Here is a 143,741-nt window from a genome sequence, read left to right as displayed (position 1 = left end):
TTCAAAAAAGTTGAAAGTTTTCACGACAGGATTTCAGCTTTAACAAAGTCGAACATTTTCATGAAGTATTTCAGCTTCAAAAAAGTTGAAAATTTTCATGAAAAGACTTCTGCTTCAAAAAAGTTGAACATTTTCATGAAGTATTTGGGCTTCAAAAAAGTTGAAAATTTTCACGACAGGATTTCGGCTTTAAAAAAGTCGAACATTTTCATGAAGTATTTCGGCTTCAAAAAGGTTGAAAATTTTCACGACAGGATTTCGGCTTTAAAAAAGTCGAACATTTTCACGAAGTATTTCAGCTTCAAAAAAGTTGAAAATTTTCATGAAAAGATTTCGGCTTCAAAAAAGTTGAAAATTTTCATGAAAAGATTTTGGCTTCAAAAAAGTTGAAAATTTTCACGACAGGATTTCGGCTTTAAAAAAGTCAAACATTTTCATGAAGTATTTCAGCTTCTAAAAAGTTGAAAATTTTCATGAAAAGATTTCGGCTTCAAAAAAGTTGAAAATTTTCATGAAAAGATTTCGGCTTCAAAAAAGTTGAAAATTTTCATGAAAAGATTTCGGCTTCAAAAAAGTTGAAAATTTTCACGACAGGATTTCGGCTTTAAAAAAGTCGAACATTTTCATGAAGTATTTCAGCTTCTAAAAAGTTGAAAATTTTCATGAAAAGATTTCGGCTTCAAAAAAGTTGAAAATTTTCACGACAGGATTTCGACTTTAAAAAAGTCGAACATTTTCATGAAGTATTTCGGCTTCAAAAAGTTTGAAAATTTTCACGACAGGATTTCGGCTTTAAAAAAGTTGAAAATTTTCATGAAAAGATTTCAGCTTCAAAAAAGTTGAAAATTTTCATGAAAAGACTTCTGCTTCAAAAAAGTTGAACATTTTCATGAAGTATTTGGGCTTCAAAAAAGTTGAAAATTTTCACGACAGGATTTCGGCTTTAAAAAAGTCGAACATTTTCATGAAGTATTTCGGCTTCAAAAAGGTTGAAAATTTTCACGACAGGATTTCGGCTTTAAAAAAGTCGAACATTTTCACGAAGTATTTCGGCTTCAAAAAAGTTGAACATTTTCATGAAGTATTTCGGCTTCAAAAAAGTTGAAAATTTTCACGACAGGATTTCGGCTTTAAAAAAGTCGAACATTTTCATGAAGTATTTCAGCTTCAAAAAAGTTGAAAATTTTCATGAAAAGATTTCGGCTTCAAAAAAGTTGAAAATTTTCATGAAAAGATTTCGGCTTCAAAAAAGTTGAAAATTTTCACGACAGGATTTCGGCTTTAAAAAAGTCAAACATTTTCATGAAGTATTTCAGCTTCTAAAAAGTTGAAAATTTTCATGAAAAGATTTCGGCTTCAAAAAAGTTGAAAATTTTCATGAAAAGATTTCGGCTTCAAAAAAGTTGAAAATTTTCATGAAAAGATTTCGGCTTCAAAAAAGTTGAAAATTTTCACGACAGGATTTCGGCTTTAAAAAAGTCGAACATTTTCATGAAGTATTTCAGCTTCTAAAAAGTTGAAAATTTTCATGAAAAGATTTCGGCTTCAAAAAAGTTGAAAATTTTCACGACAGGATTTCGACTTTAAAAAAGTCGAACATTTTCTAGAAGTATTTCGGCTTCAAAAAGTTTGAAAATTTTCACGACAGGATTTCGGCTTTAAAAAAGTCGAACATTTTCATGAAGTATTTCGGCTTCAAAAAAGTTGAACATTTTCATGAAGTATTTGGGCTTCAAAAAACTTGAAAATTTTCACGACAGGATTTCGGCTTTAAAAAAGTCGAACATTTTCATGAAGTATTTCGGCTTCAAAAAGGTTGAAAATTTTCACGACAGGATTTCGGCTTTAAAAAAGTCGAACATTTTCATGAAGTATTTCGGCTTCAAAAAAGTTGAACATTTTCATGAAGTATTTGGGCTTCAAAAAAGTTGAAAATTTTCACGACAGGATTTCGGCTTTAAAAAAGTCGAACATTTTCATGAAGTATTTCAGCTTCTAAAAAGTTGAAAATTTTCATGAAAAGATTTCGGCTTCAAAAAAGTTGAAAATTTTCACGACAGGATTTCGGCTTTAAAAAAGTCGAACATTTTCATGAAGTATTTCAGCTTCTAAAAAGTTGAAAATTTTCATGAAAAGATTTCGGCTTCAAAAAAGTTGAAAATTTTCATGAAAAGATTTCGGCTTCAAAAAAGTTGAAAATTTTCATGAAAAGATTTCGGCTTCAAAAAAGTTGAAAATTTTCACGACAGGATTTCGGCTTTAAAAAAGTCGAACATTTTCATGAAGTATTTCAGCTTCTAAAAAGTTGAAAATTTTCATGAAAAGATTTCGGCTTCAAAAAAGTTGAAAATTTTCATGAAAAGATTTCGGCTTCAAAAAAGTTGAAAATTTTCATGAAAAGATTTCGGCTTCAAAAAAGTTGAAAATTTTCATGAAAAGATTTCGGCTTCAAAAAAGTTGAAAATTTTCACGACAGGATTTCGGCTTTAAAAAAGTCGAACATTTTCATGAAGTATTTCGGCTTCAAAAAAGTTGAACATTTTCATGAAGTATTTGGGCTTCAAAAAAGTTGAAAATTTTCACGACAGGATTTCGGCTTTAAAAAAGTCGAACATTTTCATGAAGTATTTCAGCTTCTAAAAAGTTGAAAATTTTCATGAAAAGATTTCGGCTTCAAAAAAGTTGAAAATTTTCACGACAGGATTTCGGCTTTAAAAAAGTCGAACATTTTCATGAAGTATTTCAGCTTCTAAAAAGTTGAAAATTTTCATGAAAAGATTTCGGCTTCAAAAAAGTTGAAAATTTTCATGAAAAGATTTCGGCTTCAAAAAAGTTGAAAATTTTCATGAAAAGATTTCGGCTTCAAAAAAGTTGAAAATTTTCACGACAGGATTTCGGCTTTAAAAAAGTCGAACATTTTCATGAAGTATTTCAGCTTCTAAAAAGTTGAAAATTTTCATGAAAAGATTTCGGCTTCAAAAAAGATGAAAATTTTCATGAAAAGATTTCGGCTTCAAAAAAGTTGAAAATTTTCATGAAAAGATTTCGGCTTCAAAAAAGTTGAAAATTTTCATGAAAAGATTTCGGCTTCAAAAAAGTTGAAAATTTTCACGACAGGATTTCGGCTTTAAAAAAGTCGAACATTTTCATGAAGTATTTCAGCTTCTAAAAAGTTGAAAATTTTCATGAAAAGATTTCGGCTTCAAAAAAGTTGAAAATTTTCACGACAGGATTTCGACTTTAAAAAAGTTGAAAATTTTCATGAAGTATTTGGGCTTCAAAAAAGTTGAAAATTTTCACGACAGGATTTCAGCTTTAACAAAGTCGAACATTTTCATGAAGTATTTCAGCTTCAAAAAAGTTGAAAATTTTCATGAAAAGACTTCTGCTTCAAAAAAGTTGAACATTTTCATGAAGTATTTGGGCTTCAAAAAAGTTGAAAATTTTCACGACAGGATTTCGGCTTTAAAAAAGTCGAACATTTTCATGAAGTATTTCGGCTTCAAAAAGGTTGAAAATTTTCACGACAGGATTTCGGCTTTAAAAAAGTCGAACATTTTCATGAAGTATTTCGGCTTCAAAAAAGTTGAACATTTTCATGAAGTATTTGGGCTTCAAAAAAGTTGAAAATTTTCACGACAGGATTTCGGCTTTAAAAAAGTTGAACATTTTCATGAAGTATTTCAGCTTCAAAAAAGTTGAAAATTTTCATGAAAAGATTTCGGCTTCAAAAAAGTTGAAAATTTTCATGAAAAGATTTCGGCTTCAAAAAAGTTGAAAATTTTCACGACAGGATTTCGGCTTTAAAAAAGTCGAACATTTTCTAGAAGTATTTCGGCTTCAAAAAGTTTGAAAATTTTCACGACAGGATTTCGGCTTTAAAAAAGTCGAACATTTTCATGAAGTATTTCGGCTTCAAAAAAGTTGAACATTTTCATGAAGTATTTGGGCTTCAAAAAAGTTGAAAATTTTCACGACAGGATTTCGGCTTTAAAAAAGTCGAACATTTTCATGAAGTATTTCAGCTTCAAAAAAGTTGAAAATTTTCATGAAAAGATTTCGGCTTCAAAAAAGTTGAAAATTTTCATGAAAAGATTTCGGCTTCAAAAAAGTTGAAAATTTTCACGACAGGATTTCGGCTTTAAAAAAGTCAAACATTTTCATGAAGTATTTCAGCTTCTAAAAAGTTGAAAATTTTCATGAAAAGATTTCGGCTTCAAAAAAGTTGAAAATTTTCATGAAAAGATTTCGGCTTCAAAAAAGTTGAAAATTTTCATGAAAAGATTTCGGCTTCAAAAAAGTTGAAAATTTTCACGACAGGATTTCGGCTTTAAAAAAGTCGAACATTTTCATGAAGTATTTCAGCTTCTAAAAAGTTGAAAATTTTCATGAAAAGATTTCGGCTTCAAAAAAGTTGAAAATTTTCACGACAGGATTTCGACTTTAAAAAAGTCGAACATTTTCTAGAAGTATTTCGGCTTCAAAAAAGTTGAGCATTTTCATGAAGTATTTGGGCTTCAAAAAAGTTGAAAGTTTTCACGACAGGATTTCAGCTTTAACAAAGTCGAACATTTTCATGAAGTATTTCAGCTTCAAAAAAGTTGAAAATTTTCATGAAAAGACTTCTGCTTCAAAAAAGTTGAACATTTTCATGAAGTATTTCAGCTTCTAAAAAGTTGAAAATTTTCATGAAAAGATTTCGGCTTCAAAAAGTTTGAAAATTTTCACGACAGGATTTCGGCTTTAAAAAAGTCGAACATTTTCATGAAGTATTTCGGCTTCAAAAAAGTTGAGCATTTTCATGAAGTATTTGGGCTTCAAAAAAGTTGAAAGTTTTCACGACAGGATTTCAGCTTTAACAAAGTCGAACATTTTCATGAAGTATTTCAGCTTCAAAAAAGTTGAAAATTTTCATGAAAAGACTTCTGCTTCAAAAAAGTTGAACATTTTCATGAAGTATTTGGGCTTCAAAAAAGTTGAAAATTTTCACGACAGGATTTCGGCTTTAAAAAAGTCGAACATTTTCATGAAGTATTTCGGCTTCAAAAAGGTTGAAAATTTTCACGACAGGATTTCGGCTTCAAAAAAGTCGAACATTTTCATGAAGTATTTCGGCTTCAAAAAAGTTGAACATTTTCATGAAGTATTTGGGCTTCAAAAAAGTTGAAAATTTTCACGACAGGATTTCGGCTTTAAAAAAGTCGAACATTTTCATGAAGTATTTCAGCTTCTAAAAAGTTGAAAATTTTCATGAAAAGATTTCGGCTTCAAAAAAGTTGAAAATTTTCACGACAGGATTTCGACTTTAAAAAAGTCGAACATTTTCTAGAAGTATTTCGGCTTCAAAAAGTTTGAAAATTTTCACGACAGGATTTCGGCTTTAAAAAAGTCGAACATTTTCATGAAGTATTTCGGCTTCAAAAAAGTTGAACATTTTCATGAAGTATTTGGGCTTCAAAAAAGTTGAAAATTTTCACGACAGGATTTCGGCTTTAAAAAAGTCGAACATTTTCATGAAGTATTTCAGCTTCCAAAAAGTTGAAAATTTTCATGAAAAGATTTCGGCTTCAAAAAAGTTGAAAATTTTCATGAAAAGATTTCGGCTTCAAAAAAGTTGAAAATTTTCACGACAGGATTTCGGCTTTAAAAAAGTCAAACATTTTCATGAAGTATTTCAGCTTCTAAAAAGTTGAAAATTTTCATGAAAAGATTTCGGCTTCAAAAAAGTTGAAAATTTTCATGAAAAGATTTCGACTTCAAAAAAGTTGAAAATTTTCATGAAAAGATTTCGGCTTCAAAAAAGTTGAAAATTTTCACGACAGGATTTCGGCTTTAAAAAAGTCGAACATTTTCATGAAGTATTTCAGCTTCTAAAAAGTTGAAAATTTTCATGAAAAGATTTCGGCTTCAAAAAAGTTGAAAATTTTCACGACAGGATTTCGACTTTAAAAAAGTCGAACATTTTCTAGAAGTATTTCGGCTTCAAAAAGTTTGAAAATTTTCACGACAGGATTTCGGCTTTAAAAAAGTCGAACATTTTCATGAAGTATTTCGGCTTCAAAAAAGTTGAACATTTTCATGAAGTATTTGGGCTTCAAAAAAGTTGAAAATTTTCACGACAGGATTTCGGCTTTAAAAAAGTCGAACATTTTCATGAAGTATTTCAGCTTCAAAAAAGTTGAAAATTTTCATGAAAAGATTTCGGCTTCAAAAAAGTTGAAAATTTTCATGAAAAGATTTCGGCTTCAAAAAAGTTGAAAATTTTCACGACAGGATTTCGGCTTTAAAAAAGTCAAACATTTTCATGAAGTATTTCAGCTTCTAAAAAGTTGAAAATTTTCATGAAAAGATTTCGGCTTCAAAAAAGTTGAAAATTTTCATGAAAAGATTTCGGCTTCAAAAAAGTTGAAAATTTTCATGAAAAGATTTCGGCTTCAAAAAAGTTGAAAATTTTCACGACAGGATTTCGGCTTTAAAAAAGTCGAACATTTTCATGAAGTATTTCAGCTTCTAAAAAGTTGAAAATTTTCATGAAAAGATTTCGGCTTCAAAAAAGTTGAAAATTTTCATGAAAAGATTTCGGCTTCAAAAAAGTTGAAAATTTTCATGAAAAGATTTCGGCTTCAAAAAAGTTGAAAATTTTCACGACAGGATTTCGGCTTTAAAAAAGTCGAACATTTTCATGAAGTATTTCAGCTTCTAAAAAGTTGAAAATTTTCATGAAAAGATTTCGGCTTCAAAAAAGTTGAAAATTTTCATGAAAAGATTTCGGCTTCAAAAAAGTTGAAAATTTTCATGAAAAGATTTCGGCTTCAAAAAAGTTGAAAATTTTCATGAAAAGATTTCGGCTTCAAAAAAGTTGAAAATTTTCACGACAGGATTTCGGCTTTAAAAAAGTCGAACATTTTCATGAAGTATTTCAGCTTCTAAAAAGTTGAAAATTTTCATGAAAAGATTTCGGCTTCAAAAAAGTTGAAAATTTTCACGACAGGATTTCGACTTTAAAAAAGTCGAACATTTTCATGAAGTATTTCGGCTTCAAAAAGTTTGAAAATTTTCACGACAGGATTTCGGCTTTAAAAAAGTCGAACATTTTCATGAAGTATTTCGGCTTCAAAAAAGTTGAAAATTTTCATGAAGTATTTGGGCTTCAAAAAAGTTGAAAATTTTCACGACAGGATTTCAGCTTTAACAAAGTCGAACATTTTCATGAAGTATTTCAGCTTCAAAAAAGTTGAAAATTTTCATGAAAAGACTTCTGCTTCAAAAAAGTTGAACATTTTCATGAAGTATTTGGGCTTCAAAAAAGTTGAAAATTTTCACGACAGGATTTCGGCTTTAAAAAAGTCGAACATTTTCATGAAGTATTTCGGCTTTAAAAAGGTTGAAAATTTTCACCACAGGATTTCGGCTTTAAAAAAGTCGAACATTTTCATGAAGTATTTCGGCTTCAAAAAAGTTGAACATTTTCATGAAGTATTTGGGCTTCAAAAAAGTTGAAAATTTTCACGACAGGATTTCGGCTTTAAAAAAGTCGAACATTTTCATGAAGTATTTCAGCTTCAAAAAAGTTGAAAATTTTCATGAAAAGATTTCGGCTTCAAAAAAGTTGAAAATTTTCATGACAAGATTTCGGCTTCAAAAAAGTTGAAAATTTTCACGACAGGATTTCGGCTTTAAAAAAGTCGAACATTTTCATGAAGTATTTCAGCTTCTAAAAAGTTGAAAATTTTCATGAAAAGATTTCGGCTTCAAAAAAGTTGAAAATTTTCATGAAAAGATTTCGGCTTCAAAAAAGTTGAAAATTTTCATGAAAAGATTTCGGCTTCAAAAAAGTTGAAAATTTTCACGACAGGATTTCGGCTTTAAAAAAGTCGAACATTTTCATGAAGTATTTCAGCTTCTAAAAAGTTGAAAATTTTCATGAAAAGATTTCGGCTTCAAAAAAGTTGAAAATTTTCACGACAGGATTTCGACTTTAAAAAAGTCGAACATTTTCTAGAAGTATTTCGGCTTCAAAAAGTTTGAAAATTTTCACGACAGGATTTCGGCTTTAAAAAAGTCGAACATTTTCATGAAGTATTTCGGCTTCAAAAAAGTTGAGCATTTTCATGAAGTATTTGGGCTTCAAAAAAGTTGAAAATTTTCACGACAGGATTTCAGCTTTAACAAAGTCGAACATTTTCATGAAGTATTTCGGCTTCAAAAAGGTTGAAAATTTTCACGACAGGATTTCGGCTTTAAAAAAGTTGAACATTTTCATGAAGTATTTCGGCTTCAAAAAAGTTGAACATTTTCATGAAGTATTTGGGCTTCAAAAAAGTTGAAAATTTTCACGACAGGATTTCGGCTTTAAAAAAGTCGAACATTTTCATGAAGTATTTCAGCTTCTAAAAAGTTGAAAATTTTCATGAAAAGATTTCGGCTTCAAAAAAGTTGAAAATTTTCATGAAAAGATTTCGGCTTCAAAAAAGTTGAAAATTTTCATGAAAAGATTTCGGCTTCAAAAAAGTTGAAAATTTTCACGACAGGATTTCGACTTTAAAAAAGTCGAACATTTTCATGAAGTATTTCGGCTTCAAAAAGTTCGAAAATTTTCACGACAGGATTTCGGCTTTAAAAAAGTCGAACATTTTCATGAAGTATTTCGGCTTCAAAAAAGTTGAAAATTTTCATGAAGTATTTGGGCTTCAAAAAAGTTGAAAATTTTCACGACAGGATTTCAGCTTTAACAAAGTCGAACATTTTCATGAAGTATTTCAGCTTCAAAAAAGTTGAAAATTTTCATGAAAAGACTTCTGCTTCAAAAAAGTTGAACATTTTCATGAAGTATTTGGGCTTCAAAAAAGTTGAAAATTTTCACGACAGGATTTCGGCTTTAAAAAAGTCGAACATTTTCATGAAGTATTTCGGCTTTAAAAAGGTTGAAAATTTTCACGACAGGATTTCGGCTTTAAAAAAGTCGAACATTTTCATGAAGTATTTCGGCTTCAAAAAAGTTGAACATTTTCATGAAGTATTTGGGCTTCAAAAAAGTTGAAAATTTTCACGACAAGATTTCGGCTTTAAAAAAGTCGAACATTTTCATGAAGTATTTCGGCTTCAAAAAAGTTGATCATTTTCATGAAGTATTTGGGCTTCAAAAAAGTTGAAAATTTTCACGACAGGATTTCGGCTTTAAAAAAGTCGAACATTTTCATGAAGTATTTCAGCTTCAAAAAAGTTGAACATTTTCATGAAAAGATTTCGGCTTCAAAAAAGTTGAAAATTTTCATGAAAAGATTTCGGCTTCAAAAAAGTTGAAAATTTTCACGACAGGATTTCGGCTTTAAAAAAGTCGAACATTTTCATGAAGTATTTCAGCTTCAAAAAAGTTGAAAATTTTCATGAAAAGATTTCGGCTTCAAAAAAGTTGAAAATTTTCATGAAAAGATTTCGGCTTCAAAAAAGTTGAAAATTTTCACGACAGGATTTCGGCTTCAAAAAAGTTGAAAATTTTCACGACAGGATTTCGGCTTTAAAAAAGTCGAACATTTTCATGAAGTATTTCAGCTTCTAAAAAGTTGAAAATTTTCATGAAAAGATTTCGGCTTCAAAAAAGTTGAAAATTTTCATGAAAAGATTTCGGCTTCAAAAAAGTTGAAAATTTTCACGACAGGATTTCGGCTTTAACAAAGTCGAACATTTTCATGAAGTATTTCAGCTTCAAAAAAGTTGAAAATTTTCATGAAAAGACTTCTGCTTCAAAAAAGTTGAACATTTTCATGAAGTATTTGGGCTTCAAAAAAGTTGAAAATTTTCACGACAGGATTTCGGCTTTAAAAAAGTCGAACATTTTCATGAAGTATTTCGGCTTCAAAAAGGTTGAAAATTTTCACGACAGCATTTCGGCTTTAAAAAAGTCGAACATTTTCATGAAGTATTTCGGCTTCAAAAAAGTTGAACATTTTCATGAAGTATTTGGGCTTCAAAAAAGTTGAAAATTTTCACGACAGGATTTCGGCTTTAAAAAAGTCGAACATTTTCATGAAGTATTTCAGCTTCAAAAAAGTTGAAAATTTTCATGAAAAGATTTCGGCTTCAAAAAAGTTGAAAATTTTCACGACAGGATTTCGGCTTTAAAAAAGTCGAACATTTTTATGAAGTATTTCAGCTTCTAAAAAGTTGCAAATTTTCATGAAAAGATTTCGGCTTCAAAAAAGTTGAAAATTTTCATGAAAAGATTTCGGCTTCAAAAAAGTTGAAAATTTTCAAGAGAAGATTTCGGCTTCAAAAAGGTTGCAAATTTTCACGACAGGATTTCGGCTTTAAAAAAGTCGAACATTTTCATGAAGTATTTGGGCTTCAAAAAAGTTGAAAATTTTCACGACAGGATTTCGGCTTTAAAAATGTCGAACATTTTCATGAAGTATTTCGGCTTCAAAAAGGTTGAAAATTTTCACGACAGGATTTCGGCTTTAAAAAAGTCGAACATTTTCATGAAGTATTTCGGCTTCAAAAAAGTTGATCATTTTCATGAAGTATTTGGGCTTCAAAAAAGTTGAAAATTTTCACGACAGGATTTCGGCTTTAAAAAAGTCGAACATTTTCATGAAGTATTTCAGCTTCAAAAAAGTTGAAAATTTTCATGAAAAGATTTCGGCTTCAAAAAAGTTGAAAATTTTCATGAAAAGATTTCGGCTTCAAAAAAGTTGAAAATTTTCACGACAGGATTTCGGCTTTAAAAAAGTCAAACATTTTCATGAAGTATTTCAGCTTCTAAAAAGTTGAAAATTTTCATGAAAAGATTTCGGCTTCAAAAAAGTTGAAAATTTTCATGAAAAGATTTCGGCTTCAAAAAAGTTGAAAATTTTCACGACAGGATTTCGGCTTTAAAAAAGTCGAACATTTTCATGAAGTATTTCAGCTTCCAAAAAGTTGAAAATTTTCATGAAAAGATTTCGGCTTCAAAAAAGTTGAAAATTTTCATGAAAAGATTTCGGCTTCAAAAAAGTTGAAAATTTTCATGAAAAGATTTCGGCTTCAAAAAAGTTGAAAATTTTCACGACAGGATTTCGGCTTTAAAAAAGTCGAACATTTTTATGAAGTATTTCGGCTTCAAAAAGGTTGAAAATTTTCACGACAGGATTTCGGCTTTAAAAAAGTCGAACATTTTCATGAAGTATTTCGGCTTCAAAAAAGTTGAACATTTTCATGAAGTATTTGGGCTTCAAAAAAGTTGAAAATTTTCACGACAGGATTTCAGCTTTAACAAAGTCGAACATTTTCATGAAGTATTTCAGCTTCAAAAAAGTTGAAAATTTTCATGAAAAGACTTCGGCTTCAAAAAAGTTGAACATTTTCATGAAGTATTTGGGCTTCAAAAAAGTTGAAAATTTTCACGACAGGATTTCGGCTTTAAAAAAGTCGAACATTTTCATGAAGTATTTCAGCTTCAAAAAAGTTGAAAATTTTCATGAAAAGATTTCGGCTTCAAAAAAGTTGAAAATTTTCACGACAGGATTTCGGCTTTAAAAAAGTCGAACATTTTCATGAAGTATTTCAGCTTCTAAAAAGTTGAAAATTTTCATGAAAAGATTTCGGCTTCAAAAAAGTTGAAAATTTTCATGAAAAGATTTCGGCTTCAAAAAAGTTGAAAATTTTCAAGAGAAGATTTCGGCTTCAAAAAAGTTGAAAATTTTCACGACAGGATTTCGGCTTTAAAAAAGTCGAACATTTTCATGAAGTATTTGGGCTTCAAAAAAGTTGAAAATTTTCACGACAGGATTTCGGCTTTAAAAAAGTCGAACATTTTCATGAAGTATTTCAGCTTCAAAAAAGTTGAAAATTTTCATGAAAAGATTTCGGCTTCAAAAAAGTTGAAAATTTTCACGACAGGATTTCGGCTTTAAAAAAGTCGAACATTTTTATGAAGTATTTCAGCTTCTAAAAAGTTGCAAATTTTCATGAAAAGATTTCGGCTTCAAAAAAGTTGAAAATTTTCATGAAAAGATTTCGGCTTCAAAAAAGTTGAAAATTTTCAAGAGAAGATTTCGGCTTCAAAAAGGTTGCAAATTTTCACGACAGGATTTCGGCTTTAAAAAAGTCGAACATTTTCATGAAGTATTTGGGCTTCAAAAAAGTTGAAAATTTTCACGACAGGATTTCGGCTTTAAAAAAGTCGAACATTTTCATGAAGTATTTCGGCTTCAAAAAGGTTGAAAATTTTCACGACAGGATTTCGGCTTTAAAAAAGTCGAACATTTTCATGAAGTATTTCGGCTTCAAAAAAGTTGATCATTTTCATGAAGTATTTGGGCTTCAAAAAAGTTGAAAATTTTCACGACAGGATTTCGGCTTTAAAAAAGTCGAACATTTTCATGAAGTATTTCAGCTTCAAAAAAGTTGAAAATTTTCATGAAAAGATTTCGGCTTCAAAAAAGTTGAAAATTTTCATGAAAAGATTTCGGCTTCAAAAAAGTTGAAAATTTTCACGACAGGATTTCGGCTTTAAAAAAGTCGAACATTTTCATGAAGTATTTCAGCTTCTAAAAAGTTGAAAATTTTCATGAAAAGATTTCGGCTTCAAAAAAGTTGAAAATTTTCATGAAAAGATTTCGGCTTCAAAAAAGTTGAAAATTTTCACGACAGGATTTCGGCTTTAAAAAAGTCGAACATTTTCATGAAGTATTTCAGCTTCCAAAAAGTTGAAAATTTTCATGAAAAGATTTCGGCTTCAAAAAAGTTGAAAATTTTCATGAAAAGATTTCGGCTTCAAAAAAGTTGAAAATTTTCACGACAGGATTTCGGCTTTAAAAAAGTCGAACATTTTCATGAAGTATTTCAGCTTCTAAAAAGTTGAAAATTTTCATGAAAAGATTTCGGCTTCAAAAAAGTTGAAAATTTTCATGAAAAGATTTCGGCTTCAAAAAAGTTGAAAATTTTCACGACAGGATTTCGGCTTTAAAAAAGTCGAACATTTTCATGAAGTATTTCAGCTTCCAAAAAGTTGAAAATTTTCATGAAAAGATTTCGGCTTCAAAAAAGTTGAAAATTTTCATGAAAAGATTTCGGCTTCAAAAAAGTTGAAAATTTTCACGACAGGATTTCGGCTTTAAAAAAGTCGAACATTTTCATGAAGTATTTCAGCTTCTAAAAAGTTGAAAATTTTCATGAAAAGATTTCGGCTTCAAAAAAGTTGAAAATTTTCATGAAAAGATTTCGGCTTCAAAAAAGTTGAAAATTTTCACGACAGGATTTCGGCTTTAAAAAAGTCGAACATTTTCATGAAGTATTTCAGCTTCTAAAAAGTTGAAAATTTTCATGAAAACATTTCGGCTTCAAAAAAGTTGAAAATTTTCATGAAAAGATTTCGGCTTCAAAAAAGTTGAAAATTTTCATGAAAAGATTTCGGCTTCAAAAAAGTTGAAAATTTTCACGACAGGATTTCGGCTTTAAAAAAGTCGAACATTTTTATGAAGTATTTCGGCTTCAAAAAGGTTGAAAATTTTCACGACAGGATTTCGGCTTTAAAAAAGTCGAACATTTTCATGAAGTATTTCGGCTTCAAAAAAGTTGAACATGTTCATAAAGTATTTGGGCTTCAAAAAAGTTGAAAATTTTCACGACAGGATTTCAGCTTTAACAAAGTCGAACATTTTCATGAAGTATTTCAGCTTCAAAAAAGTTGAAAATTTTCATGAAAAGACTTCGGCTTCAAAAAAGTTGAACATTTTCATGAAGTATTTGGGCTTCAAAAAAGTTGAAAATTTTCACGACAGGATTTCGGCTTTAAAAAAGTCGAACATTTTCATGAAGTATTTCAGCTTCAAAAAAGTTGAAAATTTTCATGAAAAGATTTCGGCTTCAAAAAAGTTGAAAATTTTCACGACAGGATTTCGGCTTTAAAAAAGTCGAACATTTTCATGAAGTATTTCAGCTTCTAAAAAGTTGAAAATTTTCATGAAAAGATTTCGGCTTCAAAAAAGTTGAAAATTTTCATGAAAAGATTTCGGCTTCAAAAAAGTTGAAAATTTTCAAGAGAAGATTTCGGCTTCAAAAAAGTTGAAAATTTTCACGACAGGATTTCGGCTTTAAAAAAATCGAACATTTTCATGAAGTATTTGGGCTTCAAAAAGGTTGCAAATTTTCACGACAGGATTTCAGCTTTAACAAAGTCGAACATTTTCATGAAGTATTTCAGCTTCAAAAAAGTTGAAAATTTTCATGAAAAGACTTCGGCTTCAAAAAAGTTGAACATTTTCATGAAGTATTTGGGCTTCAAAAAAGTTGAAAATTTTCACGACAGGATTTCGGCTTTAAAAAAGTCGAACATTTTCATGAAGTATTTCAGCTTCAAAAAAGTTGAAAATTTTCATGAAAAGATTTCGGCTTCAAAAAAGTTGAAAATTTTCACGACAGGATTTCGGCTTTAAAAAAGTCGAACATTTTCATGAAGTATTTCAGCTTCTAAAAAGTTGAAAATTTTCATGAAAAGATTTCGGCTTCAAAAAAGTTGAAAATTTTCATGAAAAGATTTCGGCTTCAAAAAAGTTGAAAATTTTCAAGAGAAGATTTCGGCTTCAAAAAAGTTGAAAATTTTCACGACAGGATTTCGGCTTTAAAAAAATCGAACATTTTCATGAAGTATTTGGGCTTCAAAAAGGTTGCAAATTTTCACGACAGGATTTCGGCTTTAAAAAAGTCGAACATTTTCATGAAGTATTTCGGCTTCAAAAAGGTTGAAAATTTTCACGACAGGATTTCGGCTTTAAAAAAGTCGAACATTTTCATGAAGTATTTCGGCTTCAAAAAAGTTGAACATTTTCATGAAGTATTTGGGCTTCAAAAAAGTTGAAAATTTTCACGACAGGATTTCGGCTTTAAAAAAGTCGAACATTTTCATGAAGTATTTCAGCTTCAAAAAAGTTGAAAATTTTCATGAAAAGATTTCGGCTTCAAAAAAGTTGAAAATTTTCATGAAAAGATTTCGGCTTCAAAAAAGTTGAAAATTTTCACGACAGGATTTCGGCTTTAAAAAAGTCGAACATTTTCATGAAGTATTTCAGCTTCTAAAAAGTTGAAAATTTTCATGAAAAGATTTCGGCTTCAAAAAAGTTGAAAATTTTCATGAAAAGATTTCGGCTTCAAAAAAGTTGAAAATTTTCATGAAAAGATTTCGGCTTCAAAAAAGTTGAAAATTTTCAAGACAGGATTTCGGCTTTAAAAAAGTTGAACATTTTCATGAAGTATTTCAGCTTCTAAAAAGTTGAAAATTTTCATGAAAAGATTTCGGCTTCAAAAAACTTGAAAATTTTCATGAAGTATTTGGGCTTCAAAAAAGTTGAAAATTTTCACGACAGGATTTCGGCTTTAAAAAAGTCGAACATTTTTATGAAGTATTTCGGCTTCAAAAAGGTTGAAAATTTTCACGACAGGATTTCGGCTTTAAAAAAGTCGAACATTTTCATGAAGTATTTGGGCTTCAAAAAAGTTGAAAATTTTCACGACAGGATTTCAGCTTTAACAAAGTCGAACATTTTCATGAAGTATTTCAGCTTCAAAAAAGTTGAAAATTTTCATGAAAAGACTTCGGCTTCAAAAAAGTTGAACATTTTCATGAAGTATTTGGGCTTCAAAAAAGTTGAAAATTTTCACGACAGGATTTCGGCTTTAAAAAAGTCGAACATTTTCATGAAGTATTTCAGCTTCAAAAAAGTTGAAAATTTTCATGAAAAGATTTCGGCTTCAAAAAAGTTGAAAATTTTCACGACAGGATTTCGGCTTTAAAAAAGTCGAACATTTTCATGAAGTATTTCAGCTTCTAAAAAGTTGAAAATTTTCATGAAAAGATTTCGGCTTCAAAAAAGTTGAAAATTTTCATGAAAAGATTTCGGCTTCAAAAAAGTTGAAAATTTTCAAGAGAAGATTTCGGCTTCAAAAAAGTTGAAAATTTTCACGACAGGATTTCGGCTTTAAAAAAATCGAACATTTTCATGAAGTATTTGGGCTTCAAAAAGGTTGCAAATTTTCACGACAGGATTTCGGCTTTAAAAAAGTCGAACATTTTCATGAAGTATTTCGGCATCAAAAAGGTTGAAAATTTTCACGACAGGATTTCGGCTTTAAAAAAGTCGAACATTTTCATGAAGTATTTCGGCTTCAAAAAAGTTGAACATTTTCATGAAGTATTTGGGCTTCAAAAAAGTTGAAAATTTTCACGACAGGATTTCGGCTTTAAAAAAGTCGAACATTTTCATGAAGTATTTCAGCTTCAAAAAAGTTGAAAATTTTCATGAAAAGATTTCGGCTTCAAAAAAGTTGAAAATTTTCATGAAAAGATTTCGGCTTCAAAAAAGTTGAAAATTTTCACGACAGGATTTCGGCTTTAAAAAAGTCGAACATTTTCATGAAGTATTTCAGCTTCTAAAAAGTTGAAAATTTTCATGAAAAGATTTCGGCTTCAAAAAAGTTGAAAATTTTCATGAAAAGATTTCGGCTTCAAAAAAGTTGAAAATTTTCATGAAAAGATTTCGACTTCAAAAAAGTTGAAAATTTTCATGAAAAGATTTCGGCTTCAAAAAAGTTGAAAATTTTCACGACAGGATTTCGGCTTTAAAAAAATCGAACATTTTCATGAAGTATTTGGGCTTCAAAAAGGTTGCAAATTTTCACGACAGGATTTCGGCTTTAAAAAAGTCGAACATTTTCATGAAGTATTTCGGCATCAAAAAGGTTGAAAATTTTCACGACAGGATTTCGGCTTTAAAAAAGTCGAACATTTTCATGAAGTATTTCGGCATCAAAAAAGTTGAACATTTTCATGAAGTATTTGGGCTTCAAAAAAGTTGAAAATTTTCACGACAGGATTTCGGCTTTAAAAAAGTCGAACATTTTCATGAAGTATTTCAGCTTCAAAAAAGTTGAAAATTTTCATGAAAAGATTTCGGCTTCAAAAAAGTTGAAAATTTTCATGAAAAGATTTCGGCTTCAAAAAAGTTGAAAATTTTCACGACAGGATTTCGGCTTTAAAAAAGTCGAACATTTTCATGAAGTATTTCAGCTTCTAAAAAGTTGAAAATTTTCATGAAAAGATTTCGGCTTCAAAAAAGTTGAAAATTTTCATGAAAAGATTTCGGCTTCAAAAAAGTTGAAAATTTTCATGAAAAGATTTCGGCTTCAAAAAAGTTGAAAATTTTCACGACAGGATTTCGGCTTTAAAAAAGTCGAACATTTTCAAGAAGTATTTCAGCTTCTAAAAAGTTGAAAATTTTCATGAAAAGATTTCGGCTTCAAAAAAGTTGAAAATTTTCATGAAAAGATTTCGGCTTCAAAAAAGTTGAAAATTTTCACGACAGGATTTCGGCTTTAAAAAAGTCGAACATTTTCATGAAGTATTTCAGCTTCTAAAAAGTTGAAAATTTTCATGAAAAGATTTCGGCTTCAAAAAAGTTGAAAATTTTCATGAAAAGATTTCGGCTTCAAAAAAGTTGAAAATTTTCATGAAAAGATTTCGGCTTCAAAAAAGTTGAAAATTTTCACGACAGGATTTCGGCTTTAAAAAAGTCGAACATTTTCAAGAAGTATTTCAGCTTCTAAAAAGTTGAAAATTTTCATGAAAAGATTTCGGCTTCAAAAAAGTTGAAAATTTTCATGAAAAGATTTCGGCTTCAAAAAAGTTGAAAATTTTCACGACAGGATTTCGGCTTTAAAAAAGTCGAACATTTTCATGAAGTATTTCAGCTTCTAAAAAGTTGAAAATTTTCATGAAAAGATTTCGGCTTCAAAAAAGTTGAAAATTTTCATGAAAAGATTTCGGCTTCAAAAAAGTTGAAAATTTTCACGACAGGATTTCGGCTTTAAAAAAGTCGAACATTTTCATGAAGTATTTCAGCTTCTAAAAAGTTGAAAATTTTCATGAAAAGATTTCGGCTTCAAAAAAGTTGAAAATTTTCATGAAGTATTTGGGCTTCAAAAAAGTTGAAAATTTTCACGACAGGATTTCGGCTTTAAAAAAGTCGAACATTTTTATGAAGTATTTCGGCTTCAAAAAGGTTGAAAATTTTCACGACAGGATTTCGGCTTTAAAAAAGTCGAACATTTTCATGAAGTATTTCGGCTTCAAAAAAGTTGAACATTTTCATGAAGTATTTGGGCTTCAAAAAAGTTGAAAATTTTCACGACAGGATTTCAGCTTTAACAAAGTCGAACATTTTCATGAAGTATTTCAGCTTCAAAAAAGTTGAAAATTTTCATGAAAAGACTTCGGCTTCAAAAAAGTTGAACATTTTCATGAAGTATTTGGGCTTCAAAAAAGTTGAAAATTTTCACGACAGGATTTCGGCTTTAAAAAAGTCGAACATTTTCATGAAGTATTTCAGCTTCAAAAAAGTTGAAAATTTTCATGAAAAGATTTCGGCTTCAAAAAAGTTGAAAATTTTCACGACAGGATTTCGGCTTTAAAAAAGTCGAACATTTTCATGAAGTATTTCAGCTTCTAAAAAGTTGAAAATTTTCATGAAAAGATTTCGGCTTCAAAAAAGTTGAAAATTTTCATGAAAAGATTTCGGCTTCAAAAAAGTTGAAAATTTTCACGACAGGATTTCGGCTTTAAAAAAGTCGAACATTTTCATGAAGTATTTCAGCTTCTAAAAAGTTGAAAATTTTCATGAAAAGATTTCGGCTTCAAAAAAGTTGAAAATTTTCATGAAAAGATTTCGGCTTCAAAAAAGTTGAAAATTTTCAAGAGAAGATTTCGGCTTCAAAAAGGTTGCAAATTTTCACGACAGGATTTCGGCTTTAAAAAAGTCGAACATTTTCATGAAGTATTTGGGCTTCAAAAAAGTTGAAAATTTTCACGACAGGATTTCGGCTTTAAAAAAGTCGAACATTTTCATGAAGTATTTCGGCTTCAAAAAGGTTGAAAATTTTCACGACAGGATTTCGGCTTTAAAAAAGTCGAACATTTTCATGAAGTATTTCGGCTTCAAAAAAGTTGATCATTTTCATGAAGTATTTGGGCTTCAAAAAAGTTGAAAATTTTCACGACAGGATTTCGGCTTTAAAAAAGTCGAACATTTTCATGAAGTATTTCAGCTTCAAAAAAGTTGAAAATTTTCATGAAAAGATTTCGGCTTCAAAAAAGTTGAAAATTTTCATGAAAAGATTTCGGCTTCAAAAAAGTTGAAAATTTTCACGACAGGATTTCGGCTTTAAAAAAGTCGAACATTTTCATGAAGTATTTCAGCTTCTAAAAAGTTGAAAATTTTCATGAAAAGATTTCGGCTTCAAAAAAGTTGAAAATTTTCATGAAAAGATTTCGGCTTCAAAAAAGTTGAAAATTTTCACGACAGGATTTCGGCTTTAAAAAAGTCGAACATTTTCATGAAGTATTTCAGCTTCCAAAAAGTTGAAAATTTTCATGAAAAGATTTCGGCTTCAAAAAAGTTGAAAATTTTCATGAAAAGATTTCGGCTTCAAAAAAGTTGAAAATTTTCACGACAGGATTTCGGCTTTAAAAAAGTCGAACATTTTCATGAAGTATTTCAGCTTCTAAAAAGTTGAAAATTTTCATGAAAAGATTTCGGCTTCAAAAAAGTTGAAAATTTTCATGAAAAGATTTCGGCTTCAAAAAAGTTGAAAATTTTCACGACAGGATTTCGGCTTTAAAAAAGTCGAACATTTTCATGAAGTATTTCAGCTTCTAAAAAGTTGAAAATTTTCATGAAAAGATTTCGGCTTCAAAAAAGTTGAAAATTTTCATGAAAAGATTTCGGCTTCAAAAAAGTTGAAAATTTTCATGAAAAGATTTCGGCTTCAAAAAAGTTGAAAATTTTCACGACAGGATTTCGGCTTTAAAAAAGTCGAACATTTTTATGAAGTATTTCGGCTTCAAAAAGGTTGAAAATTTTCACGACAGGATTTCGGCTTTAAAAAAGTCGAACATTTTCATGAAGTATTTCGGCTTCAAAAAAGTTGAACATTTTCATAAAGTATTTGGGCTTCAAAAAAGTTGAAAATTTTCACGACAGGATTTCAGCTTTAACAAAGTCGAACATTTTCATGAAGTATTTCAGCTTCAAAAAAGTTGAAAATTTTCATGAAAAGACTTCGGCTTCAAAAAAGTTGAACATTTTCATGAAGTATTTGGGCTTCAAAAAAGTTGAAAATTTTCACGACAGGATTTCGGCTTTAAAAAAGTCGAACATTTTCATGAAGTATTTCAGCTTCAAAAAAGTTGAAAATTTTCATGAAAAGATTTCGGCTTCAAAAAAGTTGAAAATTTTCACGACAGGATTTCGGCTTTAAAAAAGTCGAACATTTTCATGAAGTATTTCAGCTTCTAAAAAGTTGAAAATTTTCATGAAAAGATTTCGGCTTCAAAAAAGTTGAAAATTTTCATGAAAAGATTTCGGCTTCAAAAAAGTTGAAAATTTTCAAGAGAAGATTTCGGCTTCAAAAAAGTTGAAAATTTTCACGACAGGATTTCGGCTTTAAAAAAATCGAACATTTTCATGAAGTATTTGGGCTTCAAAAAGGTTGCAAATTTTCACGACAGGATTTCAGCTTTAACAAAGTCGAACATTTTCATGAAGTATTTCAGCTTCAAAAAAGTTGAAAATTTTCATGAAAAGACTTCGGCTTTAAAAAAATTGAACATTTTCATGAAGTATTTGGGCTTCAAAAAAGTTGAAAATTTTCACGACAGGATTTCGGCTTTAAAAAAGTCGAACATTTTCATGAAGTATTTCAGCTTCAAAAAAGTTGAAAATTTTCATGAAAAGATTTCGGCTTCAAAAAAGTTGAAAATTTTCACGACAGGATTTCGGCTTTAAAAAAGTCGAACATTTTCATGAAGTATTTCAGCTTCTAAAAAGTTGAAAATTTTCATGAAAAGATTTCGGCTTCAAAAAAGTTGAAAATTTTCATGAAAAGATTTCGGCTTCAAAAAAGTTGAAAATTTTCAAGAGAAGATTTCGGCTTCAAAAAAGTTGAAAATTTTCACGACAGGATTTCGGCTTTAAAAAAATCGAACATTTTCATGAAGTATTTGGGCTTCAAAAAGGTTGCAAATTTTCACGACAGGATTTCGGCTTTAAAAAAGTCGAACATTTTCATGAAGTATTTCGGCTTCAAAAAGGTTGAAAATTTTCACGACAGGATTTCGGCTTTAAAAAAGTCGAACATTTTCATGAAGTATTTCGGCTTCAAAAAAGTTGAACATTTTCATGAAGTATTTGGGCTTCAAAAAAGTTGAAAATTTTCACGACAGGATTTCGGCTTTAAAAAAGTCGAACATTTTCATGAAGTATTTCAGCTTCAAAAAAGTTGAAAATTTTCATGAAAAGATTTCGGCTTCAAAAAAGTTGAAAATTTTCATGAAAAGATTTCGGCTTCAAAAAAGTTGAAAATTTTCACGACAGGATTTCGGCTTTAAAAAAGTCGAACATTTTCATGAAGTATTTCAGCTTCTAAAAAGTTGAAAATTTTCATGAAAAGATTTCGGCTTCAAAAAAGTTGAAAATTTTCATGAAAAGATTTCGGCTTCAAAAAAGTTGAAAATTTTCATGAAAAGATTTCGGCTTCAAAAAAGTTGAAAATTTTCAAGACAGGATTTCGGCTTTAAAAAAGTTGAACATTTTCATGAAGTATTTCAGCTTCTAAAAAGTTGAAAATTTTCATGAAAAGATTTCGGCTTCAAAAAAGTTGAAAATTTTCATGAAAAGATTTCGGCTTCAAAAAAGTTGAAAATTTTCACGACAGGATTTCGGCTTTAAAAAAGTCGAACATTTTCAAGAAGTATTTCAGCTTCTAAAAAGTTGAAAATTTTCATGAAAAGATTTCGGCTTCAAAAAAGTTGAAAATTTTCATGAAAAGATTTCGGCTTCAAAAAAGTTGAAAATTTTCACGACAGGATTTCGGCTTTAAAAAAGTCGAACATTTTCATGAAGTATTTCAGCTTCTAAAAAGTTGAAAATTTTCATGAAAAGATTTCGGCTTCAAAAAAGTTGAAAATTTTCATGAAAAGATTTCGGCTTCAAAAAAGTTGAAAATTTTCACGACAGGATTTCGGCTTTAAAAAAGTCGAACATTTTCATGAAGTATTTCAGCTTCTAAAAAGTTGAAAATTTTCATGAAAAGATTTCGGCTTCAAAAAAGTTGAAAATTTTCATGAAGTATTTGGGCTTCAAAAAAGTTGAAAATTTTCACGACAGGATTTCGGCTTTAAAAAAGTCGAACATTTTTATGAAGTATTTCGGCTTCAAAAAGGTTGAAAATTTTCACGACAGGATTTCGGCTTTAAAAAAGTCGAACATTTTCATGAAGTATTTCGGCTTCAAAAAAGTTGAACATTTTCATGAAGTATTTGGGCTTCAAAAAAGTTGAAAATTTTCACGACAGGATTTCAGCTTTAACAAAGTCGAACATTTTCATGAAGTATTTCAGCTTCAAAAAAGTTGAAAATTTTCATGAAAAGACTTGGGCTTCAAAAAAGTTGAACATTTTCATGAAGTATTTGGGCTTCAAAAAAGTTGAAAATTTTCACGACAGGATTTCGGCTTTAAAAAAGTCGAACATTTTCATGAAGTATTTCAGCTTCAAAAAAGTTGAAAATTTTCATGAAAAGATTTCGGCTTCAAAAAAGTTGAAAATTTTCACGACAGGATTTCGGCTTTAAAAAAGTCGAACATTTTCATGAAGTATTTCAGCTTCTAAAAAGTTGAAAATTTTCATGAAAAGATTTCGGCTTCAAAAAAGTTGAAAATTTTCATGAAAAGATTTCGGCTTCAAAAAAGTTGAAAATTTTCACGACAGGATTTCGGCTTTAAAAAAGTCGAACATTTTCATGAAGTATTTCAGCTTCTAAAAAGTTGAAAATTTTCATGAAAAGATTTCGGCTTCAAAAAAGTTGAAAATTTTCATGAAGTATTTGGGCTTCAAAAAAGTTGAAAATTTTCACGACAGGATTTCGGCTTTAAAAAAGTCGAACATTTTTATGAAGTATTTCGGCTTCAAAAAGGTTGAAAATTTTCACGACAGGATTTCGGCTTTAAAAAAGTCGAACATTTTCATGAAGTATTTCGGCTTCAAAAAAGTTGAACATTTTCATGAAGTATTTGGGCTTCAAAAAAGTTGAAAATTTTCACGACAGGATTTCAGCTTTAACAAAGTCGAACATTTTCATGAAGTATTTCAGCTTCAAAAAAGTTGAAAATTTTCATGAAAAGACTTCGGCTTCAAAAAAGTTGAACATTTTCATGAAGTATTTGGGCTTCAAAAAAGTTGAAAATTTTCACGACAGGATTTCGGCTTTAAAAAAGTCGAACATTTTCATGAAGTATTTCAGCTTCAAAAAAGTTGAAAATTTTCATGAAAAGATTTCGGCTTCAAAAAAGTTGAAAATTTTCACGACAGGATTTCGGCTTTAAAAAAGTCGAACATTTTCATGAAGTATTTCAGCTTCTAAAAAGTTGAAAATTTTCATGAAAAGATTTCGGCTTCAAAAAAGTTGAAAATTTTCATGAAAAGATTTCGGCTTCAAAAAAGTTGAAAATTTTCAAGAGAAGATTTCGGCTTCAAAAAAGTTGAAAATTTTCATGAAAAGACTTCTGCTTCAAAAAAGTTGAACATTTTCATGAAGTATTTGGGCTTCAAAAAAGTTGAAAATTTTCACGACAGGATTTCGGCTTTAAAAAAGTCGAACATTTTCATGAAGTATTTCGGCTTCAAAAAGGTTGAAAATTTTCACGACAGGATTTCGGCTTTAAAAAAGTCGAACATTTTCATGAAGTATTTCGGCTTCAAAAAAGTTGAACATTTTCATGAAGTATTTGGGCTTCAAAAAAGTTGAAAATTTTCACGACAGGATTTCGGCTTTAAAAAAGTCGAACATTTTCATGAAGTATTTCAGCTTCAAAAAAGTTGAAAATTTTCATGAAAAGATTTCGGCTTCAAAAAAGTTGAAAATTTTCACGACAGGATTTCGGCTTTAAAAAAGTCGAACATTTTTATGAAGTATTTCAGCTTCTAAAAAGTTGCAAATTTTCATGAAAAGATTTCGGCTTCAAAAAAGTTGAAAATTTTCATGAAAAGATTTCGGCTTCAAAAAAGTTGAAAATTTTCAAGAGAAGATTTCGGCTTCAAAAAAGTTGAAAATTTTCACGACAGGATTTCGGCTTTAAAAAAGTCGAACATTTTCATGAAGTATTTGGGCTTCAAAAATGTTGCAAATTTTCACGACAGGATTTCGGCTTTAAAAAAGTCGAACATTTTCATGAAGTATTTCAGCTTCCAAAAAGTTGAAAATTTTCATGAAAAGATTTCGGCTTCAAAAAAGTTGAAAATTTTCATGAAAAGATTTCGGCTTCAAAAAAGTTGAAAATTTTCACGACAGGATTTCGGCTTTAAAAAAGTCGAACATTTTCATGAAGTATTTCAGCTTCTAAAAAGTTGAAAATTTTCATGAAAAGATTTCGGCTTCAAAAAAGTTGAAAATTTTCATGAAAAGATTTCGGCTTCAAAAAAGTTGAAAATTTTCACGACAGGATTTCGGCTTTAAAAAAGTCGAACATTTTCATGAAGTATTTCAGCTTCTAAAAAGTTGAAAATTTTCATGAAAAGATTTCGGCTTCAAAAAAGTTGAAAATTTTCATGAAAAGATTTCGGCTTCAAAAAAGTTGAAAATTTTCATGAAAAGATTTCGGCTTCAAAAAAGTTGAAAATTTTCACGACAGGATTTCGGCTTTAAAAAAGTTGAACATTTTTATGAAGTATTTCGGCTTCAAAAAGGTTGAAAATTTTCACGACAGGATTTCGGCTTTAAAAAAGTCGAACATTTTCATGAAGTATTTCGGCTTCAAAAAAGTTGAACATTTTCATGAAGTATTTGGGCTTCAAAAAAGTTGAAAATTTTCACGACAGGATTTCAGCTTTAACAAAGTCGAACATTTTCATGAAGTATTTCAGCTTCAAAAAAGTTGAAAATTTTCATGAAAAGACTTCGGCTTCAAAAAAGTTGAACATTTTCATGAAGTATTTGGGCTTCAAAAAAGTTGAAAATTTTCACGACAGGATTTCGGCTTTAAAAAAGTCGAACATTTTCATGAAGTATTTCAGCTTCAAAAAAGTTGAAAATTTTCATGAAAAGATTTCGGCTTCAAAAAAGTTGAAAATTTTCACGACAGGATTTCGGCTTTAAAAAAGTCGAACATTTTCATGAAGTATTTCAGCTTCTAAAAAGTTGAAAATTTTCATGAAAAGATTTCGGCTTCAAAAAAGTTGAAAATTTTCATGAAAAGATTTCGGCTTCAAAAAAGTTGAAAATTTTCAAGAGAAGATTTCGGCTTCAAAAAAGTTGAAAATTTTCACGACAGGATTTCGGCTTTAAAAAAATCGAACATTTTCATGAAGTATTTGGGCTTCAAAAAGGTTGCAAATTTTCACGACAGGATTTCAGCTTTAACAAAGTCGAACATTTTCATGAAGTATTTCAGCTTCAAAAAAGTTGAAAATTTTCATGAAAAGACTTCGGCTTCAAAAAAGTTGAACATTTTCATGAAGTATTTGGGCTTCAAAAAAGTTGAAAATTTTCACGACAGGATTTCGGCTTTAAAAAAGTCGAACATTTTCATGAAGTATTTCAGCTTCAAAAAAGTTGAAAATTTTCATGAAAAGATTTCGGCTTCAAAAAAGTTGAAAATTTTCACGACAGGATTTCGGCTTTAAAAAAGTCGAACATTTTCATGAAGTATTTCAGCTTCTAAAAAGTTGAAAATTTTCATGAAAAGATTTCGGCTTCAAAAAAGTTGAAAATTTTCATGAAAAGATTTCGGCTTCAAAAAAGTTGAAAATTTTCAAGAGAAGATTTCGGCTTCAAAAAAGTTGAAAATTTTCACGACAGGATTTCGGCTTTAAAAAAATCGAACATTTTCATGAAGTATTTGGGCTTCAAAAAGGTTGCAAATTTTCACGACAGGATTTCGGCTTTAAAAAAGTCGAACATTTTCATGAAGTATTTCGGCTTCAAAAAGGTTGAAAATTTTCACGACAGGATTTCGGCTTTAAAAAAGTCGAACATTTTCATGAAGTATTTCGGCTTCAAAAAAGTTGAACATTTTCATGAAGTATTTCAGCTTCAAAAAAGTTGAAAATTTTCATGAAAAGATTTCGGCTTCAAAAAAGTTGAAAATTTTCATGAAAAGATTTCGGCTTCAAAAAAGTTGAAAATTTTCACGACAGGATTTCGGCTTTAAAAAAGTCGAACATTTTCATGAAGTATTTCAGCTTCTAAAAAGTTGAAAATTTTCATGAAAAGATTTCGGCTTCAAAAAAGTTGAAAATTTTCATGAAAAGATTTCGGCTTCAAAAAAGTTGAAAATTTTCATGAAAAGATTTCGGCTTCAAAAAAGTTTAAAATTTTCAAGACAGGATTTCGGCTTTAAAAAAGTCGAACATTTTCATGAAGTATTTCAGCTTCTAAAAAGTTGAAAATTTTCATGAAAAGATTTCGGCTTCAAAAAACTTGAAAATTTTCATGAAGTATTTGGGCTTCAAAAAAGTTGAAAATTTTCACGACAGGATTTCGGCTTTAAAAAAGTCGAACATTTTTATGAAGTATTTCGGCTTCAAAAAGGTTGAAAATTTTCACGACAGGATTTCGGCTTTAAAAAAGTCGAACATTTTCATGAAGTATTTCGGCTTCAAAAAAGTTGAACATTTTCATGAAGTATTTGGGCTTCAAAAAAGTTGAAAATTTTCACGACAGGATTTCAGCTTTAACAAAGTCGAACATTTTCATGAAGTATTTCAGCTTCAAAAAAGTTGAAAATTTTCATGAAAAGACTTCGGCTTCAAAAAAGTTGAACATTTTCATGAAGTATTTGGGCTTCAAAAAAGTTGAAAATTTTCACGACAGGATTTCGGCTTTAAAAAAGTCGAACATTTTCATGAAGTATTTCAGCTTCAAAAAAGTTGAAAATTTTCATGAAAAGATTTCGGCTTCAAAAAAGTTGAAAATTTTCACGACAGGATTTCGGCTTTAAAAAAGTCGAACATTTTCATGAAGTATTTCAGCTTCTAAAAAGTTGAAAATTTTCATGAAAAGATTTCGGCTTCAAAAAAGTTGAAAATTTTCATGAAAAGATTTCGGCTTCAAAAAAGTTGAAAATTTTCAAGAGAAGATTTCGGCTTCAAAAAAGTTGAAAATTTTCACGACAGGATTTCGGCTTTAAAAAAATCGAACATTTTCATGAAGTATTTGGGCTTCAAAAAGGTTGCAAATTTTCACGACAGGATTTCGGCTTTAAAAAAGTCGAACATTTTCATGAAGTATTTCGGCATCAAAAAGGTTGAAAATTTTCACGACAGGATTTCGGCTTTAAAAAAGTCGAACATTTTCATGAAGTATTTCGGCTTCAAAAAAGTTGAACATTTTCATGAAGTATTTGGGCTTCAAAAAAGTTGAAAATTTTCACGACAGGATTTCGGCTTTAAAAAAGTCGAACATTTTCATGAAGTATTTCAGCTTCAAAAAAGTTGAAAATTTTCATGAAAAGATTTCGGCTTCAAAAAAGTTGAAAATTTTCATGAAAAGATTTCGGCTTCAAAAAAGTTGAAAATTTTCATGAAAAGATTTCGACTTCAAAAAAGTTGAAAATTTTCATGAAAAGATTTCGGCTTCAAAAAAGTTGAAAATTTTCACGACAGGATTTCGGCTTTAAAAAAATCGAACATTTTCATGAAGTATTTGGGCTTCAAAAAGGTTGCAAATTTTCACGACAGGATTTCGGCTTTAAAAAAGTCGAACATTTTCATGAAGTATTTCGGCATCAAAAAGGTTGAAAATTTTCACGACAGGATTTCGGCTTTAAAAAAGTCGAACATTTTCATGAAGTATTTCGGCTTCAAAAAAGTTGAACATTTTCATGAAGTATTTGGGCTTCAAAAAAGTTGAAAATTTTCACGACAGGATTTCGGCTTTAAAAAAGTCGAACATTTTCATGAAGTATTTCAGCTTCAAAAAAGTTGAAAATTTTCATGAAAAGATTTCGGCTTCAAAAAAGTTGAAAATTTTCATGAAAAGATTTCGGCTTCAAAAAAGTTGAAAATTTTCACGACAGGATTTCGGCTTTAAAAAAGTCGAACATTTTCATGAAGTATTTCAGCTTCTAAAAAGTTGAAAATTTTCATGAAAAGATTTCGGCTTCAAAAAAGTTGAAAATTTTCATGAAAAGATTTCGGCTTCAAAAAAGTTGAAAATTTTCATGAAAAGATTTCGGCTTCAAAAAAGTTGAAAATTTTCACGACAGGATTTTGGCTTTAAAAAAGTCGAACATTTTCATGAAGTATTTCAGCTTCTAAAAAGTTGAAAATTTTCATGAAAAGATTTCGGCTTCAAAAAAGTTGAAAATTTTCATGAAAAGATTTCGGCTTCAAAAAAGTTGAAAATTTTCACGACAGGATTTCGGCTTTAAAAAAGTCGAACATTTTCATGAAGTATTTCAGCTTCTAAAAAGTTGAAAATTTTCATGAAAAGATTTCGGCTTCTAAAAAGTTGAAAATTTTCATGAAAAGATTTCGGCTTCAAAAAAGTTGAAAATTTTCACGACAGGATTTCGGCTTTAAAAAAGTCGAACATTTTCATGAAGTATTTCAGCTTCTAAAAAGTTGAAAATTTTCATGAAAAGATTTCGGCTTCAAAAAAGTTGAAAATTTTCATGAAGTATTTGGGCTTCAAAAAAGTTGAAAATTTTCACGACAGGATTTCGGCTTTAAAAAAGTCGAACATTTTCATGAAGTATTTCAGCTTCTAAAAAGTTGAAAATTTTCATGAAAAGATTTCGGCTTCAAAAAAGTTGAAAATTTTCATGAAAAGATTTCGGCTTCAAAAAAGTTGAAAATTTTCATGAAAAGATTTCGACTTCAAAAAAGTTGAAAATTTTCATGAAAAGATTTCGGCTTCAAAAAAGTTGAAAATTTTCACGACAGGATTTCGGCTTTAAAAAAATCGAACATTTTCATGAAGTATTTGGGCTTCAAAAAGGTTGCAAATTTTCACGACAGGATTTCGGCTTTAAAAAAGTCGAACATTTTCATGAAGTATTTCGGCATCAAAAAGGTTGAAAATTTTCACGACAGGATTTCGGCTTTAAAAAAGTCGAACATTTTCATGAAGTATTTCGGCTTCAAAAAAGTTGAACATTTTCATGAAGTATTTGGGCTTCAAAAAAGTTGAAAATTTTCACGACAGGATTTCGGCTTTAAAAAAGTCGAACATTTTCATGAAGTATTTCAGCTTCAAAAAAGTTGAAAATTTTCATGAAAAGATTTCGGCTTCAAAAAAGTTGAAAATTTTCATGAAAAGATTTCGGCTTCAAAAAAGTTGAAAATTTTCACGACAGGATTTCGGCTTTAAAAAAGTCGAACATTTTCATGAAGTATTTCAGCTTCTAAAAAGTTGAAAATTTTCATGAAAAGATTTCGGCTTCAAAAAAGTTGAAAATTTTCATGAAAAGATTTCGGCTTCAAAAAAGTTGAAAATTTTCATGAAAAGATTTCGGCTTCAAAAAAGTTGAAAATTTTCACGACAGGATTTCGGCTTTAAAAAAGTCGAACATTTTCATGAAGTATTTCAGCTTCTAAAAAGTTGAAAATTTTCATGAAAAGATTTCGGCTTCAAAAAAGTTGAAAATTTTCATGAAAAGATTTCGGCTTCAAAAAAGTTGAAAATTTTCACGACAGGATTTCGGCTTTAAAAAAGTCGAACATTTTCATGAAGTATTTCAGCTTCTAAAAAGTTGAAAATTTTCATGAAAAGATTTCGGCTTCTAAAAAGTGTAAAATTTTCATGAAAAGATTTCGGCTTCAAAAAAGTTGAAAATTTTCACGACAGGATTTCGGCTTTAAAAAAGTCGAACATTTTCATGAAGTATTTCAGCTTCTAAAAAGTTGAAAATTTTCATGAAAAGATTTCGGCTTCAAAAAAGTTGAAAATTTTCATGAAGTATTTGGGCTTCAAAAAAGTTGAAAATTTTCACGACAGGATTTCGGCTTTAAAAAAGTCGAACATTTTTATGAAGTATTTCGGCTTCAAAAAGGTTGAAAATTTTCACGACAGGATTTCGGCTTTAAAAAAGTCGAACATTTTCATGAAGTATTTCGGCTTCAAAAAAGTTGAACATTTTCATGAAGTATTTGGGCTTCAAAAAAGTTGAAAATTTTCACGACAGGATTTCGGCTTTAAAAAAGTCGAACATTTTCATGAAGTATTTCAGCTTCTAAAAAGTTGAAAATTTTCATGAAAAGATTTCGGCTTCAAAAAAGTTGAAAATTTTCATGAAAAGATTTCGGCTTCAAAAAAGTTGAAAATTTTCAAGAGAAGATTTCGGCTTCAAAAAAGTTGAAAATTTTCACGACAGGATTTCGGCTTTAAAAAAATCGAACATTTTCATGAAGTATTTGGGCTTCAAAAAGGTTGCAAATTTTCACGACAGGATTTCGGCTTTAAAAAAGTCGAACATTTTCATGAAGTATTTCGGCATCAAAAAGGTTGAAAATTTTCACGACAGGATTTCGGCTTTAAAAAAGTCGAACATTTTCATGAAGTATTTCGGCTTCAAAAAAGTTGAACATTTTCATGAAGTATTTGGGCTTCAAAAAAGTTGAAAATTTTCACGACAGGATTTCGGCTTTAAAAAAGTCGAACATTTTCATGAAGTATTTCAGCTTCAAAAAAGTTGAAAATTTTCATGAAAAGATTTCGGCTTCAAAAAAGTTGAAAATTTTCATGAAAAGATTTCGGCTTCAAAAAAGTTGAAAATTTTCACAACAGGATTTCGGCTTTAAAAAAGTCGAACATTTTCATGAAGTATTTCAGCTTCTAAAAAGTTGAAAATTTTCATGAAAAGATTTCGGCTTCAAAAAAGTTGAAAATTTTCATGAAAAGATTTCGGCTTCAAAAAAGTTGAAAATTTTCATGAAAAGATTTCGACTTCAAAAAAGTTTAAAATTTTCATGAAAAGATTTCGGCTTCAAAAAAGTTGAAAATTTTCACGACAGGATTTCGGCTTTAAAAAAATCGAACATTTTCATGAAGTATTTGGGCTTCAAAAAGGTTGCAAATTTTCACGACAGGATTTCGGCTTTAAAAAAGTCGAACATTTTCATGAAGTATTTCGGCATCAAAAAGGTTGAAAATTTTCACGACAGGATTTCGGCTTTAAAAAAGTCGAACATTTTCATGAAGTATTTCGGCTTCAAAAAAGTTGAACATTTTCATGAAGTATTTGGGCTTCAAAAAAGTTGAAAATTTTCACGACAGGATTTCGGCTTTAAAAAAGTCGAACATTTTCATGAAGTATTTCAGCTTCAAAAAAGTTGAAAATTTTCATGAAAAGATTTCGGCTTCAAAAAAGTTGGAAATTTTCATGAAAAGATTTCGGCTTCAAAAAAGTTGAAAATTTTCATGAAAAGATTTCGGCTTCAAAAAAGTTGAAAATTTTCATGAAAAGATTTCGGCTTCAAAAAAGTTGAAAATTTTCACGACAGGATTTCGGCTTTAAAAAAGTCGAACATTTTCATGAAGTATTTCAGCTTCTAAAAAGTTGAAAATTTTCATGAAAAGATTTCGGCTTCAAAAAAGTTGAAAATTTTCATGAAAAGATTTCGGCTTCAAAAAAGTTGAAAATTTTCACGACAGGATTTCGGCTTTAAAAAAGTCGAACATTTTCATGAAGTATTTCAGCTTCTAAAAAGTTGAAAATTTTCATGAAAAGATTTCGGCTTCTAAAAAGTTGAAAATTTTCATGAAAAGATTTCGGCTTCAAAAAAGTTGAAAATTTTCACGACAGGATTTCGGCTTTAAAAAAGTCGAACATTTTCATGAAGTATTTCAGCTTCTAAAAAGTTGAAAATTTTCATGAAAAGATTTCGGCTTCAAAAAAGTTGAAAATTTTCATGAAGTATTTGGGCTTCAAAAAAGTTGAAAATTTTCACGACAGGATTTCGGCTTTAAAAAAGTCGAACATTTTTATGAAGTATTTCGGCTTCAAAAAGGTTGAAAATTTTCACGACAGGATTTCGGCTTTAAAAAAGTCGAACATTTTCATGAAGTATTTCGGCTTCAAAAAAGTTGAACATTTTCATGAAGTATTTGGGCTTCAAAAAAGTTGAAAATTTTCACGACAGGATTTCGGCTTTAAAAAAGTCGAACATTTTCATGAAGTATTTCAGCTTCAAAAAAGTTGAAAATTTTCATGAAAAGATTTCGGCTTCAAAAAAGTTGAAAATTTTCATGAAAAGATTTCGGCTTCAAAAAAGTTGAAAATTTTCACGACAGGATTTCGGCTTTAAAAAAGTCGAACATTTTCATGAAGTATTTCAGCTTCTAAAAAGTTGAAAATTTTCATGAAAAGATTTCGGCTTCAAAAAAGTTGAAAATTTTCACGACAGGATTTCGGCTTTAAAAAAGTCGAACATTTTCATGAAGTATTTCAGCTTCTAAAAAGTTGAAAATTTTCATGAAAAGATTTCGGCTTCAAAAAAGTTGAAAATTTTCATGAAAAGATTTCGGCTTCAAAAAAGTTGAAAGTTTTCATGAAAAGATTTCGGCTTCAAAAAAGTTGAAAATTTTCACGACAGGATTTCGGCTTTAAAAAAGTCGAACATTTTCATGAAGTATTTCAGCTTCTAAAAAGTTGAAAATTTTCATGAAAAGATTTCGGCTTCAAAAAAGTTGAAAATTTTCATGAAAAGATTTCGGCTTCAAAAAAGTTGAAAATTTTCACGACAGGATTTCGGCTTTAAAAAAGTCGAACATTTTCATGAAGTATTTCAGCTTCTAAAAAGTTGAAAATTTTCATGAAAAGATTTCGGCTTCAAAAAAGTTGAAAATTTTCACGACAGGATTTCGGCTTTAAAAAAGTCGAACATTTTCATGAAGTATTTCAGCTTCTAAAAAGTTGAAAATTTTCATGAAAAGATTTCGGCTTCAAAAAAGTTGAAAATTTTCATGAAGTATTTGGGCTTCAAAAAAGTTGAAAATTTTCACGACAGGATGTCGGCTTTAAAAAAGTCGAACATTTTTATGAAGTATTTCGGCTTCAAAAAGGTTGAAAATTTTCACGACAGGATTTCGGCTTTAAAAAAGTCGAACATTTTCATGAAGTATTTCGGCTTCAAAAAAGTTGAACATTTTCATGAAGTATTTGGGCTTCAAAAAAGTTGAAAATTTTCACGACAGGATTTCGGCTTTAAAAAAGTCGAACATTTTCATGAAGTATTTCAGCTTCAAAAAAGTTGAAAATTTTCATGAAAAGATTTCGGCTTCAAAAAAGTTGAAAATTTTCACGACAGGATTTCGGCTTTAAAAAAGTCGAACATTTTCATGAAGTATTTCAGCTTCTAAAAAGTTGAAAATTTTCATGAAAAGATTTCGGCTTCAAAAAAGTTGAAAATTTTCATGAAAAGATTTCGGCTTCAAAAAAGTTGAAAATTTTCACGACAGGATTTCGGCTTTAAAAAAGTCGAACATTTTCATGAAGTATTTCAGCTTCTAAAAAGTTGAAAATTTTCATGAAAAGATTTCGGCTTCAAAAAAGTTGAAAATTTTCATGAAGTATTTGGGCTTCAAAAAAGTTGAAAATTTTCACGACAGGATTTCGGCTTTAAAAAAGTCGAACATTTTCATGAAGTATTTCAGCTTCAAAAAAGTTGAAAATTTTCATGAAAAGATTTCGGCTTCAAAAAAGTTGAAAATTTTCATGAAAAGATTTCGGCTTCAAAAAAGTTGAAAATTTTCACGACAGGATTTCGGCTTTAAAAAAGTCGAACATTTTCATGAAGTATTTCAGCTTCTAAAAAGTTGAAAATTTTCATGAAAAGATTTCGGCTTCAAAAAAGTTGAAAATTTTCATGAAAAGATTTCGGCTTCAAAAAAGTTGAAAATTTTCATGAAAAGATTTCGACTTCAAAAAAGTTGAAAATTTTCATGAAAAGATTTCGGCTTCAAAAAAGTTGAAAATTTTCACGACAGGATTTCGGCTTTAAAAAAATCGAACATTTTCATGAAGTATTTGGGCTTCAAAAAGGTTGCAAATTTTCACGACAGGATTTCGGCTTTAAAAAAGTCGAACATTTTCATGAAGTATTTCGGCATCAAAAAGGTTGAAAATTTTCACGACAGGATTTCGGCTTTAAAAAAGTCGAACATTTTCATGAAGTATTTCGGCTTCAAAAAAGTTGAACATTTTCATGAAGTATTTGGGCTTCAAAAAAGTTGAAAATTTTCACGACAGGATTTCGGCTTTAAAAAAGTCGAACATTTTCATGAAGTATTTCAGCTTCAAAAAAGTTGAAAATTTTCATGAAAAGATTTCGGCTTCAAAAAAGTTGAAAATGTTCATGAAAAGATTTCGGCTTCAAAAAAGTTGAAAATTTTCACGACAGGATTTCGGCTTTAAAAAAGTCGAACATTTTCATGAAGTATTTCAGCTTCTAAAAAGTTGAAAATTTTCATGAAAAGATTTCGGCTTCAAAAAAGTTGAAAATTTTCATGAAAAGATTTCGGCTTCAAAAAAGTTGAAAATTTTCATGAAAAGATTTCCGCTTCAAAAAAGTTGAAAATTTTCACGACAGGATTTCGGCTTTAAAAAAGTCGAACATTTTCATGAAGTATTTCAGCTTCTAAAAAGTTGAAAATTTTCATGAAAAGATTTCGGCTTCAAAAAAGTTGAAAATTTTCATGAAAAGATTTCGGCTTCAAAAAAGTTGAAAATTTTCACGACAGGATTTCGGCTTTAAAAAAGTCGAACATTTTCATGAAGTATTTCAGCTTCTAAAAAGTTGAAAATTTTCATGAAAAGATTTCGGCTTCAAAAAAGTTGAAAATTTTCATGAAAAGATTTCGGCTTCAAAAAAGTTGAAAATTTTCACGACAGGATTTCGGCTTTAAAAAAGTCGAACATTTTCATGAAGTATTTCAGCTTCTAAAAAGTTGAAAATTTTCATGAAAAGATTTCGGCTTCAAAAAAGTTGAAAATTTTCATGAAGTATTTGGGCTTCAAAAAAGTTGAAAATTTTCACGACAGGATTTCGGCTTTAAAAAAGTCGAACATTTTTATGAAGTATTTCGGCTTCAAAAAGGTTGAAAATTTTCACGACAGGATTTCGGCTTTAAAAAAGTCGAACATTTTCATGAAGTATTTCGGCTTCAAAAAAGTTGAACATTTTCATGAAGTATTTGGGCTTCAAAAAAGTTGAAAATTTTCACGACAGGATTTCAGCTTTAACAAAGTCGAACATTTTCATGAAGTATTTCAGCTTCAAAAAAGTTGAAAATTTTCATGAAAAGACTTCGGCTTCAAAAAAGTTGAACATTTTCATGAAGTATTTGGGCTTCAAAAAAGTTGAAAATTTTCACGACAGGATTTCGGCTTTAAAAAAGTCGAACATTTTCATGAAGTATTTCAGCTTCAAAAAAGTTGAAAATTTTCATGAAAAGATTTCGGCTTCAAAAAAGTTGAAAATTTTCACGACAGGATTTCGGCTTTAAAAAAGTCGAACATTTTCATGAAGTATTTCAGCTTCTAAAAAGTTGAAAATTTTCATGAAAAGATTTCGGCTTCAAAAAAGTTGAAAATTTTCATGAAAAGATTTCGGCTTCAAAAAAGTTGAAAATTTTCACGACAGGATTTCGGCTTTAAAAAAGTCGAACATTTTCATGAAGTATTTCAGCTTCTAAAAAGTTGAAAATTTTCATGAAAAGATTTCGGCTTCAAAAAAGTTGAAAATTTTCATGAAAAGATTTCGACTTCAAAAAAGTTGAAAATTTTCATGAAAAGATTTCGGCTTCAAAAAAGTTGAAAATTTTCACGACAGGATTTCGGCTTTAAAAAAATCGAACATTTTCATGAAGTATTTGGGCTTCAAAAAGGTTGCAAATTTTCACGACAGGATTTCGGCTTTAAAAAAGTCGAACATTTTCATGAAGTATTTCGGCATCAAAAAGGTTGAAAATTTTCACGACAGGATTTCGGCTTTAAAAAAGTCGAACATTTTCATGAAGTATTTCGGCTTCAAAAAAGTTGAACATTTTCATGAAGTATTTGGGCTTCAAAAAAGTTGAAAATTTTCACGACAGGATTTCGGCTTTAAAAAAGTCGAACATTTTCATGAAGTATTTCAGCTTCAAAAAAGTTGAAAATTTTCATGAAAAGATTTCGGCTTCAAAAAAGTTGAAAATGTTCATGAAAAGATTTCGGCTTCAAAAAAGTTGAAAATTTTCACGACAGGATTTCGGCTTTAAAAAAGTCGAACATTTTCATGAAGTATTTCAGCTTCTAAAGAGTTGAAAATTTTCATGAAAAGATTTCGGCTTCAAAAAAGTTGAAAATTTTCATGAAAAGATTTCGGCTTCAAAAAAGTTGAAAATTTTCATGAAAAGATTTCCGCTTCAAAAAAGTTGAAAATTTTCACGACAGGATTTCGGCTTTAAAAAAGTCGAACATTTTCATGAAGTATTTCAGCTTCTAAAAAGTTGAAAATTTTCATGAAAAGATTTCGGCTTCAAAAAAGTTGAAAATTTTCATGAAAAGATTTCGGCTTCAAAAAAGTTGAAAATTTTCACGACAGGATTTCGGCTTTAAAAAAGTCGAACATTTTCATGAAGTATTTCAGCTTCTAAAAAGTTGAAAATTTTCATGAAAAGATTTCGGCTTCAAAAAAGTTGAAAATTTTCATGAAAAGATTTCGGCTTCAAAAAAGTTGAAAATTTTCACGACAGGATTTCGGCTTTAAAAAAGTCGAACATTTTCATGAAGTATTTCAGCTTCTAAAAAGTTGAAAATTTTCATGAAAAGATTTCGGCTTCAAAAAAGTTGAAAATTTTCATGAAGTATTTGGGCTTCAAAAAAGTTGAAAATTTTCACGACAGGATTTCGGCTTTAAAAAAGTCGAACATTTTTATGAAGTATTTCGGCTTCAAAAAGGTTGAAAATTTTCACGACAGGATTTCGGCTTTAAAAAAGTCGAACATTTTCATGAAGTATTTCGGCTTCAAAAAAGTTGAACATTTTCATGAAGTATTTGGGCTTCAAAAAAGTTGAAAATTTTCACGACAGGATTTCAGCTTTAACAAAGTCGAACATTTTCATGAAGTATTTCAGCTTCAAAAAAGTTGAAAATTTTCATGAAAAGACTTCGGCTTCAAAAAAGTTGAACATTTTCATGAAGTATTTGGGCTTCAAAAAAGTTGAAAATTTTCACGACAGGATTTCGGCTTTAAAAAAGTCGAACATTTTCATGAAGTATTTCAGCTTCAAAAAAGTTGAAAATTTTCATGAAAAGATTTCGGCTTCAAAAAAGTTGAAAATTTTCACGACAGGATTTCGGCTTTAAAAAAGTCGAACATTTTCATGAAGTATTTCAGCTTCTAAAAAGTTGAAAATTTTCATGAAAAGATTTCGGCTTCAAAAAAGTTGAAAATTTTCATGAAAAGATTTCGGCTTCAAAAAAGTTGAAAATTTTCACGACAGGATTTCGGCTTTAAAAAAGTCGAACATTTTCATGAAGTATTTCAGCTTCTAAAAAGTTGAAAATTTTCATGAAAAGATTTCGGGCTTCAAAAAAGTTGAAAATTTTCATGAAAAGATTTCGGCTTCAAAAAAGTTGAAAATTTTCATGAAAAGATTTTGACTTCAAAAAAGTTGAAAATTTTCATGAAAAGATTTCGGCTTCAAAAAAGTTGAAAATTTTCACGACAGGATTTCGGCTTTAAAAAAATCGAACATTTTCATGAAGTATTTGGGCTTCAAAAAGGTTGCAAATTTTCACGACAGGATTTCGGCTTTAAAAAAGTCAAACATTTTCATGAAGTATTTCGGCATCAAAAAGGTTGAAAATTTTCACGACAGGATTTCGGCTTTAAAAAAGTCGAACATTTTCATGAAGTATTTCGGCTTCAAAAAAGTTGAACATTTTCATGAAGTATTTGGGCTTCAAAAAAGTTGAAAATTTTCACGACAGGATTTCGGCTTTAAAAAAGTCGAACATTTTCATGAAGTATTTCAGCTTCAAAAAAGTTGAAAATTTTCATGAAAAGATTTCGGCTTCAAAAAAGTTGAAAATTTTCATGAAAAGATTTCGGCTTCAAAAAAGTTGAAAATTTTCACGACAGGATTTCGGCTTTAAAAAAGTCGAACATTTTCATGAAGTATTTCAGCTTCTAAAAAGTTGAAAATTTTCATGAAAAGATTTCGGCTTCAAAAAAGTTGAAAATTTTCAGGAAAAGATTTCGGCTTCAAAAAAGTTGAAAATTTTCATGAAAAGATTTCGGCTTCAAAAAAGTTGAAAATTTTCACGACAGGATTTCGGCTTTAAAAAAGTCGAACATTTTCATGAAGTATTTCAGCTTCTAAAAAGTTGAAAATTTTCATGAAAAGATTTCGGCTTCAAAAAAGTTGAAAATTTTCATGAAAAGATTTCGGCTTCAAAAAAGTTGAAAATTTTCACGACAGGATTTCGGCTTTAAAAAAGTCGAACATTTTCATGAAGTATTTCAGCTTCTAAAAAGTTGAAAATTTTCATGAAAAGATTTCGGCTTCAAAAAAGTTGAAAATTTTCATGAAAAGATTTCGGCTTCAAAAAAGTTGAAAATTTTCACGACAGGATTTCGGCTTTAAAAAAGTCGAACATTTTCATGAAGTATTTCAGCTTCTAAAAAGTTGAAAATTTTCATGAAAAGATTTCGGCTTCAAAAAAGTTGAAAATTTTCATGAAGTATTTGGGCTTCAAAAAAGTTGAAAATTTTCACGACAGGATTTCGGCTTTAAAAAAGTCGAACATTTTTATGAAGTATTTCGGCTTCAAAAAGGTTGAAAATTTTCACGACAGGATTTCGGCTTTAAAAAAGTCGAACATTTTCATGAAGTATTTCGGCTTCAAAAAAGTTGAACATTTTCATGAAGTATTTGGGCTTCAAAAAAGTTGAAAATTTTCACGACAGGATTTCAGCTTTAACAAAGTCGAACATTTTCATGAAGTATTTCAGCTTCAAAAAAGTTGAAAATTTTCATGAAAAGACTTCGGCTTCAAAAAAGTTGAACATTTTCATGAAGTATTTGGGCTTCAAAAAAGTTGAAAATTTTCACGACAGGATTTCGGCTTTAAAAAAGTCGAACATTTTCATGAAGTATTTCAGCTTCAAAAAAGTTGAAAATTTTCATGAAAAGATTTCGGCTTCAAAAAAGTTGAAAATTTTCACGACAGGATTTCGGCTTTAAAAAAGTCGAACATTTTCATGAAGTATTTCAGCTTCTAAAAAGTTGAAAATTTTCATGAAAAGATTTCGGCTTCAAAAAAGTTGAAAATTTTCATGAAGTATTTCGGCTTCAAAAAGGTTGAAAATTTTCACGACAGGATTTCGGCTTTAAAAAAGTCGAACATTTTCATGAAGTATTTCGGCTTCAAAAAAGTTGAACATTTTCATGAAGTATTTGGGCTTCAAAAAAGTTGAAAATTTTCACGACAGGATTTCAGCTTTAACAAAGTCGAACATTTTCATGAAGTATTTCAGCTTCAAAAAAGTTGAAAATTTTCATGAAAAGACTTCGGCTTCAAAAAAGTTGAACATTTTCATGAAGTATTTGGGCTTCAAAAAAGTTGAAAATTTTCAAGACAGGATTTCGGCTTTAAAAAAGTCGAACATTTTCATGAAGTATTTCAGCTTCAAAAAAGTTGAAAATTTTCATGAAAAGATTTCGGCTTCAAAAAAGTTGAAAATTTTCACGACAGGATTTCGGCTTTAAAAAAGTCGAACATTTTCATGAAGTATTTCAGCTTCTAAAAAGTTGAAAATTTTCATGAAAAGATTTCGGCTTCAAAAAAGTTGAAAATTTTCATGAAAAGATTTCGGCTTCAAAAAGGTTGAAAATTTTCACGACAGGATTTCGGCTTTAAAAAAGTCGAACATTTTCATGAAGTATTTCAGCTTCTAAAAAGTTGAAAATTTTCATGAAAAGATTTCGGCTTCAAAAAAGTTGAAAATTTTCATGAAAAGATTTCGGCTTCAAAAAAGTTGAAAATTTTCACGACAGGATTTCGGCTTTAAAAAAGTCGAACATTTTCATGAAGTATTTCGGCTTCAAAAAAGTTGAAAATTTTCATGAAAAGATTTCGGTTTCAAAAAAGTTGAAAATTTTCACGACAGGATTTCGGCTTTAAAAAAGTCGAACATTTTCATCAAGTATTTGGGCTTCAAAAAAGATGAAAATTTTCACGACAGGATTTCGGCTTTAAAAAAGTCGAACATTTTCATGAAGTATTTGGGCTTCAAAAAAGTTGAAAATTTTCACGACAGGATTTCGACTTTAAAAAAGTCGAACATTTTCATGAAGTATTTCGGCTTCAAAAAAGTCGAACATTTTCATGAAGTATTTGGGCTTCAAAAAAGTTGAAAATTTTCACGACAGGATTTCGGCTTTAAAAAAGTCGAACATTTTCATGAAGTATTTCAGCTTCTAAAAAGTTGAAAATTTTCATGAAAAGATTTCGGCTTCAAAAAAGTTGAAAATTTTCATGAAAAGATTTCGGCTTCAAAAAAGTTGAAAATTTTCAAGAGAAGATTTCGGCTTCAAAAAAGTTGAAAATTTTCATGAAAAGACTTCTGCTTCAAAAAAGTTGAACATTTTCATGAAGTATTTGGGCTTCAAAAAAGTTGAAAATTTTCACGACAGGATTTCGGCTTTAAAAAAGTCGAACATTTTCATGAAGTATTTCGGCTTCAAAAAGGTTGAAAATTTTCACGACAGGATTTCGGCTTTAAAAAAGTCGAACATTTTCATGAAGTATTTCGGCTTCAAAAAAGTTGAACATTTTCATGAAGTATTTGGGCTTCAAAAAAGTTGAAAATTTTCACGACAGGATTTCGACTTTAAAAAAGTCGAACATTTTCATGAAGTATTTGGGCTTCAAAAAAGTCGAACATTTTCATGAAGTATTTGGGCTTCAAAAAAGTTGAAAATTTTCACGACAGGATTTCGGCTTTAAAAAAGTCGAACATTTTCATGAAGTATTTCAGCTTCAAAAAAGTTGAAAATTTTCATGAAAAGATTTCGGCTTCAAAAAAGTTGAAAATTTTCATGAAAAGATTTCGGCTTCAAAAAAGTTGAAGATTTTCACTACAGGATTTCGGCTTTAAAAAAGTCGAACATTTTCATGAAGTATTTCAGCTTCAAAAAAGTTGAAAATTTTCATGAAAAGATTTCGGCTTCAAAAAAGTTGAAAATTTTCACGACAGGATTTCGACTTTAAAAAAGTCGAACATTTTCATGAAGTATTTCAGCTTCTAAAAAGTTGAAAATTTTCATGAAAAGATTTCGGCTTCAAAAAAGTTGAAAATTTTCACGACAGGATTTCGACTTCAAAAAAGTTGAACATTTTCATGAAGTATTTGGGCTTCAAAAAAGTTGAAAATTTTCATGAAAGGATTTCGACTTTAAAAAAGTCGAACATTTTCATGAAGTATTTCAGCTTCAAAAAAGTCGAACATTTTCATGAAGTATTTGGGCTTCAAAAAAGTTGAAAATTTTCACGACAGGATTTCGGCTTTAAAAAAGTCGAACATTTTCATGAAGTATTTGGGCTTCAAAAAAGTTGAAAATTTTCACGACAGGATTTCGGCTTTAAAAAAGTCGAACATTTTCATGAAGTATTTCAGCTTCAAAAAAGTTTAAAATTTTCATGAAAAGATTTCGGCTTCAAAAAAGTTGAAAATTTTCATGAAAAGATTTCGGCTTCAAAAAAGTTGAAGATTTTCACTACAGGATTTCGGCTTTAAAAAAGTCGAACATTTTCATGAAGTATTTCAGCTTCAAAAAAGTTGAAAATTTTCATGAAAAGATTTCGGCTTCAAAAAAGTTGAAAATTTTCATGAAAAGATTTCGGCTTCAAAAAAGTTGAAAATTTTCAAGAGAAGATTTCGGCTTCAAAAAAGTTGAAAATTTTCACGACAGGATTTCGGCTTTAAAAAAATCGAACATTTTCATGAAGTATTTGGGCTTCAAAAAGGTTGCAAATTTTCACGACAGGATTTCGGCTTTAAAAAAGTCGAACATTTTCATGAAGTATTTCGGCTTCAAAAAGGTTGAAAATTTTCACGACAAGATTTCGGCTTTAAAAAAGTCGAACATTTTCATGAAGTATTTCGGCTTCAAAAAAGTTGAACATTTTCATGAAGTATTTGGGCTTCAAAAAAGTTGAAAATTTTCACGACAGGATTTCGGCTTTAAAAAAGTCGAACATTTTCATGAAGTATTTCAGCTTCAAAAAAGTTGAAAATTTTCATGAAAAGATTTCGGCTTCAAAAAAGTTGAAAATTTTCACGACAGGATTTCGACTTTAAAAAAGTCGAACATTTTCATGAAGTATTTCGGCTTCAAAAAGTTTGAAAATTTTCACGACAGGATTTCGGCTTCAAAAAAGTCGAACATTTTCATGAAGTATTTCGACTTCAAAAAAGTTGAGCAATTTCATGAAGTATTTGGGCTTCAAAAAAGTTGAAAATTTTCATGAAAAGATTTCGGTTTCAAAAAAGTTGAAAATTTTCACGACAGGATTTCAGCTTTAAAAAAGTCGAACATTTTCATCAAGTATTTGGGCTTCAAAAAAGATGAAAATTTTCACGACAGGATTTCGGCTTTAAAAAAGTCGAACATTTTCATGAAGTATTTGGGCTTCAAAAAAGTTGAAAATTTTCACGACAGGATTTTGACTTTAAAAAAGTCGAACATTTTCATGAAGTATTTCGGCTTTAAAAAAGTCGAACATTTTCATGAAGTATTTCAGCTTCAAAAAAGTTGAAATTTTTCATGAAAAGATTTCGGCTTCAAAAAAGTTGAAAATTTTCATGAAAAGATTTCGGCTTCAAAAAAGTTGAAAATTTTCACGACAGGATTTCGGCTTTAAAAAAGTCGAACATTTTCATGAAGTATTTCAGCTTCTAAAAAGTTGAAAATTTTCATGAAAAGATTTCGGCTTCAAAAAAGTTGAAAATTTTCATGAAAAGATTTCGGCTTCAAAAAAGTTGAAAATTTTCATGAAAAGATTTCGGCTTCAAAAAAGTTGAAAATTTTCACGACAGGATTTCGACTTTAAAAAAGTCGAACATTTTCATGAAGTATTTCGGCTTCAAAAAGTTTGAAAATTTTCACGACAGGATTTCGGCTTTAAAAAAGTCGAACATTTTCATGAAGTATTTCGGCTTCAAAAAAGTTGAGCATTTTCATGAAGTATTTGGGCTTCAAAAAAGTTGAAAATTTTCACGACAGGATTTCAGCTTTAACAAAGTCGAACATTTTCATGAAGTATTTCAGCTTCAAAAAAGTTGAAAATTTTCATGAAGTATTTGGGCTTCAAAAAAGTTGAAAATTTTCACGACAGGATTTCGGCTTTAAAAAAGTCGAACATTTTCATGAAGTATTTCGGCTTCAAAAAGGTTGAAAATTTTCACGACAGGATTTCGGCTTTAAAAAAGTCGAACATTTTCATGAAGTATTTCGGCTTCAAAAAAGTTGAACATTTTCATGAAGTATTTGGGCTTCAAAAAAGTTGAACATTTTCATGAAGTATTTGGGCTTCAAAAAAGTTGAAAATTTTCACGACAGGATTTCGGCTTTAAAAAAGTCGAACATTTTCATGAAGTATTTCAGCTTCAAAAAAGTTGAAAATTTTCATGAAAAGATTTCGGCTTCAAAAAAGTTGAAAATTTTCATGAAAAGATTTCGGCTTCAAAAAAGTTGAAAATTTTCATGACAGGATTTCGGCTTTAAAAAAGTCGAACATTTTCATGAAGTATTTCAGCTTCTAAAAAGTTGAAAATTTTCATGAAAAGATTTCGGCTTCAAAAAAGTTGAAAATTTTCATGAAAAGATTTCGGCTTCAAAAAAGTTGAAAATTTTCATGAAAAGATTTCGGCTTCAAAAAAGTTGAAAATTTTCACGACAGGATTTCGGCTTTAAAAAAGTCGAACATTTTCATGAAGTATTTCGGCTTCAAAAAAGTCGAACATTTTCATGAAGTATTTGGGCTTCAAAAAAGTTGAAAATTTTCACGACAGGATTTCGGCTTTAAAAAAGTCGAACATTTTCATGAAGTATTTCAGCTTCAAAAAAGTTGAAAATTTTCATGAAAAGATTTCGGCTTCAAAAAAGTTGAAAATTTTCATGAAAAGATTTCGGCTTCAAAAAAGTTGAAGATTTTCACTACAGGATTTCGGCTTTAAAAAAGTCGAACATTTTCATGAAGTATTTCAGCTTCAAAAAAGTTGAAAATTTTCATGAAAAGATTTCGGCTTCAAAAAAGTTGAAAATTTTCACGACAGGATTTCGACTTTAAAAAAGTCGAACATTTTCATGAAGTATTTCAGCTTCTAAAAAGTTGAAAATTTTCATGAAAAGATTTCGGCTTCAAAAAAGTTGAAAATTTTCACGACAGGATTTCGACTTCAAAAAAGTTGAACATTTTCATGAAGTATTTGGGCTTCAAAAAAGTTGAAAATTTTCATGAAAGGATTTCGACTTTAAAAAAGTCGAACATTTTCATGAAGTATTTCAGCTTCAAAAAAGTCGAACATTTTCATGAAGTATTTGGGCTTCAAAAAAGTTGAAAATTTTCACGACAGGATTTCGGCTTTAAAAAAGTCGAACATTTTCATGAAGTATTTGGGCTTCAAAAAAGTTGAAAATTTTCACGACAGGATTTCGGCTTTAAAAAAGTCGAACATTTTCATGAAGTATTTCAGCTTCAAAAAAGTTTAAAATTTTCATGAAAAGATTTCGGCTTCAAAAAAGTTGAAAATTTTCATGAAAAGATTTCGGCTTCAAAAAAGTTGAAGATTTTCACTACAGGATTTCGGCTTTAAAAAAGTCGAACATTTTCATGAAGTATTTCAGCTTCAAAAAAGTTGAAAATTTTCATGAAAAGATTTCGGCTTCAAAAAAGTTGAAAATTTTCATGAAAAGATTTCGGCTTCAAAAAAGTTGAAAATTTTCAAGAGAAGATTTCGGCTTCAAAAAAGTTGAAAATTTTCACGACAGGATTTCGGCTTTAAAAAAATCGAACATTTTCATGAAGTATTTGGGCTTCAAAAAGGTTGCAAATTTTCACGACAGGATTTCGGCTTTAAAAAAGTCGAACATTTTCATGAAGTATTTCGGCTTCAAAAAGGTTGAAAATTTTCACGACAAGATTTCGGCTTTAAAAAAGTCGAACATTTTCATGAAGTATTTCGGCTTCAAAAAAGTTGAACATTTTCATGAAGTATTTGGGCTTCAAAAAAGTTGAAAATTTTCACGACAGGATTTCGGCTTTAAAAAAGTCGAACATTTTCATGAAGTATTTCAGCTTCAAAAAAGTTGAAAATTTTCATGAAACGATTTCGGCTTCAAAAAAGTTGAAAATTTTCACGACAGGATTTCGACTTTAAAAAAGTCGAACATTTTCATGAAGTATTTCGGCTTCAAAAAGTTTGAAAATTTTCACGACAGGATTTCGGCTTCAAAAAAGTCGAACATTTTCATGAAGTATTTCGACTTCAAAAAAGTTGAGCATTTTCATGAAGTATTTGGGCTTCAAAAAAGTTGAAAATTTTCATGAAAAGATTTCGGTTTCAAAAAAGTTGAAAATTTTCACGACAGGATTTCAGCTTTAAAAAAGTCGAACATTTTCATCAAGTATTTGGGCTTCAAAAAAGATGAAAATTTTCACGACAGGATTTCGGCTTTAAAAAAGTTGAAAATTTTCATGAAAAGATTTCGGCTTCAAAAAAGTTGAAGATTTTCACTACAGGATTTCGGCTTTAAAAAAGTCGAACATTTTCATGAAGTATTTCAGCTTCAAAAAAGTTGAAAATTTTCATGAAAAGATTTCGGCTTCAAAAAAGTTGAAAATTTTCATGAAAAGATTTCGGCTTCAAAAAAGTTGAAAATTTTCAAGAGAAGATTTCGGCTTCAAAAAAGTTGAAAATTTTCACGACAGGATTTCGGCTTTAAAAAAATCGAACATTTTCATGAAGTATTTGGGCTTCAAAAAGGTTGCAAATTTTCACGACAGGATTTCGGCTTTAAAAAAGTCGAACATTTTCATGAAGTATTTCGGCTTCAAAAAGGTTGAAAATTTTCACGACAAGATTTCGGCTTTAAAAAAGTCGAACATTTTCATGAAGTATTTCGGCTTCAAAAAAGTTGAACATTTTCATGAAGTATTTGGGCTTCAAAAAAGTTGAAAATTTTCACGACAGGATTTCGGCTTTAAAAAAGTCGAACATTTTCATGAAGTATTTCAGCTTCAAAAAAGTTGAAAATTTTCATGAAACGATTTCGGCTTCAAAAAAGTTGAAAATTTTCACGACAGGATTTCGACTTTAAAAAAGTCGAACATTTTCATGAAGTATTTCGGCTTCAAAAAGTTTGAAAATTTTCACGACAGGATTTCGGCTTCAAAAAAGTCGAACATTTTCATGAAGTATTTCGACTTCAAAAAAGTTGAGCATTTTCATGAAGTATTTGGGCTTCAAAAAAGTTGAAAATTTTCATGAAAAGATTTCGGTTTCAAAAAAGTTGAAAATTTTCACGACAGGATTTCAGCTTTAAAAAAGTCGAACATTTTCATCAAGTATTTGGGCTTCAAAAAAGATGAAAATTTTCACGACAGGATTTCGGCTTTAAAAAAGTCGAACATTTTCATGAAGTATTTGGGCTTCAAAAAAGTTGAAAATTTTCACGACAGGATTTCGACTTTAAAAAAGTCGAACATTTTCATGAAGTATTTCGGCTTTAAAAAAGTCGAACATTTTCATGAAGTATTTCAGCTTTAAAAAAAAGTTGAAATTTTTCATGAAAAGATTTCGGCTTCAAAAAAGTTGAAAATTTTCATGAAAAGATTTCGGCTTCAAAAAAGTTGAAAATTTTCACGACAGGATTTCGGCTTTAAAAAAGTCGAACATTTTCATGAAGTATTTCAGCTTCTAAAAAGTTGAAAATTTTCATGAAAAGATTTCGGCTTCAAAAAAGTTGAAAATTTTCATGAAAAGATTTCGGCTTCAAAAAAGTTGAAAATTTTCATGAAAAGATTTCGGCTTCAAAAAAGTTGAAAATTTTCACGACAGGATTTCGACTTTAAAAAAGTCGAACATTTTCATGAAGTATTTCGGCTTCAAAAAGTTTGAAAATTTTCACGACAGGATTTCGGCTTTAAAAAAGTCGAACATTTTCATGAAGTATTTCGGCTTCAAAAAAGTTGAGCATTTTCATGAAGTATTTGGGCTTCAAAAAAGTTGAAAATTTTCACGACAGGATTTCAGCTTTAACAAAGTCGAACATTTTCATGAAGTATTTCAGCTTCAAAAAAGTTGAAAATTTTCATGAAGTATTTGGGCTTCAAAAAAGTTGAAAATTTTCACGACAGGATTTCGGCTTTAAAAAAGTCGAACATTTTCATGAAGTATTTCGGCTTCAAAAAGGTTGAAAATTTTCACGACAGGATTTCGGCTTTAAAAAAGTCGAACATTTTCATGAAGTATTTCGGCTTCAAAAAAGTTGAACATTTTCATGAAGTATTTGGGCTTCAAAAAAGTTGAAAATTTTCACGACAGGATTTCGACTTTAAAAAAGTCGAACATTTTCATGAAGTATTTGGGCTTCAAAAAAGTTGAAAATTTTCACGACAGGATTTCGGCTTTAAAAAAGTCGAACATTTTCATGAAGTATTTCGGCTTCAAAAAGGTTGAAAATTTTCACGACAGGATTTCGGCTTTAAAAAAGTCGAACATTTTCATGAAGTATTTCGGCTTCAAAAAAGTTGATCATTTTCATGAAGTATTTGGGCTTCAAAAAAGTTGAAAATTTTCAAGACAGGATTTCGGCTTTAAAAAAGTCGAACATTTTCATGAAGTATTTCAGCTTCTAAAAAGTTGAAAATTTTCATGAAAAGATTTCGGCTTCAAAAAAGTTGAAAATTTTCATGAAAAGATTTCGGCTTCAAAAAAGTTGAAAATTTTCACGACAGGATTTCGGCTTTAAAAAAGTCGAACATTTTCATGAAGTATTTCGGCTTCAAAAAGGTTGAAAATTTTCACGACAGGATTTCGGCTTTAAAAAAGTCGAACATTTTCATGAAGTATTTCGGCTTCAAAAAAGTTGAACATTTTCATGAAGTATTTGGGCTTCAAAAAAGTTGAAAATTTTCACGACAGGATTTCGGATTTAAAAAAGTCGAACATTTTCATGAAGTATTTCAGCTTCAAAAAAGTTGAAAATTTTCATGAAAAGATTTCGGCTTCAAAAAAGTTGAAAATTTTCATGAAAAGATTTCGGCTTCAAAAAAGTTGAAAATTTTCATGACAGGATTTCGGCTTTAAAAAAGTCGAACATTTTCATGAAGTAATTCAGCTTCTAAAAAGTTGAAAATTTTCATGAAAAGATTTCGGCTTCAAAAAAGTTGAAAATTTTCATGAAAAGATTTCGGCTTCAAAAAAGTTGAAAATTTTCATGAAAAGATTTCGGCTTCAAAAAAGTTGAAAATTTTCACGACAGGATTTCGGCTTTAAAAAAGTCGAACATTTTCATGAAGTATTTCGGCTTCAAAAAAGTTGAACATTTTCACGACAGGATTTCGACTTTAAAAAAGTCGAACATTTTCATGAAGTATTTTGGCTTCAAAAAGGTTGAAAATTTTCACAACAGGATTTCGGCTTTAAAAAAGTCGAACATTTTCATGAAGTATTTGGGCTTCAAAAAAGTTGAAAATTTTCACGACAGGATTTCGGCTTTAAAAAAGTCGAACATTTTCATGAAGTATTTCAGCTTCAAAAAAGTTGAAAATTTTCATGAAAAGATTTCGGCTTCAAAAAAGTTGAAAATTTTCATGAAAAGATTTCGGCTTCAAAAAAGTTGAAAATTTTCATGACAGGATTTTGGCTTTAAAAAAGTCGAACATTTTCATGAAGTATTTCAGCTTCTAAAAAGTTGAAAATTTTCATGAAAAGATTTCGGTTTCAAAAAAGTTGAAAATTTTCACGACAGGATTTCGGCTTTAAAAAAGTCGAACATTTTCATCAAGTATTTGGGCTTCAAAAAAGATGAACATTTTCACGACAGGATTTCGGCTTTAAAAAAGTCGAACATTTTCATGAAGTATTTGGGCTTCAAAAAAGTTGAAAATTTTCACGACAGGATTTCGACTTTAAAAAAGTCAAACATTTTCATGAAGTATTTCGGCTTCAAAAAAGTCGAACATTTTCATGAAGTATTTGGGCTTCAAAAAAGGTTGAAAATTTTCACGACAGGATTTCGGCTTTAAAAAAGTCGAACATTTTCATGAAGTATTTCGGCTTCAAAAAAGTTGAGCATTTTCATGAAGTATTTGGGCTTCAAAAAAGTTGAAAATTTTCACGACAGGATTTCGGCTTTAAAAAAGTCGAACATTTTCATGAAGTACTTCGGCTTCAAAAAGGTTGAAAATTTTCACGACAGGATTTCGGCTTTAAAAAAGTCGAACATTTTCATGAAGTATTTGGGCTTCAAAAAGGTTGCAAATTTTCTCGACAGGATTTCGGCTTTAAAAAAGTTGAAAATTTTCATGAAAAGATTTCGGCTTCAAAAAAGTTGAAAATTTTCATGAAAAGATTTCGGCTTCAAAAAAGTTGAAGATTTTCACTACAGGATTTCGGCTTTAAAAAAGTCGAACATTTTCATGAAGTATTTCAGCTTCAAAAAAGTTGAAAATTTTCATGAAAAGATTTCGGCTTCAAAAAAGTTGAAAATTTTCATGAAAAGATTTCGGCTTCAAAAAAGTTGAAAATTTTCACGACAGGATTTCGGCTTTAAAAAAGTCGAACATTTTCATGAAGTATTTCGGCTTCAAAAAAGTTGAAAATTTTCATGAAAAGATTTCGGTTTCAAAAAAGTTGAAAATTTTCACGACAGGATTTCGGCTTTAAAAAAGTCGAACATTTTCATCAAGTATTTGGGCTTCAAAAAAGATGAACATTTTCACGACAGGATTTCGGCTTTAAAAAAGTCGAACATTTTCATGAAGTATTTGGGCTTCAAAAAAGTTGAAAATTTTCACGACAGGATTTCGACTTTAAAAAAGTCGAACATTTTCATGAAGTATTTCGGCTTCAAAAAAGTCGAACATTTTCATGAAGTATTTGGGCTTCAAAAAAGGTTGAAAATTTTCACGACAGGATTTCGGCTTTAAAAAAGTCGAACATTTTCATGAAGTATTTCGGCTTCAAAAAAGTTGAGCATTTTCATGAAGTATTTGGGCTTCAAAAAAGTTGAAAATTTTCACGACAGGATTTCGGCTTTAAAAAAGTCGAACATTTTCATGAAGTACTTCGGCTTCAAAAAGGTTGAAAATTTTCACGACAGGATTTCGGCTTTAAAAAAGTCGAACATTTTCATGAAGTATTTGGGCTTCAAAAAGGTTGCAAATTTTCTCGACAGGATTTCGGCTTTAAAAAAGTTGAAAATTTTCATGAAAAGATTTCGGCTTCAAAAAAGTTGAAAATTTTCATGAAAAGATTTCGGCTTCAAAAAAGTTGAAGATTTTCACTACAGGATTTCGGCTTTAAAAAAGTCGAACATTTTCATGAAGTATTTCAGCTTCAAAAAAGTTGAAAATTTTCATGAAAAGATTTCGGCTTCAAAAAAGTTGAAAATTTTCATGAAAAGATTTCGGCTTCAAAAAAGTTGAAAATTTTCATGAAAAGATTTCGGCTTCAAAAAAGTTGAAGATTTTCACGACAGGATTTCGGCTTTAAAAAGGTCGAACATTTTCATGAAGTATTTCGGCTTCAAAATGGTTGAAAATTTTCACGACAGGATTTCGGCTTTAAAAAAGTCGAACATTTTCATGAAGTATTTCAGCTTCAAAAAAGTTGAAAATTTTCATGAAAAGATTTCGGCTTCAAAAAAGTTGAAAATTTTCACGACAGGATTTCGACTTTAAAAAAGTCGAACATTTTCATGAAGTATTTCGGCTTCAAAAAGTTTGAAAATTTTCACGACAGGATTTCGGCTTTAAAAAAGTCGAACATTTTCATGAAGTATTTCGGCTTCAAAAAAGTTGAGCATTTTCATGAAGTATTTGGGCTTCAAAAAAGTTGAAAATTTTCATAAAAAGATTTCGGCTTCAAAAAAGTTGAAAATTTTCATGAAAAGATTTCGGCTTCAAAAAAGTTTAAAATTTTCATGAAAAGATTTCGGCTTCAAAAAAGTTGAAAATTTTCACGACAGGATTTCGGCTTTAAAAAAGTCGAACATTTTCATGAAGTATTTCGGCTTCAAAAAAGTTGAACATTTTCACGACAGGATTTCGACTTTAAAAAAGTCGAACATTTTCATGAAGTATTTTGGCTTCAAAAAGGTTGAAAATTTTCACGACAGGATTTCGGCTTTAAAAAAGTCGAACATTTTCATGAAGTATTTCAGCTTCTAAAAAGTTGAAAATTTTCATGAAAAGATTTCGGCTTCAAAAAAGTTGAAAATTTTCATGAAAAGATTTCGGCTTCAAAAAGGTTGAAAATTTTCACGACAGGATTTCGGCTTTAAAAAAGTCGAACATTTTCATGAAGTATTTCAGCTTCTAAAAAGTTGAAAATTTTCATGAAAAGATTTCGGCTTCAAAAAAGTTGAAAATTTTCATGAAAAGATTTCGGCTTCAAAAAAGTTGAAAATTTTCACGACAGGATTTCGGCTTTAAAAAAGTCGAACATTTTCATGAAGTATTTCGGCTTCAAAAAAGTTGAAAATTTTCATGAAAAGATTTCGGCTTCAAAAAAGTTGAAGATTTTCACTACAGGATTTCGGCTTTAAAAAAGTCGAACATTTTCATGAAGTATTTCAGCTTCAAAAAAGTTGAAAATTTTCATGAAAAGATTTCGGCTTCAAAAAAGTTGAAAATTTTCATGAAAAGATTTCGGCTTCAAAAAAGTTGAAAATTTTCATGAAAAGATTTCGGCTTCAAAAAAGTTGAAGATTTTCACGACAGGATTTCGGCTTTAAAAAGGTCGAACATTTTCATGAAGTATTTCGGCTTCAAAATGGTTGAAAATTTTCACGACAGGATTTCGGCTTTAAAAAAGTCGAACATTTTCATGAAGTATTTCAGCTTCAAAAAAGTTGAAAATTTTCATGAAAAGATTTCGGCTTCAAAAAAGTTGAAAATTTTCATGAAAAGATTTCGGCTTCAAAAAAGTTGAAAATTTTCACGACAGGATTTCGACTTTAAAAAAGTCGAACATTTTCATGAAGTATTTGGGCTTCAAAAAAGTTGAAAATTTTCATGAAAAGATTTCGGCTTCAAAAAAGTTGAAAATTTTCATGAAAAGATTTCGGCTTCAAAAAAGTTGAAGATTTTCACGACAGGATTTCGGCTTTAAAAAGGTCGAACATTTTCATGAAGTATTTCGGCTTCAAAATGGTTGAAAATTTTCACGACAGGATTTCGGCTTTAAAAAAGTCGAACATTTTCATGAAGTATTTCAGCTTCAAAAAAGTTGAAAATTTTCATGAAAAGATTTCGGCTTCAAAAAAGTTGAAAATTTTCATGAAAAGATTTCGGCTTCAAAAAAGTTGAAAATTTTCATGAAAAGATTTCGGCTTCAAAAAAGTTGATGATTTTCACGACAGGATTTCGGCTTTAAAAAGGTCGAACATTTTCATGAAGTATTTCGGCTTCAAAATGGTTGAAAATTTTCACGACAGGATTTCGGCTTTAAAAAAGTCGAACATTTTCATGAAGTATTTCAGCTTCAAAAAAGTTGAAAATTTTCATGAAAAGATTTCGGCTTCAAAAAAGTTGAAAATTTTCATGAAAAGATTTCGGCTTCAAAAAAGTTGAAAATTTTCACGACAGGATTTCGACTTTAAAAAAGTCGAACATTTTCATGAAGTATTTGGGCTTCAAAAAAGTTGAAAATTTTCATGAAAAGATTTCGGCTTCAAAAAAGTTGAAAATTTTCATGAAAAGATTTCGGCTTCAAAAAAGTTGAAGATTTTCACGACAGGATTTCGGCTTTAAAAAGGTCGAACATTTTCATGAAGTATTTCGGCTTCAAAATGGTTGAAAATTTTCACGACAGGATTTCGGCTTTAAAAAAGTCGAACATTTTCATGAAGTATTTCAGCTTCAAAAAAGTTGAAAATTTTCATGAAAAGATTTCGGCTTCAAAAAAGTTGAAAATTTTCACGACAGGATTTCGACTTTAAAAAAGTCGAACATTTTCATGAAGTATTTCGGCTTCAAAAAGTTTGAAAATTTTCACGACAGGATTTCGGCTTTAAAAAAGTCGAACATTTTCATGAAGTATTTCGGCTTCAAAAAAGTTGAGCATTTTCATGAAGTATTTGGGCTTCAAAAAAGTTGAAAATTTTCATGAAAAGATTTCGGCTTCAAAAAAGTTGAAAATTTTCATGAAAAGATTTCGGCTTCAAAAAAGTTGAAAATTTTCACGACAGGATTTCGACTTTAAAAAAGTCGAACATTTTCATGAAGTATTTGGGCTTCAAAAAAGTTGAAAATTTTCATGAAAAGATTTCGGCTTCAAAAAAGTTGAAAATTTTCATGAAAAGATTTCGGCTTCAAAAAAGTTGAAGATTTTCACGACAGGATTTCGGCTTTAAAAAGGTCGAACATTTTCATGAAGTATTTCGGCTTCAAAATGGTTGAAAATTTTCACGACAGGATTTCGGCTTTAAAAAAGTCGAACATTTTCATGAAGTATTTCAGCTTCAAAAAAGTTGAAAATTTTCATGAAAAGATTTCGGCTTCAAAAAAGTTGAACATTTTCACGACAGGATTTCGACTTTAAAAAAGTCGAACATTTTCATGAAGTATTTTGGCTTCAAAAAGGTTGAAAATTTTCACGACAGGATTTCGGCTTTAAAAAAGTCGAACATTTTCATGAAGTATTTCAGCTTCTAAAAAGTTGAAAATTTTCATGAAAAGATTTCGGCTTCAAAAAAGTTGAAAATTTTCATGAAAAGATTTCGGCTTCAAAAAGGTTGAAAATTTTCACGACAGGATTTCGGCTTTAAAAAAGTCGAACATTTTCATGAAGTATTTCAGCTTCTAAAAAGTTGAAAATTTTCATGAAAAGATTTCGGCTTCAAAAAAGTTGAAAATTTTCATGAAAAGATTTCGGCTTCAAAAAAGTTGAAAATTTTCACGACAGGATTTCGGCTTTAAAAAAGTCGAACATTTTCATGAAGTATTTCGGCTTCAAAAAAGTTGAAAATTTTCATGAAAAGATTTCGGCTTCAAAAAAGTTGAAGATTTTCACTACAGGATTTCGGCTTTAAAAAAGTCGAACATTTTCATGAAGTATTTCAGCTTCAAAAAAGTTGAAAATTTTCATGAAAAGATTTCGGCTTCAAAAAAGTTGAAAATTTTCATGAAAAGATTTCGGCTTCAAAAAAGTTGAAAATTTTCATGAAAAGATTTCGGCTTCAAAAAAGTTGAAGATTTTCACGACAGGATTTCGGCTTTAAAAAGGTCGAACATTTTCATGAAGTATTTCGGCTTCAAAATGGTTGAAAATTTTCACGACAGGATTTCGGCTTTAAAAAAGTCGAACATTTTCATGAAGTATTTCAGCTTCAAAAAAGTTGAAAATTTTCATGAAAAGATTTCGGCTTCAAAAAAGTTGAAAATTTTCATGAAAAGATTTCGGCTTCAAAAAAGTTGAAAATTTTCACGACAGGATTTCGACTTTAAAAAAGTCGAACATTTTCATGAAGTATTTGGGCTTCAAAAAAGTTGAAAATTTTCATGAAAAGATTTCGGCTTCAAAAAAGTTGAAAATTTTCATGAAAAGATTTCGGCTTCAAAAAAGTTGAAGATTTTCACGACAGGATTTCGGCTTTAAAAAGGTCGAACATTTTCATGAAGTATTTCGGCTTCAAAATGGTTGAAAATTTTCACGACAGGATTTCGGCTTTAAAAAAGTCGAACATTTTCATGAAGTATTTCAGCTTCAAAAAAGTTGAAAATTTTCATGAAAAGATTTCGGCTTCAAAAAAGTTGAAAATTTTCACGACAGGATTTCGACTTTAAAAAAGTCGAACATTTTCATGAAGTATTTCGGCTTCAAAAAGTTTGAAAATTTTCACGACAGGATTTCGGCTTTAAAAAAGTCGAACATTTTCATGAAGTATTTCGGCTTCAAAAAAGTTGAGCATTTTCATGAAGTATTTGGGCTTCAAAAAAGTTGAAAATTTTCATGAAAAGATTTCGGCTTCAAAAAAGTTGAAAATTTTCATGAAAAGATTTCGGCTTCAAAAAAGTTGAAAATTTTCACGACAGGATTTCGACTTTAAAAAAGTCGAACATTTTCATGAAGTATTTGGGCTTCAAAAAAGTTGAAAATTTTCATGAAAAGATTTCGGCTTCAAAAAAGTTGAAAATTTTCATGAAAAGATTTCGGCTTCAAAAAAGTTGAAGATTTTCACGACAGGATTTCGGCTTTAAAAAGGTCGAACATTTTCATGAAGTATTTCGGCTTCAAAATGGTTGAAAATTTTCACGACAGGATTTCGGCTTTAAAAAAGTCGAACATTTTCATGAAGTATTTCAGCTTCAAAAAAGTTGAAAATTTTCATGAAAAGATTTCGGCTTCAAAAAAGTTGAAAATTTTCACGACAGGATTTCGACTTTAAAAAAGTCGAACATTTTCATGAAGTATTTCGGCTTCAAAAAGTTTGAAAATTTTCACGACAAGATTTCGGCTTTAAAAAAGTCGAACATTTTCATGAAGTATTTCGGCTTCAAAAAAGTTGAGCATTTTCATGAAGTATTTGGGCTTCAAAAAAGTTGAAAATTTTCATGAAAAGATTTCGGCTTCAAAAAAGTTGAAAATTTTCATGAAAAGATTTCGGCTTCAAAAAAGTTGAAAATTTTCACGACAGGATTTCGACTTTAAAAAAGTCGAACATTTTCATGAAGTATTTGGGCTTCAAAAAAGTTGAAAATTTTCATGAAAAGATTTCGGCTTCAAAAAAGTTGAAAATTTTCATGAAAAGATTTCGGCTTCAAAAAAGTTGAAGATTTTCACGACAGGATTTCGGCTTTAAAAAGGTCGAACATTTTCATGAAGTATTTCGGCTTCAAAATGGTTGAAAATTTTCACGACAGGATTTCGGCTTTAAAAAAGTCGAACATTTTCATGAAGTATTTCAGCTTCAAAAAAGTTGAAAATTTTCATGAAAAGATTTCGGCTTCAAAAAAGTTGAAAATTTTCACGACAGGATTTCGACTTTAAAAAAGTCGAACATTTTCATGAAGTATTTCGGCTTCAAAAAGTTTGAAAATTTTCACGACAGGATTTCGGCTTTAAAAAAGTCGAACATTTTCATGAAGTATTTCGGCTTCAAAAAAGTTGAGCATTTTCATGAAGTATTTGGGCTTCAAAAAAGTTGAAAATTTTCATAAAAAGATTTCGGCTTCAAAAAAGTTGAAAATTTTCATGAAAAGATTTCGGCTTCAAAAAAGTTGAAAATTTTCACGACAGGATTTCGACTTTAAAAAAGACGAACATTTTCATGAAGTATTTGGGCTTCAAAAAAGTTGAAAATTTTCATGAAAAGATTTCGGCTTCAAAAAAGTTGAAAATTTTCATGAAAAGATTTCGGCTTCAAAAAAGTTGAAGATTTTCACGACAGGATTTCGGCTTTAAAAAGGTCGAACATTTTCATGAAGTATTTCGGCTTCAAAATGGTTGAAAATTTTCACGACAGGATTTCGGCTTTAAAAAAGTCGAACATTTTCATGAAGTATTTCAGCTTCAAAAAAGTTGAAAATTTTCATGAAAAGATTTCGGCTTCAAAAAAGTTGAAAATTTTCACGACAGGATTTCGACTTTAAAAAAGTCGAACATTTTCATGAAGTATTTCGGCTTCAAAAAGTTTGAAAATTTTCACGACAGGATTTCGGCTTTAAAAAAGTCGAACATTTTCATGAAGTATTTCGGCTTCAAAAAAGTTGAGCATTTTCATGAAGTATTTGGGCTTCAAAAAAGTTGAAAATTTTCATAAAAAGATTTCGGCTTCAAAAAAGTTGAAAATTTTCATGAAAAGATTTCGGCTTCAAAAAAGTTTAAAATTTTCATGAAAAGATTTCGGCTTCAAAAAAGTTGAAAATTTTCACGACAGGATTTCGGCTTTAAAAAAGTCGAACATTTTCATGAAGTATTTCGGCTTCAAAAAAGTTGAACATTTTCACGACAGGATTTCGACTTTAAAAAAGTCGAACATTTTCATGAAGTATTTTGGCTTCAAAAAGGTTGAAAATTTTCACGACAGGATTTCGGCTTTAAAAAAGTCGAACATTTTCATGAAGTATTTCAGCTTCTAAAAAGTTGAAAATTTTCATGAAAAGATTTCGGCTTCAAAAAAGTTGAAAATTTTCATGAAAAGATTTCGGCTTCAAAAAGGTTGAAAATTTTCACGACAGGATTTCGGCTTTAAAAAAGTCGAACATTTTCATGAAGTATTTCAGCTTCTAAAAAGTTGAAAATTTTCATGAAAAGATTTCGGCTTCAAAAAAGTTGAAAATTTTCATGAAAAGATTTCGGCTTCAAAAAAGTTGAAAATTTTCACGACAGGATTTCGGCTTTAAAAAAGTCGAACATTTTCATGAAGTATTTCGGCTTCAAAAAAGTTGAAAATTTTCATGAAAAGATTTCGGCTTCAAAAAAGTTGAAGATTTTCACTACAGGATTTCGGCTTTAAAAAAGTCGAACATTTTCATGAAGTATTTCAGCTTCAAAAAAGTTGAAAATTTTCATGAAAAGATTTCGGCTTCAAAAAAGTTGAAAATTTTCATGAAAAGATTTCGGCTTCAAAAAAGTTGAAAATTTTCATGAAAAGATTTCGGCTTCAAAAAAGTTGAAGATTTTCACGACAGGATTTCGGCTTTAAAAAGGTCGAACATTTTCATGAAGTATTTCGGCTTCAAAATGGTTGAAAATTTTCACGACAGGATTTCGGCTTTAAAAAAGTCGAACATTTTCATGAAGTATTTCAGCTTCAAAAAAGTTGAAAATTTTCATGAAAAGATTTCGGCTTCAAAAAAGTTGAAAATTTTCATGAAAAGATTTCGGCTTCAAAAAAGTTGAAAATTTTCACGACAGGATTTCGACTTTAAAAAAGTCGAACATTTTCATGAAGTATTTGGGCTTCAAAAAAGTTGAAAATTTTCATGAAAAGATTTCGGCTTCAAAAAAGTTGAAAATTTTCATGAAAAGATTTCGGCTTCAAAAAAGTTGAAGATTTTCACGACAGGATTTCGGCTTTAAAAAGGTCGAACATTTTCATGAAGTATTTCGGCTTCAAAATGGTTGAAAATTTTCACGACAGGATTTCGGCTTTAAAAAAGTCGAACATTTTCATGAAGTATTTCAGCTTCAAAAAAGTTGAAAATTTTCATGAAAAGATTTCGGCTTCAAAAAAGTTGAAAATTTTCATGAAAAGATTTCGGCTTCAAAAAAGTTGAAAATTTTCATGAAAAGATTTCGGCTTCAAAAAAGTTGAAGATTTTCACGACAGGATTTCGGCTTTAAAAAGGTCGAACATTTTCATGAAGTATTTCGGCTTCAAAATGGTTGAAAATTTTCACGACAGGATTTCGGCTTTAAAAAAGTCGAACATTTTCATGAAGTATTTCAGCTTCAAAAAAGTTGAAAATTTTCATGAAAAGATTTCGGCTTCAAAAAAGTTGAAAATTTTCATGAAAAGATTTCGGCTTCAAAAAAGTTGAAAATTTTCACGACAGGATTTCGACTTTAAAAAAGTCGAACATTTTCATGAAGTATTTGGGCTTCAAAAAAGTTGAAAATTTTCATGAAAAGATTTCGGCTTCAAAAAAGTTGAAAATTTTCATGAAAAGATTTCGGCTTCAAAAAAGTTGAAGATTTTCACGACAGGATTTCGGCTTTAAAAAGGTCGAACATTTTCATGAAGTATTTCGGCTTCAAAATGGTTGAAAATTTTCACGACAGGATTTCGGCTTTAAAAAAGTCGAACATTTTCATGAAGTATTTCAGCTTCAAAAAAGTTGAAAATTTTCATGAAAAGATTTCGGCTTCAAAAAAGTTGAAAATTTTCACGACAGGATTTCGACTTTAAAAAAGTCGAACATTTTCATGAAGTATTTCGGCTTCAAAAAGTTTGAAAATTTTCACGACAGGATTTCGGCTTTAAAAAAGTCGAACATTTTCATGAAGTATTTCGGCTTCAAAAAAGTTGAGCATTTTCATGAAGTATTTGGGCTTCAAAAAAGTTGAAAATTTTCATGAAAAGATTTCGGCTTCAAAAAAGTTGAAAATTTTCATGAAAAGATTTCGGCTTCAAAAAAGTTGAAAATTTTCACGACAGGATTTCGACTTTAAAAAAGTCGAACATTTTCATGAAGTATTTGGGCTTCAAAAAAGTTGAAAATTTTCATGAAAAGATTTCGGCTTCAAAAAAGTTGAAAATTTTCATGAAAAGATTTCGGCTTCAAAAAAGTTGAAGATTTTCACGACAGGATTTCGGCTTTAAAAAGGTCGAACATTTTCATGAAGTATTTCGGCTTCAAAATGGTTGAAAATTTTCACGACAGGATTTCGGCTTTAAAAAAGTCGAACATTTTCATGAAGTATTTCAGCTTCAAAAAAGTTGAAAATTTTCATGAAAAGATTTCGGCTTCAAAAAAGTTGAACATTTTCACGACAGGATTTCGACTTTAAAAAAGTCGAACATTTTCATGAAGTATTTTGGCTTCAAAAAGGTTGAAAATTTTCACGACAGGATTTCGGCTTTAAAAAAGTCGAACATTTTCATGAAGTATTTCAGCTTCTAAAAAGTTGAAAATTTTCATGAAAAGATTTCGGCTTCAAAAAAGTTGAAAATTTTCATGAAAAGATTTCGGCTTCAAAAAGGTTGAAAATTTTCACGACAGGATTTCGGCTTTAAAAAAGTCGAACATTTTCATGAAGTATTTCAGCTTCTAAAAAGTTGAAAATTTTCATGAAAAGATTTCGGCTTCAAAAAAGTTGAAAATTTTCATGAAAAGATTTCGGCTTCAAAAAAGTTGAAAATTTTCACGACAGGATTTCGGCTTTAAAAAAGTCGAACATTTTCATGAAGTATTTCGGCTTCAAAAAAGTTGAAAATTTTCATGAAAAGATTTCGGCTTCAAAAAAGTTGAAGATTTTCACTACAGGATTTCGGCTTTAAAAAAGTCGAACATTTTCATGAAGTATTTCAGCTTCAAAAAAGTTGAAAATTTTCATGAAAAGATTTCGGCTTCAAAAAAGTTGAAAATTTTCATGAAAAGATTTCGGCTTCAAAAAAGTTGAAAATTTTCATGAAAAGATTTCGGCTTCAAAAAAGTTGAAGATTTTCACGACAGGATTTCGGCTTTAAAAAGGTCGAACATTTTCATGAAGTATTTCGGCTTCAAAATGGTTGAAAATTTTCACGACAGGATTTCGGCTTTAAAAAAGTCGAACATTTTCATGAAGTATTTCAGCTTCAAAAAAGTTGAAAATTTTCATGAAAAGATTTCGGCTTCAAAAAAGTTGAAAATTTTCATGAAAAGATTTCGGCTTCAAAAAAGTTGAAAATTTTCACGACAGGATTTCGACTTTAAAAAAGTCGAACATTTTCATGAAGTATTTGGGCTTCAAAAAAGTTGAAAATTTTCATGAAAAGATTTCGGCTTCAAAAAAGTTGAAAATTTTCATGAAAAGATTTCGGCTTCAAAAAAGTTGAAAATTTTCACGACAGGATTTCGGCTTTAAAAAAGTCGAACATTTTCATGAAGTATTTCGGCTTCAAAAAAGTTGAACATTTTCACGACAGGATTTCGACTTTAAAAAAGTCGAACATTTTCATGAAGTATTTTGGCTTCAAAAAGGTTGAAAATTTTCACGACAGGATTTCGGCTTTAAAAAAGTCGAACATTTTCATGAAGTATTTCAGCTTCTAAAAAGTTGAAAATTTTCATGAAAAGATTTCGGCTTCAAAAAAGTTGAAAATTTTCATGAAAAGATTTCGGCTTCAAAAAGGTTGAAAATTTTCACGACAGGATTTCGGCTTTAAAAAAGTCGAACATTTTCATGAAGTATTTCAGCTTCTAAAAAGTTGAAAATTTTCATGAAAAGATTTCGGCTTCAAAAAAGTTGAAAATTTTCATGAAAAGATTTCGGCTTCAAAAAAGTTGAAAATTTTCACGACAGGATTTCGGCTTTAAAAAAGTCGAACATTTTCATGAAGTATTTCGGCTTCAAAAAAGTTGAAAATTTTCATGAAAAGATTTCGGCTTCAAAAAAGTTGAAGATTTTCACTACAGGATTTCGGCTTTAAAAAAGTCGAACATTTTCATGAAGTATTTCAGCTTCAAAAAAGTTGAAAATTTTCATGAAAAGATTTCGGCTTCAAAAAAGTTGAAAATTTTCATGAAAAGATTTCGGCTTCAAAAAAGTTGAAAATTTTCATGAAAAGATTTCGGCTTCAAAAAAGTTGAAGATTTTCACGACAGGATTTCGGCTTTAAAAAGGTCGAACATTTTCATGAAGTATTTCGGCTTCAAAATGGTTGAAAATTTTCACGACAGGATTTCGGCTTTAAAAAAGTCGAACATTTTCATGAAGTATTTCAGCTTCAAAAAAGTTGAAAATTTTCATGAAAAGATTTCGGCTTCAAAAAAGTTGAAAATTTTCATGAAAAGATTTCGGCTTCAAAAAAGTTGAAAATTTTCACGACAGGATTTCGACTTTAAAAAAGTCGAACATTTTCATGAAGTATTTGGGCTTCAAAAAAGTTGAAAATTTTCATGAAAAGATTTCGGCTTCAAAAAAGTTGAAAATTTTCATGAAAAGATTTCGGCTTCAAAAAAGTTGAAGATTTTCACGACAGGATTTCGGCTTTAAAAAGGTCGAACATTTTCATGAAGTATTTCGGCTTCAAAATGGTTGAAAATTTTCACGACAGGATTTCGGCTTTAAAAAAGTCGAACATTTTCATGAAGTATTTCAGCTTCAAAAAAGTTGAAAATTTTCATGAAAAGATTTCGGCTTCAAAAAAGTTGAAAATTTTCATGAAAAGATTTCGGCTTCAAAAAAGTTGAAAATTTTCATGAAAAGATTTCGGCTTCAAAAAAGTTGAAGATTTTCACGACAGGATTTCGGCTTTAAAAAGGTCGAACATTTTCATGAAGTATTTCGGCTTCAAAATGGTTGAAAATTTTCACGACAGGATTTCGGCTTTAAAAAAGTCGAACATTTTCATGAAGTATTTCAGCTTCAAAAAAGTTGAAAATTTTCATGAAAAGATTTCGGCTTCAAAAAAGTTGAAAATTTTCATGAAAAGATTTCGGCTTCAAAAAAGTTGAAAATTTTCACGACAGGATTTCGACTTTAAAAAAGTCGAACATTTTCATGAAGTATTTGGGCTTCAAAAAAGTTGAAAATTTTCATGAAAAGATTTCGGCTTCAAAAAAGTTGAAAATTTTCATGAAAAGATTTCGGCTTCAAAAAAGTTGAAGATTTTCACGACAGGATTTCGGCTTTAAAAAGGTCGAACATTTTCATGAAGTATTTCGGCTTCAAAATGGTTGAAAATTTTCACGACAGGATTTCGGCTTTAAAAAAGTCGAACATTTTCATGAAGTATTTCAGCTTCAAAAAAGTTGAAAATTTTCATGAAAAGATTTCGGCTTCAAAAAAGTTGAAAATTTTCACGACAGGATTTCGACTTTAAAAAAGTCGAACATTTTCATGAAGTATTTCGGCTTCAAAAAGTTTGAAAATTTTCACGACAGGATTTCGGCTTTAAAAAAGTCGAACATTTTCATGAAGTATTTCGGCTTCAAAAAAGTTGAGCATTTTCATGAAGTATTTGGGCTTCAAAAAAGTTGAAAATTTTCATGAAAAGATTTCGGCTTCAAAAAAGTTGAAAATTTTCATGAAAAGATTTCGGCTTCAAAAAAGTTGAAAATTTTCACGACAGGATTTCGACTTTAAAAAAGTCGAACATTTTCATGAAGTATTTGGGCTTCAAAAAAGTTGAAAATTTTCATGAAAAGATTTCGGCTTCAAAAAAGTTGAAAATTTTCATGAAAAGATTTCGGCTTCAAAAAAGTTGAAGATTTTCACGACAGGATTTCGGCTTTAAAAAGGTCGAACATTTTCATGAAGTATTTCGGCTTCAAAATGGTTGAAAATTTTCACGACAGGATTTCGGCTTTAAAAAAGTCGAACATTTTCATGAAGTATTTCAGCTTCAAAAAAGTTGAAAATTTTCATGAAAAGATTTCGGCTTCAAAAAAGTTGAACATTTTCACGACAGGATTTCGACTTTAAAAAAGTCGAACATTTTCATGAAGTATTTTGGCTTCAAAAAGGTTGAAAATTTTCACGACAGGATTTCGGCTTTAAAAAAGTCGAACATTTTCATGAAGTATTTCAGCTTCTAAAAAGTTGAAAATTTTCATGAAAAGATTTCGGCTTCAAAAAAGTTGAAAATTTTCATGAAAAGATTTCGGCTTCAAAAAGGTTGAAAATTTTCACGACAGGATTTCGGCTTTAAAAAAGTCGAACATTTTCATGAAGTATTTCAGCTTCTAAAAAGTTGAAAATTTTCATGAAAAGATTTCGGCTTCAAAAAAGTTGAAAATTTTCATGAAAAGATTTCGGCTTCAAAAAAGTTGAAAATTTTCACGACAGGATTTCGGCTTTAAAAAAGTCGAACATTTTCATGAAGTATTTCGGCTTCAAAAAAGTTGAAAATTTTCATGAAAAGATTTCGGCTTCAAAAAAGTTGAAGATTTTCACTACAGGATTTCGGCTTTAAAAAAGTCGAACATTTTCATGAAGTATTTCAGCTTCAAAAAAGTTGAAAATTTTCATGAAAAGATTTCGGCTTCAAAAAAGTTGAAAATTTTCATGAAAAGATTTCGGCTTCAAAAAAGTTGAAAATTTTCATGAAAAGATTTCGGCTTCAAAAAAGTTGAAGATTTTCACGACAGGATTTCGGCTTTAAAAAGGTCGAACATTTTCATGAAGTATTTCGGCTTCAAAATGGTTGAAAATTTTCACGACAGGATTTCGGCTTTAAAAAAGTCGAACATTTTCATGAAGTATTTCAGCTTCAAAAAAGTTGAAAATTTTCATGAAAAGATTTCGGCTTCAAAAAAGTTGAAAATTTTCACGACAGGATTTCGACTTTAAAAAAGTCGAACATTTTCATGAAGTATTTCGGCTTCAAAAAGTTTGAAAATTTTCACGACAGGATTTCGGCTTTAAAAAAGTCGAACATTTTCATGAAGTATTTCGGCTTCAAAAAAGTTGAGCATTTTCATGAAGTATTTGGGCTTCAAAAAAGTTGAAAATTTTCATGAAAAGATTTCGGCTTCAAAAAAGTTGAAAATTTTCATGAAAAGATTTCGGCTTCAAAAAAGTTGAAAATTTTCACGACAGGATTTCGACTTTAAAAAAGTCGAACATTTTCATGAAGTATTTGGGCTTCAAAAAAGTTGAAAATTTTCATGAAAAGATTTCGGCTTCAAAAAAGTTGAAAATTTTCATGAAAAGATTTCGGCTTCAAAAAAGTTGAAGATTTTCACGACAGGATTTCGGCTTTAAAAAGGTCGAACATTTTCATGAAGTATTTCGGCTTCAAAATGGTTGAAAATTTTCACGACAGGATTTCGGCTTTAAAAAAGTCGAACATTTTCATGAAGTATTTCAGCTTCAAAAAAGTTGAAAATTTTCATGAAAAGATTTCGGCTTCAAAAAAGTTGAACATTTTCACGACAGGATTTCGACTTTAAAAAAGTCGAACATTTTCATGAAGTATTTTGGCTTCAAAAAGGTTGAAAATTTTCACGACAGGATTTCGGCTTTAAAAAAGTCGAACATTTTCATGAAGTATTTCAGCTTCTAAAAAGTTGAAAATTTTCATGAAAAGATTTCGGCTTCAAAAAAGTTGAAAATTTTCATGAAAAGATTTCGGCTTCAAAAAGGTTGAAAATTTTCACGACAGGATTTCGGCTTTAAAAAAGTCGAACATTTTCATGAAGTATTTCAGCTTCTAAAAAGTTGAAAATTTTCATGAAAAGATTTCGGCTTCAAAAAAGTTGAAAATTTTCATGAAAAGATTTCGGCTTCAAAAAAGTTGAAAATTTTCACGACAGGATTTCGGCTTTAAAAAAGTCGAACATTTTCATGAAGTATTTCGGCTTCAAAAAAGTTGAAAATTTTCATGAAAAGATTTCGGCTTCAAAAAAGTTGAAGATTTTCACTACAGGATTTCGGCTTTAAAAAAGTCGAACATTTTCATGAAGTATTTCAGCTTCAAAAAAGTTGAAAATTTTCATGAAAAGATTTCGGCTTCAAAAAAGTTGAAAATTTTCATGAAAAGATTTCGGCTTCAAAAAAGTTGAAAATTTTCATGAAAAGATTTCGGCTTCAAAAAAGTTGAAGATTTTCACGACAGGATTTCGGCTTTAAAAAGGTCGAACATTTTCATGAAGTATTTCGGCTTCAAAATGGTTGAAAATTTTCACGACAGGATTTCGGCTTTAAAAAAGTCGAACATTTTCATGAAGTATTTCAGCTTCAAAAAAGTTGAAAATTTTCATGAAAAGATTTCGGCTTCAAAAAAGTTGAAAATTTTCATGAAAAGATTTCGGCTTCAAAAAAGTTGAAAATTTTCACGACAGGATTTCGACTTTAAAAAAGTCGAACATTTTCATGAAGTATTTGGGCTTCAAAAAAGTTGAAAATTTTCATGAAAAGATTTCGGCTTCAAAAAAGTTGAAAATTTTCATGAAAAGATTTCGGCTTCAAAAAAGTTGAAGATTTTCACGACAGGATTTCGGCTTTAAAAAGGTCGAACATTTTCATGAAGTATTTCGGCTTCAAAATGGTTGAAAATTTTCACGACAGGATTTCGGCTTTAAAAAAGTCGAACATTTTCATGAAGTATTTCAGCTTCAAAAAAGTTGAAAATTTTCATGAAAAGATTTCGGCTTCAAAAAAGTTGAAAATTTTCACGACAGGATTTCGACTTTAAAAAAGTCGAACATTTTCATGAAGTATTTCGGCTTCAAAAAGTTTGAAAATTTTCACGACAGGATTTCGGCTTTAAAAAAGTCGAACATTTTCATGAAGTATTTCGGCTTCAAAAAAGTTGAGCATTTTCATGAAGTATTTCGGCTTCAAAAAAGTTGAAAATTTTCATGAAAAGATTTCGGCTTCAAAAAAGTTGAAAATTTTCATGAAAAGATTTCGGCTTCAAAAAAGTTGAAAATTTTCACGACAGGATTTCGACTTTAAAAAAGTCGAACATTTTCATGAAGTATTTGGGCTTCAAAAAAGTTGAAAATTTTCATGAAAAGATTTCGGCTTCAAAAAAGTTGAAAATTTTCATGAAAAGATTTCGGCTTCAAAAAAGTTGAAGATTTTCACGACAGGATTTCGGCTTTAAAAAGGTCGAACATTTTCATGAAGTATTTCGGCTTCAAAATGGTTGAAAATTTTCACGACAGGATTTCGGCTTTAAAAAAGTCGAACATTTTCATGAAGTATTTCAGCTTCAAAAAAGTTGAAAATTTTCATGAAAAGATTTCGGCTTCAAAAAAGTTGAAAATTTTCACGACAGGATTTCGACTTTAAAAAAGTCGAACATTTTCATGAAGTATTTCGGCTTCAAAAAGTTTGAAAATTTTCACGACAGGATTTCGGCTTTAAAAAAGTCGAACATTTTCATGAAGTATTTCGGCTTCAAAAAAGTTGAGCATTTTCATGAAGTATTTGGGCTTCAAAAAAGTTGAAAATTTTCATGAAAAGATTTCGGCTTCAAAAAAGTTGAAAATTTTCATGAAAAGATTTCGGCTTCAAAAAAGTTGAAAATTTTCACGACAGGATTTCGACTTTAAAAAAGTCGAACATTTTCATGAAGTATTTGGGCTTCAAAAAAGTTGAAAATTTTCATGAAAAGATTTCGGCTTCAAAAAAGTTGAAAATTTTCATGAAAAGATTTCGGCTTCAAAAAAGTTGAAGATTTTCACGACAGGATTTCGGCTTTAAAAAGGTCGAACATTTTCATGAAGTATTTCGGCTTCAAAATGGTTGAAAATTTTCACGACAGGATTTCGGCTTTAAAAAAGTCGAACATTTTCATGAAGTATTTCAGCTTCAAATAAGTTGAAAATTTTCATGAAAAGATTTCGGCTTCAAAAAAGTTGAAAATTTTCACGACAGGATTTCGACTTTAAAAAAGTCGAACATTTTCATGAAGTATTTCGGCTTCAAAAAGTTTGAAAATTTTCACGACAGGATTTCGGCTTTAAAAAAGTCGAACATTTTCATGAAGTATTTCGGCTTCAAAAAAGTTGAGCATTTTCATGAAGTATTTGGGCTTCAAAAAAGTTGAAAATTTTCATGAAAAGATTTCGGCTTCAAAAAAGTTGAAAATTTTCATGAAAAGATTTCGGCTTCAAAAAAGTTGAAGATTTTCACGACAGGATTTCGGCTTTAAAAAGGTCGAACATTTTCATGAAGTATTTCGGCTTCAAAATGGTTGAAAATTTTCACGACAGGATTTCGGCTTTAAAAAAGTCGAACATTTTCATGAAGTATTTCAGCTTCAAAAAAGTTGAAAATTTTCATGAAAAGATTTCGGCTTCAAAAAAGTTGAAAATTTTCACGACAGGATTTCGACTTTAAAAAAGTCGAACATTTTCATGAAGTATTTCGGCTTCAAAAAGTTTGAAAATTTTCACGACAGGATTTCGGCTTTAAAAAAGTCGAACATTTTCATGAAGTATTTCGGCTTCAAAAAAGTTGAGCATTTTCATGAAGTATTTGGGCTTCAAAAAAGTTGAAAATTTTCATGAAAAGATTTCGGCTTCAAAAAAGTTGAAAATTTTCATGAAAAGATTTCGGCTTCAAAAAAGTTGAAAATTTTCACGACAGGATTTCGACTTTAAAAAAGTCGAACATTTTCATGAAGTATTTGGGCTTCAAAAAAGTTGAAAATTTTCATGAAAAGATTTCGGCTTCAAAAAAGTTGAAAATTTTCATGAAAAGATTTCGGCTTCAAAAAAGTTGAAGATTTTCACGACAGGATTTCGGCTTTAAAAAGGTCGAACATTTTCATGAAGTATTTCGGCTTCAAAATGGTTGAAAATTTTCACGACAGGATTTCGGCTTTAAAAAAGTCGAACATTTTCATGAAGTATTTCAGCTTCAAATAAGTTGAAAATTTTCATGAAAAGATTTCGGCTTCAAAAAAGTTGAAAATTTTCACGACAGGATTTCGACTTTAAAAAAGTCGAACATTTTCATGAAGTATTTCGGCTTCAAAAAGTTTGAAAATTTTCACGACAGGATTTCGGCTTTAAAAAAGTCGAACATTTTCATGAAGTATTTCGGCTTCAAAAAAGTTGAGCATTTTCATGAAGTATTTGGGCTTCAAAAAAGTTGAAAATTTTCATGAAAAGATTTCGGCTTCAAAAAAGTTGAAAATTTTCATGAAAAGATTTCGGCTTCAAAAAAGTTGAAAATTTTCACGACAGGATTTCGACTTTAAAAAAGTCGAACATTTTCATGAAGTATTTCGGCTTCAAAAAGTTTGAAAATTTTCACGACAGGATTTCGGCTTTAAAAAAGTCGAACATTTTCATGAAGTATTTCGGCTTCAAAAAAGTTGAGCATTTTCATGAAGTATTTGGGCTTCAAAAAAGTTGAAAATTTTCACGACAGGATTTCAGCTTTAACAAAGTCGAACATTTTCATGAAGTATTTCAGCTTCAAAAAAGTTGAAAATTTTCATGAAGTATTTGGGCTTCAAAAAAGTTGAAAATTTTCACGACAGGATTTCGGCTTTAAAAAAGTCGAACATTTTCATGAAGTATTTCGGCTTCAAAAAGGTTGAAAATTTTCACGACAGGATTTCGGCTTTAAAAAAGTCGAACATTTTCATGAAGTATTTCGGCTTCAAAAAAGTTGAACATTTTCATGAAGTATTTGGGCTTCAAAAAAGTTGAAAATTTTCACGACAGGATTTCGGCTTTAAAAAAGTCGAACATTTTCATGAAGTATTTCAGCTTCAAAAAAGTTGAAAATTTTCATGAAAAGATTTCGGCTTCAAAAAAGTTGAAAATTTTCATGAAAAGATTTCGGCTTCAAAAAAGTTGAAAATTTTCATGACAGGATTTCGGCTTTAAAAAAGTCGAACATTTTCATGAAGTATTTCAGCTTCTAAAAAGTTGAAAATTTTCATGAAAAGATTTCGGCTTCAAAAAAGTTGAAAATTTTCATGAAAAGATTTCGGCTTCAAAAAAGTTGAAAATTTTCATGAAAAGATTTCGGCTTCAAAAAAGTTGAAAATTTTCACGACAGGATTTCGGCTTTAAAAAAGTCGAACATTTTCATGAAGTATTTCGGCTTCAAAAAAGTTGAACATTTTCACGACAGGATTTCGACTTTAAAAAAGTCGAACATTTTCATGAAGTATTTCGGCTTCAAAAAGGTTGAAAATTTTCACGACAGGATTTCGGCTTTAAAAAAGTCGAACATTTTCATGAAGTATTTCGGCTTCAAAAAAGTTGAGCATTTTCATGAAGTATTTGGGCTTCAAAAAAGTTGAAAATTTTCATGAAAAGATTTCGGCTTCAAAAAAGTTGAAAATTTTCATGAAAAGATTTCGGCTTCAAAAAAGTTGAAAATTTTCACGACAGGATTTCGACTTTAAAAAAGTCTAACATTTTCATGAAGTATTTGGGCTTCAAAAAAGTTGAAAATTTTCATGAAAAGATTTCGGCTTCAAAAAAGTTGAAAATTTTCATGAAAAGATTTCGGCTTCAAAAAAGTTGAAGATTTTCACGACAGGATTTCGGCTTTAAAAAGGTCGAACATTTTCATGAAGTATTTCGGCTTCAAAATGGTTGAAAATTTTCACGACAGGATTTCGGCTTTAAAAAAGTCGAACATTTTCATGAAGTATTTCAGCTTCAAATAAGTTGAAAATTTTCATGAAAAGATTTCGGCTTCAAAAAAGTTGAAAATTTTCACGACAGGATTTCGACTTTAAAAAAGTCGAACATTTTCATGAAGTATTTCGGCTTCAAAAAGTTTGAAAATTTTCACGACAGGATTTCGGCTTTAAAAAAGTCGAACATTTTCATGAAGTATTTCGGCTTCAAAAAAGTTGAGCATTTTCATGAAGTATTTGGGCTTCAAAAAAGTTGAAAATTTTCATGAAAAGATTTCGGCTTCAAAAAAGTTGAAAATTTTCATGAAAAGATTTCGGCTTCAAAAAAGTTGAAAATTTTCACGACAGGATTTCGACTTTAAAAAAGTCGAACATTTTCATGAAGTATTTCGGCTTCAAAAAGTTTGAAAATTTTCACGACAGGATTTCGGCTTTAAAAAAGTCGAACATTTTCATGAAGTATTTCGGCTTCAAAAAAGTTGAGCATTTTCATGAAGTATTTGGGCTTCAAAAAAGTTGAAAATTTTCACGACAGGATTTCAGCTTTAACAAAGTCGAACATTTTCATGAAGTATTTCAGCTTCAAAAAAGTTGAAAATTTTCATGAAGTATTTGGGCTTCAAAAAAGTTGAAAATTTTCACGACAGGATTTCGGCTTTAAAAAAGTCGAACATTTTCATGAAGTATTTCGGCTTCAAAAAGGTTGAAAATTTTCACGACAGGATTTCGGCTTTAAAAAAGTCGAACATTTTCATGAAGTATTTCGGCTTCAAAAAAGTTGAACATTTTCATGAAGTATTTGGGCTTCAAAAAAGTTGAAAATTTTCACGACAGGATTTCGGCTTTAAAAAAGTCGAACATTTTCATGAAGTATTTCGGCTTCAAAAAGGTTGAAAATTTTCACGACAGGATTTCGGCTTTAAAAAAGTCGAACATTTTCATGAAGTATTTCGGCTTCAAAAAAGTTGAACATTTTCATGAAGTATTTGGGCTTCAAAAAAGTTGAAAATTTTCACGACAGGATTTCGGCTTTAAAAAAGTCGAACATTTTCATGAAGTATTTCAGCTTCAAAAAAGTTGAAAATTTTCATGAAAAGATTTCGGCTTCAAAAAAGTTGAAAATTTTCATGAAAAGATTTCGGCTTCAAAAAAGTTGAAAATTTTCATGACAGGATTTCGGCTTTAAAAAAGTCGAACATTTTCATGAAGTATTTCAGCTTCTAAAAAGTTGAAAATTTTCATGAAAAGATTTCGGCTTTAAAAAAGTTGAAAATTTTCATGAAAAGATTTCGGCTTCAAAAAAGTTGAAAATTTTCATGAAAAGATTTCGGCTTCAAAAAAGTTGAAAATTTTCACGACAGGATTTCGGCTTTAAAAAAGTCGAACATTTTCATGAAGTATTTCGGCTTCAAAAAAGTTGAACATTTTCACGACAGGATTTCGACTTTAAAAAAGTCGAACATTTTCATGAAGTATTTCGGCTTCAAAAAGGTTGAAAATTTTCACGACAGGATTTCGGCTTTAAAAAAGTCGAACATTTTCATGAAGTATTTCAGCTTCTAAAAAGTTGAAAATTTTCATGAAAAGATTTCGGCTTCAAAAAAGTTTAAAATTTTCATGAAAAGATTTCGGCTTCAAAAAAGTTGAAAATTTTCACGACATGATTTCGGCTTTAAAAAAGTCGAACATTTTCATGAAGTATTTCGGCTTCAACAAAGTTGAAAATTTTCATGAAAAGATTTCGGTTTCAAAAAAGTTGAAAATTTTCACGACAGGATTTCGGCTTTAAAAAAGTCGAACATTTTCATGAAGTATTTGGGCTTCAAAAAAGATGAAAATTTTCACGACAGGATTTCGGCTTTAAAAAAGTCGAACATTTTCATGAAGTATTTGGGCTTCAAAAAGGTTGCAAATTTTCTCGACAGGATTTCGGCTTTAAAAAAGTCGAACATTTTCATGAAGTATTTTGGCTTCAAAAAAGTTGAAAATTTTCACGACAGGATTTCGGCTTTAAAAAAGTCGAACATTTTCATGAAGTATTTCAGCTTCAAAAAAGTTGAAAATTTTCATGAAAAGATTTCGGCTTCAAAAAAGTTGAAAATTTTCATGAAAAGATTTCGGCTTCAAAAAAGTTGAAGATTTTCACGACAGGATTTCGGCTTTAAAAAGGTCGAACATTTTCATGAAGTATTTCGGCTTCAAAATGGTTGAAAATTTTCACGACAGGATTTCGGCTTTAAAAAAGTCGAACATTTTCATGAAGTATTTCAGCTTCAAAAAAGTTGAAAATTTTCATGAAAAGATTTCGGCTTCAAAAAAGTTGAAAATTTTCATGAAAAGATTTCGGCTTCAAAAAAGTTGAAAATTTTCACGACAGGATTTCGACTTTAAAAAAGTCGAACATTTTCATGAAGTATTTCGGCTTCAAAAAGTTTGAAAATTTTCACGACAGGATTTCGGCTTTAAAAAAGTCGAACATTTTCATGAAGTATTTCGGCTTCAAAAAAGTTGAGCATTTTCATGAAGTATTTGGGCTTCAAAAAAGTTGAAAATTTTCACGACAGGATTTCAGCTTTAACAAAGTCGAACATTTTCATGAAGTATTTCAGCTTCAAAAAATTTGAAAATTTTCATGAAGTATTTGGGCTTCAAAAAAGTTGAAAATTTTCACGACAGGATTTCGGCTTTAAAAAAGTCGAACATTTTTATGAAGTATTTCGGCTTCAAAAAGGTTGAAAATTTTCACGACAGGATTTCGGCTTTAAAAAAGTCGAACATTTTCATGAAGTATTTCGGCTTCAAAAAAGTTGAACATTTTCATGAAGTATTTGGGCTTCAAAAAAGTTGAAAATTTTCACGACAGGATTTCGGCTTTAAAGAAGTCGAACATTTTCATGAAGTATTTCAGCTTCAAAAAAGTTGAGCATTTTCATGAAAAGATTTCGGCTTCAAAAAAGTTGAAAATTTTCATGAAAAGATTTCGGCTTCAAAAAAGTTGAAAATTTTCATGACAGGATTTCGGCTTTAAAAAAGACGAAAATTTTCATGAAGTATTTCAGCTTCTAAAAAGTTGAAAATTTTCATGAAAAGATTTCGGCTTCAAAAAAGTTGAAAATTTTCATGAAAAGATTTCGGCTTCAAAAAAGTTGAAAATTTTCATGAAAAGATTTCGGCTTCAAAAAAGTTGAACATTTTCACGACAGGATTTCGACTTTAAAAAAGTCGAACATTTTCATGAAGTATTTCAGCTTCTAAAAAGTTGAAAATTTTCATGAAAAGATTTCGGCTTCAAAAAAGTTTAAAATTTTCATGAAAAGATTTCGGCTTCAAAAAAGTTGAAAATTTTCACGACATGATTTCGGCTTTAAAAAAGTCGAACATTTTCATGAAGTATTTCGGCTTCAACAAAGTTGAAAATTTTCATGAAAAGATTTCGGTTTCAAAAAAGTTTAAAATTTTCACGACAGGATTTCGGCTTTAAAAAAGTCGAACATTTTCATGAAGTATTTGGGCTTCAAAAAAGATGAAAATTTTCACGACAGGATTTCGGCTTTAAAAAAGTCGAACATTTTCATGAAGTATTTGGGCTTCAAAAAGGTTGCAAATTTTCTCGACAGGATTTCGGCTTTAAAAAAGTCGAACATTTTCATGAAGTATTTTGGCTTCAAAAAAGTTGAAAATTTTCACGACAGGATTTCGGCTTTAAAAAAGTCGAACATTTTCATGAAGTATTTCAGCTTCAAAAAAGTTGAAAATTTTCATGAAAAGATTTCGGCTTCAAAAAAGTTGAAAATTTTCATGAAAAGATTTCGGCTTAGAAAAAAGTTGAAGATTTTCACTACAGGATTTCGGCTTTAAAAAAGTCGAACATTTTCATGAAGTATTTCAGCTTCAAAAAAGTTGAAAATTTTCATGAAAAGATTTCGGCTTCAAAAAAGTTGAAAATTTTCATGAAAAGATTTCGGCTTCAAAAAAGTTGAAGATTTTCACGACAGGATTTCGGCTTTAAAAAGGTCGAACATTTTCATGAAGTATTTCGGCTTCAAAATGGTTGAAAATTTTCACGACAGGATTTCGGCTTTAAAAAAGTCGAACATTTTCATGAAGTATTTCAGCTTCAAAAAAGTTGAAAATTTTCATGAAAAGATTTCGGCTTCAAAAAAGTTGAAAATTTTCATGAAAAGATTTCGGCTTCAAAAAAGTTGAAAATTTTCACGACAGGATTTCGGCTTTAAAAAAGTCGAACATTTTCATGAAGTATTTCGGCTTCAAAAAGTTTGAAAATTTTCACGACAGGATTTCGGCTTTAAAAAAGTCGAACATTTTCATGAAGTATTTCGGCTTCAAAAAAGTTGAGCATTTTCATGAAGTATTTGGGCTTCAAAAAAGTTGAAAATTTTCACGACAGGATTTCAGCTTTAACAAAGTCGAACATTTTCATGAAGTATTTCAGCTTCAAAAAATTTGAAAATTTTCATGAAGTATTTGGGCTTCAAAAAAGTTGAAAATTTTCACGACAGGATTTCGGCTTTAAAAAAGTCGAACATTTTCATGAAGTATTTCGGCTTCAAAAAAGTTGAAAATTTTCATGACAGGATTTCGGCTTTAAAAAAGTCGAACATTTTCATGAAGTATTTCGGCTTCTAAAAAGTTGAAAATTTTCATGAAAAGATTTCGGCTTCAAAAAAGTCGAACATTTTCATGAAAAGATTTCGGCTTCAAAAAAGTTGAAAATTTTCATGAAAAGATTTCGGCTTCAAAAAAGTTGAAAATTTTCACGACAGGATTTCGGCTTTAAAAAAGTCGAACATTTTCATGAAGTATTTCGGCTTCAAAAAAGTTGAACATTTTCACGACAGGATTTCGACTTTAAAAAAGTCGAACATTTTCATGAAGTATTTCGGCTTCAAAAAGGTTGAAAATTTTCACGACAGGATTTCGGCTTTAAAAAAGTCGAACATTTTCATGAAGTATTTCAGCTTCTAAAAAGTTGAAAATTTTCATGAAAAGATTTCGGCTTCAAAAAAGTTTAAAATTTTCATGAAAAGATTTCGGCTTCAAAAAAGTTGAAAATTTTCACGACATGATTTCGGCTTTAAAAAAGTCGAACATTTTCATGAAGTATTTCGGCTTCAACAATGTTGAAAATTTTCATGAAAAGATTTCGGTTTCAAAAAAGTTGAAAATTTTCACGACAGGATTTCGGCTTTAAAAAAGTCGAACATTTTCATGAAGTATTTGGGCTTCAAAAAAGATGAAAATTTTCACGACAGGATTTCGGCTTTAAAAAAGTCGAACATTTTCATGAAGTATTTGGGCTTCAAAAAGGTTGCAAATTTTCTCGACAGGATTTCGGCTTTAAAAAAGTCGAACATTTTCATGAAGTATTTTGGCTTCAAAAAAGTTGAAAATTTTCACGACAGGATTTCGGCTTTAAAAAAGTCGAACATTTTCATGAAGTATTTCAGCTTCAAAAAAGTTGAAAATTTTCATGAAAAGATTTCGGCTTCAAAAAAGTTGAAAATTTTCATGAAAAGATTTCGGCTTCAAAAAAGTTGAAGATTTTCACTACAGGATTTCGGCTTTAAAAAAGTCGAACATTTTCATGAAGTATTTCAGCTTCAAAAAAGTTGAAAATTTTCATGAAAAGATTTCGGCTTCAAAAAAGTTGAAAATTTTCATGAAAAGATTTCGGCTTCAAAAAAGTTGAAGATTTTCACGACAGGATTTCGGCTTTAAAAAGGTCGAACATTTTCATGAAGTATTTCGGCTTCAAAATGGTTGAAAATTTTCACGACAGGATTTCGGCTTTAAAAAAGTCGAACATTTTCATGAAGTATTTCAGCTTCAAAAAAGTTGAAAATTTTCATGAAAAGATTTCGGCTTCAAAAAAGTTGAAAATTTTCATGAAAAGATTTCGGCTTCAAAAAAGTTGAAAATTTTCACGACAGGATTTCGACTTTAAAAAAGTCGAACATTTTCATGAAGTATTTCGGCTTCAAAAAGTTTGAAAATTTTCACGACAGGATTTCGGCTTTAAAAAAGTCGAACATTTTCATGAAGTATTTCGGCTTCAAAAAAGTTGAGCATTTTCATGAAGTATTTTGGCTTCAAAAAAGTTGAAAATTTTCACGACAGGATTTCAGCTTTAACAAAGTCGAACATTTTCATGAAGTATTTCAGCTTCAAAAAATTTGAAAATTTTCATGAAGTATTTGGGCTTCAAAAAAGTTGAAAATTTTCACGACAGGATTTCGGCTTTAAAAAAGTCGAACATTTTCATGAAGTATTTCGGCTTCAAAAAAGTTGAAAATTTTCATGACAGGATTTCGGCTTTAAAAAAGTCGAACATTTTCATGAAGTATTTCAGCTTCTAAAAAGTTGAAAATTTTCATGAAAAGATTTCGGCTTCAAAAAAGTTGAAAATTTTCATGAAAAGATTTCGGCTTCAAAAAAGTTGAAAATTTTCATGAAAAGATTTCGGCTTCAAAAAAGTTGAAAATTTTCACGACAGGATTTCGGCTTTAAAAAAGTCGAACATTTTCATGAAGTATTTCGGCTTCAAAAAGGTTGAAAATTTTCACGACAGGATTTCGGCTTTAAAAAAGTCGAACATTTTCATGAAGTATTTCAGCTTCTAAAAAGTTGAAAATTTTCATGAAAAGATTTCGGCTTCAAAAAAGTTTAAAATTTTCATGAAAAGATTTCGGCTTCAAAAAAGTTGAAAATTTTCACGACATGATTTCGGCTTTAAAAAAGTCGAACATTTTCATGAAGTATTTCGGCTTCAACAATGTTGAAAATTTTCATGAAAAGATTTCGGTTTCAAAAAAGTTGAAAATTTTCACGACAGGATTTCGGCTTTAAAAAAGTCGAACATTTTCATGAAGTATTTCAGCTTCAAAAAAGTTGAAAATTTTCATGAAAAGATTTCGGCTTCAAAAAAGTTGAAAATTTTCATGAAAAGATTTCGGCTTCAAAAAAGTTGAAAATTTTCATGACAGGATTTCGGCTTTAAAAAAGTCGAACATTTTCATGAAGTATTTCAGCTTCTAAAAAGTTGAAAATTTTCATGAAAAGATTTCGGCTTCAAAAAAGTTGAAAATTTTCATGAAAAGATTTCGGCTTCAAAAAAGTTGAAAATTTTCATGAAAAGATTTCGGCTTCAAAAAAGTTGAAAATTTTCACGACAGGATTTCGGCTTTAAAAAAGTCGAACATTTTCATGAAGTATTTCGGCTTCAAAAAAGTTGAACATTTTCACGACAGGATTTCGACTTTAAAAAAGTCGAACATTTTCATGAAGTATTTCGGCTTCAAAAAGGTTGAAAATTTTCACGACAGGATTTCGGCTTTAAAAAAGTCGAACATTTTCATGAAGTATTTCAGCTTCTAAAAAGTTGAAAATTTTCATGAAAAGATTTCGGCTTCAAAAAAGTTTAAAATTTTCATGAAAAGATTTCGGCTTCAAAAAAGTTGAAAATTTTCACGACATGATTTCGGCTTTAAAAAAGTCGAACATTTTCATGAAGTATTTCGGCTTCAAAAAAGTTGAACATTTTCATGAAGTATTTGGGCTTCAAAAAAGTTGAAAATTTTCACGACAGGATTTCGGCTTTAAAAAAGTCGAACATTTTCATGAAGTATTTCAGCTTCAAAAAAGTTGAAAATTTTCATGAAAAGATTTCGGCTTCAAAAAAGTTGAAAATTTTCATGAAAAGATTTCGGCTTCAAAAAAGTTGAAAATTTTCATGACAGGATTTCGGCTTTAAAAAAGTCGAACATTTTCATGAAGTATTTCAGCTTCTAAAAAGTTGAAAATTTTCATGAAAAGATTTCGGCTTCAAAAAAGTTGAAAATTTTCATGAAAAGATTTCGGCTTCAAAAAAGTTGAAAATTTTCATGAAAAGATTTCGGCTTCAAAAAAGTTGAAAATTTTCACGACAGGATTTCGGCTTTAAAAAAGTCGAACATTTTCATGAAGTATTTCGGCTTCAAAAAAGTTGAACATTTTCACGACAGGATTTCGACTTTAAAAAAGTCGAACATTTTCATGAAGTATTTCGGCTTCAAAAAGGTTGAAAATTTTCACGACAGGATTTCGGCTTTAAAAAAGTCGAACATTTTCATGAAGTATTTCAGCTTCTAAAAAGTTGAAAATTTTCATGAAAAGATTTCGGCTTCAAAAAAGTTTAAAATTTTCATGAAAAGATTTCGGCTTCAAAAAAGTTGAAAATTTTCACGACATGATTTCGGCTTTAAAAAAGTCGAACATTTTCATGAAGTATTTCGGCTTCAAAAAAGTTGAACATTTTCATGAAGTATTTGGGCTTCAAAAAAGTTGAAAATTTTCACGACAGGATTTCGGCTTTAAAAAAGTCGAACATTTTCATGAAGTATTTCAGCTTCAAAAAAGTTGAAAATTTTCATGAAAAGATTTCGGCTTCAAAAAAGTTGAAAATTTTCATGAAAAGATTTCGGCTTCAAAAAAGTTGAAAATTTTCATGACAGGATTTCGGCTTTAAAAAAGTCGAACATTTTCATGAAGTATTTCAGCTTCTAAAAAGTTGAAAATTTTCATGAAAAGATTTCGGCTTCAAAAAAGTTGAAAATTTTCATGAAAAGATTTCGGCTTCAAAAAAGTTGAAAATTTTCATGAAAAGATTTCGGCTTCAAAAAAGTTGAAAATTTTCACGACAGGATTTCGGCTTTAAAAAAGTCGAACATTTTCATGAAGTATTTCGGCTTCAAAAAAGTTGAACATTTTCACGACAGGATTTCGACTTTAAAAAAGTCGAACATTTTCATGAAGTATTTCGGCTTCAAAAAGGTTGAAAATTTTCACGACAGGATTTCGGCTTTAAAAAAGTCGAACATTTTCATGAAGTATTTCAGCTTCTAAAAAGTTGAAAATTTTCATGAAAAGATTTCGGCTTCAAAAAAGTTTAAAATTTTCATGAAAAGATTTCGGCTTCAAAAAAGTTGAAAATTTTCACGACATGATTTCGGCTTTAAAAAAGTCGAACATTTTCATGAAGTATTTCGGCTTCAAAAAAGTTGAACATTTTCATGAAGTATTTGGGCTTCAAAAAAGTTGAAAATTTTCACGACAGGATTTCGGCTTTAAAAAAGTCGAACATTTTCATGAAGTATTTCAGCTTCAAAAAAGTTGAAAATTTTCATGAAAAGATTTCGGCTTCAAAAAAGTTGAAAATTTTCATGAAAAGATTTCGGCTTCAAAAAAGTTGAAAATTTTCATGACAGGATTTCGGCTTTAAAAAAGTCGAACATTTTCATGAAGTATTTCAGCTTCTAAAAAGTTGAAAATTTTCATGAAAAGATTTCGGCTTCAAAAAAGTTGAAAATTTTCATGAAAAGATTTCGGCTTCAAAAAAGTTGAAAATTTTCATGAAAAGATTTCGGCTTCAAAAAAGTTGAAAATTTTCACGACAGGATTTCGGCTTTAAAAAAGTCGAACATTTTCATGAAGTATTTCGGCTTCAAAAAAGTTGAACATTTTCACGACAGGATTTCGACTTTAAAAAAGTCGAACATTTTCATGAAGTATTTCGGCTTCAAAAAGGTTGAAAATTTTCACGACAGGATTTCGGCTTTAAAAAAGTCGAACATTTTCATGAAGTATTTCAGCTTCTAAAAAGTTGAAAATTTTCATGAAAAGATTTCGGCTTCAAAAAAGTTTAAAATTTTCATGAAAAGATTTCGGCTTCAAAAAAGTTGAAAATTTTCACGACATGATTTCGGCTTTAAAAAAGTCGAACATTTTCATGAAGTATTTCGGCTTCAACAAAGTTGAAAATTTTCATGAAAAGATTTCGGTTTCAAAAAAGTTGAAAATTTTCACGACAGGATTTCGGCTTTAAAAAAGTCGAACATTTTCATGAAGTATTTCGGCTTCAAAAAAGATGAACATTTTCACGACAGTATTTCAGCTTCAAAAAAGTTGAAAATTTTCATGAAAAGATTTCGGCTTCAAAAAAGTTGAAAATTTTCATGACAAGATTTCGGCTTCAAAAAAGTTGAAAATTTTCACGACAGGATTTCGACTTTAAAAAAGTCGAACATTTTCATGAAGTATTTCGGCTTCAAAAAGTTTGAAAATTTTCACGACAGGATTTCGGCTTTAAAAAAGTCGAACATTTTCATGAAGTATTTCGGCTTCAAAAAAGTTGAGCATTTTCATGAAGTATTTGGGCTTCAAAAAAGTTGAAAATTTTCACGACAGGATTTCAGCTTTAACAAAGTCGAACATTTTCATGAAGTATTTCAGCTTCAAAAAATTTGAAAATTTTCATGAAGTATTTGGGCTTCAAAAAAGTTGAAAATTTTCACGACAGGATTTCGGCTTTAAAAAAGTCGAACATTTTCATGAAGTATTTCGGCTTCAAAAAGGTTGAAAATTTTCACGACAGGATTTCGGCTTTAAAAAAGTCGAACATTTTCATGAAGTATTTCGGCTTCAAAAAAGTTGAAAATTTTCATGAAGTATTTTGGCTTCAAAAAAGTTGAAAATTTTCACGACAGGATTTCGGCTTTAAAAAAGTCGAACATTTTCATGAAGTATTTCAGCTTCAAAAAAGTTGAAAATTTTCATGAAAAGATTTCGGCTTCAAAAAAGTTGAAAATTTTCATGAAAAGATTTCGGCTTCAAAAAAGTTGAAGATTTTCACGACAGGATTTCGGCTTTAAAAAGGTCGAACATTTTCATGAAGTATTTCGGCTTCAAAATGGTTGAAAATTTTCACGACAGGATTTCGGCTTTAAAAAAGTCGAACATTTTCATGAAGTATTTCAGCTTCAAAAAAGTTGAAAATTTTCATGAAAAGATTTCGGCTTCAAAAAAGTTGAAAATTTTCATGAAAAGATTTCGGCTTCAAAAAAGTTGAAAATTTTCACGACAGGATTTCGACTTTAAAAAAGTCGAACATTTTCATGAAGTATTTCGGCTTCAAAAAGTTTGAAAATTTTCACGACAGGATTTCGGCTTTAAAAAAGTCGAACATTTTCATGAAGTATTTCGGCTTCAAAAAAGTTGAGCATTTTCATGAAGTATTTGGGCTTCAAAAAAGTTGAAAATTTTCACGACAGGATTTCAGCTTTAACAAAGTCGAACATTTTCATGAAGTATTTCAGCTTCAAAAAATTTGAAAATTTTCATGAAGTATTTGGGCTTCAAAAAAGTTGAAAATTTTCACGACAGGATTTCGGCTTTAAAAAAGTCGAACATTTTTATGAAGTATTTCGGCTTCAAAAAGGTTGAAAATTTTCACGACAGGATTTCGGCTTTAAAAAAGTCGAACATTTTCATGAAGTATTTCGGCTTCAAAAAAGTTGAACATTTTCATGAAGTATTTGGGCTTCAAAAAAGTTGAAAATTTTCACGACAGGATTTCGGCTTTAAAGAAGTCGAACATTTTCATGAAGTATTTCAGCTTCAAAAAAGTTGAGCATTTTCATGAAAAGATTTCGGCTTCAAAAAAGTTGAAAATTTTCATGAAAAGATTTCGGCTTCAAAAAAGTTGAAAATTTTCATGACAGGATTTCGGCTTTAAAAAAGACGAAAATTTTCATGAAGTATTTCAGCTTCTAAAAAGTTGAAAATTTTCATGAAAAGATTTCGGCTTCAAAAAAGTTGAAAATTTTCATGAAAAGATTTCGGCTTCAAAAAAGTTGAAAATTTTCATGAAAAGATTTCGGCTTCAAAAAAGTTGAACATTTTCACGACAGGATTTCGACTTTAAAAAAGTCGAACATTTTCATGAAGTATTTCAGCTTCTAAAAAGTTGAAAATTTTCATGAAAAGATTTCGGCTTCAAAAAAGTTTAAAATTTTCATGAAAAGATTTCGGCTTCAAAAAAGTTGAAAATTTTCACGACATGATTTCGGCTTTAAAAAAGTCGAACATTTTCATGAAGTATTTCGGCTTCAACAAAGTTGAAAATTTTCATGAAAAGATTTCGGTTTCAAAAAAGTTGAAAATTTTCACGACAGGATTTCGGCTTTAAAAAAGTCGAACATTTTCATGAAGTATTTGGGCTTCAAAAAAGATGAAAATTTTCACGACAGGATTTCGGCTTTAAAAAAGTCGAACATTTTCATGAAGTATTTGGGCTTCAAAAAGGTTGCAAATTTTCTCGACAGGATTTCGGCTTTAAAAAAGTCGAACATTTTCATGAAGTATTTTGGCTTCAAAAAAGTTGAAAATTTTCACGACAGGATTTCGGCTTTAAAAAAGTCGAACATTTTCATGAAGTATTTCAGCTTCAAAAAAGTTGAAAATTTTCATGAAAAGATTTCGGCTTCAAAAAAGTTGAAAATTTTCATGAAAAGATTTCGGCTTAGAAAAAAGTTGAAGATTTTCACTACAGGATTTCGGCTTTAAAAAAGTCGAACATTTTCATGAAGTATTTCAGCTTCAAAAAAGTTGAAAATTTTCATGAAAAGATTTCGGCTTCAAAAAAGTTGAAAATTTTCATGAAAAGATTTCGGCTTCAAAAAAGTTGAAGATTTTCACGACAGGATTTCGGCTTTAAAAAGGTCGAACATTTTCATGAAGTATTTCGGCTTCAAAATGGTTGAAAATTTTCACGACAGGATTTCGGCTTTAAAAAAGTCGAACATTTTCATGAAGTATTTCAGCTTCAAAAAAGTTGAAAATTTTCATGAAAAGATTTCGGCTTCAAAAAAGTTGAAAATTTTCATGAAAAGATTTCGGCTTCAAAAAAGTTGAAAATTTTCACGACAGGATTTCGGCTTTAAAAAAGTCGAACATTTTCATGAAGTATTTCGGCTTCAAAAAGTTTGAAAATTTTCACGACAGGATTTCGGCTTTAAAAAAGTCGAACATTTTCATGAAGTATTTCGGCTTCAAAAAAGTTGAGCATTTTCATGAAGTATTTGGGCTTCAAAAAAGTTGAAAATTTTCACGACAGGATTTCAGCTTCAACAAAGTCGAACATTTTCATGAAGTATTTCAGCTTCAAAAAATTTGAAAATTTTCATGAAGTATTTGGGCTTCAAAAAAGTTGAAAATTTTCACGACAGGATTTCGGCTTTAAAAAAGTCGAACATTTTCATGAAGTATTTCGGCTTCAAAAAAGTTGAAAATTTTCATGACAGGATTTCGGCTTTAAAAAAGTCGAACATTTTCATGAAGTATTTCGGCTTCTAAAAAGTTGAAAATTTTCATGAAAAGATTTCGGCTTCAAAAAAGTCGAACATTTTCATGAAAAGATTTCGGCTTCAAAAAAGTTGAAAATTTTCATGAAAAGATTTCGGCTTCAAAAAAGTTGAAAATTTTCACGACAGGATTTCGGCTTTAAAAAAGTCGAACATTTTCATGAAGTATTTCGGCTTCAAAAAAGTTGAACATTTTCACGACAGGATTTCGACTTTAAAAAAGTCGAACATTTTCATGAAGTATTTCGGCTTCAAAAAGGTTGAAAATTTTCACGACAGGATTTCGGCTTTAAAAAAGTCGAACATTTTCATGAAGTATTTCAGCTTCTAAAAAGTTGAAAATTTTCATGAAAAGATTTCGGCTTCAAAAAAGTTTAAAATTTTCATGAAAAGATTTCGGCTTCAAAAAAGTTGAAAATTTTCACGACATGATTTCGGCTTTAAAAAAGTCGAACATTTTCATGAAGTATTTCGGCTTCAACAATGTTGAAAATTTTCATGAAAAGATTTCGGTTTCAAAAAAGTTGAAAATTTTCACGACAGGATTTCGGCTTTAAAAAAGTCGAACATTTTCATGAAGTATTTGGGCTTCAAAAAAGATGAAAATTTTCACGACAGGATTTCGGCTTTAAAAAAGTCGAACATTTTCATGAAGTATTTGGGCTTCAAAAAGGTTGCAAATTTTCTCGACAGGATTTCGGCTTTAAAAAAGTCGAACATTTTCATGAAGTATTTTGGCTTCAAAAAAGTTGAAAATTTTCACGACAGGATTTCGGCTTTAAAAAAGTCGAACATTTTCATGAAGTATTTCAGCTTCAAAAAAGTTGAAAATTTTCATGAAAAGATTTCGGCTTCAAAAAAGTTGAAAATTTTCATGAAAAGATTTCGGCTTCAAAAAAGTTGAAGATTTTCACTACAGGATTTCGGCTTTAAAAAAGTCGAACATTTTCATGAAGTATTTCAGCTTCAAAAAAGTTGAAAATTTTCATGAAAAGATTTCGGCTTCAAAAAAGTTGAAAATTTTCATGAAAAGATTTCGGCTTCAAAAAAGTTGAAGATTTTCACGACAGGATTTCGGCTTTAAAAAGGTCGAACATTTTCATGAAGTATTTTGGCTTCAAAATGGTTGAAAATTTTCACGACAGGATTTCGGCTTTAAAAAAGTCGAACATTTTCATGAAGTATTTCAGCTTCAAAAAAGTTGAAAATTTTCATGAAAAGATTTCGGCTTCAAAAAAGTTGAAAATTTTCATGAAAAGATTTCGGCTTCAAAAAAGTTGAAAATTTTCACGACAGGATTTCGACTTTAAAAAAGTCGAACATTTTCATGAAGTATTTCGGCTTCAAAAAGTTTGAAAATTTTCACGACAGGATTTCGGCTTTAAAAAAGTCGAACATTTTCATGAAGTATTTCGGCTTCAAAAAAGTTGAGCATTTTCATGAAGTATTTTGGCTTCAAAAAAGTTGAAAATTTTCACGACAGGATTTCAGCTTTAACAAAGTCGAACATTTTCATGAAGTATTTCAGCTTCAAAAAATTTGAAAATTTTCATGAAGTATTTGGGCTTCAAAAAAGTTGAAAATTTTCACGACAGGATTTCGGCTTTAAAAAAGTCGAACATTTTCATGAAGTATTTCGGCTTCAAAAAAGTTGAAAATTTTCATGACAGGATTTCGGCTTTAAAAAAGTCGAACATTTTCATGAAGTATTTCAGCTTCTAAAAAGTTGAAAATTTTCATGAAAAGATTTCGGCTTCAAAAAAGTTTAAAATTTTCATGAAAAGATTTCGGCTTCAAAAAAGTTGAAAATTTTCACGACATGATTTCGGCTTTAAAAAAGTCGAACATTTTCATGAAGTATTTCGGCTTCAACAATGTTGAAAATTTTCATGAAAAGATTTCGGTTTCAAAAAAGTTGAAAATTTTCACGACAGGATTTCGGCTTTAAAAAAGTCGAACATTTTCATGAAGTATTTCAGCTTCAAAAAAGTTGAAAATTTTCATGAAAAGATTTCGGCTTCAAAAAAGTTGAAAATTTTCATGAAAAGATTTCGGCTTCAAAAAAGTTGAAAATTTTCATGACAGGATTTCGGCTTTAAAAAAGTCGAACATTTTCATGAAGTATTTCAGCTTCTAAAAAGTTGAAAATTTTCATGAAAAGATTTCGGCTTCAAAAAAGTTGAAAATTTTCATGAAAAGATTTCGGCTTCAAAAAAGTTGAAAATTTTCATGAAAAGATTTCGGCTTCAAAAAAGTTGAAAATTTTCACGACAGGATTTCGGCTTTAAAAAAGTCGAACATTTTCATGAAGTATTTCGGCTTCAAAAAAGTTGAACATTTTCACGACAGGATTTCGACTTTAAAAAAGTCGAACATTTTCATGAAGTATTTCGGCTTCAAAAAGGTTGAAAATTTTCACGACAGGATTTCGGCTTTAAAAAAGTCGAACATTTTCATGAAGTATTTCAGCTTCTAAAAAGTTGAAAATTTTCATGAAAAGATTTCGGCTTCAAAAAAGTTTAAAATTTTCATGAAAAGATTTCGGCTTCAAAAAAGTTGAAAATTTTCACGACATGATTTCGGCTTTAAAAAAGTCGAACATTTTCATGAAGTATTTCGGCTTCAAAAAAGTTGAACATTTTCATGAAGTATTTGGGCTTCAAAAAAGTTGAAAATTTTCACGACAGGATTTCGGCTTTAAAAAAGTCGAACATTTTCATGAAGTATTTCAGCTTCAAAAAAGTTGAAAATTTTCATGAAAAGATTTCGGCTTCAAAAAAGTTGAAAATTTTCATGAAAAGATTTCGGCTTCAAAAAAGTTGAAAATTTTCATGACAGGATTTCGGCTTTAAAAAAGTCGAACATTTTCATGAAGTATTTCAGCTTCTAAAAAGTTGAAAATTTTCATGAAAAGATTTCGGCTTCAAAAAAGTTGAAAATTTTCATGAAAAGATTTCGGCTTCAAAAAAGTTGAAAATTTTCATGAAAAGATTTCGGCTTCAAAAAAGTTGAAAATTTTCACGACAGGATTTCGGCTTTAAAAAAGTCGAACATTTTCATGAAGTATTTCGGCTTCAAAAAAGTTGAACATTTTCACGACAGGATTTCGACTTTAAAAAAGTCGAACATTTTCATGAAGTATTTCGGCTTCAAAAAGGTTGAAAATTTTCACGACAGGATTTCGGCTTTAAAAAAGTCGAACATTTTCATGAAGTATTTCAGCTTCTAAAAAGTTGAAAATTTTCATGAAAAGATTTCGGCTTCAAAAAAGTTTAAAATTTTCATGAAAAGATTTCGGCTTCAAAAAAGTTGAAAATTTTCACGACATGATTTCGGCTTTAAAAAAGTCGAACATTTTCATGAAGTATTTCGGCTTCAAAAAAGTTGAACATTTTCATGAAGTATTTGGGCTTCAAAAAAGTTGAAAATTTTCACGACAGGATTTCGGCTTTAAAAAAGTCGAACATTTTCATGAAGTATTTCAGCTTCAAAAAAGTTGAAAATTTTCATGAAAAGATTTCGGCTTCAAAAAAGTTGAAAATTTTCATGAAAAGATTTCGGCTTCAAAAAAGTTGAAAATTTTCATGACAGGATTTCGGCTTTAAAAAAGTCGAACATTTTCATGAAGTATTTCAGCTTCTAAAAAGTTGAAAATTTTCATGAAAAGATTTCGGCTTCAAAAAAGTTGAAAATTTTCATGAAAAGATTTCGGCTTCAAAAAAGTTGAAAATTTTCATGAAAAGATTTCGGCTTCAAAAAAGTTGAAAATTTTCACGACAGGATTTCGGCTTTAAAAAAGTCGAACATTTTCATGAAGTATTTCGGCTTCAAAAAAGTTGAACATTTTCACGACAGGATTTCGACTTTAAAAAAGTCGAACATTTTCATGAAGTATTTCGGCTTCAAAAAGGTTGAAAATTTTCACGACAGGATTTCGGCTTTAAAAAAGTCGAACATTTTCATGAAGTATTTCAGCTTCTAAAAAGTTGAAAATTTTCATGAAAAGATTTCGGCTTCAAAAAAGTTTAAAATTTTCATGAAAAGATTTCGGCTTCAAAAAAGTTGAAAATTTTCACGACATGATTTCGGCTTTAAAAAAGTCGAACATTTTCATGAAGTATTTCGGCTTCAAAAAAGTTGAACATTTTCATGAAGTATTTGGGCTTCAAAAAAGTTGAAAATTTTCACGACAGGATTTCGGCTTTAAAAAAGTCGAACATTTTCATGAAGTATTTCAGCTTCAAAAAAGTTGAAAATTTTCATGAAAAGATTTCGGCTTCAAAAAAGTTGAAAATTTTCATGAAAAGATTTCGGCTTCAAAAAAGTTGAAAATTTTCATGACAGGATTTCGGCTTTAAAAAAGTCGAACATTTTCATGAAGTATTTCAGCTTCTAAAAAGTTGAAAATTTTCATGAAAAGATTTCGGCTTCAAAAAAGTTGAAAATTTTCATGAAAAGATTTCGGCTTCAAAAAAGTTGAAAATTTTCATGAAAAGATTTCGGCTTCAAAAAAGTTGAAAATTTTCACGACAGGATTTCGGCTTTAAAAAAGTCGAACATTTTCATGAAGTATTTCGGCTTCAAAAAAGTTGAACATTTTCACGACAGGATTTCGACTTTAAAAAAGTCGAACATTTTCATGAAGTATTTCGGCTTCAAAAAGGTTGAAAATTTTCACGACAGGATTTCGGCTTTAAAAAAGTCGAACATTTTCATGAAGTATTTCAGCTTCTAAAAAGTTGAAAATTTTCATGAAAAGATTTCGGCTTCAAAAAAGTTTAAAATTTTCATGAAAAGATTTCGGCTTCAAAAAAGTTGAAAATTTTCACGACATGATTTCGGCTTTAAAAAAGTCGAACATTTTCATGAAGTATTTCGGCTTCAACAAAGTTGAAAATTTTCATGAAAAGATTTCGGTTTCAAAAAAGTTGAAAATTTTCACGACAGGATTTCGGCTTTAAAAAAGTCGAACATTTTCATGAAGTATTTCGGCTTCAAAAAAGATGAACATTTTCACGACAGTATTTCAGCTTCAAAAAAGTTGAAAATTTTCATGAAAAGATTTCGGCTTCAAAAAAGTTGAAAATTTTCATGAAAAGATTTCGGCTTCAAAAAAGTTGAAAATTTTCACGACAGGATTTCGACTTTAAAAAAGTCGAACATTTTCATGAAGTATTTCGGCTTCAAAAAGTTTGAAAATTTTCACGACAGGATTTCGGCTTTAAAAAAGTCGAACATTTTCATGAAGTATTTCGGCTTCAAAAAAGTTGAGCATTTTCATGAAGTATTTGGGCTTCAAAAAAGTTGAAAATTTTCACGACAGGATTTCAGCTTTAACAAAGTCGAACATTTTCATGAAGTATTTCAGCTTCAAAAAATTTGAAAATTTTCATGAAGTATTTGGGCTTCAAAAAAGTTGAAAATTTTCACGACAGGATTTCGGCTTTAAAAAAGTCGAACATTTTCATGAAGTATTTCGGCTTCAAAAAGGTTGAAAATTTTCACGACAGGATTTCGGCTTTAAAAAAGTCGAACATTTTCATGAAGTATTTCGGCTTCAAAAAAGTTGAACATTTTCATGAAGTATTTGGGCTTCAAAAAAGTTGAAAATTTTCACGACAGGATTTCGGCTTTAAAAAAGTCGAACATTTTCATGAAGTATTTCAGCTTCAAAAAAGTTGAAAATTTTCATGAAAAGATTTCGGCTTCAAAAAAGTTGAAAATTTTCATGAAAAGATTTCGGCTTCAAAAAAGTTGAAAATTTTCATGACAGGATTTCGGCTTTAAAAAAGTCGAACATTTTCATGAAGTATTTCAGCTTCTAAAAAGTTGAAAATTTTCATGAAAAGATTTCGGCTTCAAAAAAGTTGAAAATTTTCATGAAAAGATTTCGGCTTCAAAAAAGTTGAAAATTTTCATGAAAAGATTTCGGCTTCAAAAAAGTTGAAAATTTTCACGACAGGATTTCGGCTTTAAAAAAGTCGAACATTTTCATGAAGTATTTCGGCTTCAAAAAAGTTGAACATTTTCACGACAGGATTTCGACTTTAAAAAAGTCGAACATTTTCATGAAGTATTTCGGCTTCAAAAAGGTTGAAAATTTTCACGACAGGATTTCGGCTTTAAAAAAGTCGAACATTTTCATGAAGTATTTCAGCTTCTAAAAAGTTGAAAATTTTCATGAAAAGATTTCGGCTTCAAAAAAGTTTAAAATTTTCATGAAAAGATTTCGGCTTCAAAAAAGTTGAAAATTTTCACGACATGATTTCGGCTTTAAAAAAGTCGAACATTTTCATGAAGTATTTCGGCTTCAAAAAAGTTGAACATTTTCATGAAGTATTTGGGCTTCAAAAAAGTTGAAAATTTTCACGACAGGATTTCGGCTTTAAAAAAGTCGAACATTTTCATGAAGTATTTCAGCTTCAAAAAAGTTGAAAATTTTCATGAAAAGATTTCGGCTTCAAAAAAGTTGAAAATTTTCATGAAAAGATTTCGGCTTCAAAAAAGTTGAAAATTTTCATGACAGGATTTCGGCTTTAAAAAAGTCGAACATTTTCATGAAGTATTTCAGCTTCTAAAAAGTTGAAAATTTTCATGAAAAGATTTCGGCTTCAAAAAAGTTGAAAATTTTCATGAAAAGATTTCGGCTTCAAAAAAGTTGAAAATTTTCATGAAAAGATTTCGGCTTCAAAAAAGTTGAAAATTTTCACGACAGGATTTCGGCTTTAAAAAAGTCGAACATTTTCATGAAGTATTTCGGCTTCAAAAAAGTTGAACATTTTCACGACAGGATTTCGACTTTAAAAAAGTCGAACATTTTCATGAAGTATTTCGGCTTCAAAAAGGTTGAAAATTTTCACGACAGGATTTCGGCTTTAAAAAAGTCGAACATTTTCATGAAGTATTTCAGCTTCTAAAAAGTTGAAAATTTTCATGAAAAGATTTCGGCTTCAAAAAAGTTTAAAATTTTCATGAAAAGATTTCGGCTTCAAAAAAGTTGAAAATTTTCACGACATGATTTCGGCTTTAAAAAAGTCGAACATTTTCATGAAGTATTTCGGCTTCAACAAAGTTGAAAATTTTCATGAAAAGATTTCGGTTTCAAAAAAGTTGAAAATTTTCACGACAGGATTTCGGCTTTAAAAAAGTCGAACATTTTCATGAAGTATTTCGGCTTCAAAAAAGATGAACATTTTCACGACAGGATTTCGGCTTTAAAAAAGTCGAACATTTTCATGAAGTATTTGGGCTTCAAAAAGGTTGCAAATTTTCTCGACAGGATTTCGGCTTTAAAAAAGTCGAACATTTTCATGAAGTATTTTGGCTTCAAAAAAGTTGAAAATTTTCACGACAGGATTTCGGCTTTAAAAAAGTCGAACATTTTCATGAAGTATTTCAGCTTCAAAAAAGTTGAAAATTTTCATGAAAAGATTTCGGCTTCAAAAAAGTTGAAAATTTTCATGAAAAGATTTCGGCTTCAAAAAAGTTGAAGATTTTCACTACAGGATTTCGGCTTTAAAAAAGTCGAACATTTTCATGAAGTATTTCAGCTTCAAAAAAGTTGAAAATTTTCATGAAAAGATTTCGGCTTCAAAAAAGTTGAAAATTTTCATGAAAAGATTTCGGCTTCAAAAAAGTTGAAAATTTTCATGAAAAGATTTCGGCTTCAAAAAAGTTGAAGATTTTCACGACAGGATTTCGGCTTTAAAAAGGTCGAACATTTTCATGAAGTATTTCGGCTTCAAAATGGTTGAAAATTTTCACGACAGGATTTCGGCTTTAAAAAAGTCGAACATTTTCATGAAGTATTTCAGCTTCAAAAAAGTTGAAAATTTTCATGAAAAGATTTCGGTTTCAAAAAAGTTGAAAATTTTCATGAAAAGATTTCGGCTTCAAAAAAGTTGAAAATTTTCACGACAGGATTTCGACTTTAAAAAAGTCGAACATTTTCATGAAGTATTTCGGCTTCAAAAAGTTTGAAAATTTTCACGACAGGATTTCGGCTTTAAAAAAGTCGAACATTTTCATGAAGTATTTCGGCTTCAAAAAGGTTGAAAATTTTCACGACAGGATTTCGGCTTTAAAAAAGTCGAACATTTTCATGAAGTATTTCGGCTTCAAAAAAGTTGAAAATTTTCATGAAAAGATTTCGGCTTCAAAAAAGTTGAAAATTTTCATGAAAAGATTTCGGCTTCAAAAAAGTTGAAAATTTTCATGAAAAGATTTCGGCTTCAAAAAAGTTGAAAATTTTCAAGACAGGATTTCGGCTTTAAAAAAGTCGAACATTTTCATGAAGTATTTCAGCTTCTAAAAAGTTGAAAATTTTCATGAAAAGATTTCGGCTTCAAAAAACTTGAAAATTTTCATGAAGTATTTGGGCTTCAAAAAAGTTGAAAATTTTCACGACAGGATTTCGGCTTTAAAAAAGTCGAACATTTTTATGAAGTATTTCGGCTTCAAAAAGGTTGAAAATTTTCACGACAGGATTTCGGCTTTAAAAAAGTCGAACATTTTCATGAAGTATTTCGGCTTCAAAAAAGTTGAACATTTTCATGAAGTATTTGGGCTTCAAAAAAGTTGAAAATTTTCACGACAGGATTTCAGCTTCAAAAAAGTTGAAAATTTTCATGAAAAGATTTCGGCTTCAAAAAAGTTGAAAATTTTCATTACAGGATTTCGGCTTTAAAAAAGTCGAACATTTTCATGAAGTATTTCAGCTTCTAAAAAGTTGAAAATTTTCATGAAAAGATTTCGGCTTCAAAAAAGTTGAAAATTTTCATGAAAAGATTTCGGCTTCAAAAAAGTTGAAAATTTTCATGAAAAGATTTCGGCTTCAAAAAAGTTGAAAATTTTCACGACAGGATTTCGGCTTTAAAAAAGTCGAACATTTTCATGAAGTATTTCGGCTTCAAAAAAGTTGAACATTTTCACGACAGGATTTCGACTTTAAAAAAGTCGAACATTTTCATGAAGTATTTCGGCTTCAAAAAGGTTGAAAATTTTCACGACAGGATTTCGGCTTTAAAAAAGTCGAACATTTTCATGAAGTATTTCAGCTTCTAAAAAGTTGAAAATTTTCATGAAAAGATTTCGGCTTCAAAAAAGTTTAAAATTTTCATGAAAAGATTTCGGCTTCAAAAAAGTTGAAAATTTTCACGACATGATTTCGGCTTTAAAAAAGTCGAACATTTTCATGAAGTATTTCGGCTTCAACAAAGTTGAAAATTTTCATGAAAAGATTTCGGTTTCAAAAAAGTTGAAAATTTTCACGACAGGATTTCGGCTTTAAAAAAGTCGAACATTTTCATGAAGTATTTGGGCTTCAAAAAAGATGAAAATTTTCACGACAGGATTTCGGCTTTAAAAAAGTCGAACATTTTCATGAAGTATTTGGGCTTCAAAAAGGTTGCAAATTTTCTCGACAGGATTTCGGCTTTAAAAAAGTCGAACATTTTCATGAAGTATTTTGGCTTCAAAAAAGTTGAAAATTTTCACGACAGGATTTCGGCTTTAAAAAAGTCGAACATTTTCATGAAGTATTTCAGCTTCAAAAAAGTTGAAAATTTTCATGAAAAGATTTCGGCTTCAAAAAAGTTGAAAATTTTCATGAAAAGATTTCGGCTTCAAAAAAGTCGAACATTTTCATGAAGTATTTCAGCTTCAAAAAAGTTGAAAATTTTCATGAAAAGATTTCGGCTTCAAAAAAGTTGAAAATTTTCATGAAAAGATTTCGGCTTCAAAAAAGTTGAAGATTTTCACGACAGGATTTCGGCTTTAAAAAGGTCGAACATTTTCATGAAGTATTTCGGCTTCAAAATGGTTGAAAATTTTCACGACAGGATTTCGGCTTTAAAAAAGTCGAACATTTTCATGAAGTATTTCAGCTTCAAAAAAGTTGAAAATTTTCATGAAAAGATTTCGGTTTCAAAAAAGTTGAAAATTTTCATGAAAAGATTTCGGCTTCAAAAAAGTTGAAAATTTTCACGACAGGATTTCGACTTTAAAAAAGTCGAACATTTTCATGAAGTATTTCGGCTTCAAAAAGTTTGAAAATTTTCACGACAGGATTTCGGCTTTAAAAAAGTCGAACATTTTCATGAAGTATTTCGGCTTCAAAAAGGTTGAAAATTTTCACGACAGGATTTCGGCTTTAAAAAAGTCGAACATTTTCATGAAGTATTTCGGCTTCAAAAAAGTTGAAAATTTTCATGAAAAGATTTCGGCTTCAAAAAAGTTGAAAATTTTCATGAAAAGATTTCGGCTTCAAAAAAGTTGTAAATTTTCATGAAAAGATTTCGGCTTCAAAAAAGTTGAAAATTTTCAAGACAGGATTTCGGCTTTAAAAAAGTCGAACATTTTCATGAAGTATTTCAGCTTCTAAAAAGTTGAAAATTTTCATGAAAAGATTTCGGCTTCAAAAAACTTGAAAATTTTCATGAAGTATTTGGGCTTCAAAAAAGTTGAAAATTTTCACGACAGGATTTCGGCTTTAAAAAAGTCGAACATTTTTATGAAGTATTTCGGCTTCAAAAAGGTTGAAAATTTTCACGACAGGATTTCGGCTTTAAAAAAGTCGAACATTTTCATGAAGTATTTCGGCTTCAAAAAAGTTGAACATTTTCATGAAGTATTTGGGCTTCAAAAAAGTTGAAAATTTTCACGACAGGATTTCAGCTTCAAAAAAGTTGAAAATTTTCATGAAAAGATTTCGGCTTCAAAAAAGTTGAAAATTTTCATGACAGGATTTCGGCTTTAAAAAAGTCGAACATTTTCATGAAGTATTTCAGCTTCTAAAAAGTTGAAAATTTTCATGAAAAGATTTCGGCTTCAAAAAAGTTGAAAATTTTCATGAAAAGATTTCGGCTTCAAAAAAGTTGAAAATTTTCATGAAAAGATTTCGGCTTCAAAAAAGTTGAAAATTTTCACGACAGGATTTCGGCTTTAAAAAAGTCGAACATTTTCATGAAGTATTTCGGCTTCAAAAAAGTTGAACATTTTCACGACAGGATTTCGACTTTAAAAAAGTCGAACATTTTCATGAAGTATTTCGGCTTCAAAAAGGTTGAAAATTTTCACGACAGGATTTCGGCTTTAAAAAAGTCGAACATTTTCATGAAGTATTTCAGCTTCTAAAAAGTTGAAAATTTTCATGAAAAGATTTCGGCTTCAAAAAAGTTGAAAATTTTCATGAAAAGATTTCGGCTTCAAAAAAGTTGAAAATTTTCACGACATGATTTCGGCTTTAAAAAAGTCGAACATTTTCATGAAGTATTTCGGCTTCAACAAAGTTGAAAATTTTCATGAAAAGATTTCGGTTTCAAAAAAGTTGAAAATTTTCACGACAGGATTTCGGCTTTAAAAAAGTCGAACATTTTCATGAAGTATTTGGGCTTCAAAAAAGATGAAAATTTTCACGACAGGATTTCGGCTTTAAAAAAGTCGAACATTTTCATGAAGTATTTGGGCTTCAAAAAGGTTGCAAATTTTCTCGACAGGATTTCGGCTTTAAAAAAGTCGAACATTTTCATGAAGTATTTTGGCTTCAAAAAAGTTGAAAATTTTCACGACAGGATTTCGGCTTTAAAAAAGTCGAACATTTTCATGAAGTATTTCAGCTTCAAAAAAGTTGAAAATTTTCATGAAAAGATTTCGGCTTCAAAAAAGTTGAAAATTTTCATGAAAAGATTTCGGCTTCAAAAAAGTTGAAGATTTTCACTACAGGATTTCGGCTTTAAAAAAGTCGAACATTTTCATGAAGTATTTCAGCTTCAAAAAAGTTGAAAATTTTCATGAAAAGATTTCGGCTTCAAAAAAGTTGAAAATTTTCATGAAAAGATTTCGGCTTCAAAAAAGTTGAAAATTTTCATGAAAAGATTTCGGCTTCAAAAAAGTTGAAGATTTTCACGACAGGATTTCGGCTTTAAAAAGGTCGAACATTTTCATGAAGTATTTCGGCTTCAAAATGGTTGAAAATTTTCACGACAGGATTTCGGCTTTAAAAAAGTCGAACATTTTCATGAAGTATTTCAGCTTCAAAAAAGTTGAAAATTTTCATGAAAAGATTTCGGCTTCAAAAAAGTTGAAATTTTCATGAAAAGATTTCGGCTTCAAAAAAGTTGAAAATTTTCACGACAGGATTTCGACTTTAAAAAAGTCGAACATTTTCATGAAGTATTTCGGCTTCAAAAAAGTTGAGCATTTTCATGAAGTATTTGGGCTTCAAAAAAGTTGAAAATTTTCACGACAGGATTTCAGCTTTAACAAAGTCGAACATTTTCATGAAGTATTTCAGCTTCAAAAAATTTGAAAATTTTCATGAAGTATTTGGGCTTCAAAAAAGTTGAAAATTTTCACGACAGGATTTCGGCTTTAAAAAAGTCGAACATTTTCATGAAGTATTTCGGCTTCAAAAAGGTTGAAAATTTTCACGACAGGATTTCGGCTTTAAAAAAGTCGAACATTTTCATGAAGTATTTCGGCTTCAAAAAAGTTGAACATTTTCATGAAGTATTTGGGCTTCAAAAAAGTTGAAAATTTTCACGACAGGATTTCGGCTTTAAAAAAGTCGAACATTTTCATGAAGTATTTCAGCTTCAAAAAAGTTGAAAATTTTCATGAAAAGATTTCGGCTTCAAAAAAGTTGAAAATTTTCATGAAAAGATTTCGGCTTCAAAAAAGTTGAAAATTTTCATGACAGGATTTCGGCTTTAAAAAAGTCGAACATTTTCATGAAGTATTTCAGCTTCTAAAAAGTTGAAAATTTTCATGAAAAGATTTCGGCTTCAAAAAAGTTGAAAATTTTCATGAAAAGATTTCGGCTTCAAAAAAGTTGAAAATTTTCATGAAAAGATTTCGGCTTCAAAAAAGTTGAAAATTTTCACGACAGGATTTCGGCTTTAAAAAAGTCGAACATTTTCATGAAGTATTTCGGCTTCAAAAAAGTTGAACATTTTCACGACAGGATTTCGACTTTAAAAAAGTCGAAGATTTTCATGAAGTATTTCGGCTTCAAAAAGGTTGAAAATTTTCACGACAGGATTTCGGCTTTAAAAAAGTCGAACATTTTCATGAAGTATTTCAGCTTCTAAAAAGTTGAAAATTTTCATGAAAAGATTTCGGCTTCAAAAAAGTTTAAAATTTTCATGAAAAGATTTCGGCTTCAAAAAAGTTGAAAATTTTCACGACATGATTTCGGCTTTAAAAAAGTCGAACATTTTCATGAAGTATTTCGGCTTCAACAAAGTTGAAAATTTTCATGAAAAGATTTCGGTTTCAAAAAAGTTGAAAATTTTCACGACAGGATTTCGGCTTTAAAAAAGTCGAACATTTTCATGAAGTATTTCGGCTTCAAAAAAGATGAAAATTTTCACGACAGGATTTCGGCTTTAAAAAAGTCGAACATTTTCATGAAGTATTTGGGCTTCAAAAAGGTTGCAAATTTTCTCGACAGGATTTCGGCTTTAAAAAAGTCGAACATTTTCATGAAGTATTTCGGCTTCAAAAAAGTTGAGCATTTTCATGAAGTATTTGGGCTTCAAAAAAGTTGAAAATTTTCACGACAGGATTTCAGCTTTAACAAAGTCGAACATTTTCATGAAGTATTTCAGCTTCAAAAAATTTGAAAATTTTCATGAAGTATTTGGGCTTCAAAAAAGTTGAAAATTTTCACGACAGGATTTCGGCTTTAAAAAAGTCGAACATTTTCATGAAGTATTTCGGCTTCAAAAAGGTTGAAAATTTTCACGACAGGATTTCGGCTTTAAAAAAGTCGAACATTTTCATGAAGTATTTCAGCTTCAAAAAAGTTGAAAATTTTCATGAAAAGATTTCGGCTTCAAAAAAGTTGAAAATTTTCATGAAAAGATTTCGGCTTTAAAAAAGTCGAACATTTTCATGAAGTATTTCAGCTTCTAAAAAGTTGAAAATTTTCATGAAAAGATTTCGGCTTCAAAAAAGTTGAAAATTTTCACGACAGGATTTCGGCTTTAAAAAAGTCGAACATTTTCATGAAGTATTTCGGCTTCAAAAAAGTTGAACATTTTCACGACAGGATTTCGACTTTAAAAAAGTCGAACATTTTCATGAAGTATTTCGGCTTCAAAAAGGTTGAAAATTTTCACGACAGGATTTCGGCTTTAAAAAAGTCGAACATTTTCATGAAGTATTTCAGCTTCTAAAAAGTTGAAAATTTTCATGAAAAGATTTCGGCTTCAAAAAAGTTTAAAATTTTCATGAAAAGATTTCGGCTTCAAAAAAGTTGAAAATTTTCATGAAAAGATTTCGGCTTCAAAAAAGTTGAAAATTTTCATGACAGGATTTCGGCTTTAAAAAAGTCGAACATTTTCATGAAGTATTTCAGCTTCTAAAAAGTTGAAAATTTTCATGAAAAGATTTCGGCTTCAAAAAAGTTGAAAATTTTCATGAAAAGATTTCGGCTTCAAAAAAGTTGAAAATTTTCATGAAAAGATTTCGGCTTCAAAAAAGTTGAAAATTTTCACGACAGGATTTCGGCTTTAAAAAAGTCGAACATTTTCATGAAGTATTTCGGCTTCAAAAAAGTTGAACATTTTCACGACAGGATTTCGACTTTAAAAAAGTCGAACATTTTCATGAAGTATTTCGGCTTCAAAAAGGTTGAAAATTTTCACGACAGGATTTCGGCTTTAAAAAAGTCGAACATTTTCATGAAGTATTTCAGCTTCTAAAAAGTTGAAAATTTTCATGAAAAGATTTCGGCTTCAAAAAAGTTTAAAATTTTCATGAAAAGATTTCGGCTTCAAAAAAGTTTAAAATTTTCACGACATGATTTCGGCTTTAAAAAAGTCGAACATTTTCATGAAGTATTTCGGCTTCAACAAAGTTGAAAATTTTCATGAAAAGATTTCGGTTTCAAAAAAGTTGAAAATTTTCACGACAGGATTTCGGCTTTAAAAAAGTCGAACATTTTCATGAAGTATTTCAGCTTCTAAAAAGTTGAAAATTTTCATGAAAAGATTTCGGCTTCAAAAAAGTTTAAAATTTTCATGAAAAGATTTCGGCTTCAAAAAAGTTGAAAATTTTCACGACATGATTTCGGCTTTAAAAAAGTCGAACATTTTCATGAAGTATTTCGGCTTCAACAAAGTTGAAAATTTTCATGAAAAGATTTCGGTTTCAAAAAAGTTGAAAATTTTCACGACAGGATTTCGGCTTTAAAAAAGTCGAACATTTTCATGAAGTATTTCGGCTTCAAAAAAGATGAAAATTTTCACGACAGGATTTCGGCTTTAAAAAAGTCGAACATTTTCATGAAGTATTTGGGCTTCAAAAAGGTTGCAAATTTTCTCGACAGGATTTCGGCTTTAAAAAAGTCGAACATTTTCATGAAGTATTTCGGCTTCAAAAAAGTTGAGCATTTTCATGAAGTATTTGGGCTTCAAAAAAGTTGAAAATTTTCACGACAGGATTTCAGCTTTAACAAAGTCGAACATTTTCATGAAGTATTTCAGCTTCAAAAAATTTGAAAATTTTCATGAAGTATTTGGGCTTCAAAAAAGTTGAAAATTTTCACGACAGGATTTCGGCTTTAAAAAAGTCGAACATTTTCATGAAGTATTTCGGCTTCAAAAAGGTTGAAAATTTTCACGACAGGATTTCGGCTTTAAAAAAGTCGAACATTTTCATGAAGTATTTCAGCTTCAAAAAAGTTGAAAATTTTCATGAAAAGATTTCGGCTTCAAAAAAGTTGAAAATTTTCATGAAAAGATTTCGGCTTTAAAAAAGTCGAACATTTTCATGAAGTATTTCAGCTTCTAAAAAGTTGAAAATTTTCATGAAAAGATTTCGGCTTCAAAAAAGTTGAAAATTTTCACGACAGGATTTCGGCTTTAAAAAAGTCGAACATTTTCATGAAGTATTTCGGCTTCAAAAAAGTTGAACATTTTCACGACAGGATTTCGACTTTAAAAAAGTCGAACATTTTCATGAAGTATTTCGGCTTCAAAAAGGTTGAAAATTTTCACGACAGGATTTCGGCTTTAAAAAAGTCGAACATTTTCATGAAGTATTTCAGCTTCTAAAAAGTTGAAAATTTTCATGAAAAGATTTCGGCTTCAAAAAAGTTTAAAATTTTCATGAAAAGATTTCGGCTTCAAAAAAGTTGAAAATTTTCATGAAAAGATTTCGGCTTCAAAAAAGTTGAAAATTTTCATGACAGGATTTCGGCTTTAAAAAAGTCGAACATTTTCATGAAGTATTTCAGCTTCTAAAAAGTTGAAAATTTTCATGAAAAGATTTCGGCTTCAAAAAAGTTGAAAATTTTCATGAAAAGATTTCGGCTTCAAAAAAGTTGAAAATTTTCATGAAAAGATTTCGGCTTCAAAAAAGTTGAAAATTTTCACGACAGGATTTCGGCTTTAAAAAAGTCGAACATTTTCATGAAGTATTTCGGCTTCAAAAAAGTTGAACATTTTCACGACAGGATTTCGACTTTAAAAAAGTCGAACATTTTCATGAAGTATTTCGGCTTCAAAAAGGTTGAAAATTTTCACGACAGGATTTCGGCTTTAAAAAAGTCGAACATTTTCATGAAGTATTTCAGCTTCTAAAAAGTTGAAAATTTTCATGAAAAGATTTCGGCTTCAAAAAAGTTTAAAATTTTCATGAAAAGATTTCGGCTTCAAAAAAGTTTAAAATTTTCACGACATGATTTCGGCTTTAAAAAAGTCGAACATTTTCATGAAGTATTTCGGCTTCAACAAAGTTGAAAATTTTCATGAAAAGATTTCGGTTTCAAAAAAGTTGAAAATTTTCACGACAGGATTTCGGCTTTAAAAAAGTCGAACATTTTCATGAAGTATTTGGGCTTCAAAAAAGATGAAAATTTTCACGACAGGATTTCGGCTTTAAAAAAGTCGAACATTTTCATGAAGTATTTTGGCTTCAAAAAAGTTGAAAATTTTCACGACAGGATTTCGGCTTTAAAAAAGTCGAACATTTTCATGAAGTATTTCAGCTTCAAAAAAGTTGAAAATTTTCATGAAAAGATTTCGGCTTCAAAAAAGTTGAAAATTTTCATGAAAAGATTTCGGCTTCAAAAAAGTTGAAAATTTTCACGACAGGATTTCGACTTTAAAAAAGTCGAACATTTTCATGAAGTATTTCGGCTTCAAAAAAGTTGAGCATTTTCATGAAGTATTTGGGCTTCAAAAAAGTTGAAAATTTTCACGACAGGATTTCAGCTTTAACAAAGTCGAACATTTTCATGAAGTATTTCAGCTTCAAAAAATTTGAAAATTTTCATGAAGTATTTGGGCTTCAAAAAAGTTGAAAATTTTCACGACAGGATTTCGGCTTTAAAAAAGTCGAACATTTTCATGAAGTATTTCGGCTTCAAAAAGGTTGAAAATTTTCACGACAGGATTTCGGCTTTAAAAAAGTCGAACATTTTCATGAAGTATTTCGGCTTCAAAAAAGTTGAACATTTTCATGAAGTATTTGGGCTTCAAAAAAGTTGAAAATTTTCACGACAGGATTTCGGCTTTAAAAAAGTCGAACATTTTCATGAAGTATTTCAGCTTCAAAAAAGTTGAAAATTTTCATGAAAAGATTTCGGCTTCAAAAAAGTTGAAAATTTTCATGAAAAGATTTCGGCTTCAAAAAAGTTGAAAATTTTCATGACAGGATTTCGGCTTTAAAAAAGTCGAACATTTTCATGAAGTATTTCAGCTTCTAAAAAGTTGAAAATTTTCATGAAAAGATTTCGGCTTCAAAAAAGTTGAAAATTTTCATGAAAAGATTTCGGCTTCAAAAAAGTTGAAAATTTTCATGAAAAGATTTCGGCTTCAAAAAAGTTGAAAATTTTCACGACAGGATTTCGGCTTTAAAAAAGTCGAACATTTTCATGAAGTATTTCGGCTTCAAAAAAGTTGAACATTTTCACGACAGGATTTCGACTTTAAAAAAGTCGAAGATTTTCATGAAGTATTTCGGCTTCAAAAAGGTTGAAAATTTTCACGACAGGATTTCGGCTTTAAAAAAGTCGAACATTTTCATGAAGTATTTCAGCTTCTAAAAAGTTGAAAATTTTCATGAAAAGATTTCGGCTTCAAAAAAGTTTAAAATTTTCATGAAAAGATTTCGGCTTCAAAAAAGTTGAAAATTTTCACGACATGATTTCGGCTTTAAAAAAGTCGAACATTTTCATGAAGTATTTCGGCTTCAACAAAGTTGAAAATTTTCATGAAAAGATTTCGGTTTCAAAAAAGTTGAAAATTTTCACGACAGGATTTCGGCTTTAAAAAAGTCGAACATTTTCATGAAGTATTTCGGCTTCAAAAAAGATGAAAATTTTCACGACAGGATTTCGGCTTTAAAAAAGTCGAACATTTTCATGAAGTATTTGGGCTTCAAAAAGGTTGCAAATTTTCTCGACAGGATTTCGGCTTTAAAAAAGTCGAACATTTTCATGAAGTATTTCGGCTTCAAAAAAGTTGAGCATTTTCATGAAGTATTTGGGCTTCAAAAAAGTTGAAAATTTTCACGACAGGATTTCAGCTTTAACAAAGTCGAACATTTTCATGAAGTATTTCAGCTTCAAAAAATTTGAAAATTTTCATGAAGTATTTGGGCTTCAAAAAAGTTGAAAATTTTCACGACAGGATTTCGGCTTTAAAAAAGTCGAACATTTTCATGAAGTATTTCGGCTTCAAAAAGGTTGAAAATTTTCACGACAGGATTTCGGCTTTAAAAAAGTCGAACATTTTCATGAAGTATTTCAGCTTCAAAAAAGTTGAAAATTTTCATGAAAAGATTTCGGCTTCAAAAAAGTTGAAAATTTTCATGAAAAGATTTCGGCTTTAAAAAAGTCGAACATTTTCATGAAGTATTTCAGCTTCTAAAAAGTTGAAAATTTTCATGAAAAGATTTCGGCTTCAAAAAAGTTGAAAATTTTCACGACAGGATTTCGGCTTTAAAAAAGTCGAACATTTTCATGAAGTATTTCGGCTTCAAAAAAGTTGAACATTTTCACGACAGGATTTCGACTTTAAAAAAGTCGAACATTTTCATGAAGTATTTCGGCTTCAAAAAGGTTGAAAATTTTCACGACAGGATTTCGGCTTTAAAAAAGTCGAACATTTTCATGAAGTATTTCAGCTTCTAAAAAGTTGAAAATTTTCATGAAAAGATTTCGGCTTCAAAAAAGTTGAAAATTTTCACGACAGGATTTCGGCTTTAAAAAAGTCGAACATTTTCATGAAGTATTTCGGCTTCAAAAAAGTTGAACATTTTCACGACAGGATTTCGACTTTAAAAAAGTCGAACATTTTCATGAAGTATTTCGGCTTCAAAAAGGTTGAAAATTTTCACGACAGGATTTCGGCTTTAAAAAAGTCGAACATTTTCATGAAGTATTTCAGCTTCTAAAAAGTTGAAAATTTTCATGAAAAGATTTCGGCTTCAAAAAAGTTTAAAATTTTCATGAAAAGATTTCGGCTTCAAAAAAGTTGAAAATTTTCATGAAAAGATTTCGGCTTCAAAAAAGTTGAAAATTTTCATGACAGGATTTCGGCTTTAAAAAAGTCGAACATTTTCATGAAGTATTTCAGCTTCTAAAAAGTTGAAAATTTTCATGAAAAGATTTCGGCTTCAAAAAAGTTGAAAATTTTCATGAAAAGATTTCGGCTTCAAAAAAGTTGAAAATTTTCATGAAAAGATTTCGGCTTCAAAAAAGTTGAAAATTTTCACGACAGGATTTCGGCTTTAAAAAAGTCGAACATTTTCATGAAGTATTTCGGCTTCAAAAAAGTTGAACATTTTCACGACAGGATTTCGACTTTAAAAAAGTCGAACATTTTCATGAAGTATTTCGGCTTCAAAAAGGTTGAAAATTTTCACGACAGGATTTCGGCTTTAAAAAAGTCGAACATTTTCATGAAGTATTTCAGCTTCTAAAAAGTTGAAAATTTTCATGAAAAGATTTCGGCTTCAAAAAAGTTTAAAATTTTCATGAAAAGATTTCGGCTTCAAAAAAGTTTAAAATTTTCACGACATGATTTCGGCTTTAAAAAAGTCGAACATTTTCATGAAGTATTTCGGCTTCAACAAAGTTGAAAATTTTCATGAAAAGATTTCGGTTTCAAAAAAGTTGAAAATTTTCACGACAGGATTTCGGCTTTAAAAAAGTCGAACATTTTCATGAAGTATTTGGGCTTCAAAAAAGATGAAAATTTTCACGACAGGATTTCGGCTTTAAAAAAGTCGAACATTTTCATGAAGTATTTTGGCTTCAAAAAAGTTGAAAATTTTCACGACAGGATTTCGGCTTTAAAAAAGTCGAACATTTTCATGAAGTATTTCAGCTTCAAAAAAGTTGAAAATTTTCATGAAAAGATTTCGGCTTCAAAAAAGTTGAAAATTTTCATGAAAAGATTTCGGCTTCAAAAAAGTTGAAAATTTTCACGACAGGATTTCGACTTTAAAAAAGTCGAACATTTTCATGAAGTATTTCGGCTTCAAAAAAGTTGAGCATTTTCATGAAGTATTTGGGCTTCAAAAAAGTTGAAAATTTTCACGACAGGATTTCAGCTTTAACAAAGTCGAACATTTTCATGAAGTATTTCAGCTTCAAAAAATTTGAAAATTTTCATGAAGTATTTGGGCTTCAAAAAAGTTGAAAATTTTCACGACAGGATTTCGGCTTTAAAAAAGTCGAACATTTTCATGAAGTATTTCGGCTTCAAAAAGGTTGAAAATTTTCACGACAGGATTTCGGCTTTAAAAAAGTCGAACATTTTCATGAAGTATTTCGGCTTCAAAAAAGTTGAACATTTTCATGAAGTATTTGGGCTTCAAAAAAGTTGAAAATTTTCACGACAGGATTTCGGCTTTAAAAAAGTCGAACATTTTCATGAAGTATTTCAGCTTCAAAAAAGTTGAAAATTTTCATGAAAAGATTTCGGCTTCAAAAAAGTTGAAAATTTTCATGAAAAGATTTCGGCTTCAAAAAAGTTGAAAATTTTCATGACAGGATTTCGGCTTTAAAAAAGTCGAACATTTTCATGAAGTATTTCAGCTTCTAAAAAGTTGAAAATTTTCATGAAAAGATTTCGGCTTCAAAAAAGTTGAAAATTTTCATGAAAAGATTTCGGCTTCAAAAAAGTTGAAAATTTTCATGAAAAGATTTCGGCTTCAAAAAAGTTGAAAATTTTCACGACAGGATTTCGGCTTTAAAAAAGTCGAACATTTTCATGAAGTATTTCGGCTTCAAAAAAGTTGAACATTTTCACGACAGGATTTCGACTTTAAAAAAGTCGAAGATTTTCATGAAGTATTTCGGCTTCAAAAAGGTTGAAAATTTTCACGACAGGATTTCGGCTTTAAAAAAGTCGAACATTTTCATGAAGTATTTCAGCTTCTAAAAAGTTGAAAATTTTCATGAAAAGATTTCGGCTTCAAAAAAGTTTAAAATTTTCATGAAAAGATTTCGGCTTCAAAAAAGTTGAAAATTTTCACGACATGATTTCGGCTTTAAAAAAGTCGAACATTTTCATGAAGTATTTCGGCTTCAACAAAGTTGAAAATTTTCATGAAAAGATTTCGGTTTCAAAAAAGTTGAAAATTTTCACGACAGGATTTCGGCTTTAAAAAAGTCGAACATTTTCATGAAGTATTTCGGCTTCAAAAAAGATGAAAATTTTCACGACAGGATTTCGGCTTTAAAAAAGTCGAACATTTTCATGAAGTATTTGGGCTTCAAAAAGGTTGCAAATTTTCTCGACAGGATTTCGGCTTTAAAAAAGTCGAACATTTTCATGAAGTATTTCGGCTTCAAAAAAGTTGAGCATTTTCATGAAGTATTTGGGCTTCAAAAAAGTTGAAAATTTTCACGACAGGATTTCAGCTTTAACAAAGTCGAACATTTTCATGAAGTATTTCAGCTTCAAAAAATTTGAAAATTTTCATGAAGTATTTGGGCTTCAAAAAAGTTGAAAATTTTCACGACAGGATTTCGGCTTTAAAAAAGTCGAACATTTTCATGAAGTATTTCGGCTTCAAAAAGGTTGAAAATTTTCACGACAGGATTTCGGCTTTAAAAAAGTCGAACATTTTCATGAAGTATTTCAGCTTCAAAAAAGTTGAAAATTTTCATGAAAAGATTTCGGCTTCAAAAAAGTTGAAAATTTTCATGAAAAGATTTCGGCTTTAAAAAAGTCGAACATTTTCATGAAGTATTTCAGCTTCTAAAAAGTTGAAAATTTTCATGAAAAGATTTCGGCTTCAAAAAAGTTGAAAATTTTCACGACAGGATTTCGGCTTTAAAAAAGTCGAACATTTTCATGAAGTATTTCGGCTTCAAAAAAGTTGAACATTTTCACGACAGGATTTCGACTTTAAAAAAGTCGAACATTTTCATGAAGTATTTCGGCTTCAAAAAGGTTGAAAATTTTCACGACAGGATTTCGGCTTTAAAAAAGTCGAACATTTTCATGAAGTATTTCAGCTTCTAAAAAGTTGAAAATTTTCATGAAAAGATTTCGGCTTCAAAAAAGTTTAAAATTTTCATGAAAAGATTTCGGCTTCAAAAAAGTTGAAAATTTTCATGAAAAGATTTCGGCTTCAAAAAAGTTGAAAATTTTCATGACAGGATTTCGGCTTTAAAAAAGTCGAACATTTTCATGAAGTATTTCAGCTTCTAAAAAGTTGAAAATTTTCATGAAAAGATTTCGGCTTCAAAAAAGTTGAAAATTTTCATGAAAAGATTTCGGCTTCAAAAAAGTTGAAAATTTTCATGAAAAGATTTCGGCTTCAAAAAAGTTGAAAATTTTCACGACAGGATTTCGGCTTTAAAAAAGTCGAACATTTTCATGAAGTATTTCGGCTTCAAAAAAGTTGAACATTTTCACGACAGGATTTCGACTTTAAAAAAGTCGAACATTTTCATGAAGTATTTCGGCTTCAAAAAGGTTGAAAATTTTCACGACAGGATTTCGGCTTTAAAAAAGTCGAACATTTTCATGAAGTATTTCAGCTTCTAAAAAGTTGAAAATTTTCATGAAAAGATTTCGGCTTCAAAAAAGTTTAAAATTTTCATGAAAAGATTTCGGCTTCAAAAAAGTTTAAAATTTTCACGACATGATTTCGGCTTTAAAAAAGTCGAACATTTTCATGAAGTATTTCGGCTTCAACAAAGTTGAAAATTTTCATGAAAAGATTTCGGTTTCAAAAAAGTTGAAAATTTTCACGACAGGATTTCGGCTTTAAAAAAGTCGAACATTTTCATGAAGTATTTGGGCTTCAAAAAAGATGAAAATTTTCACGACAGGATTTCGGCTTTAAAAAAGTCGAACATTTTCATGAAGTATTTTGGCTTCAAAAAAGTTGAAAATTTTCACGACAGGATTTCGGCTTTAAAAAAGTCGAACATTTTCATGAAGTATTTCAGCTTCAAAAAAGTTGAAAATTTTCATGAAAAGATTTCGGCTTCAAAAAAGTTGAAAATTTTCATGAAAAGATTTCGGCTTTAAAAAAGTCGAACATTTTCATGAAGTATTTCAGCTTCTAAAAAGTTGAAAATTTTCATGAAAAGATTTCGGCTTCAAAAAAGTTGAAAATTTTCACGACAGGATTTCGGCTTTAAAAAAGTCGAACATTTTCATGAAGTATTTCGGCTTCAAAAAAGTTGAACATTTTCACGACAGGATTTCGACTTTAAAAAAGTCGAACATTTTCATGAAGTATTTCGGCTTCAAAAAGGTTGAAAATTTTCACGACAGGATTTCGGCTTTAAAAAAGTCGAACATTTTCATGAAGTATTTCAGCTTCTAAAAAGTTGAAAATTTTCATGAAAAGATTTCGGCTTCAAAAAAGTTGAAAATTTTCATGAAAAGATTTCGGCTTCAAAAAAGTTGAAAATTTTCATGAAAAGATTTCGGCTTCAAAAAAGTTGAAAATTTTCATGACAGGATTTCGGCTTTAAAAAAGTCGAACATTTTCATGAAGTATTTCAGCTTCTAAAAAGTTGAAAATTTTCATGAAAAGATTTCGGCTTCAAAAAAGTTGAAAATTTTCATGAAAAGATTTCGGCTTCAAAAAAGTTGAAAATTTTCATGAAAAGATTTCGGCTTCAAAAAAGTTGAAAATTTTCACGACAGGATTTCGGCTTTAAAAAAGTCGAACATTTTCATGAAGTATTTCGGCTTCAAAAAAGTTGAACATTTTCACGACAGGATTTCGACTTTAAAAAAGTCGAACATTTTCATGAAGTATTTCGGCTTCAAAAAGGTTGAAAATTTTCACGACAGGATTTCGGCTTTAAAAAAGTCGAACATTTTCATGAAGTATTTCAGCTTCTAAAAAGTTGAAAATTTTCATGAAAAGATTTCGGCTTCAAAAAAGTTTAAAATTTTCATGAAAAGATTTCGGCTTCAAAAAAGTTGAAAATTTTCACGACATGATTTCGGCTTTAAAAAAGTCGAACATTTTCATGAAGTATTTCGGCTTCAACAAAGTTGAAAATTTTCATGAAAAGATTTCGGTTTCAAAAAAGTTGAAAATTTTCACGACAGGATTTCGGCTTTAAAAAAGTCGAACATTTTCATGAAGTATTTGGGCTTCAAAAAAGATGAAAATTTTCACGACAGGATTTCGGCTGAAAAAAGTCGAACATTTTCATGAAGTATTTGGGCTTCAAAAAGGTTGCAAATTTTCTCGACAGGATTTCGGCTTTAAAAAAGTCGAACATTTTCATGAAGTATTTTGGCTTCAAAAAAGTTGAAAATTTTCACGACAGGATTTCGGCTTTAAAAAAGTCGAACATTTTCATGAAGTATTTCAGCTTCAAAAAAGTTGAAAATTTTCATGAAAAGATTTCGGCTTCAAAAAAGTTGAAAATTTTCATGAAAAGATTTCGGCTTCAAAAAAGTTGAAAATTTTCATGAAAAGATTTCGGCTTCAAAAAAGTTGAAAATTTTCATGACAGGATTTCGGCTTTAAAAAAGTCGAACATTTTCATGAAGTATTTCAGCTTCTAAAAAGTTGAAAATTTTCATGAAAAGATTTCGGCTTCAAAAAAGTTGAAAATTTTCATGAAAAGATTTCGGCTTCAAAAAAGTTGAAAATTTTCATGAAAAGATTTCGGCTTCAAAAAAGTTGAAAATTTTCACGACAGGATTTCGGCTTTAAAAAAGTCGAACATTTTCATGAAGTATTTCGGCTTCAAAAAAGTTGAACATTTTCACGACAGGATTTCGACTTTAAAAAAGTCGAACATTTTCATGAAGTATTTCGGCTTCAAAAAGGTTGAAAATTTTCACGACAGGATTTCGGCTTTAAAAAAGTCGAACATTTTCATGAAGTATTTCAGCTTCTAAAAAGTTGAAAATTTTCATGAAAAGATTTCGGCTTCAAAAAAGTTTAAAATTTTCATGAAAAGATTTCGGCTTCAAAAAAGTTGAAAATTTTCACGACATGATTTCGGCTTTAAAAAAGTCGAACATTTTCATGAAGTATTTCGGCTTCAACAAAGTTGAAAATTTTCATGAAAAGATTTCGGTTTCAAAAAAGTTGAAAATTTTCACGACAGGATTTCGGCTTTAAAAAAGTCGAACATTTTCATGAAGTATTTGGGCTTCAAAAAAGATGAAAATTTTCACGACAGGATTTCGGCTGAAAAAAGTCGAACATTTTCATGAAGTATTTGGGCTTCAAAAAGGTTGCAAATTTTCTCGACAGGATTTCGGCTTTAAAAAAGTCGAACATTTTCATGAAGTATTTTGGCTTCAAAAAAGTTGAAAATTTTCACGACAGGATTTCGGCTTTAAAAAAGTCGAACATTTTCATGAAGTATTTCAGCTTCAAAAAAGTTGAAAATTTTCATGAAAAGATTTCGGCTTCAAAAAAGTTGAAAATTTTCATGAAAAGATTTCGGCTTCAAAAAAGTTGAAGATTTTCACTACAGGATTTCGGCTTTAAAAAAGTCGAACATTTTCATGAAGTATTTCAGCTTCAAAAAAGTTGAAAATTTTCATGAAAAGATTTCGGCTTCAAAAAAGTTGAAAATTTTCATGAAAAGATTTCGGCTTCAAAAAAGTTGAAAATTTTCATGAAAAGATTTCGGCTTCAAAAAAGTTGAAGATTTTCACGACAGGATTTCGGCTTTAAAAAGGTCGAACATTTTCATGAAGTATTTCGGCTTCAAAATGGTTGAAAATTTTCACGACAGGATTTCGGCTTTAAAAAAGTCGAACATTTTCATGAAGTATATCAGCTTCAAAAAAGTTGAAAATTTTCATGAAAAGATTTCGGCTTCAAAAAAGTTGAAAATTTTCATGAAAAGATTTCGGCTTCAAAAAAGTTGAAAATTTTCACGACAGGATTTCGACTTTAAAAAAGTCGAACATTTTCATGAAGTATTTCGGCTTCAAAAAGTTTGAAAATTTTCACGACAGGATTTCGGCTTTAAAAAAGTCGAACATTTTCATGAAGTATTTCGGCTTCAAAAAAGTTGAGCATTTTCATGAAGTATTTGGGCTTCAAAAAAGTTGAAAATTTTCACGACAGGATTTCAGCTTTAACAAAGTCGAACATTTTCATGAAGTATTTCAGCTTCAAAAAATTTGAAAATTTTCATGAAGTATTTGGGCTTCAAAAAAGTTGAAAATTTTCACGACAGGATTTCGGCTTTAAAAAAGTCGAACATTTTCATGAAGTATTTCGGCTTCAAAAAGGTTGAAAATTTTCACGACAGGATTTCGGCTTTAAAAAAGTCGAACATTTTCATGAAGTATTTCGGCTTCAAAAAAGTTGAACATTTTCATGAAGTATTTGGGCTTCAAAAAAGTTGAAAATTTTCACGACAGGATTTCGGCTTTAAAAAAGTCGAACATTTTCATGAAGTATTTCAGCTTCAAAAAAGTTGAAAATTTTCATGAAAAGATTTCGGCTTCAAAAAAGTTGAAAATTTTCATGAAAAGATTTCGGCTTCAAAAAAGTTGAAAATTTTCATGACAGGATTTCGGCTTTAAAAAAGTCGAACATTTTCATGAAGTATTTCAGCTTCTAAAAAGTTGAAAATTTTCATGAAAAGATTTCGGCTTCAAAAAAGTTGAAAATTTTCATGAAAAGATTTCGGCTTCAAAAAAGTTGAAAATTTTCATGAAAAGATTTCGGCTTCAAAAAAGTTGAAAATTTTCACGACAGGATTTCGGCTTTAAAAAAGTCGAACATTTTCATGAAGTATTTCGGCTTCAAAAAAGTTGAACATTTTCACGACAGGATTTCGACTTTAAAAAAGTCGAACATTTTCATGAAGTATTTCGGCTTCAAAAAGGTTGAAAATTTTCACGACAGGATTTCGGCTTTAAAAAAGTCGAACATTTTCATGAAGTATTTCAGCTTCTAAAAAGTTGAAAATTTTCATGAAAAGATTTCGGCTTCAAAAAAGTTTAAAATTTTCATGAAAAGATTTCGGCTTCAAAAAAGTTGAAAATTTTCACGACATGATTTCGGCTTTAAAAAAGTCGAACATTTTCATGAAGTATTTCGGCTTCAACAAAGTTGAAAATTTTCATGAAAAGATTTCGGTTTCAAAAAAGTTGAAAATTTTCACGACAGGATTTCGGCTTTAAAAAAGTCGAACATTTTCATGAAGTATTTCGGCTTCAAAAAAGATGAAAATTTTCACGACAGGATTTCGGCTTTAAAAAAGTCGAACATTTTCATGAAGTATTTGGGCTTCAAAAAGGTTGCAAATTTTCTCGACAGGATTTCGGCTTTAAAAAAGTCGAACATTTTCATGAAGTATTTCGGCTTCAAAAAAGTTGAGCATTTTCATGAAGTATTTGGGCTTCAAAAAAGTTGAAAATTTTCACGACAGGATTTCAGCTTTAACAAAGTCGAACATTTTCATGAAGTATTTCAGCTTCAAAAAAGTTGAAAATTTTCATGAAGTATTTGGGCTTCAAAAAAGTTGAAAATTTTCACGACAGGATTTCGGCTTTAAAAAAGTCGAACATTTTCATGAAGTATTTCGGCTTCAAAAAGGTTGAAAATTTTCACGACAGGATTTCGGCTTTAAAAAAGTCGAACATTTTCATGAAGTATTTCGGCTTCAAAAAAGTTGAACATTTTCATGAAGTATTTGGGCTTCAAAAAAGTTGAAAATTTTCACGACAGGATTTCGGCTTTAAAAAAGTCGAACATTTTCATGAAGTATTTGGGCTTCAAAAAGGTTGCAAATTTTCTCGACAGGATTTCGGCTTTAAAAAAGTCGAACATTTTCATGAAGTATTTTGGCTTCAAAAAAGTTGAAAATTTTCACGACAGGATTTCGGCTTTAAAAAGTCGAACATTTTCATGAAGTATTTCAGCTTCAAAAAAGTTGAAAATTTTCATGAAAAGATTTCGGCTTCAAAAAAGTTGAAAATTTTCATGAAAAGATTTCGGCTTCAAAAAAGTTGAAGATTTTCACTACAGGATTTCGGCTTTAAAAAAGTCGAACATTTTCATGAAGTATTTCAGCTTCAAAAAAGTTGAAAATTTTCATGAAAAGATTTCAGCTTCAAAAAAGTTGAAAATTTTCATGAAAAGATTTCGGCTTCAAAAAAGTTGAAAATTTTCATGAAAAGATTTCGGCTTCAAAAAAGTTGAAAATTTTCATGACAGGATTTCGGCTTTAAAAAAGTCGAACATTTTCATGAAGTATTTCAGCTTCTAAAAAGTTGAAAATTTTCATGAAAAGATTTCGGCTTCAAAAAAGTTGAAAATTTTCATGAAAAGATTTCGGCTTCAAAAAAGTTGAAAATTTTCATGAAAAGATTTCGGCTTCAAAAAAGTTGAACATTTTCACGACAGGATTTCGACTTTAAAAAAGTCGAACATTTTCATGAAGTATTTCGGCTTCAAAAAGGTTGAAAATTTTCACGACAGGATTTCGGCTTTAAAAAAGTCGAACATTTTCATGAAGTATTTCAGCTTCTAAAAAGTTGAAAATTTTCATGAAAAGATTTCGGCTTCAAAAAAGTTTAAAATTTTCATGAAAAGATTTCGGCTTCAAAAAAGTTGAAAATTTTCACGACATGATTTCGGCTTTAAAAAAGTCGAACATTTTCATGAAGTATTTCGGCTTCAACAAAGTTGAAAATTTTCATGAAAAGATTTCGGTTTCAAAAAAGTTGAAAATTTTCACGACAGGATTTCGGCTTTAAAAAAGTCGAACATTTTCATGAAGTATTTCGGCTTCAAAAAAGATGAAAATTTTCACGACAGGATTTCGGCTTTAAAAAAGTCGAACATTTTCATGAAGTATTTGGGCTTCAAAAAGGTTGCAAATTTTCTCGACAGGATTTCGGCTTTAAAAAAGTCGAACATTTTCATGAAGTATTTTGGCTTCAAAAAAGTTGAAAATTTTCACGACAGGATTTCGGCTTTAAAAAAGTCGAACATTTTCATGAAGTATTTCAGCTTCAAAAAAGTTGAAAATTTTCATGAAAAGATTTCGGCTTCAAAAAAGTTGAAAATTTTCATGAAAAGATTTCGGCTTTAAAAAAGTCGAACATTTTCATGAAGTATTTCAGCTTCTAAAAAGTTGAAAATTTTCATGAAAAGATTTCGGCTTCAAAAAAGTTGAAAATTTTCACGACAGGATTTCGGCTTTAAAAAAGTCGAACATTTTCATGAAGTATTTCGGCTTCAAAAAAGTTGAACATTTTCACGACAGGATTTCGACTTTAAAAAAGTCGAACATTTTCATGAAGTATTTCGGCTTCAAAAAGGTTGAAAATTTTCACGACAGGATTTCGGCTTTAAAAAAGTCGAACATTTTCATGAAGTATTTCAGCTTCTAAAAAGTTGAAAATTTTCATGAAAAGATTTCGGCTTCAAAAAAGTTGAAAATTTTCATGAAAAGATTTCGGCTTCAAAAAAGTTGAAAATTTTCACGACATGATTTCGGCTTTAAAAAAGTCGAACATTTTCATGAAGTATTTCGGCTTCAAAAAGGTTGAAATTTTTCACGACAGGATTTCGGCTTTAAAAAAGTCGAACATTTTCATGAAGTATTTCAGCTTCTAAAAAGTTGAAAATTTTCATGAAAAGATTTCGGCTTCAAAAAAGTTTAAAATTTTCATGAAAAGATTTCGGCTTCAAAAAAGTTGAAAATTTTCACGACATGATTTCGGCTTTAAAAAAGTCGAACATTTTCATGAAGTATTTCGGCTTCAACAAAGTTGAAAATTTTCATGAAAAGATTTCGGTTTCAAAAAAGTTGAAAATTTTCACGACAGGATTTCGGCTTTAAAAAAGTCGAACATTTTCATGAAGTATTTCGGCTTCAAAAAAGATGAAAATTTTCACGACAGGATTTCGGCTTTAAAAAAGTCGAACATTTTCATGAAGTATTTGGGCTTCAAAAAGGTTGCAAATTTTCTCGACAGGATTTCGGCTTTAAAAAAGTCGAACATTTTCATGAAGTATTTTGGCTTCAAAAAAGTTGAAAATTTTCACGATAGGATTTCGGCTTTAAAAAAGTCGAACATTTTCATGAAGTATTTCAGCTTCAAAAAAGTTGAAAATTTTCATGAAAAGATTTCGGCTTCAAAAAAGTTGAAAATTTTCATGAAAAGATTTCGGCTTTAAAAAAGTCGAACATTTTCATGAAGTATTTCAGCTTCTAAAAAGTTGAAAATTTTCATGAAAAGATTTCGGCTTCAAAAAAGTTGAAAATTTTCACGACAGGATTTCGGCTTTAAAAAAGTCGAACATTTTCATGAAGTATTTCGGCTTCAAAAAAGTTGAACATTTTCACGACAGGATTTCGACTTTAAAAAAGTCGAACATTTTCATGAAGTATTTCGGCTTCAAAAAGGTTGAAAATTTTCACGACAGGATTTCGGCTTTAAAAAAGTCGAACATTTTCATGAAGTATTTCAGCTTCTAAAAAGTTGAAAATTTTCATGAAAAGATTTCGGCTTCAAAAAAGTTGAAAATTTTCATGAAAAGATTTCGGCTTCAAAAAAGTTGAAAATTTTCACGACATGATTTCGGCTTTAAAAAAGTCGAACATTTTCATGAAGTATTTCGGCTTCAACAAAGTTGAAAATTTTCATGAAAAGATTTCGGTTTCAAAAAAGTTGAAAATTTTCACGACAGGATTTCGGCTTTAAAAAAGTCGAACATTTTCATGAAGTATTTCGGCTTCAAAAAAGATGAAAATTTTCACGACAGGATTTCGGCTTTAAAAAAGTCGAACATTTTCATGAAGTATTTGGGCTTCAAAAAGGTTGCAAATTTTCTCGACAGGATTTCGGCTTTAAAAAAGTCGAACATTTTCATGAAGTATTTCAGCTTCTAAAAAGTTGAAAATTTTCATGAAAAGATTTCGGCTTCAAAAAAGTTGAAAATTTTCACGACAGGATTTCGGCTTTAAAAAAGTCGAACATTTTCATGAAGTATTTCGGCTTCAAAAAAGTTGAACATTTTCACGACAGGATTTCGACTTTAAAAAAGTCGAACATTTTCATGAAGTATTTCGGCTTCAAAAAGGTTGAAAATTTTCACGACAGGATTTCGGCTTTAAAAAAGTCGAACATTTTCATGAAGTATTTCAGCTTCTAAAAAGTTGAAAATTTTCATGAAAAGATTTCGGCTTCAAAAAAGTTGAAAATTTTCATGAAAAGATTTCGGCTTCAAAAAAGTTGAAAATTTTCACGACATGATTTCGGCTTTAAAAAAGTCGAACATTTTCATGAAGTATTTCGGCTTCAAAAAGGTTGAAATTTTTCACGACAGGATTTCGGCTTTAAAAAAGTCGAACATTTTCATGAAGTATTTCAGCTTCTAAAAAGTTGAAAATTTTCATGAAAAGATTTCGGCTTCAAAAAAGTTTAAAATTTTCATGAAAAGATTTCGGCTTCAAAAAAGTTGAAAATTTTCACGACATGATTTCGGCTTTAAAAAAGTCGAACATTTTCATGAAGTATTTCGGCTTCAACAAAGTTGAAAATTTTCATGAAAAGATTTCGGTTTCAAAAAAGTTGAAAATTTTCACGACAGGATTTCGGCTTTAAAAAAGTCGAACATTTTCATGAAGTATTTCGGCTTCAAAAAAGATGAAAATTTTCACGACAGGATTTCGGCTTTAAAAAAGTCGAACATTTTCATGAAGTATTTGGGCTTCAAAAAGGTTGCAAATTTTCTCGACAGGATTTCGGCTTTAAAAAAGTCGAACATTTTCATGAAGTATTTTGGCTTCAAAAAAGTTGAAAATTTTCACGATAGGATTTCGGCTTTAAAAAAGTCGAACATTTTCATGAAGTATTTCAGCTTCAAAAAAGTTGAAAATTTTCATGAAAAGATTTCGGCTTCAAAAAAGTTGAAAATTTTCATGAAAAGATTTCGGCTTTAAAAAAGTCGAACATTTTCATGAAGTATTTCAGCTTCTAAAAAGTTGAAAATTTTCATGAAAAGATTTCGGCTTCAAAAAAGTTGAAAATTTTCACGACAGGATTTCGGCTTTAAAAAAGTCGAACATTTTCATGAAGTATTTTGGCTTCAAAAAAGTTGAACATTTTCACGACAGGATTTCGACTTTAAAAAAGTCGAACATTTTCATGAAGTATTTCGGCTTCAAAAAGGTTGAAAATTTTCACGACAGGATTTCGGCTTTAAAAAAGTCGAACATTTTCATGAAGTATTTCAGCTTCTAAAAAGTTGAAAATTTTCATGAAAAGATTTCGGCTTCAAAAAAGTTTAAAATTTTCATGAAAAGATTTCGGCTTCAAAAAAGTTGAAAATTTTCACGACATGATTTCGGCTTTAAAAAAGTCGAACATTTTCATGAAGTATTTCGGCTTCAACAAAGTTGAAAATTTTCATGAAAAGATTTCGGTTTCAAAAAAGTTGAAAATTTTCACGACAGGATTTCGGCTTTAAAAAAGTCGAACATTTTCATGAAGTATTTCGGCTTCAAAAAAGATGAAAATTTTCACGACAGGATTTCGGCTTTAAAAAAGTCGAACATTTTCATGAAGTATTTGGGCTTCAAAAAGGTTGCAAATTTTCTCGACAGGATTTCGGCTTTAAAAAAGTCGAACATTTTCATGAAGTATTTCAGCTTCTAAAAAGTTGAAAATTTTCATGAAAAGATTTCGGCTTCAAAAAAGTTGAAAATTTTCATGAAAAGATTTCGGCTTCAAAAAAGTTGAAAATTTTCATGAAAAGATTTCGACTTCAAAAAAGTTGAAAATTTTCACGACAGGATTTCGGCTTTAAAAAAGTCGAACATTTTCATGAAGTATTTCGGCTTCAAAAAAGATGAACATTTTCACGACAGGATTTCGACTTTAAAAAACTCGAACATTTTCATGAAGTATTTCAGCTTCTAAAAAGTTGAAAATTTTCATGAAAAGATTTCGGCTTCAAAAAAGTTGAAAATTTTCATGAAAAGATTTCGGCTTCAAAAAAGTTGAAAATTTTCACGACATGATTTCGGCTTTAAAAAAGTCGAACATTTTCATGAAGTATTTCGGCTTCAAAAAGGTTGAAATTTTTCACGACAGGATTTCGGCTTTAAAAAAGTCGAACATTTTCATGAAGTATTTCAGCTTCTAAAAAGTTGAAAATTTTCATGAAAAGATTTCGGCTTCAAAAAAGTTTAAAATTTTCATGAAAAGATTTCGGCTTCAAAAAAGTTGAAAATTTTCACGACATGATTTCGGCTTTAAAAAAGTCGAACATTTTCATGAAGTATTTCGGCTTCAACAAAGTTGAAAATTTTCATGAAAAGATTTCGGTTTCAAAAAAGTTGAAAATTTTCACGACAGGATTTCGGCTTTAAAAAAGTCGAACATTTTCATGAAGTATTTCGGCTTCAAAAAAGATGAAAATTTTCACGACAGGATTTCGGCTTTAAAAAAGTCGAACATTTTCATGAAGTATTTGGGCTTCAAAAAGGCTGCAAATTTTCTCGACAGGATTTCGGCTTTAAAAAAGTCGAACATTTTCATGAAGTATTTTGGCTTCAAAAAAGTTGAAAATTTTCACGACAGGATTTCGGCTTTAAAAAAGTCGAACATTTTCATGAAGTATTTCAGCTTCAAAAAAGTTGAAAATTTTCATGAAAAGATTTCGGCTTCAAAAAAGTTGAAAATTTTCATGAAAAGATTTCGGCTTTAAAAAAGTCGAACATTTTCATGAAGTATTTCAGCTTCTAAAAAGTTGAAAATTTTCATGAAAAGATTTCGGCTTCAAAAAAGTTGAAAATTTTCATGAAAAGATTTCGGCTTCAAAAAAGTTGAAAATTTTCATGAAAAGATTTCGTCTTCAAAAAAGTTGAAAATTTTCACGACAGGATTTCGGCTTTAAAAAAGTCGAACATTTTCATGAAGTATTTCGGCTTCAAAAAAGATGAACATTTTCACGACAGGATTTCGACTTTAAAAAACTCGAACATTTTCATGAAGTATTTCAGCTTCTAAAAAGTTGAAAATTTTCATGAAAAGATTTCGGCTTCAAAAAAGTTGAAAATTTTCATGAAAAGATTTCGGCTTCAAAAAGGTTGAAAATTTTCACGACAGGATTTCGGCTTTAAAAAAGTCGAACATTTTCATGAAGTATTTCGGCTTCAAAAAAGTTGAACATTTTCATGAAGTATTTGGGCTTCAAAAAAGTTGAAAATTTTCACGACAGGATTTCGGCTTTAAAAAAGTCGAACATTTTCATGAAGTATTTCAGCTTCAAAAAAGTTGAAAATTTTCATGAAAAGATTTCGGCTTCAAAAAAGTTGAAAATTTTCATGAAAAGATTTCGGCTTCAAAAAAGTTGAAAATTTTCATGACAGGATTTCGGCTTTAAAAAAGTCGAACATTTTCATGAAGTATTTCAGCTTCTAAAAAGTTGAAAATTTTCATGAAAAGATTTCGGCTTGAAAAAAGTTGAAAATTTTCATGAAAAGATTTCGGCTTCAAAAAAGTTGAAAATTTTCATGAAAAGATTTCGGCTTCAAAAAAGTTGAAAATTTTCATGACAGGATTTCGGCTTTAAAAAAGTCGAACATTTTCATGAAGTATTTCAGCTTCAAAAAAGTTGAAAATTTTCATGAAAAGATTTCGGCTTCAAAAAAGTTGAAAATTTTCATGAAAAGATTTCGGCTTCAAAAAAGTTGAAAATTTTCATGACAGGATTTCGGCTTTAAAAAAGTCGAACATTTTCATGAAGTATTTCAGCTTCTAAAAAGTTGAAAATTTTCATGAAAAGATTTCGGCTTCAAAACAGTTGAAAATTTTCATGAAAAGATTTCGGCTTCAAAAAGGTTGCAAATTTTCTCGACAGGATTTCGGCTTTAAAAAAGTCGAACATTTTCATGAAGTATTTTGGCTTCAAAAAAGTTGAAAATTTTCATGAAAAGATTTCGGCTTTAAAAAAGTCGAACATTTTCATGAAGTATTTCAGCTTCTAAAAAGTTGAAAATTTTCATGAAAAGATTTCGGCTTCAAAAAAGTTGAAAATTTTCACGACAGGATTTCGGCTTTAAAAAAGTCGAACATTTTCATGAAGTATTTTGGCTTCAAAAAAGTTGAACATTTTCACGACAGGATTTCGACTTTAAAAAAGTCGAACATTTTCATGAAGTATTTCGGCTTCAAAAAGGTTGAAAATTTTCACGACAGGATTTCGGCTTTAAAAAAGTCGAACATTTTCATGAAGTATTTCAGCTTCTAAAAAGTTGAAAATTTTCATGAAAAGATTTCGGCTTCAAAAAAGTTGAAAATTTTCATGAAAAGATTTCGGCTTCAAAAAAGTTGAAAATTTTCACGACATGATTTCGGCTTTAAAAAAGTCGAACATTTTCATGAAGTATTTCGGCTTCAACAAAGTTGAAAATTTTCATGAAAAGATTTCGGTTTCAAAAAAGTTGAAAATTTTCACGACAGGATTTCGGCTTTAAAAAAGTCGAACATTTTCATGAAGTATTTCGGCTTCAAAAAAGATGAAAATTTTCACGACAGGATTTCGGCTTTAAAAAAGTCGAACATTTTCATGAAGTATTTGGGCTTCAAAAAGGTTGCAAATTTTCTCGACAGGATTTCGGCTTTAAAAAAGTCGAACATTTTCATGAAGTATTTCAGCTTCTAAAAAGTTGAAAATTTTCATGAAAAGATTTCGGCTTCAAAAAAGTTGAAAATTTTCACGACAGGATTTCGGCTTTAAAAAAGTCGAACATTTTCATGAAGTATTTCGGCTTCAAAAAAGTTGAACATTTTCACGACAGGATTTCGACTTTAAAAAAGTCGAACATTTTCATGAAGTATTTCGGCTTCAAAAAGGTTGAAAATTTTCACGACAGGATTTCGGCTTTAAAAAAGTCGAACATTTTCATGAAGTATTTCAGCTTCTAAAAAGTTGAAAATTTTCATGAAAAGATTTCGGCTTCAAAAAAGTTGAAAATTTTCATGAAAAGATTTCGGCTTCAAAAAAGTTGAAAATTTTCACGACATGATTTCGGCTTTAAAAAAGTCGAACATTTTCATGAAGTATTTCGGCTTCAAAAAGGTTGAAATTTTTCACGACAGGATTTCGGCTTTAAAAAAGTCGAACATTTTCATGAAGTATTTCAGCTTCTAAAAAGTTGAAAATTTTCATGAAAAGATTTCGGCTTCAAAAAAGTTTAAAATTTTCATGAAAAGATTTCGGCTTCAAAAAAGTTGAAAATTTTCACGACATGATTTCGGCTTTAAAAAAGTCGAACATTTTCATGAAGTATTTCGGCTTCAACAAAGTTGAAAATTTTCATGAAAAGATTTCGGTTTCAAAAAAGTTGAAAATTTTCACGACAGGATTTCGGCTTTAAAAAAGTCGAACATTTTCATGAAGTATTTCGGCTTCAAAAAAGATGAAAATTTTCACGACAGGATTTCGGCTTTAAAAAAGTCGAACATTTTCATGAAGTATTTGGGCTTCAAAAAGGTTGCAAATTTTCTCGACAGGATTTCGGCTTTAAAAAAGTCGAACATTTTCATGAAGTATTTTGGCTTCAAAAAAGTTGAAAATTTTCACGATAGGATTTCGGCTTTAAAAAAGTCGAACATTTTCATGAAGTATTTCAGCTTCAAAAAAGTTGAAAATTTTCATGAAAAGATTTCGGCTTCAAAAAAGTTGAAAATTTTCATGAAAAGATTTCGGCTTTAAAAAAGTCGAACATTTTCATGAAGTATTTCAGCTTCTAAAAAGTTGAAAATTTTCATGAAAAGATTTCGGCTTCAAAAAAGTTGAAAATTTTCACGACAGGATTTCGGCTTTAAAAAAGTCGAACATTTTCATGAAGTATTTTGGCTTCAAAAAAGTTGAACATTTTCACGACAGGATTTCGACTTTAAAAAAGTCGAACATTTTCATGAAGTATTTCGGCTTCAAAAAGGTTGAAAATTTTCACGACAGGATTTCGGCTTTAAAAAAGTCGAACATTTTCATGAAGTATTTCAGCTTCTAAAAAGTTGAAAATTTTCATGAAAAGATTTCGGCTTCAAAAAAGTTTAAAATTTTCATGAAAAGATTTCGGCTTCAAAAAAGTTGAAAATTTTCACGACATGATTTCGGCTTTAAAAAAGTCGAACATTTTCATGAAGTATTTCGGCTTCAACAAAGTTGAAAATTTTCATGAAAAGATTTCGGTTTCAAAAAAGTTGAAAATTTTCACGACAGGATTTCGGCTTTAAAAAAGTCGAACATTTTCATGAAGTATTTCGGCTTCAAAAAAGATGAAAATTTTCACGACAGGATTTCGGCTTTAAAAAAGTCGAACATTTTCATGAAGTATTTGGGCTTCAAAAAGGTTGCAAATTTTCTCGACAGGATTTCGGCTTTAAAAAAGTCGAACATTTTCATGAAGTATTTCAGCTTCTAAAAAGTTGAAAATTTTCATGAAAAGATTTCGGCTTCAAAAAAGTTGAAAATTTTCATGAAAAGATTTCGGCTTCAAAAAAGTTGAAAATTTTCATGAAAAGATTTCGACTTCAAAAAAGTTGAAAATTTTCACGACAGGATTTCGGCTTTAAAAAAGTCGAACATTTTCATGAAGTATTTCGGCTTCAAAAAAGATGAACATTTTCACGACAGGATTTCGACTTTAAAAAACTCGAACATTTTCATGAAGTATTTCAGCTTCTAAAAAGTTGAAAATTTTCATGAAAAGATTTCGGCTTCAAAAAAGTTGAAAATTTTCATGAAAAGATTTCGGCTTCAAAAAAGTTGAAAATTTTCACGACATGATTTCGGCTTTAAAAAAGTCGAACATTTTCATGAAGTATTTCGGCTTCAAAAAGGTTGAAATTTTTCACGACAGGATTTCGGCTTTAAAAAAGTCGAACATTTTCATGAAGTATTTCAGCTTCTAAAAAGTTGAAAATTTTCATGAAAAGATTTCGGCTTCAAAAAAGTTTAAAATTTTCATGAAAAGATTTCGGCTTCAAAAAAGTTGAAAATTTTCACGACATGATTTCGGCTTTAAAAAAGTCGAACATTTTCATGAAGTATTTCGGCTTCAACAAAGTTGAAAATTTTCATGAAAAGATTTCGGTTTCAAAAAAGTTGAAAATTTTCACGACAGGATTTCGGCTTTAAAAAAGTCGAACATTTTCATGAAGTATTTCGGCTTCAAAAAAGATGAAAATTTTCACGACAGGATTTCGGCTTTAAAAAAGTCGAACATTTTCATGAAGTATTTGGGCTTCAAAAAGGCTGCAAATTTTCTCGACAGGATTTCGGCTTTAAAAAAGTCGAACATTTTCATGAAGTATTTTGGCTTCAAAAAAGTTGAAAATTTTCACGACAGGATTTCGGCTTTAAAAAAGTCGAACATTTTCATGAAGTATTTCAGCTTCAAAAAAGTTGAAAATTTTCATGAAAAGATTTCGGCTTCAAAAAAGTTGAAAATTTTCATGAAAAGATTTCGGCTTTAAAAAAGTCGAACATTTTCATGAAGTATTTCAGCTTCTAAAAAGTTGAAAATTTTCATGAAAAGATTTCGGCTTCAAAAAAGTTGAAAATTTTCATGAAAAGATTTCGGCTTCAAAAAAGTTGAAAATTTTCATGAAAAGATTTCGTCTTCAAAAAAGTTGAAAATTTTCACGACAGGATTTCGGCTTTAAAAAAGTCGAACATTTTCATGAAGTATTTCGGCTTCAAAAAAGATGAACATTTTCACGACAGGATTTCGACTTTAAAAAACTCGAACATTTTCATGAAGTATTTCAGCTTCTAAAAAGTTGAAAATTTTCATGAAAAGATTTCGGCTTCAAAAAAGTTGAAAATTTTCATGAAAAGATTTCGGCTTCAAAAAGGTTGAAAATTTTCACGACAGGATTTCGGCTTTAAAAAAGTCGAACATTTTCATGAAGTATTTCGGCTTCAAAAAAGTTGAACATTTTCATGAAGTATTTGGGCTTCAAAAAAGTTGAAAATTTTCACGACAGGATTTCGGCTTTAAAAAAGTCGAACATTTTCATGAAGTATTTCAGCTTCAAAAAAGTTGAAAATTTTCATGAAAAGATTTCGGCTTCAAAAAAGTTGAAAATTTTCATGAAAAGATTTCGGCTTCAAAAAAGTTGAAAATTTTCATGACAGGATTTCGGCTTTAAAAAAGTCGAACATTTTCATGAAGTATTTCAGCTTCTAAAAAGTTGAAAATTTTCATGAAAAGATTTCGGCTTGAAAAAAGTTGAAAATTTTCATGAAAAGATTTCGGCTTCAAAAAAGTTGAAAATTTTCATGAAAAGATTTCGGCTTCAAAAAAGTTGAAAATTTTCATGACAGGATTTCGGCTTTAAAAAAGTCGAACATTTTCATGAAGTATTTCAGCTTCAAAAAAGTTGAAAATTTTCATGAAAAGATTTCGGCTTCAAAAAAGTTGAAAATTTTCATGAAAAGATTTCGGCTTCAAAAAAGTTGAAAATTTTCATGACAGGATTTCGGCTTTAAAAAAGTCGAACATTTTCATGAAGTATTTCAGCTTCTAAAAAGTTGAAAATTTTCATGAAAAGATTTCGGCTTCAAAACAGTTGAAAATTTTCATGAAAAGATTTCGGCTTCAAAAAGGTTGCAAATTTTCTCGACAGGATTTCGGCTTTAAAAAAGTCGAACATTTTCATGAAGTATTTTGGCTTCAAAAAAGTTGAAAATTTTCACGACAGGATTTCGGCTTTAAAAAAGTCGAACATTTTCATGAAGTATTTCAGCTTCAAAAAAGTTGAAAATTTTCATGAAAAGATTTCGGCTTCAAAAAAGTTGAAAATTTTCATGAAAAGATTTCGGCTTTAAAAAAGTCGAACATTTTCATGAAGTATTTCAGCTTCTAAAAAGTTGAAAATTTTCATGAAAAGATTTCGGCTTCAAAAAGGTTGAAAATTTTCACGACAGGATTTCGGCTTTAAAAAAGTCGAACATTTTCATGAAGTATTTCGGCTTCAAAAAAGTTGAACATTTTCATGAAGTATTTGGGCTTCAAAAAAGTTGAAAATTTTCACGACAGGATTTCGGCTTTAAAAAAGTCGAACATTTTCATGAAGTATTTCAGCTTCAAAAAAGTTGAAAATTTTCATGAAAAGATTTCGGCTTCAAAAAAGTTGAAAATTTTCATGAAAAGATTTCGGCTTCAAAAAAGTTGAAAATTTTCATGACAGGATTTCGGCTTTAAAAAAGTCGAACATTTTCATGAAGTATTTCAGCTTCTAAAAAGTTGAAAATTTTCATGAAAAGATTTCGGCTTCAAAACAGTTGAAAATTTTCATGAAAAGATTTCGGCTTCAAAAAAGTTGAAAATTTTCATGACAGGATTTCGGCTTTAAAAAAGTCGAACATTTTCATGAAGTATTTCGGCTTCAAAAAAGTTGAACATTTTCACGACAGGATTTCGACTTTAAAAAAGTCGAACATTTTCATGAAGTATTTCGGCTTCAAAAAGGTTGAAAATTTTCACGACAGGATTTCGGCTTTAAAAAAGTCGAACATTTTCATGAAGTATTTCAGCTTCTAAAAAGTTGAAAATTTTCATGAAAAGATTTCGGCTTCAAAAAAGTTTAAAATTTTCATGAAAAGATTTCGGCTTCAAAAAAGTTGAAAATTTTCACGACATGATTTCGGCTTTAAAAAAGTCGAACATTTTCATGAAGTATTTCGGCTTCAACAAAGTTGAAAATTTTCATGAAAAGATTTCGGTTTCAAAAAAGTTGAAAATTTTCACGACAGGATTTCGGCTTTAAAAAAGTCGAACATTTTCATGAAGTATTTCGGCTTCAAAAAAGATGAAAATTTTCACGACAGGATTTCGGCTTTAAAAAAGTCGAACATTTTCATGAAGTATTTGGGCTTCAAAAAGGTTGCAAATTTTCTCGACAGGATTTCGGCTTTAAAAAAGTCGAACATTTTCATGAAGTATTTTGGCTTCAAAAAAGTTGAAAATTTTCACGACAGGATTTCGGCTTTAAAAAAGTCGAACATTTTCATGAAGTATTTCAGCTTCAAAAAAGTTGAAAATTTTCATGAAAAGATTTCGGCTTCAAAAAAGTTGAAAATTTTCATGAAAAGATTTCGGCTTTAAAAAAGTCGAACATTTTCATGAAGTATTTCAGCTTCTAAAAAGTTGAAAATTTTCATGAAAAGATTTCGGCTTCAAAAAAGTTGAAAATTTTCACGACAGGATTTCGGCTTTAAAAAAGTCGAACATTTTCATGAAGTATTTCGGCTTCAAAAAAGTTGAACATTTTCACGACAGGATTTCGACTTTAAAAAAGTCGAACATTTTCATGAAGTATTTCGGCTTCAAAAAGGTTGAAAATTTTCACGACAGGATTTCGGCTTTAAAAAAGTCGAACATTTTCATGAAGTATTTCAGCTTCTAAAAAGTTGAAAATTTTCATGAAAAGATTTCGGCTTCAAAAAAGTTGAAAATTTTCATGAAAAGATTTCGGCTTCAAAAAAGTTGAAAATTTTCACGACATGATTTCGGCTTTAAAAAAGTCGAACATTTTCATGAAGTATTTCGGCTTCAACAAAGTTGAAAATTTTCATGAAAAGATTTCGGTTTCAAAAAAGTTGAAAATTTTCACGACAGGATTTCGGCTTTAAAAAAGTCGAACATTTTCATGAAGTATTTCGGCTTCAAAAAAGATGAAAATTTTCACGACAGGATTTCGGCTTTAAAAAAGTCGAACATTTTCATGAAGTATTTGGGCTTCAAAAAGGTTGCAAATTTTCTCGACAGGATTTCGGCTTTAAAAAAGTCGAACATTTTCATGAAGTATTTCAGCTTCTAAAAAGTTGAAAATTTTCATGAAAAGATTTCGGCTTCAAAAAAGTTGAAAATTTTCATGAAAAGATTTCGGCTTCAAAAAAGTTGAAAATTTTCATGAAAAGATTTCGACTTCAAAAAAGTTGAAAATTTTCACGACAGGATTTCGGCTTTAAAAAAGTCGAACATTTTCATGAAGTATTTCGGCTTCAAAAAAGATGAACATTTTCACGACAGGATTTCGACTTTAAAAAACTCGAACATTTTCATGAAGTATTTCAGCTTCTAAAAAGTTGAAAATTTTCATGAAAAGATTTCGGCTTCAAAAAAGTTGAAAATTTTCATGAAAAGATTTCGGCTTCAAAAAAGTTGAAAATTTTCACGACATGATTTCGGCTTTAAAAAAGTCGAACATTTTCATGAAGTATTTCGGCTTCAAAAAGGTTGAAATTTTTCACGACAGGATTTCGGCTTTAAAAAAGTCGAACATTTTCATGAAGTATTTCAGCTTCTAAAAAGTTGAAAATTTTCATGAAAAGATTTCGGCTTCAAAAAAGTTTAAAATTTTCATGAAAAGATTTCGGCTTCAAAAAAGTTGAAAATTTTCACGACATGATTTCGGCTTTAAAAAAGTCGAACATTTTCATGAAGTATTTCGGCTTCAACAAAGTTGAAAATTTTCATGAAAAGATTTCGGTTTCAAAAAAGTTGAAAATTTTCACGACAGGATTTCGGCTTTAAAAAAGTCGAACATTTTCATGAAGTATTTCGGCTTCAAAAAAGATGAAAATTTTCACGACAGGATTTCGGCTTTAAAAAAGTCGAACATTTTCATGAAGTATTTGGGCTTCAAAAAGGCTGCAAATTTTCTCGACAGGATTTCGGCTTTAAAAAAGTCGAACATTTTCATGAAGTATTTTGGCTTCAAAAAAGTTGAAAATTTTCACGACAGGATTTCGGCTTTAAAAAAGTCGAACATTTTCATGAAGTATTTCAGCTTCAAAAAAGTTGAAAATTTTCATGAAAAGATTTCGGCTTCAAAAAAGTTGAAAATTTTCATGAAAAGATTTCGGCTTTAAAAAAGTCGAACATTTTCATGAAGTATTTCAGCTTCTAAAAAGTTGAAAATTTTCATGAAAAGATTTCGGCTTCAAAAAAGTTGAAAATTTTCATGAAAAGATTTCGGCTTCAAAAAAGTTGAAAATTTTCATGAAAAGATTTCGTCTTCAAAAAAGTTGAAAATTTTCACGACAGGATTTCGGCTTTAAAAAAGTCGAACATTTTCATGAAGTATTTCGGCTTCAAAAAAGATGAACATTTTCACGACAGGATTTCGACTTTAAAAAACTCGAACATTTTCATGAAGTATTTCAGCTTCTAAAAAGTTGAAAATTTTCATGAAAAGATTTCGGCTTCAAAAAAGTTGAAAATTTTCATGAAAAGATTTCGGCTTCAAAAAGGTTGAAAATTTTCACGACAGGATTTCGGCTTTAAAAAAGTCGAACATTTTCATGAAGTATTTCGGCTTCAAAAAAGTTGAACATTTTCATGAAGTATTTGGGCTTCAAAAAAGTTGAAAATTTTCACGACAGGATTTCGGCTTTAAAAAAGTCGAACATTTTCATGAAGTATTTCAGCTTCAAAAAAGTTGAAAATTTTCATGAAAAGATTTCGGCTTCAAAAAAGTTGAAAATTTTCATGAAAAGATTTCGGCTTCAAAAAAGTTGAAAATTTTCATGACAGGATTTCGGCTTTAAAAAAGTCGAACATTTTCATGAAGTATTTCAGCTTCTAAAAAGTTGAAAATTTTCATGAAAAGATTTCGGCTTGAAAAAAGTTGAAAATTTTCATGAAAAGATTTCGGCTTCAAAAAAGTTGAAAATTTTCATGAAAAGATTTCGGCTTCAAAAAAGTTGAAAATTTTCATGACAGGATTTCGGCTTTAAAAAAGTCGAACATTTTCATGAAGTATTTCAGCTTCAAAAAAGTTGAAAATTTTCATGAAAAGATTTCGGCTTCAAAAAAGTTGAAAATTTTCATGAAAAGATTTCGGCTTCAAAAAAGTTGAAAATTTTCATGACAGGATTTCGGCTTTAAAAAAGTCGAACATTTTCATGAAGTATTTCAGCTTCTAAAAAGTTGAAAATTTTCATGAAAAGATTTCGGCTTCAAAACAGTTGAAAATTTTCATGAAAAGATTTCGGCTTCAAAAAGGTTGCAAATTTTCTCGACAGGATTTCGGCTTTAAAAAAGTCGAACATTTTCATGAAGTATTTTGGCTTCAAAAAAGTTGAAAATTTTCACGACAGGATTTCGGCTTTAAAAAAGTCGAACATTTTCATGAAGTATTTCAGCTTCAAAAAAGTTGAAAATTTTCATGAAAAGATTTCGGCTTCAAAAAAGTTGAAAATTTTCATGAAAAGATTTCGGCTTTAAAAAAGTCGAACATTTTCATGAAGTATTTCAGCTTCTAAAAAGTTGAAAATTTTCATGAAAAGATTTCGGCTTCAAAAAGGTTGAAAATTTTCACGACAGGATTTCGGCTTTAAAAAAGTCGAACATTTTCATGAAGTATTTCGGCTTCAAAAAAGTTGAACATTTTCATGAAGTATTTGGGCTTCAAAAAAGTTGAAAATTTTCACGACAGGATTTCGGCTTTAAAAAAGTCGAACATTTTCATGAAGTATTTCAGCTTCAAAAAAGTTGAAAATTTTCATGAAAAGATTTCGGCTTCAAAAAAGTTGAAAATTTTCATGAAAAGATTTCGGCTTCAAAAAAGTTGAAAATTTTCATGACAGGATTTCGGCTTTAAAAAAGTCGAACATTTTCATGAAGTATTTCAGCTTCTAAAAAGTTGAAAATTTTCATGAAAAGATTTCGGCTTCAAAACAGTTGAAAATTTTCATGAAAAGATTTCGGCTTCAAAAAAGTTGAAAATTTTCATGACAGGATTTCGGCTTTAAAAAAGTCGAACATTTTCATGAAGTATTTCGGCTTCAAAAAAGTTGAACATTTTCACGACAGGATTTCGACTTTAAAAAAGTCGAACATTTTCATGAAGTATTTCGGCTTCAAAAAGGTTGAAAATTTTCACGACAGGATTTCGGCTTTAAAAAAGTCGAACATTTTCATGAAGTATTTCAGCTTCTAAAAAGTTGAAAATTTTCATGAAAAGATTTCGGCTTCAAAAAAGTTTAAAATTTTCATGAAAAGATTTCGGCTTCAAAAAAGTTGAAAATTTTCACGACATGATTTCGGCTTTAAAAAAGTCGAACATTTTCATGAAGTATTTCGGCTTCAACAAAGTTGAAAATTTTCATGAAAAGATTTCGGTTTCAAAAAAGTTGAAAATTTTCACGACAGGATTTCGGCTTTAAAAAAGTCGAACATTTTCATGAAGTATTTCGGCTTCAAAAAAGATGAAAATTTTCACGACAGGATTTCGGCTTTAAAAAAGTCGAACATTTTCATGAAGTATTTGGGCTTCAAAAAGGTTGCAAATTTTCTCGACAGGATTTCGGCTTTAAAAAAGTCGAACATTTTCATGAAGTATTTTGGCTTCAAAAAAGTTGAAAATTTTCACGACAGGATTTCGGCTTTAAAAAAGTCGAACATTTTCATGAAGTATTTCAGCTTCAAAAAAGTTGAAAATTTTCATGAAAAGATTTCGGCTTCAAAAAAGTTGAAAATTTTCATGAAAAGATTTCGGCTTTAAAAAAGTCGAACATTTTCATGAAGTATTTCAGCTTCTAAAAAGTTGAAAATTTTCATGAAAAGATTTCGGCTTCAAAAAAGTTGAAAATTTTCACGACAGGATTTCGGCTTTAAAAAAGTCGAACATTTTCATGAAGTATTTCGGCTTCAAAAAAGTTGAACATTTTCACGACAGGATTTCGACTTTAAAAAAGTCGAACATTTTCATGAAGTATTTCGGCTTCAAAAAGGTTGAAAATTTTCACGACAGGATTTCGGCTTTAAAAAAGTCGAACATTTTCATGAAGTATTTCAGCTTCTAAAAAGTTGAAAATTTTCATGAAAAGATTTCGGCTTCAAAAAAGTTGAAAATTTTCATGAAAAGATTTCGGCTTCAAAAAAGTTGAAAATTTTCACGACATGATTTCGGCTTTAAAAAAGTCGAACATTTTCATGAAGTATTTCGGCTTCAACAAAGTTGAAAATTTTCATGAAAAGATTTCGGTTTCAAAAAAGTTGAAAATTTTCACGACAGGATTTCGGCTTTAAAAAAGTCGAACATTTTCATGAAGTATTTCGGCTTCAAAAAAGATGAAAATTTTCACGACAGGATTTCGGCTTTAAAAAAGTCGAACATTTTCATGAAGTATTTGGGCTTCAAAAAGGTTGCAAATTTTCTCGACAGGATTTCGGCTTTAAAAAAGTCGAACATTTTCATGAAGTATTTCAGCTTCTAAAAAGTTGAAAATTTTCATGAAAAGATTTCGGCTTCAAAAAAGTTGAAAATTTTCATGAAAAGATTTCGGCTTCAAAAAAGTTGAAAATTTTCATGAAAAGATTTCGACTTCAAAAAAGTTGAAAATTTTCACGACAGGATTTCGGCTTTAAAAAAGTCGAACATTTTCATGAAGTATTTCGGCTTCAAAAAAGATGAACATTTTCACGACAGGATTTCGACTTTAAAAAACTCGAACATTTTCATGAAGTATTTCAGCTTCTAAAAAGTTGAAAATTTTCATGAAAAGATTTCGGCTTCAAAAAAGTTGAAAATTTTCATGAAAAGATTTCGGCTTCAAAAAAGTTGAAAATTTTCACGACATGATTTCGGCTTTAAAAAAGTCGAACATTTTCATGAAGTATTTCGGCTTCAAAAAGGTTGAAATTTTTCACGACAGGATTTCGGCTTTAAAAAAGTCGAACATTTTCATGAAGTATTTCAGCTTCTAAAAAGTTGAAAATTTTCATGAAAAGATTTCGGCTTCAAAAAAGTTTAAAATTTTCATGAAAAGATTTCGGCTTCAAAAAAGTTGAAAATTTTCACGACATGATTTCGGCTTTAAAAAAGTCGAACATTTTCATGAAGTATTTCGGCTTCAACAAAGTTGAAAATTTTCATGAAAAGATTTCGGTTTCAAAAAAGTTGAAAATTTTCACGACAGGATTTCGGCTTTAAAAAAGTCGAACATTTTCATGAAGTATTTCGGCTTCAAAAAAGATGAAAATTTTCACGACAGGATTTCGGCTTTAAAAAAGTCGAACATTTTCATGAAGTATTTGGGCTTCAAAAAGGCTGCAAATTTTCTCGACAGGATTTCGGCTTTAAAAAAGTCGAACATTTTCATGAAGTATTTTGGCTTCAAAAAAGTTGAAAATTTTCACGACAGGATTTCGGCTTTAAAAAAGTCGAACATTTTCATGAAGTATTTCAGCTTCAAAAAAGTTGAAAATTTTCATGAAAAGATTTCGGCTTCAAAAAAGTTGAAAATTTTCATGAAAAGATTTCGGCTTTAAAAAAGTCGAACATTTTCATGAAGTATTTCAGCTTCTAAAAAGTTGAAAATTTTCATGAAAAGATTTCGGCTTCAAAAAAGTTGAAAATTTTCATGAAAAGATTTCGGCTTCAAAAAAGTTGAACATTTTCATGAAGTATTTCGGCTTCAAAAAAGTCGAACATTTTCATGAAGTATTTCATCTTCAAAAAAGTTGAAAATTTTCATGAAAAGATTTCGGCTTCAAAAAAGTTGAAAATTTTCATGAAAAGATTTCGGCTTCAAAAAAGTTGAAATTTTTCATGAAAAGATTTCAGCTTCTAAAAAGTTGAAAATTTTCCTGAAAAGATTTCGGCTTCAAAAAAGTTGAAAATTTTCATGAAAAGATTTCGGCTTCAAAAAAGTTGAAAATTTTCATGAAAAGATTTCGGCTTCAAAAAAGTTGAAAATTTTCAACAGAAGATTTCGGCTTCAAAAAAGTTGAAAATTTTCACGACAGGATTTCGGCTTTAAAAAAATCGAACATTTTCATGAAGTATTTGGGCTTCAAAAAGGTTGCAAATTTTCACGACAGGATTTCGGCTTTAAAAAAGTCGAACATTTTCATGAAGTATTTCGGCTTCAAAAAGGTTGAAAATTTTCACGACAAGATTTCGGCTTTAAAAAAGTCGAACATTTTCATGAAGTATTTCGGCTTCAAAAAAGTTGAACATTTTCATGAAGTATTTGGGCTTCAAAAAAGTTGAAAATTTTCACGACAGGATTTCGGCTTTAAAAAAGTCGAACATTTTCATGAAGTATTTCAGCTTCAAAAAAGTTGAAAATTTTCATGAAAAGATTTCGGCTTCAAAAAAGTTGAAAATTTTCATGAAAAGATTTCGGCTTCAAAAAAGTTGAAAATTTTCACGACAGGATTTCGGCTTTAAAAAAGTCGAACATTTTCATGAAGTATTTCAGCTTCTAAAAAGTTGAAAATTTTCATGAAAAGATTTCGGCTTCAAAAAAGTTGAAAATTTTCATGAAAAGATTTCGGCTTCAAAAAAGTTGAAAATTTTCATGGAAAGATTTCGGCTTCAAAAAAGTTGAAAATTTTCATGAAAAGATTTCGGCTTCAAAAAAGTTGAAAATTTTCACGACAGGATTTCGGCTTTAAAAAAGTCGAACATTTTCATGAAGTATTTCGGCTTCAAAAAAGTTGAACATTTTCACGACAGGATTTCGACTTTAAAAAAGTCGAACATTTTCATGAAGTATTTCGGCTTCAAAAAGTTTGAAAATTTTCACGACAGGATTTCGGCTTTAAAAAAGTCGAACATTTTCATGAAGTATTTCAGCTTCTAAAAAGTTGAAAATTTTCATGAAAAGATTTCGGCTTCAAAAAAGTTGAAAATTTTCATGAAAAGATTTCGGCTTCAAAAAAGTTGAAAATTTTCATGAAAAGATTTCGGCTTCAAAAAAGTTGAAAATTTTCAACAGAAGATTTCGGCTTCAAAAAAGTTGAAAATTTTCACGACAGGATTTCGGCTTTAAAAAAATCGAACATTTTCATGAAGTATTTGGGCTTCAAAAAGGTTGCAAATTTTCACGACAGGATTTCGGCTTTAAAAAAGTCGAACATTTTCTTGAAGTATTTCGGCTTCAAAAAGGTTGAAAATTTTCACGACAAGATTTCGGCTTTAAAAAAGTCGAACATTTTCATGAAGTATTTCGGCTTCAAAAAAGTTGAACATTTTCATGAAGTATTTGGGCTTCAAAAAAGTTGAAAATTTTCACGACAGGATTTCGGCTTTAAAAAAGTCGAACATTTTCATGAAGTATTTCAGCTTCAAAAAAGTTGAAAATTTTCATGAAAAGATTTCGGCTTCAAAAAAGTTGAAAATTTTCATGAAAAGATTTCGGCTTCAAAAAAGTTGAAAATTTTCACGACAGGATTTCGGCTTTAAAAAAGTCGAACATTTTCATGAAGTATTTCAGCTTCTAAAAAGTTGAAAATTTTCATGAAAAGATTTCGGCTTCAAAAAAGTTGAAAATTTTCATGAAAAGATTTCGGCTTCAAAAAAGTTGAAAATTTGCATGAAAAGATTTCGGCTTCAAAAAAGTTGAAAATTTTCACGACAGGATTTCGGCTTTAAAAAAGTCGAACATTTTCATGAAGTATTTCGGCTTCAAAAAAGTTGAACATTTTCACGACAGGATTTCGACTTTAAAAAAGTCGAACATTTTCATGAAGTATTTCAGCTTCAAAAAAGTTGAAAATTTTCACGACAGGATTTCGGCTTTAAAAAAGTCGAACATTTTCATGAAGTATTTCAGCTTCAAAAAAGTTGAAAATTTTCATGAAAAGATTTCGGCTTCAAAAAAGTTGAAAATTTTCATGAAAAGATTTCGGCTTCAAAAAAGTTGAAAATTTTCACGACATGATTTCGGCTTTAAAAAAGTCGAACATTTTCATGAAGTATTTCGGCTTCAACAAAGTTGAAAATTTTCATGAAAAGATTAAGATTTCAAAAAAGTTGAAAATTTTCACGACAGGATTTCGGCTTTAAAAAAGTCGAACATTTTCATGAAGTATTTGGGCTTCAAAAAAGATGAAAATTTTCACGACAGAATTTCGGCTTCAAAAAAGTTGAAAATTTTCATCAAGAATTTCGGCTTTAAAAAAGTCGAAAATTTTCATGAAAAGATTTCGGCTCCAAAAAAGTTGCAAATTTTCATGAAAAGATTTCGGCTTCAAAAAAGTTGCATATTTTCATGACAGGATTTTGGCTTTAAAAAAGTTGAAAATTTTCATGAAGAATTTCGGCTTCAAAAAAGTTGAAGATTTTCATGAAGTATTTCGGCTTTAAAAAAGTTTAACATTTTCATGAAGAATTTCGGCTTCAAAAAAGTTGAACATGTTCATGAAGAATTTCGGCTTCAAAAAAGTTGAAAATTTTCATGACAGCATTTCGGCTTTAAAAAAGTCAAAAATTTTCAAGAAGTTTTTCGGCTTCAAAAAAGTTGAAAATTTTCCCAAAAAGATTTCGGCTTCAAAAAAGTCGAAAATTTTCATGACAGCATTTCGGCTTCAAAAAAGTTGAACATTTTCATGAAGTATTTCGGCTTTAAAAAAGTTGAAAATTTTCATGATAGGATTTCGGTTTTAAAAAAGTCGAAAATTTTCATGAAAAGATTTCGGCTTCAAAAAAGTTGCACATTTTCATGAAGTATTTCGGCTTTAAAAAAGTTGAAAATTTTCATGATAGGATTTCGGTTTTAAAAAAGTCGAAAATTTTCATGAAAAGATTTCGGCTTCAAAAAAGTTGCACATTTTCATGACAGGATTTCGGCTTTAAAAAAGTTGAAAATTTTCATGACAGGATTTCGGCTTCAAAAAAGTCGAAAATCTTCATGAAAAGATTTCGGCTTTAAAAAAGTTGAAAATTTTCATGACAGGATTTCGGCTTCAAAAAAGTTGAAAATCTTCATGAAAAGATTTCGGCTTCAAAAAAGGTGAAAATTTTCATGAAAACATTTCGGATTCAAAAAAGTTGAGTATTTTCCTGAAAAGATTTCGGCTTCAACAAAGTTGAAAATTTTTATGATTAGATTTCAGCTTCAAAAAAGTTGAACATTTTCATAAAGAATTTCGGCTTCAAAAAAGTTGAAAATTTTCATCAAGAATTTCGGCTTTAAAAAAGTCGAAAATTTTCATGAAAAGATTTCGGCTCCAAAAAAGTTGCAAATTTTCATGAAAAGATTTCGGCTTCAAAAAAAGTTGCATATTTTCATGACAGGATTTTGGCTTTAAAAAAGTTGAAAATTTTCATGAAGAATTTCGGCTTCAAAAAAGTTGAAAATTTTCATGAAGTATTTCGGCTTTAAAAAAGTTTAACATTTTCATGAAGAATTTCGGCTTCAAAAAAGTTGAACATGTTCATGAAGAATTTCGGCTTCAAAAAAGTTGAAAATTTTCATGACAGCATTTCGGCTTCAAAAAAGTCAAAAATCTTCATGAAGTATTTCGGCTTCAAAAAAGTTGAGAATTTTCATGAAAAGATTTCGGCTTCAAAAAAGTTGCACATTTTCATGACAAGATTTCGGCTTTAAAAAAGTCAAAATTTTCAAGAAGTTTTTCGGCTTCAAAAAAGTTGAAAATTTTCCCAAAAAGATTTCGTCTTCAAAAAAGTTGAAAATTTTCACGACAGGATTTCGGCTTTAAAAAAGTCGAACATTTTCATGAAGTATTTCGGCTTCAAAAAAGATGAACATTTTCACGACAGGATTTCGACTTTAAAAAACTCGAACATTTTCATGAAGTATTTCAGCTTCTAAAAAGTTGAAAATTTTCATGAAAAGATTTCGGCTTCAAAAAAGTTGAAAATTTTCATGAAAAGATTTCGGCTTCAAAAAGGTTGAAAATTTTCACGACAGGATTTCGGCTTTAAAAAAGTCGAACATTTTCATGAAGTATTTCGGCTTCAAAAAAGTTGAACATTTTCATGAAGTATTTGGGCTTCAAAAAAGTTGAAAATTTTCACGACAGGATTTCGGCTTTAAAAAAGTCGAACATTTTCATGAAGTATTTCAGCTTCAAAAAAGTTGAAAATTTTCATGAAAAGATTTCGGCTTCAAAAAAGTTGAAAATTTTCATGAAAAGATTTCGGCTTCAAAAAAGTTGAAAATTTTCATGACAGGATTTCGGCTTTAAAAAAGTCGAACATTTTCATGAAGTATTTCAGCTTCTAAAAAGTTGAAAATTTTCATGAAAAGATTTCGGCTTGAAAAAAGTTGAAAATTTTCATGAAAAGATTTCGGCTTCAAAAAAGTTGAAAATTTTCATGAAAAGATTTCGGCTTCAAAAAAGTTGAAAATTTTCATGACAGGATTTCGGCTTTAAAAAAGCTGAAAATTTTCATGGCAGCATTTCGGCTTCAAAAAAGTTGAAAATCTTCATGAAGTATTTCGGCTTCAAAAAAGTTGAGAATTTTCCTGAAAAGATTTCGGCTTCAAAAAAGTTGAGCATTTTCCTGAAAAGATTTCGGCTTCAACAAAGTTGAAAATTTTTATGATAAGATTTCAGCTTCAAAAAAGTTGAACATTTTCATAAAGAATTTCGGCTTCAAAAAAGTTGAAAATTTTCATCAAGAATTTCGGCTTTAAAAAAGTCGAAAATTTTCATGAAAAGATTTCGGCTCCAAAAAAGTTGCAAATTTTCATGAAAAGATTTCGGCTTCAAAAAAGTTGCATATTTTCATGACAGGATTTTGGCTTTAAAAAAGTTGAAAATTTTCATGAAGAATTTCGGCTTCAAAAAAGTTGAAGATTTTCATGAAGTATTTCGGCTTTAAAAAAGTTTAACATTTTCATGAAGAATTTCGGCTTCAAAAAAGTTGAACATGTTCATGAAGAATTTCGGCTTCAAAAAAGTTGAAAATTTTCATGACAGCATTTCGGCTTTAAAAAAGTCAAAAATTTTCAAGAAGTTTTTCGGCTTCAAAAAAGTTGAAAATTTTCCCAAAAAGATTTCGGCTTCAAAAAAGTCGAAAATTTTCATGACAGCATTTCGGCTTCAAAAAAGTTGAACATTTTCATGAAGTATTTCGGCTTTAAAAAAGTTGAAAATTTTCATGATAGGATTTCGGTTTTAAAAAAGTCGAAAATTTTCATGAAAAGATTTCGGCTTCAAAAAAGTTGCACATTTTCATGAAGTATTTCGGCTTTAAAAAAGTTGAAAATTTTCATGATAGGATTTCGGTTTTAAAAAAGTCGAAAATTTTCATGAAAAGATTTCGGCTTCAAAAAAGTTGCACATTTTCATGACAGGATTTCGGCTTTAAAAAAGTTGAAAATTTTCATGACAGGATTTCGGCTTCAAAAAAGTCGAAAATCTTCATGAAAAGATTTCGGCTTTAAAAAAGTTGAAAATTTTCATGACAGGATTTCGGCTTCAAAAAAGTTGAAAATTTTCATGAAAAGATTTCGGCTTCAAAAAAGGTGAAAATTTTCATGAAAACATTTCGGATTCAAAAAAGTTGAGTATTTTCCTGAAAAGATTTCGGCTTCAACAAAGTTGAAAATTTTTATGATTAGATTTCAGCTTCAAAAAAGTTGAACATTTTCATAAAGAATTTCGGCTTCAAAAAAGTTGAAAATTTTCATCAAGAATTTCGGCTTTAAAAAAGTCGAAAATTTTCATGAAAAGATTTCGGCTCCAAAAAAGTTGCAAATTTTCATGAAAAGATTTCGGCTTCAAAAAAAGTTGCATATTTTCATGACAGGATTTTGGCTTTAAAAAAGTTGAAAATTTTCATGAAGAATTTCGGCTTCAAAAAAGTTGAAAATTTTCATGAAGTATTTCGGCTTTAAAAAAGTTTAACATTTTCATGAAGAATTTCGGCTTCAAAAAAGTTGAACATGTTCATGAAGAATTTCGGCTTCAAAAAAGTTGAAAATTTTCATGACAGCATTTCGGCTTCAAAAAAGTCAAAAATCTTCATGAAGTATTTCGGCTTCAAAAAAGTTGAGAATTTTCATGAAAAGATTTCGGCTTCAAAAAAGTTGCACATTTTCATGACAAGATTTCGGCTTTAAAAAAGTCAAAATTTTCAAGAAGTTTTTCGGCTTCAAAAAAGTTGAAAATTTTCCCAAAAAGATTTCGTCTTCAAAAAAGTTGAAAATTTTCACGACAGGATTTCGGCTTTAAAAAAGTCGAACATTTTCATGAAGTATTTCGGCTTCAAAAAAGATGAACATTTTCACGACAGGATTTCGACTTTAAAAAACTCGAACATTTTCATGAAGTATTTCAGCTTCTAAAAAGTTGAAAATTTTCATGAAAAGATTTCGGCTTCAAAAAAGTTGAAAATTTTCATGAAAAGATTTCGGCTTCAAAAAGGTTGAAAATTTTCACGACAGGATTTCGGCTTTAAAAAAGTCGAACATTTTCATGAAGTATTTCGGCTTCAAAAAAGTTGAACATTTTCATGAAGTATTTGGGCTTCAAAAAAGTTGAAAATTTTCACGACAGGATTTCGGCTTTAAAAAAGTCGAACATTTTCATGAAGTATTTCAGCTTCAAAAAAGTTGAAAATTTTCATGAAAAGATTTCGGCTTCAAAAAAGTTGAAAATTTTCATGAAAAGATTTCGGCTTCAAAAAAGTTGAAAATTTTCATGACAGGATTTCGGCTTTAAAAAAGTCGAACATTTTCATGAAGTATTTCAGCTTCTAAAAAGTTGAAAATTTTCATGAAAAGATTTCGGCTTGAAAAAAGTTGAAAATTTTCATGAAAAGATTTCGGCTTCAAAAAAGTTGAAAATTTTCATGAAAAGATTTCGGCTTCAAAAAAGTTGAAAATTTTCATGACAGGATTTCGGCTTTAAAAAAGTCGAACATTTTCATGAAGTATTTCAGCTTCAAAAAAGTTGAAAATTTTCATGAAAAGATTTCGGCTTCAAAAAAGTTGAAAATTTTCATGAAAAGATTTCGGCTTCAAAAAAGTTGAACATTTTCATGACAGGATTTCGGCTTTAAAAAAGTCGAACATTTTCATGAAGTATTTCAGCTTCTAAAAAGTTGAAAATTTTCATGAAAAGATTTCGGCTTCAAAACAGTTGAAAATTTTCATGAAAAGATTTCGGCTTCAAAAAGGTTGCAAATTTTCTCGACAGGATTTCGGCTTTAAAAAAGTCGAACATTTTCATGAAGTATTTTGGCTTCAAAAAAGTTGAAAATTTTCACGACAGGATTTCGGCTTTAAAAAAGTCGAACATTTTCATGAAGTATTTCAGCTTCAAAAAAGTTGAAAATTTTCATGAAAAGATTTCGGCTTCAAAAAAGTTGAAAATTTTCATGAAAAGATTTCGGCTTTAAAAAAGTCGAACATTTTCATGAAGTATTTCAGCTTCTAAAAAGTTGAAAATTTTCATGAAAAGATTTCGGCTTCAAAAAGGTTGAAAATTTTCACGACAGGATTTCGGCTTTAAAAAAGTCGAACATTTTCATGAAGTATTTCGGCTTCAAAAAAGTTGAACATTTTCATGAAGTATTTGGGCTTCAAAAAAGTTGAAAATTTTCACGACAGGATTTCGGCTTTAAAAAAGTCGAACATTTTCATGAAGTATTTCAGCTTCAAAAAAGTTGAAAATTTTCATGAAAAGATTTCGGCTTCAAAAAAGTTGAAAATTTTCATGAAAAGATTTCGGCTTCAAAAAAGTTGAAAATTTTCATGACAGGATTTCGGCTTTAAAAAAGTCGAACATTTTCATGAAGTATTTCAGCTTCTAAAAAGTTGAAAATTTTCATGAAAAGATTTCGGCTTCAAAACAGTTGAAAATTTTCATGAAAAGATTTCGGCTTCAAAAAAGTTGAAAATTTTCATGACAGGATTTCGGCTTTAAAAAAGTCGAACATTTTCATGAAGTATTTCGGCTTCAAAAAAGTTGAACATTTTCACGACAGGATTTCGACTTTAAAAAAGTCGAACATTTTCATGAAGTATTTCGGCTTCAAAAAGGTTGAAAATTTTCACGACAGGATTTCGGCTTTAAAAAAGTCGAACATTTTCATGAAGTATTTCAGCTTCTAAAAAGTTGAAAATTTTCATGAAAAGATTTCGGCTTCAAAAAAGTTTAAAATTTTCATGAAAAGATTTCGGCTTCAAAAAAGTTGAAAATTTTCACGACATGATTTCGGCTTTAAAAAAGTCGAACATTTTCATGAAGTATTTCGGCTTCAACAAAGTTGAAAATTTTCATGAAAAGATTTCGGTTTCAAAAAAGTTGAAAATTTTCACGACAGGATTTCGGCTTTAAAAAAGTCGAACATTTTCATGAAGTATTTCGGCTTCAAAAAAGATGAAAATTTTCACGACAGGATTTCGGCTTTAAAAAAGTCGAACATTTTCATGAAGTATTTGGGCTTCAAAAAGGTTGCAAATTTTCTCGACAGGATTTCGGCTTTAAAAAAGTCGAACATTTTCATGAAGTATTTTGGCTTCAAAAAAGTTGAAAATTTTCACGACAGGATTTCGGCTTTAAAAAAGTCGAACATTTTCATGAAGTATTTCAGCTTCAAAAAAGTTGAAAATTTTCATGAAAAGATTTCGGCTTCAAAAAAGTTGAAAATTTTCATGAAAAGATTTCGGCTTTAAAAAAGTCGAACATTTTCATGAAGTATTTCAGCTTCTAAAAAGTTGAAAATTTTCATGAAAAGATTTCGGCTTCAAAAAAGTTGAAAATTTTCACGACAGGATTTCGGCTTTAAAAAAGTCGAACATTTTCATGAAGTATTTCGGCTTCAAAAAAGTTGAACATTTTCACGACAGGATTTCGACTTTAAAAAAGTCGAACATTTTCATGAAGTATTTCGGCTTCAAAAAGGTTGAAAATTTTCACGACAGGATTTCGGCTTTAAAAAAGTCGAACATTTTCATGAAGTATTTCAGCTTCTAAAAAGTTGAAAATTTTCATGAAAAGATTTCGGCTTCAAAAAAGTTGAAAATTTTCATGAAAAGATTTCGGCTTCAAAAAAGTTGAAAATTTTCACGACATGATTTCGGCTTTAAAAAAGTCGAACATTTTCATGAAGTATTTCGGCTTCAACAAAGTTGAAAATTTTCATGAAAAGATTTCGGTTTCAAAAAAGTTGAAAATTTTCACGACAGGATTTCGGCTTTAAAAAAGTCGAACATTTTCATGAAGTATTTCGGCTTCAAAAAAGATGAAAATTTTCACGACAGGATTTCGGCTTTAAAAAAGTCGAACATTTTCATGAAGTATTTGGGCTTCAAAAAGGTTGCAAATTTTCTCGACAGGATTTCGGCTTTAAAAAAGTCGAACATTTTCATGAAGTATTTCAGCTTCTAAAAAGTTGAAAATTTTCATGAAAAGATTTCGGCTTCAAAAAAGTTGAAAATTTTCATGAAAAGATTTCGGCTTCAAAAAAGTTGAAAATTTTCATGAAAAGATTTCGACTTCAAAAAAGTTGAAAATTTTCACGACAGGATTTCGGCTTTAAAAAAGTCGAACATTTTCATGAAGTATTTCGGCTTCAAAAAAGATGAACATTTTCACGACAGGATTTCGACTTTAAAAAACTCGAACATTTTCATGAAGTATTTCAGCTTCTAAAAAGTTGAAAATTTTCATGAAAAGATTTCGGCTTCAAAAAAGTTGAAAATTTTCATGAAAAGATTTCGGCTTCAAAAAAGTTGAAAATTTTCACGACATGATTTCGGCTTTAAAAAAGTCGAACATTTTCATGAAGTATTTCGGCTTCAAAAAGGTTGAAATTTTTCACGACAGGATTTCGGCTTTAAAAAAGTCGAACATTTTCATGAAGTATTTCAGCTTCTAAAAAGTTGAAAATTTTCATGAAAAGATTTCGGCTTCAAAAAAGTTTAAAATTTTCATGAAAAGATTTCGGCTTCAAAAAAGTTGAAAATTTTCACGACATGATTTCGGCTTTAAAAAAGTCGAACATTTTCATGAAGTATTTCGGCTTCAACAAAGTTGAAAATTTTCATGAAAAGATTTCGGTTTCAAAAAAGTTGAAAATTTTCACGACAGGATTTCGGCTTTAAAAAAGTCGAACATTTTCATGAAGTATTTCGGCTTCAAAAAAGATGAAAATTTTCACGACAGGATTTCGGCTTTAAAAAAGTCGAACATTTTCATGAAGTATTTGGGCTTCAAAAAGGCTGCAAATTTTCTCGACAGGATTTCGGCTTTAAAAAAGTCGAACATTTTCATGAAGTATTTTGGCTTCAAAAAAGTTGAAAATTTTCACGACAGGATTTCGGCTTTAAAAAAGTCGAACATTTTCATGAAGTATTTCAGCTTCAAAAAAGTTGAAAATTTTCATGAAAAGATTTCGGCTTCAAAAAAGTTGAAAATTTTCATGAAAAGATTTCGGCTTTAAAAAAGTCGAACATTTTCATGAAGTATTTCAGCTTCTAAAAAGTTGAAAATTTTCATGAAAAGATTTCGGCTTCAAAACAGTTGAAAATTTTCATGAAAAGATTTCGGCTTCAAAAAGGTTGCAAATTTTCTCGACAGGATTTCGGCTTTAAAAAAGTCGAACATTTTCATGAAGTATTTTGGCTTCAAAAAAGTTGAAAATTTTCACGACAGGATTTCGGCTTTAAAAAAGTCGAACATTTTCATGAAGTATTTCAGCTTCAAAAAAGTTGAAAATTTTCATGAAAAGATTTCGGCTTCAAAAAAGTTGAAAATTTTCATGAAAAGATTTCGGCTTTAAAAAAGTCGAACATTTTCATGAAGTATTTCAGCTTCTAAAAAGTTGAAAATTTTCATGAAAAGATTTCGGCTTCAAAAAGGTTGAAAATTTTCACGACAGGATTTCGGCTTTAAAAAAGTCGAACATTTTCATGAAGTATTTCGGCTTCAAAAAAGTTGAACATTTTCATGAAGTATTTGGGCTTCAAAAAAGTTGAAAATTTTCACGACAGGATTTCGGCTTTAAAAAAGTCGAACATTTTCATGAAGTATTTCAGCTTCAAAAAAGTTGAAAATTTTCATGAAAAGATTTCGGCTTCAAAAAAGTTGAAAATTTTCATGAAAAGATTTCGGCTTCAAAAAAGTTGAAAATTTTCATGACAGGATTTCGGCTTTAAAAAAGTCGAACATTTTCATGAAGTATTTCAGCTTCTAAAAAGTTGAAAATTTTCATGAAAAGATTTCGGCTTCAAAACAGTTGAAAATTTTCATGAAAAGATTTCGGCTTCAAAAAAGTTGAAAATTTTCATGACAGGATTTCGGCTTTAAAAAAGTCGAACATTTTCATGAAGTATTTCGGCTTCAAAAAAGTTGAACATTTTCACGACAGGATTTCGACTTTAAAAAAGTCGAACATTTTCATGAAGTATTTCGGCTTCAAAAAGGTTGAAAATTTTCACGACAGGATTTCGGCTTTAAAAAAGTCGAACATTTTCATGAAGTATTTCAGCTTCTAAAAAGTTGAAAATTTTCATGAAAAGATTTCGGCTTCAAAAAAGTTTAAAATTTTCATGAAAAGATTTCGGCTTCAAAAAAGTTGAAAATTTTCACGACATGATTTCGGCTTTAAAAAAGTCGAACATTTTCATGAAGTATTTCGGCTTCAACAAAGTTGAAAATTTTCATGAAAAGATTTCGGTTTCAAAAAAGTTGAAAATTTTCACGACAGGATTTCGGCTTTAAAAAAGTCGAACATTTTCATGAAGTATTTCGGCTTCAAAAAAGATGAAAATTTTCACGACAGGATTTCGGCTTTAAAAAAGTCGAACATTTTCATGAAGTATTTGGGCTTCAAAAAGGTTGCAAATTTTCTCGACAGGATTTCGGCTTTAAAAAAGTCGAACATTTTCATGAAGTATTTTGGCTTCAAAAAAGTTGAAAATTTTCACGACAGGATTTCGGCTTTAAAAAAGTCGAACATTTTCATGAAGTATTTCAGCTTCAAAAAAGTTGAAAATTTTCATGAAAAGATTTCGGCTTCAAAAAAGTTGAAAATTTTCATGAAAAGATTTCGGCTTCAAAAAAGTTGAAAATTTTCATGAAAAGATTTCGGCTTCAAAAAAGTTGAACATTTTCATGAAGTATTTCGGCTTCAAAAAAGTCGAACATTTTCATGAAGTATTTCATCTTCAAAAAAGTTGAAAATTTTCATGAAAAGATTTCGGCTTCAAAAAAGTTGAAAATTTTCCTGAAAAGATTTCGGCTTCAAAAAAGTTGAAAATTTTCATGAAAAGATTTCGGCTTCAAAAAAGTTGAAAATTTTCATGAAAAGATTTCGGCTTCAAAAAAGTTGAAAATTTTCAACAGAAGATTTCG

The sequence above is a fragment of the Labrus mixtus genome, chromosome 6, assembly GCF_963584025.1.
Source record: "Labrus mixtus chromosome 6, fLabMix1.1, whole genome shotgun sequence".
Classification (NCBI taxonomy): Eukaryota; Metazoa; Chordata; class Actinopteri; order Labriformes; family Labridae; genus Labrus; species Labrus mixtus.
Note: the sequence above shows the minus strand (reverse complement) of the source record.